At 48.3% G+C, this 137454-nt stretch overlaps 11 protein-coding genes, 1 long non-coding RNA gene and 1 pseudogene across 73 annotated transcripts; 6 read left to right on the top strand and 7 right to left on the bottom strand.

The window, feature by feature from the left end:
- The first annotated feature begins 6686 nt into the window (after positions 1-6686).
- Positions 6687-20581, top strand: Fcer2a (Fc receptor, IgE, low affinity II, alpha polypeptide). 8 transcript variants are annotated; one of them, NM_001253743.1, is made up of 12 exons: positions 6687-6777; positions 9640-9742; positions 10801-10839; positions 11031-11084; positions 12001-12063; positions 12265-12327; positions 12512-12574; positions 12682-12744; positions 12852-12941; positions 17144-17295; positions 17417-17523; positions 17853-19124. In NM_001253743.1, exons 2-12 carry the CDS (start codon positions 9721-9723, stop codon positions 18049-18051), a joined length of 915 nt encoding a protein of 304 aa, NP_001240672.1. In that variant the 5' UTR covers positions 6687-6777; positions 9640-9720; the 3' UTR covers positions 18052-19124. The 8 variants fall into 8 exon arrangements, with proteins under 8 accessions (NP_001240672.1, NP_038545.1, NP_001240676.1 ...); NM_013517.4 differs by having other exon boundaries at positions 10720-10839; NM_001253747.1 differs by lacking the exon at positions 10801-10839.
- On the bottom strand, positions 19940-24384 carry Trappc5 (trafficking protein particle complex 5). Its single transcript, NM_025701.4, has 2 exons — positions 24258-24384; positions 19940-21846 (listed from the first exon to the last, which is right to left on the bottom strand). Exon 2 carries the CDS (start codon positions 21835-21837, stop codon positions 21271-21273), a length of 567 nt encoding a protein of 188 aa, NP_079977.3. The 5' UTR covers positions 21838-21846; positions 24258-24384; the 3' UTR covers positions 19940-21270.
- A 77-nt stretch (positions 24385-24461) lies between these two features.
- On the top strand, positions 24462-26841 carry Gm45231. Its single transcript, XR_870093.2, has 2 exons — positions 24462-24634; positions 26255-26841. It is a non-coding gene; the product is annotated as a predicted gene 45231 (long non-coding RNA).
- Positions 26842-28469: 1628 nt separating this feature from the next.
- Fcor (Foxo1 corepressor) lies at positions 28470-29676 on the top strand. Its single transcript, NM_001357661.1, has 2 exons — positions 28470-28681; positions 29465-29676. Exons 1-2 carry the CDS (start codon positions 28493-28495, stop codon positions 29600-29602), a joined length of 327 nt encoding a protein of 108 aa, NP_001344590.1. The 5' UTR covers positions 28470-28492; the 3' UTR covers positions 29603-29676.
- A 2279-nt stretch (positions 29677-31955) lies between these two features.
- Mcemp1 (mast cell expressed membrane protein 1) lies at positions 31956-35099 on the bottom strand. The gene is made up of 7 exons (NM_026985.1): positions 35025-35099; positions 34720-34809; positions 33724-33855; positions 33551-33601; positions 33307-33462; positions 32616-32669; positions 31956-32529 (listed from the first exon to the last, which is right to left on the bottom strand). The coding sequence occupies exons 1-7, from the start codon at positions 35077-35079 to the stop codon at positions 32516-32518; spliced, it is 552 nt and encodes a 183-aa protein (NP_081261.1). The 5' UTR covers positions 35080-35099; the 3' UTR covers positions 31956-32515.
- A 5943-nt stretch (positions 35100-41042) lies between these two features.
- Positions 41043-45091, bottom strand: Retn (resistin). Of its 2 annotated transcripts, NM_001204959.1 has the most exons (5): positions 45018-45091; positions 44716-44855; positions 43876-43953; positions 43470-43611; positions 41043-41190 (listed from the first exon to the last, which is right to left on the bottom strand). In NM_001204959.1, the coding sequence occupies exons 2-4, from the start codon at positions 44843-44845 to the stop codon at positions 43475-43477; spliced, it is 345 nt and encodes a 114-aa protein (NP_001191888.1). In that variant the 5' UTR covers positions 44846-44855; positions 45018-45091; the 3' UTR covers positions 41043-41190; positions 43470-43474. The 2 variants fall into 2 exon arrangements, with proteins under 2 accessions (NP_001191888.1, NP_075360.1); NM_022984.4 differs by lacking the exon at positions 41043-41190 and having other exon boundaries at positions 42765-43611.
- Positions 45092-56862: 11771 nt separating this feature from the next.
- Stxbp2 (syntaxin binding protein 2) lies at positions 56863-69901 on the bottom strand. Of its 15 annotated transcripts, none has more exons than NM_001357168.1 (19): positions 69657-69752; positions 68592-68641; positions 68280-68361; positions 67494-67570; positions 66935-67013; positions 66738-66841; positions 66238-66386; positions 65331-65415; positions 65115-65245; positions 64922-65029; positions 64623-64680; positions 64440-64505; positions 64287-64367; positions 63607-63745; positions 61244-61353; positions 59655-59750; positions 59041-59126; positions 58806-58966; positions 56863-58215 (listed from the first exon to the last, which is right to left on the bottom strand). In NM_001357168.1, the coding sequence occupies exons 1-19, from the start codon at positions 69691-69693 to the stop codon at positions 58130-58132; spliced, it is 1785 nt and encodes a 594-aa protein (NP_001344097.1). In that variant the 5' UTR covers positions 69694-69752; the 3' UTR covers positions 56863-58129. The 15 variants fall into 15 exon arrangements, 12 of the variants coding, with proteins under 12 accessions (NP_001344097.1, NP_035633.1, XP_017168121.1 ...); NM_011503.5 differs by having other exon boundaries at positions 58806-58963; XR_001778418.1 differs by having other exon boundaries at positions 58066-58215; positions 59655-60312; positions 69657-69901.
- A 5412-nt stretch (positions 69902-75313) lies between these two features.
- On the top strand, positions 75314-77492 carry Pcp2 (Purkinje cell protein 2 (L7)). 18 transcript variants are annotated; one of them, NM_001372443.1, is made up of 5 exons: positions 75314-75391; positions 75961-76075; positions 76229-76353; positions 77107-77165; positions 77303-77492. In NM_001372443.1, the coding sequence occupies exons 1-4, from the start codon at positions 75341-75343 to the stop codon at positions 77128-77130; spliced, it is 315 nt and encodes a 104-aa protein (NP_001359372.1). In that variant the 5' UTR covers positions 75314-75340; the 3' UTR covers positions 77131-77165; positions 77303-77492. The 18 variants fall into 18 exon arrangements, with proteins under 18 accessions (NP_001359372.1, NP_001359381.1, NP_001123275.1 ...); NM_001372452.1 differs by lacking the exon at positions 77107-77165 and having other exon boundaries at positions 75965-76075; NM_001129803.2 differs by lacking the exon at positions 77107-77165.
- Positions 76626-79310, bottom strand: Pet100 (PET100 homolog). Its single transcript, NM_001195244.1, has 4 exons — positions 79250-79310; positions 78433-78519; positions 78236-78268; positions 76626-77637 (listed from the first exon to the last, which is right to left on the bottom strand). Exons 1-4 carry the CDS (start codon positions 79274-79276, stop codon positions 77554-77556), a joined length of 231 nt encoding a protein of 76 aa, NP_001182173.1. The 5' UTR covers positions 79277-79310; the 3' UTR covers positions 76626-77553.
- Positions 79311-79526: 216 nt separating this feature from the next.
- Positions 79527-90774, top strand: Xab2 (XPA binding protein 2). 5 transcript variants are annotated; one of them, XR_870082.3, is made up of 19 exons: positions 79527-79633; positions 81768-81916; positions 82195-82318; positions 82609-82806; positions 84477-84611; positions 84703-84867; positions 86472-86616; positions 86911-87062; positions 87152-87271; positions 87343-87493; positions 87571-87702; positions 87785-87898; positions 89027-89189; positions 89277-89467; positions 89625-89747; positions 89843-90014; positions 90187-90316; positions 90441-90550; positions 90642-90774. XR_870082.3 is itself a non-coding variant. In NM_026156.2 (19 exons), the coding sequence occupies exons 1-19, from the start codon at positions 79583-79585 to the stop codon at positions 90701-90703; spliced, it is 2568 nt and encodes an 855-aa protein (NP_080432.1). In that variant the 5' UTR covers positions 79565-79582; the 3' UTR covers positions 90704-90771. The 5 variants fall into 5 exon arrangements, 4 of the variants coding, with proteins under 4 accessions (XP_030099597.1, NP_080432.1, XP_006508927.1 ...); NM_026156.2 differs by having other exon boundaries at positions 79565-79633; positions 87362-87493; positions 90642-90771; XM_006508864.2 differs by having other exon boundaries at positions 79579-79633; positions 81768-82002; positions 87362-87493; positions 90642-90772.
- Positions 90775-91785: 1011 nt separating this feature from the next.
- Positions 91786-113624, bottom strand: Camsap3 (calmodulin regulated spectrin-associated protein family, member 3). Of its 19 annotated transcripts, none has more exons than XM_006508880.2 (19): positions 112902-113624; positions 102766-103019; positions 102053-102175; positions 101873-101968; positions 101612-101644; positions 100456-100503; positions 100047-100185; positions 98756-98895; positions 98582-98675; positions 98436-98493; positions 98234-98307; positions 97360-97429; positions 95785-97204; positions 94455-94594; positions 94041-94357; positions 92971-93070; positions 92560-92672; positions 92349-92467; positions 91786-92263 (listed from the first exon to the last, which is right to left on the bottom strand). In XM_006508880.2, the coding sequence occupies exons 1-19, from the start codon at positions 113047-113049 to the stop codon at positions 91958-91960; spliced, it is 3792 nt and encodes a 1263-aa protein (XP_006508943.1). In that variant the 5' UTR covers positions 113050-113624; the 3' UTR covers positions 91786-91957. The 19 variants fall into 19 exon arrangements, with proteins under 19 accessions (XP_006508943.1, NP_001350168.1, NP_001350171.1 ...); NM_001363239.1 differs by having other exon boundaries at positions 95785-97255; positions 112902-113411; NM_001363242.1 differs by having other exon boundaries at positions 95785-96007; positions 112902-113411.
- Positions 113625-116084: 2460 nt separating this feature from the next.
- On the bottom strand, positions 116085-132863 carry Rps23rg1 (ribosomal protein S23, retrogene 1). Its single transcript, NM_001024728.2, has 6 exons — positions 132765-132863; positions 127640-127740; positions 122816-123020; positions 120940-121138; positions 120387-120461; positions 116085-117026 (listed from the first exon to the last, which is right to left on the bottom strand). The coding sequence occupies exons 5-6, from the start codon at positions 120390-120392 to the stop codon at positions 116607-116609; spliced, it is 426 nt and encodes a 141-aa protein (NP_001019899.1). The 5' UTR covers positions 120393-120461; positions 120940-121138; positions 122816-123020; positions 127640-127740; positions 132765-132863; the 3' UTR covers positions 116085-116606.
- On the top strand, positions 116611-117109 carry Rps23-ps2 (ribosomal protein S23, pseudogene 2; annotated as a pseudogene).
- Positions 132864-137454: the final 4591 nt, after the last annotated feature.

The raw sequence follows: 137454 nt of genomic DNA, 5'->3' as shown, positions 1-137454 counted from the left end.
TCCAATTTTTGAGACTCAGATGAACATAGTACAAACAGCATTAGACAAACCCACAACAGTTCCTCTCTGTCAGCTGCTGGTCCCGAGAAACATGTTCTACTTGGGACCCCCATCGACTTCACAGAGCTGGATCTCAGGGAGGAGGCACTCATCAAGTGTCCCGTTCCCCACTATCAAGACTGACTTGTGCTCCTGCGTGGCCTGGTTCCAGGACCGTCATCTTCCACTCAACTCCGCTCACTGGACACTCTACCTCTTGGTGCAGAACCAGGGTCCTCCAGCCTATTCATCTCGATATCTCTGACTTATTCACTGTCTTATGAAGCCTACTTGCAGGAGCCCCTCCCCACCACCACCACCATACCCTCTGCTCCCTAGAAACTTGCCATTTGATATGGGCACCAGTCATCCTTGCTCTTTCGAAACCACAGATCCTCAAAGTCTTTCCTCCTAGGCTACCTCCCTTCTTTTCTGTCACAGATCAACCTGAAGAAGCCTCCACCAAGGATTGCACAGCTACCACACTTGCCTAGGAGTCAGAGATAGTAGCATCAATCAAAGAAAGGAACACCTATCCAACAAACCAGATATTAACACCTATAGACACCTTAGTCATCTTAACTTCAGATGCCTAGACACCAACACACATGAACAGCCTAGACAATGTGCCTCCACCGAAGCCAGTAAAACTATTCTAGCAGCCCTTGAAAATCCAATACAGATGAAGAATAAGATAAGGACTTCAAAATAGTGATAGCAATTATGAATATGTTCAAGGACCTTAAGGCAGATGTGAATAAATTTCTTTTGCAGGACTTCTTTTTTAATTTTTATTGATTCCTTATGAGCTTCATATTATGCATCCCAGTCCCACTCATCTCCCTGTCCCCTCATATTCTCCTTTTGCTCCTGCAACCTCTCCCCGAAAAATACACACACACACACAGAGCGTAGAAAAACACCTCACTGTGTGTCCCAAAGTGTACCCCTCTGTCCACACATCTTCACTTGCCAATATTCATTGTAGTGAGTCATTGGTCTGGCTCAAGGTCTCTGCCTTCTGTGCACCATCAATATTGGATCCTTGCTGGGACTCCTCCCAATTATCCTGTTGCCCTGTGTCCTGAAGATCTTGCAGCTTTACATCAACAAGAATGATCCTTTCACAAGTCCCAACCAGTCACAGATAGCATAGATTTTGGAATGGACCAACTCAGCCTTGGATCTGGTCCTGGGTGGTAGCTGAGCTGGTCAGCCAGCCAGCTCTCACTTATCTGCACCATCAGGGAGAGTTCTCCAGCAGTGTTCTGGCTATGCCACCATTGGCTGGAGGCAGGGTCATCTGTCCAGCACCCTTGCCCTGGGCCTGGCTTACCTGCATCCCCTCCACCAGGGCCAACCCTAGTGTGCTGCCCAGGTGAGGTACAGGCCTTACTCTCCTGGTTGCTGCAGCCAGGGACAGGGCCAGCCTGCTCTCATGACCCTACATTCAGTGTAAAGAGAATATCTTATGTCTGTATGTATATGGAAGGCCCCTAGATGACATTCTCAGTCAGTGGCAAGGGGGGGCCAAAGCCACCTGTGCTGTGCACCGGAGGACAGATCTGTGAGTCACATGGTTGTCTGCAAGTGTCTGCTTCTTCCTCCCTCCCTGCACTGCATGGTGGTAGGCAGGGCTCTACCTATGCCATGGCACACAGGTGTCTAAGACCCACCTGTGTCGTGGGGTAGACAGCAAGTCTGTGGGTGTCTTCCTTCACCTGTACCATGTGGCATGTGGAGCACAGGTCTCTGTCTGTCTTTCTTCCTCCCTCAGTGTGCTGCCTAGATTTGATTTGATTTCATTCAATTTTTATCTGTTGTAAGCATAAAACAGCCTTGTCCACCAAGCCCGGCACAAGCTAGGATGAACCAACTGCTTTCTTTGCCCCTGACTGATAAAAAACACAAGGTGCTTCTTTCCCCATGGTCAGGAAGGATGAATAAATTCCTTAGTGAAAACACAAAGAACAGCTGAATGAAATAATAAGAACAGTTCAAGACATGAAAGTAGGAATAGAACTGAGAAAAATCAGAAATGGAAAATTTAGGAAGGCAAACAAAAACTCAAGAGGTAAGCCTTACCAAAAGAGTCTAAAACATGTAAGAGAGACTATCAGAAATTTACAAGATGGAAGAAATGAATACCTCTGTCAAAAAAAATGTTAAATTTAAAGAAAAAAAACAGGCATAGAACATTCAGGAAATCTGGGACAATGTGAAAAGATTAAATCTAAAAATTATATGGTAGAGGAAGAAGAAGAAACTCAGGTCAAAGGCACAGAAAATATTTTCAACAAAATCATTGAAGAAAATCTCCGTAACCTAAAGAAGGAGATTCCCATCGAGGTATAAGAAGCATACACAACACCACGTGGACTGAACTGCAAGGAATAATGATCACGTGACATATAAAGGCAGGCCCATTAGAATAACATCCGACTTCTCAGTGAAGACTCTAAAAGCCAGAAGGGCTTGGATGGATATTCTACAAACTCTAAGAGAACACAAATGACAGCTCAGAATACTATATCTAGCAAAACTATCTATCACAATAAATGAAGCAGGAGCAGGGAATGGGGAACAATTCATAATAAAAACCAGGTTTAAGAAATGTTTACCTACCAGTCCAGCTCTACAGAACGCACTTCTTCAGTTGGAAGAAGTTAACTGCACCCAAGAATATATAAGGAATAAATAGTCACAGAACAATAAATCAAAAGTGTGGGAGGGGCACACCATAACAACAAAATAACAGGAATCAGTAAGCATGACTTATTGATAACTGTCAACATTATTTGCCTTAATTCCTCAATTTATAAGAACCACAGACTAAGTGGGGCAGTGGGGCAATGGGGCAGTGGTGATGCACATCTTTAATTCCAGCACTTAGGAAGCAAAGGCAGGCAAATCTCTGAGATCAAGGCCAGCCTGGTGTACAGAGTGATTTCAAGGACAGCCAGAATGACATAGAGAAGCCCTGTCTCAGGGAGAAAAAAAAAAGACACACACTAATAGATTGGATACTAAAAATCAATCCAAAAACCACACTTTAACATCGAGAATAGAGATCATCTCAGGGTAAAAGGATAGAAAAAGATATCTCAAGCAAGAGAGCCCAATAAATAAGGTTGTATAGCTATTTTAGTATCTGACAAAACAGACTAGACTTCAAACCAAAACTAATCAGAAGAGATAGGGAAGGACACTACATACTCATCAAAGGAAAAAATCCACCAGGAGGACATTAAAATTCTAAACATTTATGCATCTAAGGGCACCTAAGTTCATAAAAGAAACACTACTACAGCTAAAATCTCATATTGACCCTCATACAGTGATACTGTGTGATTTCAATATCCCTTCCACACCAATATACAGGTCATCCAGACAAAAACTAAACAGAGAAATGCTGAATTAAATTATGTCATAAATCAAATGGACCTAGCAGATATCTACAAAACATTTCACCCAAACACAAAAGAATATACCTTCAACCCTGATATAGCTATCTCTTGTGAGACTATGCCAGGGCCTAACAAACACATAAGTGGATGCTCACAGTCAGCTATTGGATGGATCACAGGGCCTCCAATGGAGGAGCTAGAGAAAGTATCCAAGGAGCTAAAAGGATCTGCAACCCTATAGGTGGAACAACATTATGAACTAACCAGTACCCCGGAGCTCTTGACTCTAACTGCATATGTATCAAAAGAAGGCCTAGTCGGCCATCACCAGAAAGAGAGGCCCATTGGACTTGCAAACTTTATATGCCCCAGTACAGGGGAATGCCAGGGCCAAAAAGTGGGAGTGGGTGGGTAGGGGAGTGTGGGGGAGGGTATGGGGGACTTTTGGGATAGCATTGGAAATGTAAATGAGGAAAATACCTAATAATAAAAAAAGAATATACCTTCATCTCAGTTATGCATGGACTTTCTCCAAAATTAACCACATACATTGGCACTAAACAATCTCAACAGTTACAAAAGAAATTGAAATAACACCCTACATCCTTTCTGACTGTCATGGGGTAAGGCTGAATATCAATACCAACAGAGACAACAGAAAGTTTACAAACTTATAGAAACTGAACAATGAATGCACTACTAATAGAAAATGGGTCAAGACAGAGATTAAGAAAGAAGTTTAAAATGTTAGAACTGAATTAAATTTAAAAAACAACACACCCAAACCTTTGGGACATGATGAAGGCAAGTTTAATGTGCTAAGTGCCTTCATTTAAAAAAAAAAAATTGGGAGATCTCTTTTTGGTTTTTGAAGACGGGGTTTCTCTGCGTAGCCCTGGCTGTCTTGGAACTCACTCTGTAGACCAGGCTGGCCTCGAACTCAGAAATCTGCCTGCCTCTGCCTCCCGAGTGCTGGAATTAAAGGCGTGCGCCACCACCGCCCAGTGGGAGATCTCATAGTAGTAACTTAACAGCATATCTGAAAGCTCTAGAATAACAAGAAAAGAATAACACCCCCCCAAAAAAGTAGATGGCAAGAAATGAAATCAATTAAATAAAAACAAAAAGAAAACAGTACAAAAAAAAATCAATGAAACACAAAGTTAGTTCTTTGAGAAAATAAATGAGATTAACAAATCTTTGGCCAAATCAACTAAAAGATGAAAAAAGAAGATCCAAGTTAACAAAATTAAAGACAAAAATCAGGGCATAACAACTGGCACCAGGGAAATCCAGAGAATCATAATGACATATTTTTTAAACCTGTAGTCCACCAATAGATAGGTTTCTATATATATACCACCAGCCAAAGTTAAATTAATATCAAATAAGCAATTTTAAAATATTCAAAACCCATTCAGGCAGTGGTGGTGCACCCCTTTAATCCCAGCACTTGGGAGGCAGAGGCAGGTGGATCTCTGAGTTCGAGGCCAGCCTGGTCTACAGAGTGAGTTCCAGGACAGCCAGAGCTATACAGAGAAACCCTGTCTCGAAGAAAGAAAAAAAAAAGATCTCACATGCTTGTGGGTCAGTGAGATTAACAATGTGAAAATGGCCATCCTACCAAAAGCAATCTACAGATTTAAAGCAATCCCCATCAAAATTCCAACACAATTCTTCACAGATCTTGAAAGGACTATTTTCAGCTTCATGAAACACACACACACACAGAGGGGGTGGTTATTGCTAAAATAACTGAATAATGAAAAAAGCCTGCAGGAAGTATCACCATCCCTGATTTCTCAAGTTGTACTAAAAAACGATAGTAATAAAAACAGCATAGGGGGACCTATGCTCTACCTGCATACATAGCAGAGGATTGCCTTATCTTGCATCAATGGGAGGGCGGCCCTTGGTCCTGTGGAGGCTCAATGATCCAGCATAGGGGAATGCTAGGGCAGTGAGGCAAGAATGGGTGGGCCAGTGGGGAAGCACCCTTTTAGAAGCCAGGGGTGCGGTGGGGGATAGAGGTTTATGGAGGGGAAACCAGGAAGGGAGACAACATTTGAAATGTAAATAAATAAAATAACCAATAAAAAATGTGGGAAAAAAAACAGCATGGCATTTGGCACAAAAAAACAGACATGTTGATCGATGGAATTGAACTGAAGACTCACATAAATCTACATACCTATAGACACTTGACTTTGATAGAGAAGCCAGAAATAGAAATACACACTGGGGGGTGGAGGAAACTATTGACTTGTCCCTCATCCCTTTTCTTTTTCTTCTGACTTCTCCTCTTTCTGTTCTGTATCTTTCTCATATATCTCTCTCCCCACTCTCCCTCCCTGTCCTCTTTCTCTTTGTTCACATCGCCTTTGTCTCTTTCTGTCTCTCACCCTCCTCTCTTCCTCTTCCCTCTCTCCCTCTGTCTCTCTTCTTTTTCTTGTTCTCTAACTCTTGTATTTCTCTCCCACACACCCCGATCTCTCTCCCTTTCTTATCATATCCTCCCTTTCTCTCTCTCTCTCTCTCTCTCTCTCTCTCTCTCTCTCTCTCTCTCTCTCTCTCTCTCATCTCTCTCACATCTACCTTTGCCCTTTTTCTCTCTCCATCTCCCTCTTTCATTAGCTCACGTGTCTTTCTTATACACTCCTCTCTCTCTCCCTCTTGTCTTTTTTCCCTCTCCTCTCCCCTCCTGTCTTTCCCCACAATCATTCCACTTTCTCTCTATCTCTCTTCTCCCCCAACCACACACACACACACACTTACACACACACACTCACACACACTCACACACTCTCACACACACACACTCACACACACACTCACACACACACACACACTCACACACACACACACACTCACACACACTCACACACACACACTCACACACTCACACACACACACTCACACACACACACACACACACAGACACACACACACACACTCACACACTCACACACTCACACACACACACACACACACAGATTCAGTCCACCACAGGTTTGATTCAGATCCAGGTTGTGTCATTTCCTTCCTTCTGCATTTCAAGAGTTCTGATTGGCATCGCTGACTCTCCAACAGTTTGCTTACCTGAGAAATAAAGGTAATAATAGCCCGGACTTCCCCAGGTTCTAGGGAGCACCAAAAAAGGCCTTGTGTGTGCTGTGGCCACCCAGGCGGTGAGCCCATAATTAGGTCTATAAAAATAGAAGCCATTAATGAACTGCTCACAGAAGACTACTGTCTTCAACACACTAGCCTGAGCTACCTTATCCAAGTGCTCCACATATTCCAGAAGGAGAAGGACAGACTTCAAGTTCAAGTGAGTTTGTATTTATATGGGGGCGGGGGGGGGAGAGGGGGCAACGGTATGGACAGAATCAAGAGGCATATGGGTCTCAGCTTCGGTCCTAAGGGCTTAGACCTGGGCCTGAACCAGGCTTCTCCCTGGGTGAATGACCTGGTTTACTTCTTTACAAATGGAGTGAGCAACAATTTGACTCAATCTGTATGAAAAGCACAGTATAGGCACTAATTGATGCAAGGGGATCAATGATTGTTTAATAAGATGCTGCAATCTAATTGCAGATTAAGTTTTGTGGTTAAACTAGACGATGATCAGTGAAAGCTATGGTATGCCATAGAAAGGTGTGTCCAAGGGACAAGACTTCTCAGGTCAGAAAGACACTCTAGGAATGAGGTTTTGATACTCTGACTGTTAGAAGTCAATTCCCTCATAAGCCCAAGTCACCACCAGACAGTGGAGCAACTGGAATACAAGATTCAGTGTTCCATTGTCACCATATGTGTGTAGACAGATGGTTCACATTCTGACACTTCAATTGCATGAGTTAGACTAACTCCCCCATTACCAGTCAGTGGTATACTGAGCACCTAGTCTGTGCTTTGCATACAAATAGGAGTCAAATTGCTGCTTCTAGGGCCCCAACTCATCTAGCTGCCCAGAATGTGATGCCTTTAGCCTCTTCCTCTAATGGCAGAATCGGTTTAAGATGCTGTTAGGCAGAGAATAGCTACCCTATACCATTATTTTCCTAAGGCTCAGAGAGAGCATGCAACCTGCCCTTAGTCGTACAGCAAAGACAGTTGTTGACTGCTAGGCTTGCATGTGGTGTGTACCATTTTAAAGTCAAAGTGTAAAGAGCTCAGTTGGCTGTGTGCTTACTTTGATGCATGCATGAAGCCCTGGACTCCTTCTCTAGTACTACATAAACTGGGCATGGTGGCACACACTTGAGAGGAAGAAAGAGGAGCATCAGAAGCTCATTGATCTGGGCTATTCAAAACAAAACAAAACACCATCAGGAAGAGTTGAATTGAAACTGTGTTTTAAATGTAAGAGCTGAAAAGTAGGGAGAAGAGCAAAAAATGCTATGGCACCATGGAGCCCTTAACCAAGACTGTACTCCAATCCAGTGGCATTCAGAGTGCTTATGGTGGAGGTTGCACACATTCAAAGTGGCATGCCACAACCCCATAGCATTGCTGAGTGTGCTGGGCAAGGCTGGGAAGGCGGCTCAGTAGGTAAACTGCTTGCCCTGAAAACATGAGAACCTGAGTTCAGATCCCCAACACCTACAAAAACCCAGGCCCAGTGGTGTATGCCTGGAATCCCAATGCCAGTGAGGTGAACCCAAGAGGAACCTTAGAGTCCTGAGACTCACTGGTCTTCCTGCCTTGCCCAATTCACACACTCCAGGCCACTGAGAGAGCCTGTCTCAAAACAAACAAACAAACAAACAAAATACCTTCAGGGTAGGGGCTAGAGACAAGGTTCAGTGGGTAAGCACTCTTAATGGGCAAGCAACCCCCACAGACAGACAGACAGACAGACAGATGATAGATAGATAGATAGATAGATAGATAGATAGATAGATAGATAGATAGATTGATTAGATGGTAGATAGATGGTAGATAGATAGATGATAGATTATTAGATGATAGATATATGATTGATTGATAGATAGATAGATAGATAGATAGATAGATAGATAGATAGATAGATAGATAATAGATGATAGATAGATCCATCAATAAATGATAGATAGAGCAATAGATATATAGATGATAGATAGATGATAGATTATTAGACGATAGGTATATGATAGATAGATAGATAGATAGATAGATAGATAGATAGATAGATAATAGATGATAGATAGATCCATCAATAAATGATAGATAGAGCAATAGATATATAGATGATAGATAGATGATAGATTATTAGACGATAGGTATATGATAGATAGATAGATAGATAGATAGATAGATAGATAGATCCATCAATAAATGATAGATAGAGCAATAGATATATAGATGATAGATAGATAGATAGATAGATAGATAGATAGATAGATAGATAATAGATCCATCAATAGATGATAGATATATCAATAGATAGATAGATAGATAGATAGATAGATAGATAGATAGATAGATAGATAGATAGATAGAGTTGATAGAGTTGATAGATAGATAGATAGATAGATAGATAGATAGATAGATAGATAGATAGATAGATAGATAGATAGATAGATAGATAGATAGATAGAAATGAAAGCAAGCCAGGCATTAAAGCAAGCGAGGCATGATCATACACAAGCATGAAAGCAAGCCTGTAATCCCAGTGCTGGGCCAGGAAGAGGAGACAGGATTGCTGGTCTTGCTGGCTGCTAACCTAGGTCCAGGCTCAGTGAGAGACCTGCCTCAGGAAATAAAGTAGAAAGTGATAGAGACAGACCATGATGTCCTCTTCTGGCCTCTGCACACATGTGCACAGGTATGTACAATCATACACAGGCACGAGTAACAGCAGACATGTATACATACGTGCACACATGCATGTACCTGAATGAACACATGCATCCACACTGATGCTGAATATTCCCCTTTTACATTTAAGAAAGACATTTCTAGCTTAAATCAGCAGCTGATATTGGAAATGGATTGAGCAACTGTTTTGTGCCTCCTATGTGGTAATGCTCTGGGTACTCGACTTGTGGTCTCAGGCTTCCAGATCACATTCATCTCCCAAGATCACATTTCATTTTAACTTGCGGACCAAACAAAATCAGCCAAGGCTTCCAGAACCTTCAAGTCCCAGATGCTGTCCTACACCCATAATGAGAGTTTGACACCTTGTCCTAATGTCTATTGAAACCAGATCACTTCCAGAGCTGTGAGTGACAAGTGCCTTGGCAGGTAGTGCACGCCTCATCACTGAAAGGATCCAAACAAGACTGCCATGGAAGAAAATGAATACTCAGGTAGGAAGATTCCCAGGTGCCAATGCTGGCACTCATTTTGCTCAGGAGAGGGGGCGGCTCTTCAGTCCCTCTTTACCCAAGAGGGTGAATTCCCAAGAAGGGCCAGGAGGTAGAGTAGAGTGGGGGTTGAGCACTGACTGGCACCCGTGGCACACAGCCAGGTGAAACAGGGAAATTCAAGGCCCCTCCTTTCTGTGACTCAACACCTTCCTAACAAAACTCAGCTCCAGCTGGACAGTTGGGAGTCAGATAGAGTTGAAAGCCAATTTGAACGGGAACTTGGAATTCAGAATGAATTCTCAAAACCAGGGTAAGGAAGAACTGGGAACCTGCATGGGAAAACATCCAGACAGAGTTTGGGAGCAGCTCGGGTATTAGGGTGAAGTCTGAAGAGTGTGTGTGGTATCTAGGGGTTGGATTTTGATATGGGGTAAGAATTGGGATGTGGTGTCTTATAACTAGGGAAGGGGTTCGGGGTTGGGGACAGATAGGAGAGTTGTTAGGGCTTGAGGATCAAGAGAGTTGGGAATCAGAACCGACTAGAAAAAAGAGCATCCCTCTAGAGTTGAGACTTGGGGACCCAGCGGTGCAAGAGAAAAGGGTGGGTCTCAGCTTCTAGCTCTAAGTCTGTCTCTCTGGAAATGACCTGGACTGAAGTCAGACCCATTGTTTGCTGGAGTGTGGACAGACTCTAGCTGGATAGGCAAAAGTCCAGAGAGGCAGACTCAGAGATACGCAGATGAGACATACATAGACCGAGCTAAGGAGAATTGATGGACACGCACCATACAGGTAGACACAGTGATAGACAGTTTGCACGTACAGAAAAAGAAGGAAGGCTGGGCCCATTGAGACCCTCTGCTTCTGGCAGGGCTCTAAACATGTTCCTGGGGTGTTGAGACTGAGTGATGGGGAAACAGTTAGGGGTGGAGCCCATACCCGCATGTGCCCATCAATATTCTCCATGCTACCAACAGGATACTGGGAACCTCCTAGAAAGCGTTGCTGCTGTGCAAGACGTGGGACACAGCTCATGTTGGTGGGGCTGCTGAGCACAGCAATGTGGGCTGGCCTGCTGGCCCTGCTTCTTCTGTGGCGTAAGGACATCCGCAGCCCCGTAGCTCCTCCACCTTCTGAGACATTCTGCTCCCATCCCCATGCCACCTGCTCTCCCCATCTTCTATTTCACCTTAATGTCTCCTGTCATCCAGCATCCCTGATCCACCTTCTACCCGTCAACCCCGGCTGACAAATAACTGTCCTCCTTGTCTAATCCTCTTCCCCCTAGACTGGGAAACGGAGAAGAATCTAAAACAGCTGGGAGACACTGCAATTCAGAATGGTATGGAAGGGTCAAGATGGGTTAACAGAAGTGCGGGTTGGGATGGTCAACTACTGTCATTTTCCTGCCGCTGACCACTGTGGGGGCTGCCTCAATGGTACCCTCTCCATAGGGAACCAATGGATAGCCTCTATCTCAGTAGAAAACTTCTTCAAAATCTAGAGAAGCAAGGTTGTCTCTCATATGATATCTGCTCAGATGGCAGGGTTCACAAAACCACTTGAGCCTCCCTTTACCCTTCTGTACCATGGGTGTGAGCTACCAAGTGAAGAAAGAAAGATAGAGAACACCTTGGAGGCTGGGGGTGCAGTTCAGTTGGCAGAGCACATGCCCTGGGTCCCATCCCCAGTGCTGAGTAACTGGGCACTGCAGTGCATACTTGTGACCCCAGCAATTGAAAAGTGGAGGCAGGAGGATAGAAAGCTGGAGTTCCAGACCATCCTGAGTTACACAAGACCTGTCTTCAAAAATGAAAGAAAGAGAAAGGAAGGTGGGGAGGAAAGCCCTCAGAAAACATGGCTACTGCTCTCACATTTAATCCCAAAGAAAAAAGAGGGCATACCTGATTGTTCAGGTCTAGCCTGTACCTCATGTGCTCCACCTCTCCCTTGCTCCAGGCAAAATGTATATATTCTAAAGTAAAGGCTGCAGTTATTGTGGTGATGTGAAAGAGGCCCCTGAACTGAGGGTTGGGGTGAAGTACAACCCAACCTTAACTGGATGCCTTAACTGGGTATGGGGGTGCATGTGTGGCTGTTGTGTCAGGAGGTTGAGGCAGGAGGACTGCAAGTGTGAAAGCAATATGAACTGCAAAGTGGGAAAGGAGAAAGAGAGGGAGGAAAGGGGGGAGGGATGGATGGAAAGTGGGTCTTTGTGATTCTTAAAAATACCTTTCCTCTTCCTCCCTCTGTCCCAGTCTCTCATGTTACCAAGGACTTACAAAAATTCCAGAGTAATCAATTGGCCCAGAAGTCCCAGGGTGAGCCAGCCACCTCCTGTCAGTTTGGGTTGGGGAAGGAAAAAAAGGCTGAAATGGCCTTGGATAGTCAGTAGTGGTTTATCCATGCCCTGCTGCAAACCACACAGCAAAGAGACAGCCCTAGGGGCCATGGGGGAAGAGGTGGAGGCAGGGGACACTCTCCAGGAACCTTGTCATCACTGAGTTCTGCTCTATGGGCAGTTGTTCAGATGTCACAAAACTTGCAAGAACTCCAAGCTGAACAGAAGCAAATGAAAGCTCAGGGTAAGTCAGGGTGGGAAGAAGCAGGAAGCCCCTCATCACATCCCAAGAACCACATGGGCATAGGGGGCTGGAGGACAGGGTCAGGATTGGGGGTGGGGGTGAAAGGAAGGAGAAGAGAGGGCGAGGAGGACCCATGAGCAGCATCTCAGGGTGACCACTCTGAGAGCAGACACGCACCTTTCAGACTCTCGGCTCTCCCAGAACCTGACCGGACTCCAGGAGGATCTAAGGAACGCCCAATCCCAGAGTGAGACATGGAAAGATCAGGGGAAATGGGGCAAACCGAGGGAGAAGGCGCGATGCTGGGAGATGCCAGTCAGCGTCTGAATCTGCACCCGTCTCCACACCTTTCAGACTCAAAACTCTCCCAGAACCTGAACAGACTCCAAGACGATCTAGTCAACATCAAATCCCTGGGTGAGACTTGAGTGGCCAGGGGAAAAGGGCAGACCGAGGGGGAAGGGAGCAGTCCTTAGAGATGCCAGTCGGTCCCTGAATGCTGTACCCATCCCTGGTCTCTCTAGGCTTGAATGAGAAGCGCACAGCCTCCGATTCTCTAGAGAAACTCCAGGAAGAGGTGGCAAAGCTGTGGATAGAGATACTGATTTCAAAGGGTGAGCCCGAGCTACCGTCGATGGTGTCCTATAACCAAATACTATAACATTCTGTGTGTACCAAGTGAGGTGTCTCTGCTGACACAATTGTGTGGCACGGTGTGACTGACTGAGGTCTTGTGTGATGTTCGTAGATCTGAGTTGATGTGGGGACCAAGACAGATAGGAACATAGAAGAACACCCTCTGCTGGTGGGGGTGAGGTCCACACTGCCTTCCTCCTCCAGGATAAAGCTAACCACCACTAGCTTTCCTCCATTCCTGTTGTCTGCCCAGCCAGGCAGGAAGATGTGGTCATCAGGACAGAGGGACAGCTCCGTGTTGTGACCCCTGGAAGCAGCCTGAGGAGTTTCCTCAACTCTCTAGGGATCTCAACTCAAATAAAACAGGATCTTTATCATTGATTCAGAAAAGAATTTCAACAGTGTGATGAAGAATTGGAGTTTATCCAGAGAGATTTTAACAGGAATTTTTAAATTATTTTTACATTTTATTTACTTTATGCGCATATATGCGTGGAGGAAATGCATGCCATGGCACATGTGTGGAGGTCAGAGGACAACTTTCAGGAGTTGGCTCTCTCCTTCTACCACTCAGGTTCTGGCAAATGAACTCAGGTCTTCATACTTAGCAGCAAGCTCCTTTAGCCACTGAGACATCTACTAGCCCTCATGGAGAGGTAAGCGCAAAAATTACGAGAAAGAATGGGTCCTTAAGAAGGAAAGACAGGCCGGGCGTAGTGGCGCATGCCTTTAATCCCAGCACTCGGGAGGCAGAGGCAGGTGGATTTCTGAGTTCGAGGCCACCCTGGTCTACAAAGTGAGTTCCAGGACAGCCAGGGCTATAAAGAGAAACCCTGTCTCAAAAAAAAAAAAAAAAAAAAAAAAAGGAGGAAAGACAGAGCCAAGTGGGGGCTTCTCAGGCAGCAGCATCTTGCTCTCTCCAGTAATCATAGGTGGGATTTGGTAGGGTTTGCAGTTATCTTCAAAGGCCTGTTAAAGGTGTGTCTGTGTGTGTGTGTGTGTGTGTGTGTGTGTGTGTGTGTGTGTGTGGCAACAGGGTGGGGATATGGGTGTGTATGTGATATGTGTGTTTATGTGGGGGGATGTATGTGGTGTAAGGGGATGGGGAGATGTGTACATGCGACATGGTACATGTATGGAAGTCAGAGGACAATCTCAGGTGTCAGTCCTTGCCTTCCATCTTGTTTGAGATAGGATCTGTTGCTGTTATCCATTGCACATGCCAGGCTAGCTGGCTCACGAGTATCCAGGGGTTCTCCTGCCTCTGCCTCACAGCTTGCCATGGGGTGCTAGGATTTCAGGTTCAAGCTGCCAGGTCCGGCTTTAACCAGATCTGGGGATCCAAACTGAGGTCCTCATGCTTGCTCAGCCAGCGAATTTAAATAAAGCCAGGGAAGTTCCCAAGAGGTGAGAGATCCACAGAGGTGCAAGAAGACAGGATGTTTTTTACTGCAGACAGAACCAACAGTCTTGTTTGGTAGTCCTAGGACATAGTTGGCAGAGGAATGAAGTCCAACCTGAGATCATTGTTCATTGTTGTCTTAATATAAAATGTCCATATGTGGAAAGAGTATAGAAATATCTGTGCATTGTCTCTATGCGGGCAGCCTTCAAAGCAAATGCTAATAGTGCTGAAAGTCCTGCCTCTCTGCTGTGGAGAGGCTTCACCCAGACTCCAGCATGAGGGGCTCTTTTCCTTTTCCATGTTCCCATAATCCTATAACGTCTCCTCTCCTTCTGTGCCACCGCGCCCTCTCCACAGCAGCCTCCCTAGGCTGACCCCCTCAGTGCTAAGGGACATCCCTAGGCTGACCCCCTCAGTGCTAAGGGACATCCATAGGCTGACCCCCTCAGTGCTAAGGGACATCCCTAGGCTGACCCCCTCAGTGCTAAGGGACATCCCTAAGCTGACCCCCTCAGTGCTAAGGGACATCCCTAGACTGGCCCACTCAGTGCTAAGGGACATCCCTAAGCTGACCCCCTCAGTGCTAAGGGACATCCCTAGACTGGCTCACTCAGTGCTAAGGGACATGACAGCACCTCCAGGGATAGCAGAGATGGTGGAAATGTCAGCTTCAGCAGGCCAACTAGCTTGCAGCAAAAGCCACTGCAGCGCTTGTAACATGGGATAAAAATGAGATTGCTGTCCCGCCCTCCCTGAACCGGTGCCTCTTTACCCTTGACTTTTCTCCTTTCCACTTCTGGAGAGTCCCAACGGCCCCAAAGGGATAAGAGAAGGGGAAGGAAGTTTGCTTGGTCAGAAGGAGTCCCCATCCCCTGGGACGTGTGGCTCTGGGGATCCCAGCAGAAAACCCCTGTGGTTTCTTGAGGTAGAGAATGAGGGGCTTCTAGGTCATGGTCATTGCTCACAGACTTCCCACCACTTGCCCTTTCTCTTAGTACACTCCTGGGTATACAGCACATACACAAATACAACACACCTCACATATACATACATATACACCACATGCACACCACACATATACATAACGCACGTCACATATATACACACACAACATACATCATACTACACACACACCTCACAATACATGCATCACACATACAGACCACAAACACACACATTACATACACATACACCACATCTACAGACCACATAAGCACACACCAAATATACACATACACAGACCACATCACACACAACATTCACATACCACACACAGAGCACACACGTACTACATACACATATACTCTCTCTGCTTCCCACCTCACCACAGGAGAACTAGAATTACTGATGCAGTCATCTACAAGATCCAAACTCAGCCCCGGTGCTTTACCCACTGAGGCATCTCCCACATACAAATCTGAGCTCAGCTCTGGGTCTCTCTCTGACCCTGTCTTTCTCTGTCTCTCTCTCCCTGTCTCCTCTGTCTCTTTCTGTCTCTCTGTTTCTCTCTCTCTCTGTGTCTGTGTGTGTGTGTGTGTGTGTGTGTGTGTGTGTATGTGTCTGTGTGTATGGGTCTCTGTGTGTATGGGTGTGTATGGGTGTTGGGGGGGTGTTGTGTATGTGTGTGTGTATTGTGATGTGTGTGGAGGGTGTGGGTGTGTATATGTGGTGTGTGATGTGGGGGTGTATGTGTGGTGTGGTGTGTGTGTATGTTGGTATATATGTGTGGTGTGTGATGTGTGTTGGGGGTGGGGGTGTATGTGTGGTGTGTGTGATGTGAGGGGATGTGGGTGTGTATTGTGGTGTGTGTATATGTGTGTGGTGTGGGTATGTGGGTGCATATGTGTGGTGTGGTGTGTGTCTGTGTGTGTGTGTATGTGTGTGTGTGAGGTATGTGTTTCTATCCCTCCCTGCTTCCCTCCCTTACTCTTTTCATTCCTTTCCTTTTGATTTTTTTCAAATATCCTTTGAATAGCTTTAATATCTATTTCATTTTTAATTATGAGGCAGGGGTGTGGGTACTGTGTAAGTGAGTTCTGAGTTTTACATCTGCCGAGACCAGATGCAAAGAGCTGGAGTTACAGGCAGGTGTGAGCGTTCTGATGTGGGTCCTAGGAACAGAACCTGAGTCCTCTGAAAGAGCAATACATGCTCTTAATTTATGCTTTGACTGACTGGGGTCTGTAAGGGTGGTGCTGAGGCTAAATTATCTGTGGGGGTGAGGTATCTGTGAAGGTAGGAGTATCTGAGTAACTGGGTATGGGGTAGTAGAGTATCTATGGGGGTGAGGGGTAGCTGAGGTATCTATGGGGGTGAGGGGTAGTTGAGGTATCTTTGGGGATGAAATGTGGCTGATGTGTCTATGGAGATGGTTCTGGTAGTTAGGGTATTGCTAACCATGGAAGTGTTTGTTAGATGCTAGTAACTTTGGAAGTGGAAGTGTTTCATAATGCTGGTGACTGAGTTGTGGTTGGTCTTGGCTGTTGGTTTCTGGCTCCAGTATTTGAGGTATTTATGATGAGGTTAGTGACAAGTGCCATTCTGCTAACCACTGAGGTATCTGTGGTGATAGTTCTAGTGGCTGAGAAGGTCTCACACCAAAGAACTGGCCAGTTTTGGAGATTCCACGCAGGAAGCAATCTGCATACTGGCATGGTTGGGCTTTAAGCTTGGAGGGACAGGACAGTTCCTCCAGCCCAGATCCCTGGGTGACTGCAGGAGAGACATTACCCACCACAGTGTTCCTGAGCCTCTCTTCAATGTGTGACCCCCCAGGAACTGCATGCAACATATGTCCCAAGAACTGGCTCCATTTCCAACAGAAGTGCTACTATTTTGGCAAGGGCTCCAAGCAGTGGATCCAGGCCAGGTTCGCCTGCAGTGACCTGCAAGGGCGACTAGTCAGCATCCACAGCCAAAAGGAACAGGTGCTTGGGCTCTGGAGACCTGGGCGGCAGCAGGGTGGCAGTGGGTGGGGGGAATTGGCGCATAGGATCCTACCCTGGCCTTCTGGAATGGACGGCAGGGACCATATCCATCTCCACTTAGGACTTCCTGATGCAACACATCAACAAGAAGGATTCCTGGATTGGCCTCCAGGATCTCAATATGGAGGGAGAGTTTGTATGGTCGGACGGGAGCCCTGTGGGTTATAGGTAAGGGGAACTCTGGGAAACAAGTGAGGTAAGAGAAACACAGTACGGAGCTCAGGGAGAGGGCACTATGGGCTACAGAAGGAGGAAATTCCTAGACCACCTCAGCTATAAGGATAAGGATGAAGGACCCGAGGAAGCAAGCAGCAACCACAGACTGGAAAGGTGGTTCTCGGGCTGCATAGGTGGAGGGAGTACAGAAATGGAGGTGGCCAGGGTACAGATCCCCAAAGGTGCAATCGGTGCTATGGAAGGAGGCTAGTGGGGGAGGTCTGCAGAGAAGGGACACCTCCCTAATCACATCCTTTGACTGGGGGTGTTTCTTGTTCCAGCAACTGGAATCCAGGGGAGCCCAATAACGGGGGCCAGGGTGAGGACTGTGTGATGATGCGGGGATCCGGCCAGTGGAACGACGCCTTCTGCCGCAGCTACTTGGATGCATGGGTGTGTGAGCAGCTGGCAACATGTGAGATATCTGCCCCCTTAGCCTCTGTGACTCCAACAAGGCCCACCCCAAAAAGTGAACCCTGACAAACTTCTGCTCACACTCTTCTGGATTTCTCCTCTACCTTTATCGTGGAAACAGCTGGGCCCTGAGGATACCCCTATCAGGGCCCAGGGCCCTCTCTGTGACCGAAGGCTTTGATTATGTTCCCACCCATACTGAAGCAGCTGGTGGATGCCAGCTCCTGCCAGCTACCCAGAAACCCTCTCCAGCTCTCCAGCTAAGCTGGCCATCCCATTCCATCTGCCTTCCTCAAACCTGGGCCCCAGCCTTGCTAGCTCCCTGACTACGGGCATGCATGTGGGCAGCTGAGCCAACCAGGGAGCTGCTGAGAACAAAGATTTCGAAGGCTTCTTTTGCAGTCCCCACCTCCTATCAAGTTCCCCACTTTCTCCCCCTCGGCATCAGAGAACAGGGGTTCCCTTTCCCCAGGATCTGGGATGAGTCCTCCCATCAAGTTTGCATCAGTGGTCCCAGCACTCCGACCCTCCTTGGAGGCTGCACCAGGTGTGCTCCTGGTGCGGGAGGTATTGAAGGAACTCTAAACAGCTCCAGCAAGGCGAGCCTGGCTCTGTCTGGTAGGCCTGGCCCTTCTCTCCCATTCCTTCTACCTTACTAAAAGCTGTTAGAGAACAGTCCTAAAGCTAGCCCCCAAGGTCTATTCCCTTATTTGGCCACTTCCTCCTCCTGAGGCTGACTACAAGGTCCAGCTATCCAAGTACTGAAGTCTAACATCAAAAGCCCCCTTTGTCTCACCTAAGTAGCAATGCCCAATCAAAATACACCATCACATCATAGCCCAGTCTAACAGACCGCCCTTTTTCTCTTCATAAAATTACACCTGCAACCAGGCGTAGTGGTGCAGGCCTTTAGTCCCAGCACTTGGGAGGCAGAGACAAGCGAATTTCTGAGTTCGAGGCCAGCCTGGTCTACAAAGTGAGTTCCAGGACAGCCAGGGCTACACAGAGAAACCCTGTCTCGAAGAAAGAAAAAAAAAAAAAATTACACCTGCAAGGTCACTTGCAGGCTGCTGTTTTTCTGCCTGAGTCAGAGGGCAGCCACTTAACTTTTCTTCCCTGCTTAATAAAGGATCTCTGTGAAAAATAGGTGTTTGGGTGAGGTTTGTGGCTAATCCAGGGTCCAGGAGGGAACAGTCGCTGTGCGGGAGAGGTTTAGCTAAACCTTCAGGTTTAGCTGACAGTTTCAGAGACTTGCTGCCCAAGGCTCTCTTTGCGAATGATGCACAGCTGATATGGGATTTACACTCTCCGTATCTTGGTTATTTCTTTTCCTATATCCTTACAATAACATGCTAGGCAGGGGTGGGAGTGAGGCACAGAAGCGTGGGATCCCCAGCTAGGAATGTGGGTGCTTGCTCATAAGCCAAGTGCGCTTGGATGCTGTGGCTTACGCCAGCCTGGACAATTCAGGGAGTCCCGAATAAAGGTGAGAGGGCCAGCGATGACCTGAGTCGAATCCCCAAGTCTCCCGAGTCTGCATGGTGGAAAGAAAGTCCTAAAAGTTGTCCTCTTTAGGTGTCTGCAACCCCACACACTGACATACATAAACACATTTTTTTAAAGATGTTTAAGGTTGGGTGCAACTGAGGAAGACATCTCACATCAATCTCTGGCTCTACATGCACACACAAAATAAACATTTTTAGAAATAAGGTGGAGGGCTAGAGGGCCATGGCTCAGCAGTTAACAGCACACTGCTCTTTCTTAGGATGGGGGGGGTGGGTGTCAGATGGCAACCCTCATACCAGATGGCTCACAGCTACCTACAAAAGCTCTAAATCTGATGCCCCCTTCTGACCTCCGGTCACCTGTGTTTAAGTTCACAAACGTACACACAGACACACACACACACACACACACATAAACAGTCTTAAACAATAATAATAGCCAAGGGTGGTGGTGCTCAAGTTTAATCTCAGCACTAGGGAGGTAGACCTCTTGAGTATAGGGCCAGCCTGGTCTACATAGTGCGCTCCAGGTCAGCCAGGAAAACATAATTCAGACTCTGCGTAAAATAGTAAATGTGATAAGCCACTAAGTTAAACACTCAACCTCATGCAGAGTCAGAAGGGTTGGGATTCACAGTCACCCTTAAATATACAGCAAGGCTGAAGCCAGCCTGGGCGGCCGGAACCCTGTCTCAGAACAAACTTTGTAAATATTAACCTTAAAACCCTCAAGTTTCCAGATGGTTCTGGGCTCTTCCCCCTTTGAGAGGCTGGTGTGCCACTGGTCTCGGTGTGATCCCTGGGGCACCCAGCAGCTCTCCAGAATGTACCAAAAACAAATTCTTATGCACACCCCAAACCTACAGAATCTGACTGTAGGGGTGAAACTTACAGTTCTGTTCTGTTCTGAAACCAGCTGAGTTTCTTGGTCCCTCGGGTGACTCTGATGCCCTGAAATAAGAGTCCCAGGGAGACCTCTGAGAAAGGGGCTGGAATACACACTTCTGGTCCAGGAGGTATAGGGGTGGACCAGTGATCCTGCATGTGGGACGAGGATGGTGACGTTGGTGTTGCTGCTGGTAGTGATAATGCTGATACTGATGCTGACAGTCCACAAGCCACTTTGAGTAGCCGATGTCTAAAGGGCGAATAACCACTCTACATTTATTTTAGGCACATAGCCACACCCTCCCCTTTACTACCTGGCTTTTGGGTTTTTTGTTTTTTAGAACAAATGGAGACTTGAAGAAAACAGTTTCAAAGGAAGAGTACACCTGCCTGACACTTAAGAGGCTGTGCTGCCAGAGCTGGTCTCAAACTTGCTAAGTAGCAGAGGATGGCCTTGAACTTACCATCTTTCTCTCTCTACCTTCCTAGTGCTGGGATAAGACAATTTGTACCCACTTTATGTGGCATAAGGAATCAAACCCACGGCACTCTACAAACTGGGCTATAGCACTGGCAGTCTGCCAGGTCCCGGTCCCTCTTAACCTCATATCCCCGCCCTCACCTCTCCAGACTGCAGGTTCCAACAATAATTCTGTAAGTGCCCTATCTCCCCGATACATCCAAGCCTCCAACCTTAACTGAAAGCCAGAAGCCAAGTCGGCCATTGCCCACTTCCTTACTCTCCATCTATGCCTGACAAGCTTGCCTTCAGACTCCCTTAGTCTGGGACTCAGGACCAGGATCAGGATCTGGGCAGATCTGACGCCCCTACACAAGACACAACACAAGCTTGGGAACAGGATCTGCTCGTCCTTTATCTCCTGTGGGGTCAGCGTCCCTCCAGGGCCCGATCTCGGGCAATCACAGCCTCTTCAAATTTGATCATGAGTGTGGTCCCCTTGTGCCAGTGCGCCGTAACCTTGGCAGGGAAGCCGCTGTGCGTGAGCACAGCCTCCACGATGCCCGCTGTGAAGCTGGCACAGTTCAGTGTGCTGTTCTCCTTGGGCACGGAGATGTAGGTGTTAATGAGCGGCTCCCTCTCGATGATGTAGAAAGTGCGGGCGTCATCATTGGCCTGCTCCAGCTTGTCCGCCTCCTTGCCGAACAGTGCCTTCCACACCGCACCCTTGACGAAGAGCAATGCGCCCAGCACCTTAGTCTCACGCCGGGCACCCTTCTCACGGGCCACCAGGGCATCTAGGACTCGGGCGCCCACCTGTCGGCCCAGGGCAGCCAAGCGTGCTTGAAGCTCGGCCACAGAGAAAACGCGGCTCTGACAGTGCTGCACCAGCTCGGAGAAGAGAAGGGCAAAGGCGCTCAGGCTCACCTCGGTGCGGGGCCGCACCAGTGCGCGCTCTAGCAGCGCCGACTTCCCGCGTGTGAAACGCGCCTCCATGATGCAGTCCTGCAGGGAGACCAGAAGTCAGGGCAATGGGTGGATGAGGCCTGGCACCACGGAGAACCAGGATACCTATACAACCCATCTGGACTAGCGCTGAGAACTTTAGTGCCAAACAGACCAGAAGGGAAGCGGACATTAAACTGCTGGTAAAACACACCCCATAACATTTAGCAAGCAAAGCACAAATACTAGAGTGAGAGCTTTATAATCTTGCCTGTCAAAGGGGAAACGAAGAGGACTAGAGAAGAGGGCTCGGCAGGTCAAAGCACATACTGTTCTTGCAAAGCACGTTAAGTCAGTTCCCAGCACCCACTCCACATGGCTCACAACCACTTGTAACTCCAGTTCCAGGAAGAATCAATGCCTCTGGTCCCTGCCCTGCACCACACGCACAAACCCATACTCAGACACACATGCATATAAATAAAAACAATTAAAATTAAAAAGAAATCTTTCAAGGGAAATAAAAGGGAGTGATAGAAACTACCCCAAAGTTGGAGACTCAAGAGATTTCTTATTCATGAAAAGCACTTGCGGGTAAGGCTCAGTCGGTACAGTGCACTCCGAGCATACATCAGTAATCCCCGAACTCAGGAGGTGAAGGCAGAGGCAAGAGGATCTGGAGTCTGAGGTCATCCTCTGCTACATAGGGAATTTGAGACCAACCTAGGCTACATGAGACCCTTTCTTACTGAAAGGAAAAAAAAAAAAAAAAAAAAAGCTGGAGCGAAAGAAGATCATTTGTTGCTCTTATAGAGAGACCGAGTTTGAATTCCAGCACCCACATGGTGACTCACAACAACCTGTAACTAGATCTAGTAGATCCTCTAACCACTTAGGGCACCAGGCACACACACATTACACATACATATATGCAGGCTGAACACACATACACATAAAATCAAGCTCAAACAAATAAGAAGTCTTCCCAAAGAACTATCAGTGGAACTGGCAAGATGGCTCAGAAGGTAAAGACACTTGCCTGATAAGCCCCATTTGATCCCAGAACCCACAGAGTACAAGGAGAGAACTCACTCTCAAAAGTTGCCCTTTACCCCCATGCACACTCACAAATACACACATGTGCACACAAACATGCAATGAATAAATTTTTTAAATGTAAATAAATAAATCTAAAAAAAATTTTAATGTAATTTTTAAGAAGCTGGCATGTGGCAGGGGAATGGTTAAAACTTAAGGTGCCACACATGATGAATGCACACCTTTAATCCCAGCACTCAGGAAGCAGAGGCATCTCTGTGAGACTGAGGACAGCCAGAGCTGTTACACAGAGAAACTGTCTCAAAAAAATTTAATTAGTCAATCAATCAATCAAAAAGGTGGAATACAGAGAGGCCACAAAACTGGAGGAGCACACCTGCAGCCCCAGCACTCCAGAGACTGAGGCAGTAAGATGGCAGAAAGTGGCCAGCCCGGGTGAGTTCCAGGACTGCCTAGAGCACAGTGAGACCCTGTGCAATGGTTCGTCTTCACGACCTAGATTTAGAATCACCATGAAAACACGTCTCTGGATTTCCAGAGGGAAGACCCAGTATGAATACAGGCATCACCACCCTAAGGTAAAAAGAAGGAAGTGATCTTGGCGCCAGCATTCGACTGTGGATGCAATGCCAGCGGCCTCATGCTCCTGAAACCATGTGTCAATAGCCGAATAAACAGACCTTTCCTTCTTCTGGTTGCTTTTGTCGGGTATATATGACCACAACAAGAAGGAGAAAAGCACTAATACACTCTGTCTTTAAAGCGGGGGCGGGACATTGGTGAATGGAGAGGGGACAAAGGACAGTCAATTATGTTTTCCCTAGCCGGCATGTGCTCCAGCTCTGACTACCCTAGAGACCTTCCTGCCCAACCCCTCCAGGAAAGCTAGAAAAGTATGTGACAGTAAGGGACACCGGTGAGCCAAGGCCAAGCCAGGAGGGGGTGCAAAAAATTCCCAACCCTGTAACATGAGGTTGGGGAGCGGCGGAAGTGTCTATTTGTCATGAAGGAAGCCGTTTCCACGGTGACCCTTAACTCTAAAAGAGATCCCGTCGGAACTCATACTCCCACAAAGTCTCTAGAAAACTGCACGGATGATGGGGACACTAGTGGAGGAGGCAGGAGGAAGCGGTGAGAGCCTCTGGGCCTCCCGTGCCGGCAGCCGGGAGTCACAACAGTGAATGGAGACCACCAGGTGAAGCCTTCATGGCTTCTGGAGAATGGATTGGAGCCGACAACCCTCCCCTACAAAGCATGTCCCACGGGCCAGGTCTTGGGAGATTAGGATGGACCGTCCGGCTCCCCAGCTGGGGAAAGGAACCGTGCAGAATGCTCGACTGGGCTGCTCTAGGACGCCCGGCCGGGACCGCGGAACCCGCATCACCCCCAGGGGAAACCCAAAGCAGACTGACCCGGGAACGCTGCTCCGGACGCACAGAAAAAAAGACGAGGCCCGAGCGCGCCGGAGAAGGTTCTCGGGCGGGGAAAGGTCTCAACCGGAACTGTGCTGCGGGCGGGTCAGCGGAACTCCTTGATGGCGTCGTAAAAGGCCTGTGAGTGCGCAGGCGTGCGCGGGCTAGCTCGTTTGCGCACGGAGGGCGGGGCAATGCGGTGACCGAGAGGGGCCGCAAGGGGGCGCCCGTGTCCAAGCCCCGCGGCGCAGAACGCTGGTGGGCACTGGGCTATGAGATCTTGCTATAAAAGCTGGCTTTTGAGCAAGAGTGTAGTATGCAAAGTATTCTATCCCAGGAGCACGTGCATGCCCTCGGGCACGTATCTTCTTAAGTATGTAAGTACGTGAACTGTAGACGTGATGTATTTACACGCAATTTCCCCTGACACGTGATTTTTTTTTTACCAGTGGGTGAAGGAGAACGCTTGATCTGGGGGTGTTTTTCCATCTTTCACAGATGGTGTAGCTGCAGTGTTTTAGAAGTAGTAGTAGTTTTACCTGCGGAGGCGTCTGACCATCCTTATCCTCCCTTTGTGTGTCAGTGTGTCTCATGTGCCCAACACTCCTGTGTGCAGAGACCAGAGGTTGACACTGAGTCTATCTCTATTGCTCTGGAACTTATTTTAAGACAGGGTCTAACTACTGGACCTGGGGTAACCATTTCTGCTAGCTGTCAAGCATCTCAGAAAATCCTTCTGTCTGCCCCACAAACACCTCACTGGCTGGCAGTTCTGGGGTTACAGGTGTGACCAACACACCCAGCAATTTTTTTTTTTTAATGTAGGTACTCAGGATCAAACTCAGATCTTTACAATTGTACTTTATCTATTAAGACACCTCCCCAGCCCCTTAATTTTTTGTGCTGTATATTGGTTGGTTGGTGGTTGTTTGAAACAGTCTTGCTATGTAGACCAAGATGACAACAAAATTAAGGTGATATATGTGCCCAGAGCTTCCCGTGTTTAGCTGATCTTTTTAAGAGGAAACACAAGCGGCAGAAAGAATGTAGGTCATTTTCTCCTGGAGTCTATTCATATCTCCAACCTGCATAAGTCAGGTGCAGGTTTAATTATGTCTTTTACAATGCTGCAGATGAAACCCAGGGCCTCACAATGGCTAGGCAAGTGCTTTACAGATGAACCATGCCACTGCCCCATATGCTTAATTTAAAAATTCATAGCATTGACTGAGACAGATGCAGATACTTACACCCAACCATTGGACTGAAGTCGGGGACCCCTATGTTTGAATTAGGGGAAGGATTGAAGAAGCTGAAGGGGAGAGCATGACCCCACAGGAAGACATTCTTACTCTCTCTGACTCTCTTCCCTCCCTGACCCCTTTCTCCCTCTCTCCTCATCCCCCTCCCCCTCTCTCCACAGGTTCCTGGCTGGCCTCTCCTCTTCTCTCCGCCTCTCTCTCTCTCTCTCTCTCTCTCTCTCTCTCTCTCTCTCTCTCCTCCCTTCCCAATCAGTCAGGGAGCCTGCGTGGGTCAGACATAGATCCTCTGACTACATATTATGTTTTGTAGCTTGATCTTCCTGTAGGATTCCTAACAGTGGGAGCAGGGGCTATCTCTGACTCTTTAGCATGCTTTTGGGACTCTTTTTCTCCTATTGAGTTGCCTTGTCCAGGCTAAATATAAGAGGATGTACCTAGTCTCATTGCAACTTGATTGGCTGAGATCCCTGGGAGGCCTGCCCTTTTCTGAAGGAGTGGATCTGGGGGAGAGGGATGGTGAAAGGGAGGGAGCTGGAGGAGAGGAGGGAGGCGGGGCTGCTATCAGGGCGTGATATCTGAGAGAAGAATTAAAAGAACTATGAGAAGAAATGAAAACAATGTGGGGCTTTCTAGCTAAAGAATTCAAAATTTTAAAAATAAACGAATAAATACCAGCATTCAATAGGCAGAGGCAAGTGGCTCTCTATGAGTTTAAGGACAACCTGGTCTCCACAGGGAGGTCCACACCAGCCATGTCTACATAATGAGATCCTGTCTCAGAAAAGAAAAGGAGAAGAAAGAGGAGGGGGCTATGTGCCTGTGGAGGCCAGAAGACAACCTTGAATGTTCAGACCAGGCTGACATCGAACTCACACCCTGCCTTCCTCTGCTGCCTGAGTGCTGGGATGAAAGGCGTGCACCACCACACCTGGTGTTGGCTTCATTTTGAAATATGGTCTCTTTCTGGGTCTTGGAGCGCCCTAATTCAACTGAGATGGCAGACCATGAGCCTCAGAGTTCCCCTCCCCTGTCTTTGTCTCCTCAGCTCTGGGATTACGGTTGTGCGCCTATATGTCTGGCCTTACATGTGGGTTTTGGGAATTGAAGCAAGACCCTAATCCTTGTGCAGCAAGCACTTTACAGACGAGGTCATCCCCTGGCCCAAAATACTATTTTTTAAATGCTTTAGTACATTTTAGTGCTGGAGAGATGGCTCAGTGGTTCATCCCTTTACTATATAGAGACTACCCATAAGTTCTGTGACTCTAGTGAACCCTGACTACTACAATAAAGAAATGTTAATAATGGGTATTGATTTTTAATTTTCCTTATGTCTCTTGTCTTTGCTATTACCACTTCTTCCTAGTGTTAAAAAACCAAGTGTGTATTTTCAAAATAGATACAGCTCAGCTCATACTGCCCGCGCTTGAAGAACACAAAAGCTGCTACTGGACAGCATGAGTGGAGAAATTTATCTTTTTCTCTCTCTCAATGAGAGGCTAGGCAAAGTGGTGCACACCTTTAATCTCAGCAAGAAGCAGGCAGAGACAGGTGGATCTCTGTGAGTTTAAGACCAGCCTAGTCTACATAGCAAGCTCCATAGCAACCAAGGTCATATAGCGAGACCCTGCCATAAACAAAACAACACAGGGGGAGGGAGGGAGGGAGGGAGAGAGAGAGGGAGAGAGAGAGAGAGAGAGAGAGAGAGAGAGAGAGAGAGAGAGAGAGAGCTGTTACAGTGACTCAGGCCTGTAGGTAGTCTCAGCATTTAGGAAGCTAAAGCAGAATGGGTTTTGAGTTCAAAGCCAGCCAAGGTTATAGAGTAAGACCCTGTCTCAAAAGAACCAATGACAGAAAAAAAAGTGACAGAGAAAAGAAGACACTGGAACGCCATGGATAAGATTGCTTGACTCCCAAAAAGGAGGTCCAGCAACAGGCCCAAAGTGGGATCCAGCTCAAGGGAAGGTCCCAAGGTCTGACACTATTACTGAGGCTATGGAGCACTCACCAAAAGGGATCTATCATGACTGCCCTCCAAGAGACACTTGTACTCTCTGACTCTTCTCACTGGCCCTCAGTCAACAGACATTTCCCAAGCACCTCAAAGTCACGTTGGATCCAAAGCCTGGATCCAAAGCCTGGGGAGATAGGAGGAAGGAAGACATCTGCCTGGGGCTTTTATATTCTAGTGTTCGCCGGAGTGGAAGTGCCCTGGGTCCCTCTGATTGTAACTAGGTGGATATAACTCATAGGTGAAAACATAAACGTATGAGCTATGAATCCCCAACCCGGCCAACAGCCATGCCATCTGTAACAACGGGTCTGGTTTAAGGTCAGCTTAGGCTACAGAGAAGAAAAAGTCAGAAATGTAGACACTGACTCAAATGGAATTTTCGGGGCAATTTATTCGAGTTTAAAATGGAAAGTCCAGGGCAGGCAACCTGTAGTCTCAGGGCAAGCAAGCCAAGGAGAATGAAGAAGATCCGCTGTCATGGAGGTCAGCCACACTTGATGGGACTGGAGCTCTAGAAAAAGGACTAAGGAAAACCCAAGCCAGACTGTTAGGAAGTTTAAAAGCATACTCAGGCCAGCATCCAAAGGGGAAAGGAAAAGCGAAGGGGGATGGATAGAGTAGCCTACACCGTATTAGCCCAACCTATACTAGGGGAAAGAAGAGGAATTATGGAAGAGAAAAGTATATCACCTGCCTTCTCCGGTGGTCCTTTGCCAGGACCCTGACCTGCCTCGCTACATTAACCCTTTAGGAAGGAGACAGAGGCCATCTCTCCTAGAGGAGACTATGAAGCCACAGCAGACCAAAGAGCGAGATGGTAGCAGAAGGTTCCTGGAAAGGACGGTGAACTGGAGCCTAGGACGCCTCTCTGGGTGAAGCAAGAACACTCTTGTGAAATGGAATTGGAGCCGAGCCCTTCCCCGCTGTGCACGCACCAGACCCCGGGTTTGCAAGGATGGATGGGAATGGGCGGTCCTACACGCCGCCATCAGGAAGAGGGCTCTGCGGAATGCTTAGGAGGCCCTTCCACCAGAGCTGCTCCAGGGCCGGGACTTCGAGACTTCCACTTCACCACCGCAGGACCATCCAAAGCAGATAGACTGGGAGACGCAGCGCAGATACACAGAGAAAGGATGAGACCGGTGCAGGTAGGGCTGGGAACTGCACCGGATCTTAGCAAAATGCTCTGAAGGGGAGTCCTAAAAGGGGAGCTTTTCGTGCAGGTACGGGGGAGGAGCAGGGGTGTACGGAAAACTGCCACAAGGGGGAGCGCGTGTCTACCAGGATCGTGCCTGACACTAGCTGGCACTGGGCTATGATCTCTTGCTTTTCTAGGGCAGTTAGCCTCTGGTCTCAGGATAATGTGCATGCCCTAGGGCACATGTTCTTTTATGTATATCCAAGAATCTGAGGCTTGGTGAATTTCCTTTTAAAAAAAAAAAAAAAAGATTTATTGGGCTAGAGAGATGTCTCCGTTATTAAGAGCACTTAAATGGTGAATCCTGAGGTCCTGAGTTCAATGTCTAGCATACACATCAGGCAATTCATAAATGCCTGTAACTCCAGCTCCAGACGACCTCCCGAAAGCACCTGTATACATGTGGCATACACACAGACATGCACACAAATACATCTAAATAAACATAAATTTATTAAAATAAAGAAATGTGTGCGTGCATGCTAGGAGGTAACATCAGATCTTCTGAAGCTAGCTACAAACAGTTGTGAGCTGCCCAAAAGGGGAGCTGAGAACTGAACTCAGGGTCCTGGGAATTGCAGGAAGCACTCCTAACCTCTGAGCCATTTCTCCAGCCTTGCATGGTATATTTCCATGTCATTCATCGTGAGGAGTGATTTTTCTATTAATAAATAATACACACTGAAACTAGGGTAAAAAGATAACCCCCACTTTCTTTTTCTTTCTTTTTTAGTGTGGTGATGGTAGTGGTGAGAGAGTCTTTCTACAGAGCCCTGGCTCTATTGGAACTCTATATATCAGGCTGGACTTGAACTCACAAAGATCCACCTGCTGCTGCCTCCTAAATGCTGGGACTAAAGGCATGTGCTAGCATGCATAGCCTAATGTAACTCCCCCGCCTTCTACCTTCACTAGCAAGGACAATACAGAGTCATCTGAGTCTGATGTTGATGTCTTTCTATTACAGCTGACTATGGGGGAAAAGGAGAGACCTTGGGACAGGCAGACTTGCATCTAGTCTAGAGTTTCACGCTATGCCTCCCTAGGCCTGGGCTTATTATACGCATTTGTCTACCCCTACATGACTACAGGGTTTCCTTTATTTGTATTATATATGGTGGAAGGGGACACATAATGCTCAGACACTAGTAGGGTGTGCTCAGCTATACATACGCACTCTGGGTACTCACTTAGGGGCTCGTATATATCCATGCATTCAGAGACAGTAAGGGACGTATTACAGGGCTTAGGCTGCCAGCACACAGAGGCACACTTATACTCGTGTGCACCCTGGAGGGTAAGGGTCTGCTCCAGCAGCCACACCCCAGGGACAGGTTCAAGCCCATGCAGAAATCTACACTGAACATTTGTTCTTTTATTGCTATTTTTAATTAGCTTATTTTATGATATTTTCATACATACCTACTTTGGGTTGACTATCCCCTCAACTCTCTGCTTCTCCACTGTGGTGGTTTCAATGTGCTTGGCCAGGGAATGGCATTATTTGGAGGTGTGGCCTGGCTAGAGTGGGTGTGGCCTTGTTGGAGGAAGTGCATCACTGCGGATGTGGGCATTAAGACCGGCTTTCTAGCTGCCTGGAAGCCAGTGTTCTAGCAGCCTTCAGATGAAGAGGTAAGACTCTCAGCTCCTCTTGCACCATGCCTGCCTGGATGCTGCCATGCTCCTGCCTTGGTGATAATGGACTGAACCTCTGAACCTGTAAGCCAGCCCCAATTAAATGTTGTCCTTATGAGAGTTGCCTTGGTCACGGTGTCTGTTCACAGCAGTAAAACCCTGACTAAGTCACCCATTTTCCTGGCCCCAATCCCACTTAGATCCAACCATCTCAGGATCCTCCCTCTACTCTCTTACTGCCTGTGCTCTATTGCCCTCCAACCCCTCTCCCTGAGGCTTCTCTCCCAACCCCTCTCATGGGATCTTTCCATCTTAGTGGTTTCTACATGCACCCATTCTAACATACACACACACACACACAATATTGGAAGCTAGACTCCACATATGAGAGACAATATACAGTCTTTGGTTTAGGGGTGCTTTGTTTTGTTTTGTTTTGTTTCCAACCTTATTCTAGGCTTATTTCACCTAACACAATGATTTCCAGTCACATCCATTTTCCTGACGATGTCATTATTTCATTTTCCTTTGGTGCTGAGTAAATTCTGTCCTGTATATATGCAGCACATTTTCACCAGTTGATGGACATCTAGGCTGTTTCCGTTTTCTGGCCATTGCCGATCTATCATCTATTTCATGGATGAGCAAGTGTCTTGCTGAGGTTTTGTCTTTTTACTGTTTGTCAAAATGCTAAGGGATGGCCTCCAAGATTTGGAGTCTGCAGGTAGCCTGAGGGACCCCACCCCCAATTAATTCTGATTGGCAAATAAAGATGCCAGCAGCCAATAACTGGGGAGAAGAGACATGACATAGGCAGGGTTGAAGTTTCCCCAGGCTAGAGACCATGAGGAAGAGGAGGGAGAAGGAGAGCCACCATGGAAGAGGACTATGGTGCAGGAGGGAGAAGGAGAGCCATAAAAGCGTGGCCATGTGGGCTGGATAAATGAAGTTAAGAGCAGCCCAGACAGAACATAGAATTTAGTGAGTAATGACTTGGAGTTATCAGTTGGAAAGTGGATTCTAACGGCATGGACCATGGGCAGCTGTTCAGCCATTGAGCTGCCTAAGGCATATTTTAAAATATATGGCATAGTTTGTGTCTTTCATTCGGGAACACAAATGGTCTAAGGTGGGAAGGAACCCTGCACTGGAAATTTTTATTAAATACTTTTTTTTACAACATGTCTCATTAGTAGGGCATAGATTCCTTTGGGTATTTTTTTTCTAATTATTTTAGTATTGTGTCTTTCATTCACCTTGGTGTGCAGGTGGGGCTCCCACTGTGTGGACCCCAGGGATAAAACTCAGGTCAGGTTCTGCCTCGGTGCATTTTGCATGCTGAGCCATCTCACTACCCTACCCCAGCTCTACTTTTGTAGCCAGAGCTGACCTTGAACTCATGATCCTCCTATCTCAATCAGCCTCTCAAGCGATGGAATTACAGTCCAGCTGCACCATGTCTGGCTTCCAGGACTGGGTGTTTTGTTTCATCACCAAACCAAAGCCCTAAATCCAATCTCCCCACCAGGTCCCAAAGTTCTGTCCCACAGGCCTCCCCAAAACAGCTCCAGAGTCATATCATTTCCCTTGGCATTTATCTTCTTGAATCATAAATACAAGTGCAGAAATCGATGGCTACATTTGTGTGCATGCCCTGAACACACAAGCTGACATGACCAAAAACACTAGGAATGACCCATGCCATGACACATCTCCAGGGTGATGTCTATCACCCACCACTTCAGTGACACACATACAGAACAGCCAGATGCACATACATGAGCAAGAGAATGGGGAGGCATGTCCTACATGTCACTTACACTTTGGGGACTTCTCGGGAATAGCTGCCAACCAGGACATGCCTATACTCACATAAGCCAGGGCATACACCTATGTGGCCCATAAAGAGTAACACCTGCTGTGACTGCCATGTTCTCTTTCCACCATAAACCCTTCTCCTGGAATACATGGAAACCCCAAATGCTCATTTGCATACACACCTCTTCAACACTCATTCCCCCTGGTGGAGAATCTTTTTTATATGAGGATGCACGGCAGGTTCACACTCAAGCTCAGTACCCACCCCCATCTGCCATCTTCACTAGCAGGTGCAATTCGGAGTCTTCACAGGTACTGCTGTGGTGTCCTCTTATGTACTGGGCTCTGTAAGAGAGGAGAGACCTGAGGTCAGGCAGACCAGCACTAGGTCTGGGACTCCACCCCAGTCCACCTCCCCGGCCCTGACTTACGAGGCTGTGCCTTCTTTTCTAGCGCCTCAAGAGTTTTCTTGATTTGGGTTATATCTGGGGGAAGGAGAGGAAACAGATAAATCTGGAATGGGGCTGCAAACAAAGCCCTGACATCATTAGTAGTTTCCAGTTTGAGTGAAGCAGATCCCTGTAGTGGAGGTTCACCGTAATGGTGTGGTGTGATGTGTGTGTGCACACGCGCAGTATACATGTGTTTATATTCATACATGTGTACACTTGTTTGTGCACATATGTGAGGAGAGCAGCGGTTGACATCAGTCAGTTGTGTTTCTTTAGAGATGTCTACCTTATTTTTAAAAACAGGACCTCTCACTGAACCTAGGGATTCACCCATTTGATTAGACTGGGTGACCTGTAAGCCACATATATCAGCCTATCTCTACCACCACGGCTCTAACCTGATGGCTGCGGTTACAGAACTGTGACACCGTGCCTAGCTTTTATGTGAGTCCTGGGGATACAAACTCACAACCCATGTTGTGCTTTCCTGAGTCACCTCCACAACGCCACTAGTGCTTAAGCAACCCCTCCTCTAGCTCAGAGGAAATATCTCTTGTCGGCTTCCAAATCCAGAGACCAGGGCCCTGTTTGCTCCTTGAATAACTAGTACCCTATTTGTTCTGAACATCCAAACACATTCATCCAAAGAGAACGGGTGTGCGAGGAGCACCTGCCGGCACAGTCTTCAGCCGGTCGTTTCCAGTCTGGATGCTACTCATGACTGTGCCAAGGGTCTTCTTGACCTCCTTGATGTCCCCCTGGGCAGCTTCCCAAATCCTCGTTTGCTGATTCTGGAGCTCCCGGATATTCCACACCGTGTCTGAAACTAAGGGCATGGAGTTTGAGGTGTTAAGATGGCTATTCTTCTGTTCCCACCAGCACCATCGTGGGCCTCCCCTGAGCCTCTCACTCACCATTCGAAAGCTCTGCTTTCAAGGTCCACAGCTCCTTGGACATCTCAGAATCTGTTTAGGAGAGAGTAGGAAAGCTTTAAGGTCCCGTCTCCATTTTAACCTCCTTGGAAATGGAGAGGAACTGGCGGTAATTCCCCAATCCCGTCCCTGGCCCGTCTTCCAAAATCACTTACTTTTCACCAAGACCAAAGCAGAGAGGACGATGCAGGATAAAAAGACGAGAGCAAGGAGAACATACAACATCATAATGGTTCTGTACAACCAAGGCGGGGACTCAGCTGGGTCCAGGGATGTCTTGAACTTGGCTGGGACAGAGACATAGGACATGTGAGCCCCAGAGCCCAGAGCCAGTTTTGTATTCCTTATATAGTGACCATCACATCCCTCTCAATAAATTATGCACAGCCAACAGCACTGCCAGAAGCATTTCAGAAACCCAGCCTCTTTCACCTCAGCTACAAAGCTACCCTCACCTTAGTACCATCACTCATGGGAGAGGGGGGTACAGACCGACAGGGAGACATGAAGCATGGGTTATCCTCCTTTGTCGTGCCACCTATTTCTTTGAGGCACGGACTCTTCCTGTTTATTCCCAGGTGGGGAAACACAATCTAGGGAATTATAATAAATCAGTCACGAAGGACAAAAATCAGCCTTATGATTAAGATGTATTTGTGAGCCACTAAAAGGAAGAAAAACAGCATGCCCCAGTGACCTCCTTGTGTCCAGCCCCTCGGTGCTGGGGTTAAGGCATGCACGGGACACCTGGTTTGTTCTGTGGATACTGGAATCTGAACTATAGTCCTCACACTTGTGAAGCACCACTTAACCACCGAGTCACACACCTCTCCAGCCTCACAAGTTAGTTAGTTAGTTGGCTAGTTAGGGTTTCTAGTATCCCAGACTAGCTTCTAACTCTCTCTGTAGCCAAAGATGTCTTTGGCTTCTGCTTCCAGATTCAGGGATAATAGGTGTGCACGCCCAGTTTATACAGTGCTGGCGATTGAACCCAAGGCTTTGAACATGCTGGGCAAGCTCTCTACCACAACCACAGCTGCATCACCATCTTTAATGCCACCATTGCCACCACCACAGTCCCCAGCACTCCCTCCCCCCTTCACATATGCCTTAAGGTTTTAGTGGGGGTGGGCGAGGGAGTGTCCGCTCACCTTGTTTTGTGGGTGTTGATTGGCTGAGTTTGAGTTGGTCCTTGTTTCTGAAGGCCAAGGTTATATTCTCGTAGTCAGGATTGTGAGCACCTGTGTGTGATTTGGTGGTGAGAGGAGGCGCTGAGACTCATCTAGATATGTGGGGAGTCAGTAGGGGAACTCAATCGGGCAGGAAGGACAAAGATTAGCTCTGTGCAGTGCAGGCATTTATGGGGCCCCTAGAAGGAAGGAGCTCTTCCATCCCTGACTGCTCCCACCTTCAGCCACACTTCTTCCTTTCCCCTTCCCGCCCCTAGGATCCTGACCTTCATCATGACCTGGCTTCCTCCGGTTCTTATCCTGGGAGGCTGATGCATGCATTCTGCTTGGTTGATTCACGTAGATTACCACAGCCTTAGGCGCTGGACCTCCCAAGTGTCCACACATCCCCACCTACCGGAAGATGTCAGATAGATGGGGAAATCTCATTTTGGAGGGGAGGGAAGCAGGGTTTGCTTCCTGCTTTCAGGGATCCACACCAGATCTCTCGCCCTGGAGGCATCTTCAGCTACCATATCAAAAGAGTCTTTAAAGGGACAGAAGTTTCATGGATGGTCAAGAAGCAACCCTAGATGTGATGACAGAAGAGATTTTTTTGTATACGAAAAAGTCTTTGATTCATGTTTCAAGAACACAAAACAACATTCATGCCATTAATCCAGTTTTAAAAATACCTTTCCACAATATTTCTTGTAGCTTGGACGATGATATATTTTATATACACTGTGTTCATTCTTGACACAGATTCTCTCTTAGTGCATTTTATTTTATTTTTATTTTTTAGTAGATATTTTTAATTTACATTTGAAATGTTATCATCCCCTTTCCTGGTTTCCCCTCTGAAAAGCCCCTATCCCCTCCCTACTCCCCCTGCTCACCAACCCGCCCACTCCCACTTCCTGGTCCTGGCATTCCCCTACACTGGGGCAACACAGAAGTGAAATTTTTGAGAAAGCTAGACTGTCTGGGTGAAAGACACACAGACGAAACAGACAGTTGGAATGTGCTTGATTCATCTCCCTTTTATATATGGGGTGGGAGGCAGAGGATGGCCTCAGCTGTCACTCCCAGGTAATGTCCACATTGTTTTTTAAGGCAGCAACTTTCACTAGCCTGGAACTCACCAAATATGCTAGACTGGCTGGCCAGCAAGCACTAATGACCCACCTCCTTCTACCTCCCCAGCTGGGGTTACAACTGTACCCCACATTCTCAGCTTTTCTTCTGTTTTCTATCTCTACAAAAAAAGGAGAGGGGGAGAGAGAGAGAGAGAGAGAGAGAGAGAGAGAGAGAGAGAGAGAGCGCAAGGAAAGAAAGAATGCTGTGTGAACTCAAGAGTCTGCCTTTTAGAACAATAGCTGGGTTTCCCAGCCCCCAACACCTTCCCTTCCCTCTCGGGCCTCGTTGCACAGTTCAACCAACCAACTTCTACTTTTTGTAAGTCCCTCATGTTAACTGATTGCATCACTGGAGCTAAGGAACTCTCTGAGGCACCACAGAGAGCAAAGCGGATGTTAGGCAAGGATAGAAACCACTCTGACCCCACACCTATACCCAGTACTGATGTCAGACCCATATCCTTAATGCTTACCCTGGTGGAGTCCTCAAGGTCTTCTCTCCTCCACAGAGACACGCCAGAAAAGAAAGGCATTTACTCCATCTGTCTGCTCCCCTACCTGGCTCACACACATACATGCACACTCAAACCTCCACATGCCTTCAGTCTCAACTCAGCTCATCAATGCAGGCCACATGTTCACTTACACTCTTTTGTAAATACAATGCCCAAATGAATATACATGTATACCTGCATATTTAGTATATCTATACTCTTAGATTTTTTTTTAAAAAAAGACTATTTATTCAAAGAACTACTAGAGGTATCACCATCCCTGATCTCAATTACCAAATTGTATTACAGAGTTATGGTAATAAAAACAGTGTGGTATTGGCACAAAACAACCACATTGACCAATAAAGATGAATGAAGACCCAGACAGAAATCCACATATCTATGGACACCAGATTTTTGACAAAGAAGCCAAAACTGCACTGTGGGAAAAGATAGCTTCTTCAACAAGTAATAATGGTTATACTTGATGATATGATACTGCATACATATTTGCACGTAGAAGAATACAAAGTTATTACTTATTGTAGCAGGAATAGCAGGGCCACCTCTATGTAGACACTGGGGGCCATGCAGCCACAAAAGCATCTCCTGCAGGAGGACATAATTGAGGACTGCCTGAGAGACCAAGGATTGCTGGTGCAGACAAGGCCGGCCAATCAGGAACTACTGTTTAGAAGGGATGCTTTCTTGGGACCAATGGGGGTGCAGGTGGAGAGTATTAAAGGAGCTTGCAGCAGGCATTTCTCACCTGCTCATGGAGTCTGTGTCATTGACTCTGCACCTCTTCATCTCCAACTGCTCAGGGCAGGTAGGGTTAGACGGAGAGCTGTCCAGGGCACAGGCAACAACTTAACACCCTGCATAACGCCAAACTCCAAATGTATCAAGAACCTCAACATAATGCTAGGTACACTGAATCTGATAGAAAAAGAAAGTAGGGGTTAGTCTTGAACTGTTGGCACAGGAAAAGACTTTCTGAACAGGATACGAATAGCACAGGCATTAGGATCAACAATTAATAAATAGGACTTCATGAAACTGAAAGACTTCTATAAGGCAAAAGAACATAACTATTTAGACAAAGAGGCACCCTATGGAATAGGGAAGGATTTGTACCAAGTACAACACCCAGTAAAGAGCTAATACCCAAAATATATAAAGAATGTGAAAAACTGAACATCAAGAAAACGAATAACCCAACTTAAAATAGGATACAGAGCTGAAACAATGACAGCTGGAAAGGGAACTCATTTGTCGCTCGTGAGACAACAAAATTGTAAAGCCAAAATGTGGAAATTGGTGTGGCAGTTCTTCAGCAAACCAGGAATAGATCTACTTTAGGTTCCAGCTATACCACACTTGGGCATATACCCAAAGGACTCTGCATCCTACTACAGATGCAGTTACTCGTCTAGATTCATTGCTCTATACTTGTAATAGTCAGAAATTGGAAACAGCATAGATGCCAATCAACAGATAAATAATAAAAATCTGGTGCATTTACACTATTCAGCCATTTAAAAGGTGAACCATGAAATTCAGAGATAAATGAACGGAGCTAGAAAAAAAAAAGTCCTCCTCAGTAAGATAACCCAGACCCAAAAAGACAAATGTGATATGCATTCTCTTATGTTAGGTTGTAAGCCTTCAGCATGCTCGATACAGTCTGTAAACCCACAGACAGATGCTAGGTGTAAAGTAAGGGACTGGGAGCCGGGGTGTGGATTTCCCAAGGAAGGGGAGCATTAAATAGGATCATGAAGAGAAGAGAAGAGAAGAGAAGAGAAGAGAAGAGAAGAGAAGAGAAGAGAAGAGAAGAGAAGAGAAGAGAAGGGAGGAACAGCTAACACTAAAGTGCCATTTGAAGGGTCACACAAACCAACTCCTGCTGAAGCTTCCTAAAATAAATACATATATGAAGTAAATATAAATGGAGTCACAAAATAATGGGGAGACAATGCTCCAATTAGACATCTCTCACCACCAAGTTAAACCTCCAGTACCAGAAATGGATTACGTCTATTTGAATGGTTGAATGAAGGGCCCCCCATGGATATTCTCAAACAGCTCAGGCTACTGCCAAGGCTTATTGATGGCTTTGCCACAAACTGATAGTAAGGCTCTATTGAAGACAATACATGCAACTCATTGAACATGGAGAAGCTGAGCTGATGGCTAACCAGAGCCTTCACCCCTGCTGTCTAGGGTTCATGGCACTGGAAGGTACTCTGCATGCTACCCAAAGAGAAGGGTAATCGCCAACCCAGCTACAAGCTCTGACTCACATCACAGAAGTAACCAGATACTGTCTAATTGGATTTGAGGCCCACTCCGAGAGATGAAACCCGTGCCTGACACTACTACACTGACCAAGAGATTATTAAAGATTAGCCAAGAGATTTCCCATTGTCCCAGAGGGAAACCAAATACTATTGTCATGCTAAAGAAACATAGCAGACATTTGTCTCCTGACAACATTCTGCAATACCCAGAGATCCTCATGTCTTGCTCTGCCATCATCAGAGAAGCTCCTCTTGCAGCAGATGGGAGCTAACAAAGAACCCAAAACTGGACAGTGCGTGGAGTGATAGATTTTAGAACACTTAGTCCTAAATGGAATGTGTTCATCAAACCCTCCCCATCAGGATCCAGGAAGCTACACAGAAGAGAAGAGATCATAAGAACTAGGGATGGCACCAAGGAGACAGTGTCTTCCAAGCAAAACAAGACTCACACACACATGAACTCGCAGAGACTGTAGCAGCAGCACAGGACCTGTGCAGGTTCGAGCCAGCCGGAGTCCCAGCACAGAGAGGGGGAAGTGGACATGGGCAGCCACCCCTAATCACTTGACAACAATGGCTTGCAAAGGAAAAATTAGTTTACTTCAAAGGAATCTTATAGGCTTTATGAACAACACTTAGTAAAGTTTTTGTTTCATAATTTTTTTAATTTTATTTTACTGGCCTTTTGCTTATACATTATGGTTCCCAATTTTGTGGGGGTTTTATGGGTTTGGGTTTTTTTTTAAGTTTTGGGGTTTTGAGTTGGTTTGGTTGTTTGAGTGTATGTGTGTGTGTGTGTGTGTGCGTGCGTGTTGTTGTACTTTTTCTTTTTAAATTATTATGCCGGTTTTGGGGGGGGAGGTTGGTGGGTTTTTTTTGTTTTCAGTTTTTTGTTTGTTTGTTTGTTTGTTTGTTTCTTGTCTGCCTGTTTGAGAGAGAAGGGCGGCGTTCATGGGTGGGAAGATGGGAGGAGATAGGAAGGGAAAGCCCTGATCAGAATATACTGTATGAAAACAACTTTCCACCCTGGTGCGTCAGGAAGTACCAGGACAATACCACAACCCTGAGCCCAGCCCTGGCCAGGCACAGTTGCACCAGGAAGTGAGTAAGTAGGTGGTAGACGCTAACAAGTGTGCAGTGAGGAAATGAAAGATGAAGGAAAGCGGTTTATGCGCAATGGAGAGAGGCAGAACTGGATACACAAAGGTGCTTGCCGTTCTTGCTCCCTGGGAAATGGTGAATTGCATTGCCCATCACGACAGCCAGTAACAGACTCAAGTGCCAGTGGGCATATGTCTTCTTCCTCTGAGAAAACCATCCACTGTGTGAGTCTCAGTGTCTGTCAGAGCTGCACTCTCACCCAGGAAGAAGAGCAGGATGAGACCCACAACTGACTGGACATTCCCGCTGTCTTCACTTCTCATCGTTGGCTTATCTGCTACTCTCTCTAATTGGCTGTGGTGAAGGTTCAACCATGAAACTGGTGGAGGACTCTAGGTTGGATTTAGGTTTATTGTGGTGTGTTAAACTCTGGCCAGAGATTTATTTCCTTTGAAATCTTCGGGCTGGACAGACATTTGAAGATACCCAGAGACAAACAAAACCAAAAAATATAATAGACTGGACCTAGGCCTCCCCCCACATATATATCAGATGGGCAGCTTGGTCTTCATGTGGGTCCCAAACAGCTGGAGCAGGAGCTATTCCAAAAGCTGTTGCCTGTACGTGGGCTGTAGTCTTCTAGCTGAGCTGTCTGGTCTGCTGGCCTCAGTGGGAGAGGAAGTGCCTAGCCCCACAGAGACTTGAAGTAACAGGGTAGGGGTATACCTAGGGGGCCCCACACACTTAGAGGAGGAGGAGATGGGAGAATGATTGTGGAACGGGGCAACCAGAAGGGTGGCAGTGGAGCAGGATGTAAAGTGAATAAATAAAAAATTAAAGAGAACAACTTTCAATATCAAAGACAATTTAAAATATTCCATTTGTTCTTAATTCATTGGAACTATGTAGCACTGGCTAGGTAGACCAGGATGACCTTTTTAAAAAAATTATTATTATTATTTATTTTTTGTATATGAGTACACTGTAGCTATCTTCAGACACACCAGAAGGGGGCATAGGATGGTTGTGAGCCACCACGTGGTTGCTGGGAATTGAACTCAGGACCTCAGGAAGAGCAGTCAGTACTCTTAACCGCTGAGCCACCTCTCCAGCCCGACATAGATTACTGATGGCTTGGGATTGAACCTTTAGAAGGGCAGTCAGTGCTGCTAACCACTGAGCCATCCCCCAAGCCAGGATGGCCATAAACTAACAGTCTGTCTCTAGTTCCCAAGTACTGGAATTAAAAGTATGAGACCACCACATCCAGCCTGTTTTGTTTTATTTTTAAGTATGTGTGCTTGTGTGTGGATTCGCGCACGTGAGTGCAGGTGCCTGTAGAGACCGGAGGACATCAGACATCTCTGGAGCTACAGGAACGGGTGGCTGTGCTGGAAACCACGCTCACTTCCCCTGAAAAAGCAATACATGCTCTTAACCATTGACCCATCTTTCCTTAGGCCCCAATTTTTATTTTTTACATTTAAATTTATTTTATTTTGTGTACATATGTGTAAATGGTCAGCTTGGTAGCAGGAGCCTCTACCCACTGAGCCTCTTGCTGGCCCCTAAATTTTTCTTCCTTTTTTTTTTTTCTTTTTTTCTTTTTTGGTTTGGTTTTTGTTTCTTTGTTTCTTTGTTTTCTGGTTTGTTTGTTTTTTTTTTTTTTTCAAGACAGGGTTTCTCTGTGTAGTTTTCACTGTTCTGGAACTCACTCTGAGAATCAGGCTGGCCTTGAACTCAGAAATCCACCTGCCTCTGCCTCCCGAGTGCTAGGATTTAAGATGTGTGCCTCTACACCCGGCTTATATTGTATTCTTTTTGATTATGTGAAGGAATGTTTGTATCTAAATGTGGGTATTTGTGCATAAGTACAGGTGCATGCACTGGTCAGAGGTGTCAAATCTCCTGTAGCCAAAGATACAGATGGTCTTGAGTCACTCTGTACTGGCTGGTTTTGCGTCTCATTGACACAAGCTAGAGTCATCAGAGGAAGTGCCTCAATTGAGGAAATACCTTCATAAGATCCACTACAGGGCATTTTCTCAGTTACTGATCAGTGGCAGAGAACCCAGCTCATTGTGTCTAGTGCAATCTCTGGGCTGGTGGTCCTGGGTTCTATAGGAAGGCAGGCTGAGCAAAGCAGGGGCCACAAGTCAGTGAGCAGCATCCCTCCATGGCTTCTGCATCAGCTCTGCCTACAGGTTCTTGCCCTGTGTGAGTTTGTGTCTTGACTTCCTACAATGATGAACAGCAGTATGGAAGTGTAAGCTAAATAAACCCTTTCCTCTCCAACTTGTTTCTTGGTCATGGTAACCCTAACTAAGACACACTTCATTTGAGTGCTGGGAAATGAACTCAGTCCTCTGGAAGAACAGCAAGTGCTCTTAACTTCTGAGCCATCTCTGCAGGTGCCATTGCTGGTTTGCATACGTGTGCATGTGTGTGTGAATGTGTGTGTGAGTATGTGTGTGTGTGTGAGTATGTGTGAGTGTGTGAGTGTGTGTGTGTGTGTGGGGGGGGTGTTATAAGTGTGTATGGGCATATGAGTTAAAGATGACTGTCAGCTGTCCAAACTAGGTACTGGAAAACTGGGTTGGGTCCCTTGCAGGAGCAGCAAGTGTTCTTAATTCTCTGAATTCTCTCCAACTCCCACTTTCTCCTTTTTATTCAATCAGGGTCCTCCCGCTTGAATTAAACCAATTAACCAACTCCCTTCCAGGCATGCCCAGATACGTGTCTTCTAGGTAATTCTAGATCTGTTAACCATTGCAGTTACTAATTTGATTCCTTCCTTCCTTCCTTCCTCCCTCCCTCCCTCCCTCCCTCCCTCCCTCCCTCCCTCTCTCTTTCTTTCGTTCTCTCTTTCTTTTGGATTTTTTTTCTCTGTAGACCAGGCTGGCCTTGAACACAGAGATCCACCTGTCTCTGCCTTGCAAGTGCTTTGATTAAAGGCATGTGTCACCATGCCAGGCTCATCAGATACTTTTATTGCTTCATTCATTCACTCTTTCATTCACTGTGTGTGCACACGTGGTACTCAAGTGCCTCAGTGCCCATGTGGAAGTGGGAAGACAACCTGGACTCTCTCCTTCCACCATGTAGTTTCCAGGAATCAAGCCCTGATCATCAGCCTTGGCAGCAGCATCTTTACCCACTGAATCATCTCACCAGCCCTCATTCTATAGACAGTTACTAGCACCCAGGCTATACCTTATTCTAAGCTCAAGATACAAGGAAAACGATATCCTCTGCCCCAGGTGGTGTAAATGCCCTGGGTGCCTCTGGTTGAAAATAGGTATTCGACATCATATCCACAGAGGTGAAAAGTGAACTTGAGAGCTATGGAACCTCAGTCCTGCCAAGGTCCAGTCTCCTCTGTGATGGTGACTATCATTTGAGGCCAGCCTGGACTATATGAGAGTCTCAAAGAGGAAGGGGAAGGGGAAGAGAAGAAAAAAGGAGTGATGGACAAGTAGTAAAATTCACAACACTGTGCAACATTTCCCACACAATTCCCACACACACCCTTCTCCACTAAAGAAGTCACACAAGGCCCATGCCCACTTCGCCATCCATCTTCATCATCACCATCTTCTCATTCTTCATTTCCAGACCCTCAGCTTAGACCTGCCCCTGCCTCCTCCCCGTCCCTGTCAACATAAGAAGGACAAGCTCAGTTCTCAACTGACCGACATCAGGAAGCGACCTGCAGCTTACAGCAGCGGGCTGCTGTCCAGTCTATCCTTGCACACTGGCAGTGACACACTTTTTCTTCACGAATGTCCCACGAGCCACAGGCAGAGCCACAGGAGCAGCTCAAGACTGCTGTGCCTGCAAGGAAAGAAGTCCCTGAAAAACCGGAAGACTGTGGCAGGTGGGAGGCAGAGATGGGGGAGGGGGCTGGAGGCTGTTGCCACGGAAACAGAGTGCAAGATGATACAGCAGGAGTCTAAAGGACCTTGAGCTGGGCTGGGAGATGAGAAGACTGGAAGTCTGGGAGGGAGTCCTAAGGACAGACATGTTGAGGACCCAGACAAGGCAGACAGAGGAGTTTCAGAACTTCCAGAAAGTCTGAACAACAGAGTTTGCACTCACCTTCTGGGCAGGAGGCCAACTTCCCTCTGGAGGAGACTGTCCAGCAATTTAAGCCAATGTTCTTTATTGCATTTGGAACTGCAGAAGGGAAGATTGAAGGGGTAATCCAGCTGCATCTTTGCAGGGGGCGATCTTTGGGTTTGACACTGACAGTGAGGTCAAATTCTTCTCAGCAGAGTGAGAAGGTGACTTATAGCTAAAGAGTTTGACTCACAAGTGGGAGGATCAGAGCCAAGATCCCCAGAACCCATTTAGAAGCTAGGCATGCATGGTGTAGGGGCACCCATAATCCCAGCCTCCAGGAGGCAGACAGACATGGAGTCCCCAGAACAAGATGGCTAACTAGACTACCACAAACCCACAAGCCCTGGGTTCAGCTGAGAGATTCTGTCTCAACAAAGCAGAGGTGGAATGATAACACTACACCAACTTCAATTCTCCATATGCCTATGCACACACAAGCTCCTTCACATATGTGCACCACATATATAAACACACATACACAGACATGGACAGCACACGTTCACGGTAAAATATTTTGCTCACACCTGTACTCCAAACACTCAGGAGGCTGAGGCAAGAGGGTCAGGCACTGGGGGCTCAGCTCCATGGACCACAGTGTGGGGCCTTTTGGAGTGAGGGGAGGTTTGGAGGTGATGGTTGGAAGAAGCTAAGTTGTGGGGTGAACCATGATCAAGGTAGGTCAGGATGAATTTGGGTTGGAACAGGGTGAGGCTGAGGCTGAGGGTAGCCTTGTAGCTGGGCGGGTCTGTTCCCCATCAGGGATAAGTCTGTAAGGCCCTCGGCAAGGTTGGATGGGGGCGAAGGGGGGATCCTCACACAGGGAGTTGAAGTCTTGTTTGATCTTCTTGTCGATGGCTTCATCGATGGGACACAGTGGCATGCTGGAGCCCAGCAGTTCAGGGACAAGGAAGAAAAGGAAAAGGAGGGGAAATGAAAGGTTCTTCATCCCGTGGGTACTGCAAGAGACAAGCAAGAGCCCCGCCTTAGACCAGACCCTTCCCATGCTGGGGGAGTCAGACTGCAATGTCCTTTAGTTCCTGAGGGCACACATGGATGGACATTCAGCAGCTCTGGGGCCGCCACATCAGCACTCTGACTGGGGGATGGCTATCACTTACCGTGGCAGAGGACTTAGCAGGACACAACTCAGTTCTGGGTATTAGCTCCTGTCCCACAGCTCCTTCTTGTTGACTTCTGGCCCATCCTGCCTTGGATAATAAGTACCCTGGCCCCTGGCCTTCCATTGCCACATCTGACCCCAAGAGAGGTGAACTCTAGAGGTCCCAGAGGAGGGATTTCCCTCCTGCTCAGCCCTTCCTACATTAGAAGGATTGTCTTCTCAGGACGTTGTCTGGAGATAACACCAGGGACCATGGTGGGAGGGGCAAGGCTAGGAGCCAAGACTTCACCTGTAGGGCTGGAGATGCAAACTGAGACACGGTCCCTGTGTGACCACAGCTGTCATGTATGTTTCTATGTTTGGCGGGGATATACAGTGTAGGCAAGCTCTACCAGCTAAAATCTAGTCAACTGCTCCCTTGCTGAACCACACCACCAGACCCTCACTATGGAATTCCAGCCAGGTACCCTACCTCTGAACCATGTCTCCAGCCTCTCAGTGGTATGCTCTATACAGATGGTCTACCACAGAGCTAGAGACCCAGCCCCTCTCTGGGGGCGGGGTGGGGGTGGGGCTAAGCAAGAGCTCTACCACTGAGAAAGGACCCACTGAGAAAGGAGGTTCCCAGCCATTACCCAAAACATCTCACTGGAGGAGTCTAGGCAAGAGCTCTGCTTTCTGCTTTCTGCTTTCTGCTTTCTGCTTTCTGCTTTCTGGTGCAAGGAGCAAGGGGCCTGTCCCTTTGGAAATCCCTCTTTCTCAACAAGTAATTAAAATAATAAATCTTGGGTAGTCATAGCTCCGGCCCACATACAGAATATTTATGTGTGTGAATGACTCAATAGAATCTGCCTTATCTTCTCTGTCTTTAAAAACATTATTTAGTCATTATTGCATGTGCGTGACACGTGTGGGTGTAAGTGCGTGCACGCCACAGTGTGATGTGCATACGGAGGTGAGGACAACTGGAGGTGGCTATGCAAATCCTGGGTGTTAACGTCAGGCTGTCCGGCTCTGAAGCTGTTACACTGGCCTCGATGTCTTTTAACTAGATAGGACAAAATTGAGATTAGCAGAGGAAGTTTATAAATTGGACAAATGAAAAGACTTTAATCTTTATTTAGTTATCTATCTATTTATTCATTGAATCCAAGCTCTTTTGTAAGCTATGCAAGTTTGAACTGTGTAGCCAAGAACGACCTTGAACTCCTGACCATCCTGCATTCTCGATGCTGGGGTGGCAGGGACGCACCACTGTGCATGGTTTCTGTACTTCGAGGACTTGAGCACAGGACTTTGTGCCTGCCAGGCACTCTAACTGAACTAAGCCTCCCCACCCCCACCCCGTGCAAGATTTGTCTCTTTCCTCTTCAGCATAAGTGGATTCAGGTGATGTGCTCTTCCTCCCACCTGGCTTCTGTGTTCATGCGACTTTAGTGGCCATCGCCAACATAGTACACAGCTGCTTTGGGGGTCTCCATTCCCAGGCATTGCTGGAGACCTGAGGTGAGAAACTTCCTTTCAAAGGTCAAATGTAAAAGCACCTGGTTTTGTGTCCATGGGGTCTGTCATAGCCTCTCAGTTCTGTCATCAGAATGAGAGGAACCAGGGGTGAGATGTACAATGTGGTTCAACAGTAGAACTCTTGCTGGCTTACTCTCCCCCCTGACACCCCTCTGTCCATGATGCCTCATTTGGACAAAAGTGGCTAGGACCACTTGGAAGCTGTTGCTATCTTCCCCAGAAATGAAGCTTCTGACTGGCTGTGTGTTCAATGATAACTTGTTGCCCTGGTGACAAGGTTGCTATGACAGATATTTCTGTCAATCAAAGGAGAATTCTTGATGCTGTCTGGTAATTGGAGTTTCTGTTGAAAAGTGTTGGATTCTCCTGCTGTATGCACATGTAGAGAGTGGGTAACCACAGAACAGGAGGCCCATGTTAACTTACTTAACTGGCTGGAAACATGTCAACTGTCTGCGTTTTGAACTGGCTGAATGCACACAGACAGTAATACATACAAAAGACAAAGGAAAGTTATGGAAATATTATCATAAAATCATTACCATCCCCCACCTTTGTGCTAGGAATGGAACTTAGGGTCCTTATAGGCTAGGGAGTGTTCTATCTCTGAGATATACCCCTAGTCTCACCCGGCTCCTGTGTGTGGCGCATGTGGAATCTAGAGATTAACATTGTACATCTTCCTTAATCGCTTTTCACTTTCTTTTTTCTTTTTGAGAAAAGGATTCTCTAGGTAGCCCTGGCTGGCTAGAAACTTGCTATGTACACCAGGATGACCTTGAACTTGGAGTGATCCGTCTGCCTTTGCCTCACATGCCCATGGGTTTTTATGAGGTGGCTGGGGATCTGAATTCAGGCCCTCATGCTTGTTTTGTGGGCTATCTTCTCGGTCTCTTTTCCCCCAGATACACTTCCACCAGTGTATATGTAAGCTTTTTTTTTAAAGATTTACTTATTTTTATTTTATGTACATGAGTGCGTTGCCCTCGTGTATGTGTGTACAACTCATGCGTAACTACTGATAGTTGTGATCCACCACATGTGTGCCGGGAATTGAACCCTGGTCCTCTCTAAGAACAGTGAATGCTCTTAACAACTGAGTCATTTCTCCAGTCCACTATAAAAGTTTTTTTTTTTTAATTATAATCAGAGCTAGCAAGATGGTTTGCTGCACAAGCCTGATCTCATGCCAATCTCTAGAACCCACAGGAAGTGGAAGGAGGGAACCAACTTCACAAAGCTGTTCTCTGACATCTATAGGTCACACGTGCCCGCTCTCACACCTTATCTGAGTGCATACATGCACATGTGCACGTGTGTATGCATACACAGCAAAGGAATTAAAGCAATTAAAATTAGAACTAGCATATGATCCAGCTATACCACTCTATATATACCTAGAGGAGTCAGTCAGCCAGCCATGTGCATACATGCACATCCATGTTTACTGCTGCATTGTTCACAGTGGCTGAGGAATGGAACCAGCAGATAAACAGATAAAGAAAGCATGGTATCTATGCACTACGGAATGGTGAATGAAGCTGTGGAGAAGAATGAAGAGATTTCACCTGCAGAAAGATGAATGGAACTAGACAGCACCATGTTAGGCAAAGCAAGCAAGACTCAGAAAGCAAGTGTCACGTGTCCTCTCTCACGTGAAGTTCAGATGTAAAATATCTATAAGTCTTGAAAGTAGAATTACATGTGGAATGGACTGAGGGGAGGGGACAACAAGAGAGGTAATGAAAAAAAGACAACATCACATGTTTTCTCTCACAGTAGGAGGACGGATACATAAATAACACACACACGTCTGCATGGGACCAGTAGGAGAGGGAGGAGGGACAAGGAGGTTAATGGAAGGTAAATATGAGCTACGGATACTGATATATGTGTGTGATAATGTCATAATGAAACCCAGCATTTGGTAAAATTATTTTTATTGTTTACATATATCCCTCTGTATGTGTTCCGTGCTTGTGTCTGTGCCCTAGGAGGTCAGAGGAGGGAATAAGATTCTCTAGTACTGAGTTAGAGGTGGATGAGCTGTCTTGTGTAGGTGCTGGGAACTCAACTTCCATCAGCTCCAAGAGCAGCAAGTGTTCTTCACCACTGTGATATTTCTCCCACCCTGAAAACTGCTAATTTATTTGCTAATATTAAAAAAAAAATACTGACTAAGAAAATCTGAGGTTGGGAATGCGGCTCAGTTGGTAGAGTGCTTGCCTAGTGTGACATGCCTGTCACTTGAGAGGTATGGATGGTGGAGGTAGGATGGCCAATGTATACACTGAGGACATGACCAGTACACTGGCATTGGGGGGGGGTGTTATTGTAGATACAAGGGAGAGTACAGCCAGAGACATCTAGAAGGGTCCAGAGCAGGGAGAAACAGACAGACAGACAGACAGAGCAGAGCAGAGGGAGAGAGAGACTAAACATGTTCAGTAAACCGAGCTGGGCCATTAGAGGAAAGACAGCAGGGGAGAATGAGAGAGAAAGAGGAGAGAGAGCCGAGAGAGAGAGAGAGAGAGAGAGAGAGAGAGAGAGAGAGAGAGAGAGAGAGAGAGAGAGAGAGAGAGAGAACCAAAATCCAAAAGGATGCATGGCTGAAATGGCAGAGTACTATAGGGATAAAAAGCTAGGAGAAGACTATTAGCTGAAGAAGTTTAGGGTAAGGGTGAGGTGAGAAGAGCAGAGAAGATGTAACAGGTGCTGGTGGTACTGAAAGAGTATTCAGGCCAGCGTGCACTTTGGTATGATAATAGACTTCAGAGTCAGCTATTTGTCCTCGGTTTCTTTTGGACCTGACTGTCAGGAACCCAGGCAACATAGGCTGCACAAGACCCTGTGCCAAAACCAGCAGGCAAGAAATAGGAGCAGCCTAGATGCTTGTCACCAGATGACTGGATGAAAATGGGTTCAGGGGCTGAGACATGACTCAATGGATGTGGTACCTGCTCTACAGGCAAGGGGACCACATAAAAGATGGGCAGGTATGGTGGCCTCCTGTGATCAAAACATGAGACAGAGAGTCGGGTGTGGTGGCGCATGCCTTTAATCCCAGCACTCGGGAGGCAGAGGCAGGTGAATTTCTGAGTTTGAGGACAGCCTGGTCTACAAAGTGAGTTCCAGGACAGCCAGGACTATACAGAGAAACCCTGTCTCCAAACACCAAAAAACAAAAAACAAACAAACAAAAACATGAGACAGAGACAGAGGATCTAGCCCTCCCCCAATCTTGTTTCGGGTTCAGTAACAGAGCCTACCTCAGTAAATATAGCAGAAAGCTTATCAGGTTTCCACAGGTTTCTTCTACCATGTGGGTCCCAAGAGATTTACCTGAGCTCCTCATGCTTGGCTTCAAGTTCCTTTACCCAGTGAGCCATCTGGTCAGCCCACAATACAGTATCATTAAGCAGGGCAAAGCACACAGCTGTAATCATAATCATTTGTGAGGTAGAAGCCTGAGGCTCAGGAGTCTAAGGTCATCCTTAGCTACGATAGGGAGTTCTCGGTCAGCCTGAGCTACATGAAACCCTGCCTCAGAAGTCTGATATTGGAGTTATATCCATTGAGATCAGAGCTGTGTTTCTGTGAGGACTGCTACCACCATCACTGACAATGATGGCTCAGAAGTTAAGACTGCTTACTGCTCTGGCAGAATTCATCTCCAGCACCCACATCACGGGGCTGACAGACACCTATAAACTCCAGGTCCAGGAGATGTGATGTCCTCGTCTGGCCTCTGTGGGCTCCAGCACTCATGTGCACACATATGCATACAAAAAACACGAGTGAGAAAGAAAAATCCTTAACTGGCAAACCTATCACCCTAGAAGTTGAGCCCAGCGAAACCACCATGTCACAGCAGAGACCCAAGGCATCTCCAACCCAAACCAGGAGAGATCGACCTTTGCCAGTAAGAAACTAGAAGATGGCCATGCCTAGAGTGACTAAAACATCCCGGAGGGATGTTCCCTATACCTGCTTCATCTCAAAGGTGGGGTGCAAATCCTTATGAAGACCCTCACAGGTAAGTTCATCACTCTGGAGGGGGAGCCTGACAACCCCACTACGATCATCAAATGGCAGGATGGACTCGTCTTCTCTGTGCACTTCTCCCTGGCCTGGCGGGAAGGTATCTTCTTTCCCCTCTTTTAAGCATTTGACAAGTTTCACTGTACTTGCAACAAAATGCTAGCATCCCCCTCCTTTCTGTAGTATGACCTATAGCCCTCATGCTGTTGTTAGGTTTAAAGATTCCTTTTTAATAAGGAAAGGCAGAAAAGAAAGACTTATTCAATGGGGTCACATTGGGAAATGGGACAAAGAGACCCAGTGCTAGTTTTGGTTTTTGTCTTGTTACTTCTAGTTATCTATCCACATGTCTGCCACATGAGTGTCATGCCCGTGGGAGCCAACAGAGAGTGATAGGTTCCTTGGAACTGGAGTTACAGGTGTGTGTGAGCCACCATGTGGGTGCTGAGAACCAAACTAAGGTCCTCTGCAAGAGCAGCCTGTGCCCACATTTGTTTTTGAAGTGTTTGGCTGTGTTTGTTTTCACAAGGCCTCATGTATCCAAACCTGGCCTTGAACTCCCCGTGTAGCCAAGGGTAAGCACAAAGTAACCTTAATCTAATTTGTTTAGATTTCTTTTTATTATGTGTATTTATATTTTATTTATGTGTGTATTGGGGATGGGGGGGAGCTGTAGCCATCAGAGGCCAGAAGAGAGCATCAGATCCCCTCCACGTGGAGTTCCAGGTAGCGTGGCTGCTTGATGCTGAGTGCTGGGAACCAAACATAGGTCTTCTAAAAGAACAGCAAGCATTCATTTTTTTTAAGATTATATATATATATATATATATATATATATATATATATATACATATATATATATATACACACACACATATACATACACACACACACACACATATATATATATACACACACACACAAACACACACACACATATACTACTGGTTGCTGGATGTTGAACTCAGGACCATCTGGAAGAGCAGTCAGTGCTCTTAACTGCTGAGCCATCTCTACAGTCCAACAGCAAGCATTCTCTTGAGCTCCAACATCCTGATGTTGCTGCTCTCACTTCTAACAAGCTAGGGTTACAGGCTCCTCCCACAGAGCTCCATGAACAATAGACTGTGTTAACCCTCTAGACTCCTTGCTGTTCTATGTCTGACCTTGTGTTCGCCAAGCTACATCTCCACTTCCTTTCACCTTAATTTAACAAAGTATGCTGATGTTAAAAGGATCCAAAAAATACACAACTTTACAAAACACTTCCTTAAATTTATCTTGTGTGTGCAAGACTGTGTGTGACACACGTGGCCAGGGGGGCGGGGGGCAGCACAGATGCAGAAGCCCGAGAAGAACATCAGGTTTCGGGTTTGTTACCCGCAGCCTGATTCCCTTTCCAGACGATCTCGCTGAACCTCAATTGAGAGCCAACAAGCCCCTGCCCCCTGCTGACTCTGTCCCACTCACTCACTGCTGGTGCTAAAGGTTAGCACGCATCTCCATGCAGCTTTTTCACATGGGTGCTAGAGATTCACACTCAGATCTTCATTCTTTAGCATCAAGAGCTCACTCTTATCCACAGAGCCATCTCCCCAACTATCTTCCTTGCATTTGTACTGGCAGGAATAACAAGATAAAAAAAAAAAAAAAAAAAGGGTCACAAACGTATGGAGCAACACACAACTTCCTCCATAAGAGGAAGGGAAGGAGCAGGACCAGGATCACATGATCACTGTTTCCTGGACCAAGGTTGAGCAATCCTCCTCCTTCCAGCTCCCTCCTCCCAGCTTCCCAGCTTCTACCATTAAACCCCTCTCAATTCTTGCAACAAACAGTCTGGTGCAATTTTACAGATGGCACAACTGATGTCATGTGAAGTGGACACAGATTCAAATGGTCACCAGGAAGGCAGACAAAGCGGCTCAGTCAGTAAAGGACTTGTTCTCCAAACACAAGGATCTGAATTCAAGTTTCTAGCACCCACATAAAAAAACTATGTGTAAAAGTAACTTTTATTTCTTCAGATGGAAGGATGAGAGGAGAACCGTACCCAAGATATACGAATACACAGTTTGGGCTGAGCCCATGGCATTTCTTTCTCTGTTCAAACTACTTCCAGGCCTAGGCCTGGAAGCTTCTAGCATCCATACAATCTAATATAGGCCTAGAACATTTCAGCCTCTGAGACTTACTACTGAATAAGCTCTCTTGTTCTAAGTTCTTGGATGGATGGTTCAGCTAGGCTTCACTGGTCAGACTCTTCTTCAAGCTTACTGGCTTCTCACAGAATTGCCTTGCTTGGCTTCAAACTAACACTGGCAATCTATTCTAATCTTCTGGCTCCTTCTCATTCTCTAGCTTTTCCTGTCTTCACCTGGAACCTCTCTCTGTAAAACCGTTCTAATAAAACTGTCTCCCTGCTACCCATACCTACTGTTCTCTTTCACGTGAGAGTTGGGCATGTCCTACCTCTGAGTCATTCTGTCAAATATTTTCCCGATTTGTCACTTTGCTTGCCCCTCAATCAGGTTCACAATTCAAACATGCTTCTTCCTTCTACAAACTAACTTTACCTACACGTTTGGGATTAAAGGTATGTCCTAAAGGCATGTCTATATTCCAGCCAGAGGGATTAATGGCCTGTGACTTGTCTGCATTCCAGCCAGATCACATGGACCTAGAAGGTCTCTGAATGTAATCCCTTGCCAGAACATCCATGATTAAAATTCCTCTACAACTGTGTGCCTTTAATTGGGGAGAACAGAAACAGGAGGATCCCTAGGGCTGACTGGCCAGAGAGTCTAGCTTGAATTAGCAAGTTCAAAAAACAGACCACCCTGCCTCAAAAAAAAAAAAAAAAAGTGGAATGCTAGGACTATGTCTCAGTGAAAGAGTCCGGCCTAGATGTGCCCCAGGGAGGGGCTAGGGTGTGGCTCAAAGGAAGAGCTTCCACCTAGCTTTGCACAGTGAGGGGCTGGGGTCCGTGGTTCAGGGGTAGAGTCCCTACCTAGAATCCCCCAGTGAGTGGATGGAGTCCGTGGTTCAGGGTTAAGTTCTTGCATAGTGTGCCAGCGTTCTATCCCAAGCACCACACATATACACAGAATAGACTGTGGACAGTCAATTAGGAAAGCCCACTGCCTATGATTCCCTTCTCCCACCAAGTGTTGCTAACGCTGAGCCCTGGTGCTGTCATCCTTGCCCCAGAAAGCACTCCCTTTCTATCAGGCCACCCCCTTACCCCAGACACATTTTCACAATGTTCTTGGCAGTAAGGAGCTATTGGTCAACTTGTTTTCAGATTTGAGCAATTTCACACAAGACAAAAATGTTCTAGATAAAGAATTGAATGGCGGGCTCTCTCTCTCTTTCTCTCTCTCTGGTTTAAGGACTGAATCTAGGGCCTTAAATGTGCTAGGCCAATGCTATACTACTGAGGCACACTCCCACCCTCACTACTGGATCCTAGGCAGAGGCTCTATCTCTGAGCCACATCCCCAGCCCCTTACTAGGGGAGCACTTTACTGTTAATTCATGCCTATAGCCCTGCCTGATATCTTACCTGGAGAGTGAGGGCTAGGAGCATCCCTGGAGACAACAACACAGGTCCCCTGTTGTGAGGCAACAGGAAAGATGCAGCAAGCATATCAGTTTTCTGGCTACTAACCCCTAAATCAAATTAAAATGGATACCATGGTTCTGAGCCCCTGTTTTAGGGGAGACTGGAAGGCAAGGGTAGGGGGTCAATAGATGCTGGAAGATGCATTATGGTGGTACCAAGAAAGCCACAGGTCAGGAAAAGGACCACGAAGAACATGTAACAAGTAATGATGACATGGTGACACTTGAGCTAAAGGGAGGTAACAGGTGGGGAGAGCTGCAGGTGCAAAGGCCTTGGGGCAGGAACAAAGTGTCACTGGTTAGAGGATGCCTCCCTGAATGGTATACCTACATAACACAGAAAGCAAGGATGGACATTTTATTCTTATAAAGAGGGTCTTAAAGATTCTTTGTAATGTGGGAGGTTTGCCAAGATCTCAGCTGATGACAGTAGCCACAGAGAGCAATAAATGCTTGCACAATCAACATTTGTGTTTGGTAGTATAGACACTGTGCCGGCTAGTTTTATGTCTGCTTGAGACAAGCTAGAGTCATCAGAAAAAGGAGGCTCAACTGAGAAAATGCCTCTATTAGGCTGTAGGCAAGCCTGGGAAGGCCCTGCCCATTGTGGGCGGTGCCACCCTTGAGGGAGTGGCACTGCCTTCTAGAAGAAATCAGGTTGAGCAAGCACAGTAAGCAGCGCCCTCTGTGGCCTCACCAGCTTCCACCTCCAGGTTCCCGTCCTGCTTGAGTTCCTGCCCTCACTGTTTTGGGTGATGAATGAACTCTTATATGGAACTGAGTGAAATAAGCCCTTTCCTCTCCAAACTGCATTTGGTCATATTCCATCACAGCGGTAGTAACCCCAAGACAGACTCATCCTTCATGTCGGTATCATCAGATTCGGTCGGGATGGGTGGGCCACACCTTTAATCCCAGCACTAGCTAGCCTGGTCCACATGGTTCCAGCCAGCCAGGACTACACAATGTGATGAGTATTTTTTTAACTTTTTTTTTTTTTAAAGGAAAGATGAGAGTAGTTTAAGCAACAGTTTTGTTTCTGCTGAGAACCATCAAATAATCCTTAGCCCACTTCCCAGGCTTCTCTAATAATTAGGTCACCCAAGCTCTGGTTACGATCTGGGCCGCAGCATCCCCTGGCGCTCACCTCGCTGAAATACGGAAACAGATCCCAGAGAGAAACAGCAGTTTGCTGCCAGGGATCTTAGAGTTTACATTTAAACTTTAGAATAACCTCCCGTGCCAGACAACTCCAGCACTTCAGAACCTGGGGTAAAACGGTAGGGAGTTCCAGGCTAGCCTGAGCTACAGAGCAGGAAGATCACCCTCTGTCTCCCTCCACTTACCATCCATCCCTTCTGCACTGAAACCAGGACAGCTGGTTGGGATTGAGGGGGGGGGGGGGCTGTGACAGACGATTTCCTTATTCCCACTCATTCATTCCAAATTTCATGATCTTTTTGAGTTGGGGTGCTCAGGACAATCTGATTAGAATCCCAAGCCTCATGTTCTCAACTTTTCTGAGAAATGTCTTTAGATTCCCTGGGCTTTGATGAACTCAAAATCAAAAGGATCCTCCTAGCTGTGTCCACAACTCTGCATGGCTCACATGCCCAGGCAGGACCCAAAAGACAGGACCCAAATGACAGGGGGCACCGTGCTTGGCTTCCAGCCCAGGCCACTCTAACACTTGGACTGGGCTTCTTGGCCTCCCTGCTCCTGAACCCCTGAATCCTTCCATAGTGTTCAACTGCCCATCAGTAACAAAATCTTCACCCAGCTTTGCCAGGTCCCACCTAGTTCTCAGACCTTTGTAAAATCTCATTCTAAAGTCAGAGACAGAGGCCAGGGCTTCCAGTACTGCTGGGTGAGCTCTGTAATCCCGGTGCTCTTGTTCATGGGCAGCACTTAACTGTCTGGCTCACCATGTGGCACCATGTAGCATCCTTCCATGGTTTTGGCTTTGTAGCCTTGAGCCTCCCATTCCCTTCTACTCCTATTCCCACCTCTAGATGAAACACTTTGGGATGCCTTCCAATCCTCTTTACCTGTGATACCTGCCTGGCTGTGTCCCCAAAAAGAAGGTCCCTTCTCTGTCTTATTCACACACTGAACCATACCTCCTGTTACTCAAATGCTATGGGCTAAATTGTATCTGTTCCCAAGAGTTAGATGATCTTGTCCTAACCCTTTGTATCTCAAGATGAATATATTTAGAAACAAGGTCTTTTTAAAGATAATTAAGTTTAAAAAAAAAAATGAGGCCACAGGGTGGGCTCTCATCCAGTATGTGGTGACATAAGAAGAGGAAATTGGGACACCTGCAAAACGCAACCATGTGAGGACACAGAGAAATGGCCAGCTGCAGGGGTGGAGATGTGGTTCAGCTGGAAGAGTACCTGCCTAGCATGCATGAAGAACTGTGTTCATCCCCCAGCACTGCAGAAACTGCACAGTGGCAACCCCAACTGCACAGCTGTAACCCCAACACTCAGGAGTTCAAAATCACCCTCAGCTATTTAACAAGACCAGCCTGGAACTACAGGATACCCTTTCTTGAATAAAGGGTATCTATCTACAAACCAATCAACACCTCCAGCAAAGACCAAACTTCCAGAACTGTGGAATAATAAATTCCTGTAAAGCCATCTGAGTGAAGTGCTTTTATTCATTTATTTACCTGTTTGTTTGTTTATTGCTGTGTGTTGGGGGGAGGTGTACATGTATCTGGGTTCGCACTGAAGCCGGGAGAGAGCACTGAATTCCCTGGAGCTGGAGTTACAGTCAGTTTTGAGTCACCCAAATTGGGTGTTGGGAACCAAATTCCAGGCCCCTGTAAGGGCAGGAAACGCTCTTAACTTCTGAGCCATCCAGGCCCTAGGAATAGTTTATAAGTTGACCCTACTGAACAAATATACCTCCATTAAAAACTCTGGTAAATCCTGCAATTAAGAGTCTACAGGCATATCTTAAGGTTGGGTGCGGGGGGTTACTAGGAAGCCGGTGTTAGAGTTTGCTGTATTTTATTTATTTTTTTAAGATTTATTTATTTATCATATGTAAGTACACTGTAACTGTCTTCAGACACACCAGAAGAGGACGTCAGATGTCATTACGGATGGTTGTGAGCCACCATGTGGTTGCTGGGATTTGAACTCAGGACCTTTGGAAGAGCAGTCAGTGCTCTTACCCGCTGAGCCATCTCACCAGCCCCAAGTTTGCTGTATTTTAAATGCTAGCTCTGATTGCTGGAATTGGGGATTCAAGTTCTACTTGCAGTAGCTCCTGGGAGGTTCCGGGGAAGAGTCAGGATTCAGGTCTACTCTATTTCCGTTTCTATTTCTGGTGCTGGAGATGCATCAGTGGGTAAGAGACTAGCTGTTCTCACAGCAGACTCAAGAACCTTCATGGCTTCACACAACCATTTATAACTCTGGTTCCAGGGGATCCCACACCCTATTCTGACCTCTACAGGCACTGATACTTATGATGCATAAACATACATACAAGTGTAACACACAAAATAAAGATAAAGGTTAAAATTTTTCCTATATTTCTAACCTTACAGCCTAAAGAACTCTAGTGACAGTGGGGTTGCAGCCCTGGCAACCCCTAATCTGCACCTCTCTATCTCCTCTGCCAAAATCAGGCCTGGGTTTGGATGGAGGACCCAGCAAGAGAGCCAGTGCCTCCTAAACTTCAAGCCAATACTGACCCTACAGCCCAGGTTCTCAGCGTTAATGAAAGCTACAGATGCTTCTGGGGGCCGGGGAAAGGTTCGGGCAGGACAGTGAAAACGCAGGGGGAGGTCTGGCTCAATACAGCTCCCTCTGGGAAGAAAATGAGGTGAGCCCTGGTGGGAAGACAGAAGGGAAGCGTTTATTTCTCTGGAATAGGAGAGGGCAGAGGCAAGGGGCTGTGTCAGGGCAGGGCCACACCCTCCAGCTTCTGATCCAGTGTCTTGAGGTCATCGAGGAAGCGGGTTGGAGTAAGGATGTGAGAAGAGCCTGGGCAGGAGGGGAAGGTTAAAGGAGGAGGTAGAGTCCCTCCCTCCTGACTCGTGTCCTGGCTGGTGAGAACAAACTCCTGCCCTTCTGCAAACCAGGGCCCTGTCTTCTCAATGATTGAGGGGTTCAGAAACTTAGGAACAGGGGTATCCAGCCCCAGGTGATTACTCCACTGAAGACTCCAGCCCCAGCCTTTCAAAGTCCCCAGATTCCCACCCCCAAGCCCAGAACTTTCATAATCTAATCCTAGCCCTTTAGGGATTCTTTGAGTTCAGCCCCAGCCCCTCAAAGACCAGAGCTCAGTCGCAGGCCCTATAAGGACCTCAGAGCTCAGCCTTAGATCTCAATAGACTACAGAGTCCAGCACAGGACACCCCCCCCCCCCCCCAAGAGAAAGAGTCCAGACTCTAGCCCTGGGCTTTTAAGGACTCAGAATCTAGGCTCAGGCTCCAGAGAAGCCCAAGTCCCCACATCTTAGGCGTTTGAGGACAACAAATCTAACTGCAGACTCTAAGGGACCCCATGTCCAGCCCTGGTCCCCAGGAATCCCCACAGTCATACTCCCAAGGACCCCAGTTCTGGCTACTTACCTATGAGCACCTCCCACTTGCCCTCAGTGGCCCTGGTCACCTCATAGGCAGCCCTCATTTCCGACATGGCGACACCACCCACAATGTACACGATGAGCCTAGGCCCAGCCCGGGCCTCTACTCCAGCTTTGTTTTTGTGCCAGTGGCCAAAGCGAGCGCTGCTGGGGTGATGGGTAGAGGTCAGTCCAGGCTGGCAGCTCCCAACCCCCAACCCAGGCCTCTCCAGGGCCCTCACCTGACAGCTGCCTGGGAGCTAGGCACAGGGGCAGGGTCAGACACAAAGGGCCACAGCTTTCGGTCTAGCCGGTCCTCCACCACATCCTGGGGAGCCAGACAGGAAGGGTTAAAGAACCCCAGCCAGTGGAGCTCAGCAACTGAAATGACCATGGTACCACTGTCTATGCTTCCTTGTCTCTTGGGGACCCAGGAATCCAGGAAGCTAAGGTGCAAGGTTGTTGGGTCCCCAAGCAGGAGGTACCAGGACATTTCCACAAACTGATAAAGACAGAGCCTCTGATAGATTATTATTTGGTTATGAGGCTTTGGAGTGTGGGGGGCCAGGGGCCAGCATGAGAGGCTTCTGGAGGACAGGAGAGAGCTTACAGGGGAACACAGGGGGTAGAGAAAGCTAGAGTCACAAGCAAGGAATTCCTCGCTGCCCCAGTTCCTGGGGTGCAGTTTTGTGTGCCCCCACCCATGTAGAGCAGATAGGGTGCCAGGGGTATGCTGATAATGAGGGATTTTCCACTAAGCCCCAAGGCTTACCACTGAGAGCCTGGGCGGGTGGGGTGGAGGGCTTAGTGGCTAATGGGATCAGTGGAGAGGAATAGGGGCCCCCAACTTGTGTACCTCCATCACATCCTTGATGACTGGGGACCAGCGAGACAGCTGGTAGGTGGGCTCCATGCGCTCTCTCCGCTCCAGCCGGCTAGAGGTCCCTGAGCCCTACAGAGGGGGCCAGGTGGGGACCAAATGGGATTGGGAAGGGAAGGAGGTCCATCACAGATGAGGAGGGGCTATGGAGGTACACAGAAAGATAGAGAAATAGAGCAGGAAGAGATAGAGACAAAGGGAAGCAGCAGCAAAAAGAGACAGAAAAGAAAAACAGAGACAGAGACACAGAAAGACAGAGGAAAAGCAAAGAGAGACAGAGGCAAAGAGAACTGGAGAAGCATAGATAGGCAGAGGCAGAAACAGAGGTAGAGAGAGAGGCAGAGAGACAGAGAATGATGTGTAGAGACAGAGAGACAGGTAAAGACAAACAGACATGGGAGATAAGAGACAGAAAAACACAGAGATGTAAGAGACTGAGACAAGAAAAGACAAAAGGGCTGGTGAGATGGCTCAGTGGGTAAGAGCACCCGACTGCTCTTCCGAAGGTCAGGAGTTCAAATCCCAGCAACCACATGGTGGCTCACAACCATCTGATCACGAGATCTGACGCCCTCTTCTGGAGTGTCTGAAGACAGCTACAGTGTACTTACATATAATAAATAAATAAATAAATCTTAAAAAAAAAAAAAAAAAAAAAAGAAAAGACAAAGAAACAGAGAGAGGCATATATAGACACACAGATACAGAGATGGACACAAAGGCAGGGAGAGAGGGGTAGGGATGAACAGGGAGACAGAAGAAAACAGAAATGGGAAGAGAAAAGCAGAACAAAGAAAAAGAAGAAATATGTAAGTCAGGTAAAGGCTACAGAAACAGCAAGAGGCAAGGGACAGGACAGACATGACAGCTCTCACATCTGTAATCCCAGGTACTCAGGAGGCTAATACAATGGGATGGCCATGAATTGGAGGCCAGTCTGAGTTATGGAGTGAGTTTATGATCAGCCTTAGCTGCAGAGTAAGTTCAAGGCTAGCCTAAGCTATAAAGTAAAATGTGCCTCAAAATAGTAATGTGTTTGTGTGTATGAGAGTGAGAGTGAGAGTGAGAGCAAGAGCGAGAGAGAAAAAGAGAGAGAAAGAGAGAGAGAGAGAGAGAGAGAGATAGACAGACAGACAGACAGACAGACAGACAGAAGGAGGTCAAGACACAAGGTCCCAGGCCAGTGTTACAGAAGGATCTGGCAAATCTGGACATATATATAGGTTAGGGATAAGCAGACTACAGAGTGGAGCACAGAAAACCACCATGTGTACTGGGTGGGGTGGGAAGTTTACCAATCCCTCAGACCCCCCCAGTTTTACCGTTTCCCATTATTGGTGACTCACTCTTCCACCTGCCCCAGAAGGCTCAGGCTACACACACCTTGTACCACCAGCCAAGGGCCCTAATTTAACCCCACTGTCCACCATGTTAGTGAATTAGGGAAGGTCTTGAAGTTCTTGGTCCCTAAAATGCCGTGCTATGCTTGCACACCCAAAGCTGAGCGTATATCATCCCTAATCCTGTAAGGGCCATGTTCCACGGCTCATCAGCTCCCTACGTACCGCGGAGTTGGTGACAGTGCCGCCCAGCTGCTCCAGATTCCGGATGAGGCTGCTGTACGACTGCACGTTGGCATGCTGGATCAGCTTGGCCAGGTTCTCCTCACTCACCCCTGGGGCACAGCAACAGGTAATCATAAGCGACTGGTACAGTCCTATGTGAAGAGATCCTCACAGCCAGGATGTCTCCAGGACCCAGAAACACCTTAAACACTGCTGGTGTTTAAAGAAAGGGGAAAGCCAGGCATGGTGGCGCACGCCTTTAATCCCAGCACTCAGGAGGCAGAGGCAGGCGGATTTCTGAGTTCAAGGCCAGCCTGGTCTACAAAGTGAGTTCCAGGACATCCAGGACTATACAGAGAAACCCTGTCTCAAAAAACAAAAAACAAAAACCACAAAAATAACAAAAAGAAAGGGGAAGTATATATAACTATCCCTATAGCTATCTATAGGGATGGGTAGATCTGAAAAGGTAAAATGGGGTCTCTTCAATAATTAGTTGAAGGGAGCTGGAGAGATGGTTGAGAAGGTCAGAGTGCTCACTGTAGAACCATAAGAACCTGAGTTCAAATCCATTACACCCACTTAGAAGCTGGGCATGGCTACCTGTGCCTGTAACCCTAGCCTAGGTCAGGTTCAAGGAGAGACCCTGTTGCCAAGACTTCAAAGGTTTGGTACTTGACTTGACTAGGGGCAGTGATGGAATGAAGAAGCAGACACTAAAGAAATGATAGACAGACAGACAGACAGACACACACACACACACACACAGAAATGATAGACACATATTCAGAAAAGGTAGAGTCTGGTGGGCTGTGCACACTCTGATGTAGTTGCTACATTTTGCCCACACTAGTCAATTGTCTGTAAACACTCACATTGTACTTGGATCAGAGGAAGGCTTTGACATTCTGAGCCTGATCCAAGGAAGGCTTTGCCACCCCATGAATCTGAGACATTGTGTCCTTGTCATGGCTGTGCCCATGTCAACAATACACATCCACTCAGGACGTCCTCAGCTCCCCACACCTTGTCTCAAGAGACTGAGGCAGAGAATGATGCTCGCATTAAGCAAGACATACCCAATATCATACTCTGGTCTTCCCACAGGCATGCAAAGAGGCCTGAGCTTAAATCCCCAGTGTCCAGTAGTCATGTACACCTGTCACCCAAGGATGGGGACAGGATGATCCCAGACCTACTGGACTCTAGCCTAACATGACATTCAGGGAGAGACCCTATCTCAAAGGACAAAGACAGGGACTGATAGAAGACACCCAATGGGTCTCCCACATGTACACACAGCACACAGAGCTGCACACACACAATTAGTTAAGGCAACACCAACTCTATAGAAGCCCATGCGGAGTCTTCTCTTGGCCAACCTTTTGTGTGTGCTTGTGCATATATGTGTATGCATGTGCATGTGAGTGTTCAGGTAGAAGCTGAAGGCTGAAGACCATCACTCTTCACCTTGTTCTTTGAGTCTCTCAGTAGACTGGAGCCTGCCAATTCCACTAGACTGGCTAAACAGCAAGCTCCAGGGCTCTTCCTGTCTCTACCTCCCCAGACTCAAGACAAGTGAGTATCACGTGGGCTGGAGAGGCAGCTCAGCAGTTACCAACACTGGCTGGCCTTGCAGAAGTCCCAGGTTCAGTTCCCAGCACCCACATGATGGTTCATGACCACCTGTAACTCCAGTTCCAAGGGATCTGATACCCTCCTGTGGCCTCCACAGACAGCAGGCACACACAGGGTGCACAAACATACACATAGGCAAAGCACTCATACATATAAAATAATTTGTTTTGTTTTGTTTTTCAAGGCAGGGTTTCTCTGTGTAGCCCTGGAACTAGTTTTATAGACCAGACTGGCCTCAAACTCAAAGATTATCCTGTCTCTGTCTCCCGAGGCCTGGAGTTAAAGGTGTGAGCCACCACAGCCTGGCTAAATAACTAAGTCTTTTAAAAAAATACTCTTCTAATTTCTTTTACCATTAAGTGACGGTTCTTAGTTAAGAAGCTAAAGGACTTTCCTAGTTTCATTAGTTGAGGTGAGAAGACCTGCCCACTACGAGTGGTACCATTCCCTGGGGAGAGGATCCTGAGCTGTGTAAGACTGGAGAAGCAGAGACAAGCACAAGTTTACATGAATTCACTGCTCTCTGATTGACTGTGAGTATGACCAGCTGCTTCAAGCTTGACCTCAGTGAGTCAGATAACCCCCTTCTCCCTGAGTTGCTTCTGTTAGGGTGTTTTATCACAGCGATAGGAAGGACACTAAGAGGCATGCTAGGCGATGAGGGCCTTGTAGTTTTAACGGCTGTAGGATCTAGACCATCCCTGGCCCTTCATTCCCTCACCCACCATTCCGCAGAAGGATGTAGAGCAACAGAACCCGGATCTTGTCGTAGGGTGGCACCGAGGCATCCAGCAGCACCGGGACAATCAGCTTCATGGCGTCCTTGATCTTCTCACCCTCTGCATCAGAGCCCATGGCCAGGTCCTGCATGACACAAGAGTTAGCTGTGCAGCTGGCTGCCGTGGGAAGGTGTGGGGAGGCAACAGAGCAGGGGCAAATCAGGGACTTTGTTAAGATAACCCCACTCTATCTCATCCTGAAGTTCATCTAACTGAGCACAAGCTAAGCACTCCTCATAATCTCCAACTCTCACTCGGGTCCTGTCTCTAAGCACACCTCTGCCCTACCCTCCAAGACCTTCACTAAGGCCCACCCTTGCAAAGACACCTCCTTCCCAAACCCCACTCCTCCCATTCTCTATCTGAGTCTCTGCCTTTCCCCAAATTCTCCCTACCAGAGGCCCCTGTAAGTCCCTACCTCTGTCCTCAAATTTTGCCCCCTGGAGGGCCCTGGCTACCTCTTTCAGGCTTTATTCCTCTACCTCTTAGGGAGCCCCACCGCTCCCTAGGTTCAGACTCCTGGAGGGCAGACTACTGGAGGGCACCCTCTGAGGCCCCATCCCTCCCTAATTGCTGCCTTCCCAAGCCTCCAAAGGTCCCGCAGTTCCCAAAAGCCCCAGGCCTACCTGCTCCACACTGCACAGCTTCTCCACCGAGCCCTTGAAATGCTTCATGCAGTCATCTGCCAAATGCAGGTGCGTAGAGTACTGCAGGGTGGGAACTGGGTTAAGTGAGACAGCCGGACTGAGCCTGGGTGGGTTTCAGTGTCCAGCTTTTACCTTGTTCAGCTCCTTCTGATACTGTGGCATCTTTTTCAGGATGTGGGACAGGTCTTTGATGTTGGCCTGAGGTAATGGTAGGAGAGGGTAGAGATCGTCGGGGTGAGGCCAGGCCCCTGCCCTACACCAGAGGAGGTTCCACTCCACTCCAGGCTGAAGTCCTGCCCCACCATGGACCTCTACCTTGTCTGTGGTCAGCCTCTTACTCTCACAGAATGTCTTCAGGAGTTCTGTGACCTTCCTAGACATGAGCAAGAGCAAGGGAAGGGAAGAGAGAAGATGTTCAGACATTTGGAGAGGGAAGCCTCTTATTACCAGCTGATCAGTCCCAAGCCATGGAGATGCACTGGGGTGAAGTTCAGGGAGAAGCAAGTCAAGGGTCTGCCTGAAGATCGTAACTTACAGAGGGACAATCCTAAGGAATGAGGCCTGGTACCTGGGGCCCTCCCACTCCAGTACCCAGCCAAACCCGAAGCTCTCACTTGGAAACATCTGCTATGTGCATGTGCCGAAGTTCCACCCACAGGTCATCATCTTCATCCAGGAGGACAGCCTTCTCCCGGGACTCACTCAGCCCTGTGGTCTCATACCTGGAACAACAGGACAGATTGGAAGACAGAAGGGCTTAAGTTGGCAAAGGATGGGGGTGGCGGGCATCTTCCTGGTCCAATCTACCTGTATGTGTCCTGTTCGATGTCCAGAAGATCATAGGCCATGGCTTGGAACGTGAGTTCGTGTAATAGTGGGGACACGGGGTCTGCTGCCCGGTCCATTATGAGTAGCTGTGAGCGTGTTTTCTCTGGGCCCTGGGCACGCAAGGAGAGAGAAGAATGACGACACCGGCTGGGACCCGACAAGGACTCCCTGGCACCTCCCCAACATCCCCCTTACCTCGCCCAGACTGGGAGTGTCTGCCTTGAAGGCGTTCAGCTTGGCCAGGACAGCATGGGCCAGCTGGGCTGTGTCTTCTGGACCCCTGGAGGTGACGCAGTCAAACAGAGGAACATCAGGGTGTGGGGGCTGGGAGGACTGGGCACAGACTGGTGACATCAAGGGTAGGGGTGAGGGTGGCAGTGAGGGGTGTGGGTGAGGGTTAAGTTAAAGACTGGACACAGGACAGTAAGACAGCTGTCATACAAGTGTGAGGGCCAGGTTCAATCCCCCAGAGCATTAAAAGAGCCCTGATGTTTTCAGTGCTGGGGACGTGGAGACAGGAGATCCTCAGGCCTGGATGGAAAACCTGGGCCAGGGAAGAACCTTCTCTCACAAAGACAGCTAAGCGGTTAAAGGCTCGAACTGCTCTTCGAAGGGACCTGAGCTCAGCTTCCAGCACCCACATCCAGAGGCTCACAGGCACCTGTAACTCTAGCTCCAGAGGGTTTGATGCCCTCTTCTGAACCACACTACATGAGGACCCTCACATGCACACATACAAACTTTTCAATCTTTAAAAACATAAAGGTGGCCGGGCGTGGTGTCGCACGCCTTTAATCCCAGCAGTCGGGAGGCAGAGGCAGGCGGATTTCTGAGTTCGAGGCCAGCCTGGTCTACAAAGTGAGCTCCAGGACAGCCAGGGCTATACAGAGAAACCCTGTCTCGAAACAAAACAAAACAAAAAAAAAAAAAAACCATAAAGGTGATGGTAACTGAGGAAGACACCTGAGGTTGACCTCTGACCTCCACACATACATACATGCACACACATGAACATGTGCATACGCACAGGGGGATAAATGGACACAGAGTGAGAGTGAAGATAAAAGGTAGCACTAAGGTAGGGGTGGGGATTGGTCCCCACTTGCGGTATCGGATGGATGGGTATTCCTGAAGAGTGGCACACAGTGTGGCTATCTGCTGGGCCAGTGCATCGAGCTGCCGCCCCCGCTCCCCTGCTCGGAATGGACAGTAAAGGTTGTAGGTGCTATGTGGGGCATCCAGAGAGAACACCTAGGAAGGACAGAAGTGTCACCATCACCAACTTCCCACTGCTGTCCTGGCATTTCCTGGGGGTCTTCGATATCCTCTGGGACCTGTTTTGCCAGCTTTGAAGCAGGCTAGGGTAGGACCCAGCTGATGCTGAGAGGGAACAGAGAGAGCTCCTTGCTCCTTTCCACTTTGGAGAATTGACAATTCTGCCCCATACTCCATGCTGCCTGCTAGGAATGTGCACAAGGCTAGGGCCCCAGGAAAGGGCCTGTGAACTGTTCAGTCCCTGTCGGTGCTCTGTGCGTTCCAGCGGGAGCTTGGACACTCAGTCAAGGACAGCCCGCCCCTTCCCCACCACAGGCTGGGCTGTACCTGGGCCTCATAGGGGAGGAAGGCAAGGTGGATCTCTTTCAATGTCTTCACCGCCTTCGCCAGGCGAGAGCGGCCCAGTTCACTGAACAAGGGCTCAGGGCATGCTGGGTTGGCAGGGAGAGACCGTCAGACCAATGTCCTGTCATCAAACTCCCCACCTCAGCACAGCAACCTACACCCTGGTTCGCCTCACTCACTGTCAGTGAAGAAGATATGGGCTGCTTTGTAGGTGAAGGTTGGTGTTCCCTGGAAGTCCGCAATCAGGGCCTGAACCGACTGGGGAGGAGAGATTACTGTTGGAGTCAGACTCTGCACCCCAGGTCTATCTTCTGCAAGGGATCCCCAGCTGATGGTCATTTCCCCACTATGTGCGACTGTCAACCTACACACATACGTCGACACATGCACACATTCTGTACACTCATGCTTATGCATACACATGCCTGAATTCTGATATATGCACACACATACACCCACACATTCTGACATGCACATACACATGTATGCATAAATACCTATGTCCTGATTGACATGTGCACACATGCATACATGCTACCTGACATGCATCTGTACAATTCTGATATATACACATATACACTGGCATTTGCATACACATACACGGGTATGGTGACAAGTGTGCATGTATGCATTGTGTGAGCACACATATATTATATTATGCACATTCAGATACTACTGACAGTATACCATTCAAGCACACACAACTCCACGCACGCAGAGGCTCACTATTATAGGTACCTTCTCCGTGGGACTCAGCAAATAAATTGCCTCCAAGCTGGGAATGGGTTCTCTCCGTTTGTTGATGTCTTCCACGACTAAAAGCAACAGAGGAAGACATACAAATGTTTGACATGGAGGAGACAGGGGAGTCTCAGGTGTGGGGAACTGGACCCATGGTGGTGGTGTTTTAAAGGCTGGTACTATTCCCTTAGGGTCTTAAATAGAAATATACACCTAAGGTTCCCCACTTAAAGAGCTACAGTCAAGGTTCGGCACATCTGGAGTACCACAGCCATACTTTTGGTGTCTATACACTCTTGAGAACCCAGAGTCCACCCGAGCTTCTTACAGAGACACCTTACAGGGACTGCACAGTCATTGTTTTATTTGCATGAGACAGGGGCTCATTAGCCCTGGCTGGCTTTGAACTCATAAGCTGATTAACTTTAAACTTGTGATACTCCACCTCCACCTCCTGAGGGCTGAGATTACAGGCATTTGCCACTATGACTATTTTACATGGAGCTAGAGACTGAACTCGGGGATTTGTTCATGTTAGGCAATCACTCTGTCAAAGGCGCTATATGTTATATTCTCTGCTCAGGAGGTTGAGTTGGTTACAGTCAGTGAGGCTGACCCTTTAGGGATTGTAATCAGGAAATCCTACATGGAAGGAATCCTATAAACCTCCTCCAGGCTATGTAGGGAGAACTTCAGACTGAACCAGTCTGAAGGGATCTCACACTCAAGGGATACATCCAGACACCCCACATTCAAGGGTCCACCTCAGATTCATCCACTCACTGGTGATGCCCTCCGCCAGGATATCTGACATTTTACAACAGGATGACAAGATTCGCATGCTCGGGTGATCCATGATGAGGACCTGACCAGATGAATGGGTATAGACACAAGGAGAGGTGAGCCGTACAAAAATGTCTGTAGCTGGTCCCAGGAGAATCAGAGGCAGTGGGGCATCCATCTACCCAAACCCACCCCTATGGATTAACAGCTTATTCAAGGAATTCTGGAGGCAACTCTCATAGCCTGGGGCACTGCATAGATCTGGGTAAAAGGCTGCCCCTGGGTCTCCAGGCATTCTGCCTCAGCCCCTACCTTCCACTCGCCATCCTTCTTAACGCTCCGGATGACGCCGCTTAAAATTTCTACAGGGAAGAAAGAAGGGAAGAGGGCTTGGGACACTTGTCCTCTAAGCTGGACCCCCAACCTGGATCCTGAGTTGAAGCTCCTGGCATTACCCCCAATTTACAGTTGGTCAAATTCAAGTGCTCTGAGGTCAGATAACTTAGCTAAGTACCCTCGTGTCTACTCGGTACAAAGCTCAGAGGTCAGGTACATCTTAGAGAATTGAGTGAATGAGATTGAGGGCCTCCTGGTGTACCTTAGACTAGAATGCCTGGCATTCTGAAGGTTCCTATCAACCTCTAAGCCTGCTTCCCACTAACCCTTGTCTTATGTAGGGAGGTTTCTTTTTAACACCAAGGTACTGGGCCTTTCCACAAAAACCTGTTCTGTCCAGAAGAAGGAGTAGGGGAAAGGGGAAAGAAAGGTGGCCTTGCCCAGAGCCTGGCCAGTGCACCAGAGTGTCGAGTCCACTGTTATCAGGGCGGAAGAAGTGCCTGAGGCCGGAACTACTGGAGGTGGGGGAGGGGCATCCTCAAGCCCTCTTGTCCCCACCAAGAACTTTAGCTTGCAAGGAGAAGTCAAACCTTCTAAGGAGCTCCCAGGCATGATGAGAATGAGGTGTCCCCTTCATCGCCCCCATGGGGTATGTGCACACCTGGGTGCTCATACAATACGTGGGGTCGTTGACCAGGTCACTGTAGGACCCCTGAGTCCAGCCCCTGAACTTTCAGGGTTCAGAAACTCGTCAGCCTGTAGCGGAGGCAGCCCAAAGGTCTAGACGTGTCCTAGAGGTGCCTCCCTCTCCTCCCTTGTCTGAGTCCTCCCCATCCCAACTTTGTTCTGCCAGCTGCAACTGAGGGGCAGGCAGTCCAGCTGGGCCCAAGACCCCGCCCGTCCCCTCAGGAGTCAGGTGCTCTCCCCACCGTCAAGATCCCGGGATCTCGGAATCCGTGCACCTCACCTCTCCCGAGGTCCCCAGATCCCCCAAGGGACAGCCAAGAAAACACCAGAGCCCCGCCGCGGGGTGACACTCACTTTCCCCTACCACCGCCTTCAGCCCCAAGGGCGCCATCTTCCCCTGAGGAATAGCGCTGCTTCCGGGTCGGTCCCAAGGTGGGGGCGTGGCTCTACGCGTCATCCACGTGGGCCCCACCCCGTGGGTTCGGTCCACGCCCTCTGCGCACCTGGTCCGCCTCCCGGTCCATCTGTTCTCTCTCTCTCTACGTCTAGGAAGCTGGGTCCCAGCAGCACCACTTGGCTCCACTTCAGGGGAAGGCACAATGACAGGGACTCGAACGGACGATCGCCAGTTTGTGCGTGCGCCCTCGGGAGTCTTAAATATTCCCTTGCTCACACACACTGGGATCAATTTGCTTAGCGCGATGACAGCGCGGTAAAAATACTCATCTCGCTCCGAGTACAAATACCACCCTGTCCAGAAATTCTTCCGTCTGTGATATAGTGTGCCCACTCAAAGGACAGCGGGACTTTCTAAATCTGGAACTGCACAACTGCTTTCCGGGATCCAAAGACTAGTAGTACAAGCTTGGGCAACGCTCGGTAGACTTCCGAGGGAGTACATGGGAGACTCCGCTAGGTGCCTTTTCTATGCAGTTTGCTCTCAGTCTTAACATTCTGTAAGAGCCCCGTGGTGAAGGAGAAACATAGACTCGAAGACTATGACCACATATCTGTGCCTGTTCATGAAGGAATGCTCCTCAGTCGTTTTCATTAGCATGTATTTATAGCACACGGTAATGGGTTTTACTATGACATTTCATACATGCATATAATGTATGTTGATCACATTCACCCTCATTCCCCTCTTATGCCCATTTTGATTGATCCCTTTCCCCTTCCCAACTAGTACCCCTTCTATTTGCATGTCTTGCTGTTTGTGTGTGTGTGTGTGTGTCCCAATGGGTTTTAACAGGGGTTGCTTACAGGAGCATAAACAACTTACCAACGGCTACATCACTGAAGAAAGGCTCTCTCTCTCTCCTTTGCAAATAATAATTTACACATATAATCTATACATTTAATAATTATACATATAATCTCCTGTTGTACATAATAAATTCCAATAGTTCGGAAAAGAACGAGAGTTTCTAGCCTGTAACAATCATATCATCCACCCCCAACTTCCTTCGCCCGCCCCACCCCGATACCTCCAAATGCATAGCCTCACCCCACACACTTCACATCCTCTCTTATTTTGTTTTGAGGCACATTGAGCTCAGTTGGCGCTCATACCCAACTGATATGTTGGCCTGATCTTGCACAGGTAACACCAAGAGTACAGGAAGTTCATGAATATAACGTCCATGTAATGTACTTTTGCCTAGCCTCCTCCTTTTACATTCGTACCACCCCCCTTCTTCCGTGACGGTTCATGAGCTTTGAAGGAATTCCTAGTCCTTAAAAGTGTATGTGTATGTGTGTGTGTATGTGTGTGTGTGTGTGTGTGAGGGAGAGAGAGAGAGAGAGAGAGAGAGAGAGAGAGAGAGAGAGAGACTGAGGATCAAACACAGGATCATACATGTATTTGCTAAGTACTTTACTACTGAGCTACAACTCCAGCTATTTGTTACAGTTTTATGACCTTAGGAGCCACACACACAGGGTGACAATTGCATCCATGTGCTGACACACAAACAGATCAAACACACTTACACACACACATATGGTAGGTGATTCAAATTAAACTCAGAATTTTGAGGCCTGCTTCCATTGTTTCTCTAGAGAGGAGCTGACACCCTGTGACATAGGGGCAACAGTCTCTATATCAATCACAGACACAAGGTTTCAGATCTAATGGGTGGTAGTTGTGAATGTGGGTTTGCTCATCTGAGCTAGTTTCTTGATGCTGCTTAAGTCTCCAAGTTGTGGCTAGGAATGGAGCTCAGCTGGTTAGAGTGCTTGCCTACTATGCACAAAGCTCTGGGTTCCAACCCAGCACCACATAAGCCAATCATAGTGCCCTACACATTAATCACAGTGACTTCTAGAGGTAAGGAGGATCCAGAATTCAATTCCATCCATGACTACATAGATTCTTAATAGCCAGGTTAGGTTACATGATATCATATTGTCTCTCAAAAAAATCCTATATGAGATCAAGGGGCGAGCTACATGTGAGGGTGACTGACAGGAGAAAAGTGAGAAGTGCCTAATATGAGTGGGAAGTGTCTGGCAGGAGCTAGAAGTGGGTAGCAGGAGTGGAGAGTGGCAGTGACCAGGCTTCTTAGCTAAGTCAAACTAGAGTGAAAATGAGAACATGACTGTATATACAAGGGAGAGTGCAGCCAGAGGTATCTAGAGGAGTCCAGAGCAGGGAAAGTAGTAGACTAGACATGACCAGTATTACTGAACTGGGCCATTAGAGGAGAGAGACAGTGAGAGGAAGAGAAAAGGGGATGGAGGTAAGCTGACCAAGAGAGCCAAGATTGATCCAAGAGACAGAAGAACCAAGAGAGTGTGTAGTTAAAATGGCTAGGTTATATAGGGATCAAAAGCTACAAGGAGGGAAGAGAAGCCCCTAAGCTGGAGAGGTTTAGGGTAGAGGCAGAAGTGAGAAAAGCAGAGAGAAGCCACAGGTTTAGCCTCAGTAAGCATGGAGGTTTTCGTGTGCTTGGGCATGCTGATATGCACCTCAGCTAACTGGTTTGAGACCTAATGCTGAGTCTTATTTGGGACCTGACAAAACTGACCTATCCTTCTTTGATGGGTTTCTTAGGTCAAGACAAGAGTTATGCTGAGAAAAACAAAAACAACAAAAAACATTTTTGTCTCTCTATTGAGGTATAGCTCCAGTTTTCTTTTAATTTGAAATGGGTTCTCACTGACTCACCAGGTGGGCCTTAAATTTGTAATCCTCCTGCTATATATAGCCTTCTGAGTAACTGGAAATACAAACCCGCACCCTCAGGATCAACCCATAAGATCTAACAGTTACAGTTACAGGTGAATAAGGACAGCCAGCCACCCTAAGTAGGACTTGGGACCTCTGGTGGTTTGAATAGGTATGGCCCCATAGACTCATGTGTCGGAATGCTTGGGCCACAAAGTGGCACTATTAGGTGTGGCCTTGTTGGAGGAAGTGTCACTGTGGAGGTGGGGCTTTGAGGTCGTATATGTTCAAGCTATGCTATGTGTGGCACACGGCAAGACCCAATTAAATATTTTCCGTTATAAGAGTTGCCATGGTCAGGGGCTGGAGAGATGGCTCAGTGGTTAAGAGCACTGGCTGCTCTTCCAGAGGACCTGGGTTCAATTTCCAGCACCCACATGTCAGCTCACCACTGTCTGTAACTCTGGCTCCCAGAATTCTGACACCTTCAGAAAGATACACATGTAGGCAAAATGTCAGTGCACAAATATAAATAAATAAAGATCTAAAAAAAATTATTGCCATGGTCATGGTATCTCTTCACTACAATAAAACTCTTTCTCCTTTAAAGCTTTGTTGAAAAGTCATTCACAGAGCTGGTGAGATGGCTCATCCAGGAAAAGCACTTTCTACCAAGGCTGAAGTTTCAGTTCAAGCCAGGAAACTAGATGCTGGAAGAGAGAACTGAGTCCTGGAAGCTGACCTCCACATGTGTGTCATGACACTCGCAAACGTACACAGAGTAATGACTTTTGGCATACTAAAGTGTTATACATCTATGCCATAAACCATCTGGCTGTTAAGTTAAGCCTGAGAATTGTGAGGAGGAAAGCCAAGTCCACAATTGTCTGACTAAAGCAAACTGTACTTCGGGGTGCACCCAGGGCTGGTCAACCGGCTGTCTCTACGGAATTTTAGAGAGCAGCCCTGCTGGCCTCTTGTCCCTTTTATAGGAGAGATAACACAGAGTTGCCCCTGTAAATGATACATTGTTAGAAAAAAAAAACAATGAAAGGAAAGAAATAGGAAGAACCATTCGTGTGAAGGGGGCCTCAGGTTTAGTGTATGTCTTAAAAACTTAAAGTTCACATCAGATCTAAGAAACAGGAACTTACTCCTAACTCTTAACTGCACACACAGTCCTTAACCTGCAAGGCATGTATTTCCTGTCTTGGTCTCGTGGGCGTTTGATCCTGGATAGTTTTATGTAACTCTGGTTGACCTGGAGCTTCCTATGTAGTTCAAGTTGGCCTTGAACTTGAGATCTTCCTGACTCGGGATTACACGTGTGTCTCAAAGAAGTGGACAGTGTTCCTGAGAATGACAGCAGGAGTTCCAGGGCAACCAGGGCTACATTTTAAGAAAGGGAGGGAGGGAGGAAGAAAGGAGAGAGGGGGAAGGGCTCAGTGCTTAAGAGTACTGATTGGCTTCTCTTCCATAAAACCCAGGTTCAATTGCCAGTTCCTCCATGGTGACTCACAACTATCCATAACTCCAATCTCAGGGGTCCAAATGCCCTCTGCTGATCTCATGAGCACATCATATACTTGCAAGCAAAATACCCAGATGCACAAAATAAATACAAAAACAACTCTAAAGCCAGGATGCTCGATGCCACGCCAGCCTAGCAATCCAGGACACACAATTTTCCAGGCCATGTCTCAAAAATAGAGGTAGAGAGCACTACAGAAAGACGCCTGGTGTTGACCTCCAGTCTTCATATGAGCATGCACACACCACACGTGCACACATACACTACTATGCAGACCCATGCACACACCACACGTGCACACATACACTACAACAAACCCATGCACGAACCACATGTGCACAATACACTACTACACAGATCCTACCTCACTTGCCCCAAGTGAAAGAAAATTAACTTTTTAACTTTATTTATCTAAACACTTTAAAAGATTTGTTTTATGTGTATGGCTGCTTTACCTGTATGTATGTCTGCACACCATGAGTGTTCCTGGTGCCCAGAGAAGCCAGAGAAGAGCAATAGATCCCTTAGAACTGAAGCTACAGATGGTTGTGAGCTGTTATGTGGGTGCTGGGACTCAAACCTAGTACTCTGGAAATGCAGCTAGTGCTCTTAGCCCATGAACTACCTCACTATCCCAGAAAAAAAGAAGCTTAACTGGTTTCCTGAAAGGTATCTTGGAGATAGGAACAGACTCTCAGAGCATGGTCAGAAAGCCACAGCTCATCAATGAAATGGTCAGGGACTTCCTGTCCTGCTCCATGCATAAATGAAAGACGAAGACAACTCAAATTGGCATTTGAGGGGCAGATAAACAGGAGCATCCGGTAGTTTCACAGGTGGTCGGGTAGCAGGAGCCGGGTTGGTTGGTTGGTCTGTGGAGAGTGCAGGGATTAAGGGAAGAGGCCTGGACCCCAACTTCTTCCTTGGCTACCCCCCTGAAAATGTCACCTGCCTTGCAGTGGACGAACTCACAGGCAGGAATGGGTTGGCTTGGGTGGGGACATCCTGCAGGTTCCACCCTCATGTTGGTTGATCTTCAACATTGTACTGACTTCTTCCCACTTGACATTCCTCAAGGTCCTGTGATCATGGCTGGGTCTAGTGAGGTTCAAACCTGCACTGCCCTACCCACACCCACACCCAGCTCAGCGTCAGTCAGGATCAACAATTACCTAGAGATCATCTTTCTGGGGCTTAAGCATTGGTGGGAGCAGATGGGATATGAGCTGGGGATTTGGGAATGGGGGAAGATATCTGCTCCCCCTCCCCCTACACCCTAGCCTTTTAAAAGGCCTTCTCAGGTCAGAGACCAGGAGAAAAGTATAGGAGAGATACACAATGGACCAGGAAGAAGAAAAGGGAGAGGGAGGCTCAGACCTTCTAGACAAGGTAAGAGGGCTCTGGCTGACTCCACCATCCGCTTCTTGAGGTCTCGGCACCTGTAATTGACAAGATTAATTCATTTATAGGGCATCTAATTAGCAAGCAAGTCTCTGGAGTCCCCTGACCCAGTTACTATAACACACAGGGGGTATAGGTAGGAGAGTATAAGAGCCCCTCCTCAGGGCAAATGAATGGATTCTTAGTACTGTCCCCCAAGAGATAGTAGGTACTAGGATTTAGGGGCACTTCTGAGCCCCATTTCCCTGGTAAGTGTCCCAACCCCCCAAATCAACCCAAGCCTGGTCTCAATCTAGGACAGTGGTAGAATGCTGTCCCTAGAGTCAGTACCATGTGAAATTGTGCTGCAGGCAGGGGCCCCAGGCTGGGAGGTGGGGGTTGGGGGAGTCAGGGGCAGGTCAGGGAAGGAGACTCAGGTTTCATTTAGAGAAATTCTGCAGACCCGTGAGGACTATGGTGAGAGCAGAGATGGGAAGGCAGGCACTGTTTCGGGTGGATGCTGTCTGGAAGACAGGGAAGGCACAGACCAAACTAAACCAATCACGTCTGTCCCCAAGGCAGGTTCACCGGACCAGGAAGGCTTCTTCAACCTGCTGACCCACGTGCAGGGCGATCGGATGGAGGAGCAGCGCTGTTCCTTGCAGGCTGGGCCAGGCCAGAACCCAGAAAGCCGTAAGCAGGGCGTGATTGGGCCGTGTGTGTGTGTGTGTGTGTGTGTGTGTGTGTGTGTGTGTGTGGCAGGAGTGCTGGGGTTCTGGGATCTTGTGGATCTTGGGACTCAGGATGGGGTCTGTATTCATGCCTGCCTGTCTCTGCTCCAAGCAGAGGGTGGCCCTGCTCCAGAGATGGACAATCTCATGGATATGCTGGTCAACACCCAGGGCCGCCGCATGGACGACCAGCGTGTAACAGTTAATTCCCTGCCTGGCTTCCAACCTATCGGCCCCAAGGTAGGTGATGTCCAGATTACCTGTGAGACTCCACATAGCTCTCTAAATCTATGACCTGTCTCTAGGCAGGAAAGGAGAGGACCCTATGAACACGTAAAGTGCTATGGGCTTAAGGTCAGGTGGCAGGACTCATGCTAGTGCAGAACTATGGCTGGAAATTACAGTTCCTGCTCCAACATCTGTATATTTGGGAGAGGCCACAGGGAGAAAACAGGCAGTTTTCCTGGAAGGCATATGAATGCATACCCCTATAAATCAATGAAGAGTAGGGCTTCTGTTTGGGAGTGTTTTGCTTTATTGTTTTTGAGACAGGGTTTCATGTAGCTCTGGCTGGCATGTTCTCCTACATGTGCATCCTGGGTTCTGGGATAACAGGTGTGAGTCACCATGAGTGATGTATGTGGGTAGGGATAGAACCCAGGGCTTTGATGCAGTCTCTATCAACTGAGCTCCAGCCCCAGCCCTATGTCTGTGTACATTAGCATACATGTTTAGAGCTCCGGGCACACGTGTGCACACGCAGGTGGAGGCCAGAAGTCAATCTCCTGCCCTGGGAGCTTTCAGTGCCCTGGAACTCCAGGTAGATCAGGCTCTCTAGCTAGGAAGCCCTTGGGATCCTCCTGACTCTTAAGCACTGAGATTACAAGTGCATAAACCCACACCTGGCTTAAACTCAGGTCTTCAAATGAGCATAGCAAGGATTTCAATGACTGAGCTATCTTCTCAACTCAACTGTTTGTTTGTTTGTTTTAGTATTTAGCTTTGAACTCAAAATAATCCTCCTGCCTGTTTCTTGAGTACTGGGATTACAGGTATACACTAACAGGCCAATGTCTGACCAAATACCACCACCCTAATTAGCAGACGAAAAAAAAACATTGTTTGGAGGCACTTCTGACTTGCACTTTCCTTGGTCCCCTCCCTCCGTCTGACCCTTCTTCATCCCCAGGATGGAATGCAGAAACGACCTGGGACCCTCAGCCCTCAACCCCTGCTCACCCCTCAGGATCCTGCTGCACTCAGCTTCCGCAGGAACAGCAGCCCCCAGCCCCAGACACAAGCTCCTTGAGAGTTCTAGCCATCCTGGGCCTCCCACTGGCCCCTGAAAACAATAAAACACTTGGCACTAGCAACAAAGAGTTGAGTGTGTGTTATTTTCTGTGGTGGGGAAGGGAGCTGGGACTTGAGGAACTGAAGGTCTCAGGAGCTCTGCTGGGCAGCTTGAAGAAGTCTCTCTTCTTTCTGCTTCCGGATCTTCTGCTTAAATTCTTCTAGCTCCTGGCGCTGGAATGGGGAAAGGGGTGTGATGGGAAGGAAGGAAGAGTACAGGCCTCACAGCCTGGACTCACTCACACTATCCTCCCTTTGGCTTCAGAGTTCAGTATCCACACTGGGAGCCCCATGCCAATCACAATCACTGTACAAGTGAGTTCAGCTTCATCCCTCGGGGAAAAGGTAATATGTGACACCATTTGTGCCCTCCCCTCTTTTTAAGATGGGGTCTCATATACTACAGGCTAGCCTTGAGCTCACCAGGCGGCAGAGAATAGCCAGAATTCTCAATCCTCTTGCATCCATCTCCTGAGTGCTGGAATGCTGGAATTACAGCTTCCTCTCCTGTCTCCCTCTCTCTATCCCCATGCAGCCCAGGCTAGCTTCAATCTGATACTCCTCCTACTCCTCCTTCCAAGTGTCCGTAGGTATACACCATCACAAACAACAAGAAACCTTTATGGAGACAAGGTCTCTAGCCCAGGCTAGTCTGGAATTCCTACTCAGTCTGCTGCTTCCACTTTCCTACCTATGGCTGAGGGTGAAATCTTTATTCCAAGCCCAACTAGGTAAGAGTGACTCAGCTCCTTGGGGAAAACAGGTTACTGACCTGACCCTCCTTCTCTCTTGGCCACAGCTCCCTCTGTGGAACAAAGTCACAGGTGAGAACACAAGGCAGGAGAATCCAGAGCCCCACATCCACAACAGGGTTGACTCATGAGAGGCAGACAATGGATCTCAATAGCAAGTTGGTGCTTCATACCCTCCCTTCCGCAGGAATTATCCATCAAGCACTTTGATACCCACCTTACGCTGGACAACATAGTCCTCAAACCACTCAGCCTGATTGGAGATCCAGAACATAACCACGGGGAAAGTGAGGTAGAGGGACATCTGTAAAAGCAGAGGTGGGTGGAGCACAGGGAGATTGCAGGGAAGCCCAAAGGACAGGTCCGGAGCTCAGCCTCAGGGGCTCCCCGGGAACCCCAGAAATCCTACCCGGAGAACAGAAACCTGGCACCTTAAAGCCTGGTTTTCATGATCAAGCAGATTTTACTCGTAGTAGTTCTGTCCACGACTCCCTTCCACCACCACCACACACAAACACACACACACACACACACACACACACACACACACACAGGCACACGTGCACGAAGGATGTAGAAGAGAGGGAAAGGAAGAGAGAGACTAACAGTCCAAGGGTTCCTACTACAAACACATATCCTTGAGATGTTATTAACTCCCAATCTGATACCCACCCGTAGCATCTCATATAGAGGGCCCTCTTTTTTTTTTTTTTTTTTTTCCAAATATATTCTCCTACTTCTAGAAATCCTATCTGAGACCCATCATGAGCTCTGGGCTCTCCTTCTGGAAACCCCACTCTGGATCTGAAGCCTCCCTTCCTTGAACCACCCTCTTCAGCTCTCCCATCTCTGAGACGCTTCCCTCCATTCTAAGCCCCCACATCTAGTGCTCCTTCTGCTGGGGTGCCAGTACAAGTCTCAGACACTTTCTCTGTGGAACGCCTCCCTGCCTTGCGCTTCTCTCACTTCCAAGATCTATTTTCATTTTCTGAAAGACCCCGGGTCCAGACGTCCAACGCCTAGAACTCACTGACCCGAAACACCTCCAGCTTCACCCCCATCTCGCTCTTCGGTTTTACGAAGCCACTTCCGCCCAAAGTCGACTGTCCAGTAATGCAAAACCTCATTGGTGCTGCCCAAGGGCCAATACGGAAGCGGAGTGGTCAGGAACCCGGGTCTGTGACGTCATCTTCCGGCGCCCCTTTGCTTCCGGTCACTTCCTTAACCACTCAAAATTTAACAGAGCAAGCGGTGCTGTCAAAGTGCGGTGCAGCCAATAGAAAACGGGTCTGTCTCGAAGAGGGCGGGCCTTCTGTGCGTGACGCCACTAGAGCGCGACTCTCGTCTGTACCTGGAGAGCCAGGAAGATGGTGGTGATGGCGCGAGTTCCGCGTTCCGAGCGGCCGGACCTTGTTTTTGTAAGTCTGCAGCGAGGTGGAGGGTGATTCGCTAGGGAAGATCCAAAGCTGGATACCTTACAGGATCGGAGTCTGGCTCTCGGGGGGGGAGGGCGGGGGGGGACTAGACCCCAGTCCATGGGGCGACATGTCAAAACACTGATCAGACCGGGAATAAAGAACCGTACGTACCCTCATGGCTCGAGTGAGGAGCTGCTGTTGAGGTTAAGAGGCCAGGAGGGGAATGAGAGTGAATCGACGTGGATTTTGATAGGCATAGTGACCGGCTAGTGTTCTGGATTCTGGATAACGGCTTGATGCACTCATGGAGATCACCGGTATCTGCCACCTGAGAAGAGGCTGGGGAAAATAATAAGTTAAAAACTTTAAAACTTTGGGTTGGGTGTGGTGGTGAATGCCCTTGATCCCAGAACTTGGGAGACAGAGGCAGGTGGATCTCTGTGAGTTTGCGGCCAGTGTGGTCTATATAGTGAATTCCAGGACAGCTAGAACAAATAGTGAGACCCCTGTCTCAAGAGCAACAAAACAAAACTTTAAAATGTTATTATACAGGCCAGGTATGAAGATAGGTGCGGTGGTGATAGTGTAAGCGTGAAGGATCAAAAGCCTGATGTCCGGGAGGAAGTGTGTGGTGCCTGGATACAACCAGCTGTCCATGACAGCGGCCAGGCCTCTGGCCCTAGTGCTGTGAGACGCTAGGGATTATGGGAAGGGCATAAGAGAAAATAATGGATGGTGAAGATATCCAAAACTCCTTGTATATATGTATGAAATTGTCAAAGACTTCTTAAGAGTGTGAGGATTGGGGCCAGGGAGTGAGATTTACTGAACAAAGCTGATATCTGGGCAGAGTCTCCTTAACAACTAAGAGATCTGTGTGGGCAGTTGAGTGCTGAGAGCCAGAGGTCTAAACTAACACTCTATCTAGCACAGTAGTTTGAAACCTTCCTAATGTGTGATCCTTCAATACAGTTCCTCATGTTGTGTAACTGCCAACAATAAAATCGTTTTCATTGCTACTTCATAATTGTACTTTTGCTACTGTTATGAATCATAATGTAAATATCTGTGTTTTCTGGTGTTTTTAGGCAGCCCATGTGAAAGGGATTTTTTTGGTCCTCAAAGGCATAGTGGCCGTAGATTGAGAACCACTGCTTTAGCTAATATCTGGTGATCCAGCTTCAATAGAGGAAGAAATCATGTCTGGGACCTTGTTGTGTTGTGTCCGTTTGCTTGTTAAAGATGTATTTTTAAAATTATGTTTATGTGGATGTCTTTGTGTGGGTATGTGCATGTGAGTCAGGTGTCCACACAGGCCCTAGTCTAGAGTTATAGGTAATTATGAGCTGCCTGGAATGAGTGCAGTCCTTTGCAAGAGCAGTACATACTCTTCACTGTTGAGCCATGTCTCCAGCCCTGTTTGTTTTTAACTATAGCGTGTATTGTAAGTGCATGGGCTGTGTGTGTATGAATGCGCATTGACCAGAAATAGACATGAGCTGACTTTCCGTTGCTCTCCATCTGACTTTTGAGACAAAGTCTTCTCACTGAACTTGAAGCTCACTGGCGGGCTAAATGGCTGGCCAGTGAGCCCTAGGGATCTAGGGACCTGTTTGTGTTTGCCCAGCACTGGGGTGTATAGATACATAACGCGATGCCTGGCATTGCCCAGCATTGGGGTTTTTAGATACATACTGCCATGCCTGGCATTTACGTGAGTGTTGGAGATCTGAACTCAGGCAATCATGCTTGTGCGTACCAACTGAGCCATCTTTCTACTTCTTTTTGTTTATTTGTTTGTTTGTTTTTAATTTTAACATGTGTAAGAGGCAAGTCATGTGCCTGCCACTGTGTGCATGTGGAAGGTAGAGGACAACGTAAGGAGTTGATTCCTTCCTACCATGGGACTCAGTCTCAGTGGCAGGTGACTCTACCCACTGGGCATCTCACCAACCTCCCATTTGTTTTATTCTTTGCCTCTGAGATGGTGGGAGTATAGACTTGCACCACTGCCTTTTGAAAGGGTATGGAGTTTTTGTAGAAGCCTAGAGTTTGGGGCTAAGCCCCAGGATGGGTTGTGACTCTACTGAGACTAAAGACAGGCTTCTCGTCTCCCCTTCCCTGGCCCTGGCAGGAGGAAGAGGACCTTCCCTATGAGGAAGAAATCATGAGGAACCAGTTCTCCGTCAAATGCTGGCTCCGCTACATCGAGTTCAAACAGGGGGCCCCCAAGCCCCGACTCAACCAGTTGTATGAGCGGGCACTCAAACTGCTTCCCTGCAGGTGCAAATGGCCCTCCCTGTGCTACCCTGCTCATCAGCTCCCACCCCTCTACACCCAGTCACAATACAAGTGACTGTGTGTCCCAGGTGAATGCTGTGTATTCCTTTACTGAAGCACAGCCCCTGATAGGTCACACCTTCCCTCATGTCCAAGCCTGTCCCTTCCCTGTGAGATCTCTTGCCCCTCCTCAGTCCCTTTTTCACCACAGTTGCCTCTAGAACAAAGAAAGGGTTCTGGGGTTCCATAAACCCATCTTATCTGCCTTTCCTGCTCTTTAGCTACAAACTCTGGTACCGATATCTGAAGGCACGCCGGGCACAGGTGAAACATCGCTGTGTGACTGATCCTGCCTATGAAGATGTCAACAACTGCCATGAGAGGGCCTTTGTGTTCATGCACAAGGTAGGGATCTGGAGAGGGGTGTGCGGGCAGGCGCACTCCTGGCAACTATTTCCCCAGTGAGATGTAAAGGGGTATCTTCCTCTTCCTCATAGTGCTCCAGCAAAACAGGGCACAGGTCCACCAAAGTGTTTTATCAGCTTGAGGAAATAATGACTCTCTTGGGCTTATTTACAGAGCCTGGGTGGCAGGTGATGACCCCTATTGCTTCCCTGCTGCCCCTGTGCCCTAGATATGAAGTGTAAGGAAGCTATGGAGCCTGTGCCTCAGACCCCTCACTCCATTATTTTCAGATGCCACGCCTGTGGTTAGACTACTGCCAGTTTCTCATGGACCAGGGAAGGGTAACACATACCCGCCGCACCTTTGACCGTGCCCTCAGGGCACTGCCCATCACACAACACTCTCGCATCTGGCCCCTGTATCTACGTTTCCTGCGCTCCCACCCACTGCCTGAGACTGCTGTGCGAGGCTACCGTCGCTTCCTCAAGGTGAGCACCATTGAAGTGACCAGTTCCTAGGTAGGCTTCCAAACATGGCTCACTGGGATAGGGACCTTCCCAATATGCAATAAATAGGCTGCAGGAAGAGGCTCCGATGAATAGGTACAGTTTATTCATGGTTTCTTTCTTTGTGAGTGTGTGTTGTGTATTTATGTGTGTGTGTGTACACCCATGTATGTGGAGGCCCAACGTTGACACTGATGTCTTCCTCGATCAATCTTTACTTTATTGAGGCAAGATCTTTTAGTGAACCCAGACTAGATTTAGCCAGTTCTAGCTAGCCCCACAGATCCCCTTTCCAGTGCTGTCATAGTTACCCAATGTTTATGTGGGCTCTACAGATCCAAACTCCAGTCCCCACACTTGCAAGGCAAATGCTTTATACCCTGAGCTAACTCCCTTTATACCCTGAGCTAAGCACTGTAACTTATTATCTTTAGTTTTCAAGTCTTTAGCTTTTAGCTTATGCCCACTTCCCAGTGGGCACAGAGATGAGAGCCAGGAGCACCATACATGGGGCTCTCACCACCACTTGCCCAGGACTTTCAGTCTAACAGGGTAAACACATGCATGACCCAGCTATGTGAAGTAGAATAAAACCAGAGCCACAGTAAGAGGTGGGAGTAAGATATCTGGATGGTGGGCTGCATTGCAAGCAGAGCGTTGTAGCTCATGCTTGTGATATTGGTATTGTAATTTCTTTTTTTTTTTTAATTTTTTTTTTTTTTTAAAGATTTATTTATTTATTATATGTAAGTACACTGTAGCTGTCCAGAAGAGGGAGTCAGATCTTGTTACAGATGGTTGTGAGCCACCATGTGGTTGCTGGGATTTGAACTCCGGACCTTCGGGAGAACAGTAGGGTGCTCTTACCCACTGAGCCATCTCACCAGCCCGGTATTGTAATTTCTTAGCATGGTACTGCTTGGATGACAGTTTGTGACAGAAGCAGATCCTTCCCTGACTACCAGTGTCTTAAGTTGGTCTGCCTAGAATTAGCATTGGACAGTATTGGGGTTGTGGCAGGGAGGTGTCAAGGCTAAGGGAGGTGCCAAGGGTGGACACTCAGGACCAAGACTGAAGGTCCAGACAAGATTACTGTCTTAGTTTCTCTTCCTCTTGCTGTAAGAAACACCCTGAAGCAATCGGCTTTTTTGGCTCACAGTTTAGGGGTGCAGTCCTTCATAGAAGGCGATGGGAGTTTGAAACAGCTATGAATCCATGATCAGAAAACAGCTATGCACACATGCTTCTTATACAGCACCATACAGGATCCCTGCCCAGGAAATGATCCCTTTCATAATCAACACGAGTCTTCTCATCCAGATAGTCTCTCACACATATACCCTAAGGCTTGTCTCAGAAGTGATTCTAGAGTCTGTCAAGTTGACAGTTAGCACTAACCACCATAAGTACTGTAGCCGTGTTAGGCCTGTGGTATCAAGACTGACCCAAAGGAGCCAAGACCAAACCAGTAAGGCCTAATGCTGGAGTATTGACTTCAGGCTGGACCACCATAGCACTGAGGCCGGGTTAGTGGGGCTGACTGTTTGCTAAAACTGGTGGTGGTGGGAGTGACGATAGCCACTTAGTCAGAAGAGAGATATCATCTCCTGCATCCCCAGTCACCTTCAGTGGGGTGGGTATTCATTCTCCAGCTGAGTCCTGAGAGCGCTGAGGAATACATCGAGTATCTCAAATCCAGTGACCGGCTAGACGAGGCTGCACAGCGCCTGGCCACCGTGGTGAATGATGAGCGCTTTGTATCCAAGGCTGGTAAATCCAACTACCAGGTGGGTTCCCTGGAATGTGGAGACTGGGTGAGAGGTGTCTTCCCTCATGGACCGAGACTGAGATGTTCCCCCAACACCCTGTGTCCTGCAGCTGTGGCACGAGCTGTGTGACCTTATCTCCCAGAATCCGGACAAGGTACAGTCTCTCAATGTGGATGCCATAATCCGTGGTGGGCTCACCCGTTTCACTGACCAGCTGGGCAAGCTGTGGTGCTCTTTGGCAGACTACTATATCCGCAGTGGCCACTTCGAAAAGGTATGTGGGTGCCTAGACCTCTGCTGTTAGGTGGGTCTCTGAAGGACACACAGTGCATGGGCAGGACACAAGTACAGATATGCTGTGTGAGACATATCACATACATGCACACATTTGCCATCCCAGTGGTGGTGATGGGAACAGGAGTCCTGTAGACAGGTGAACCTTCGGGACAGCCTGACTCAGTGTCTGGTCCTCTCACATCCTAGCTGTGTAGCCTGGGAACTTGTAAGCTTGTGTGGAGGAGTGCAGCCACTTGTGTACCCTTAACCAAAAACCTAGCTTCTCTACTCAGGAAAGTTGTCCTTTCCGACTTAGTGATGTAGTGTGCAGCTTTGGGAGAGATGTACATGGGGCAGTGAGGAGGGGAAGGGGACACCTGCCTGTCCAGTCTGATCAGCTGAATCAGCTCTAGCATTAGTGGGGTGACAGATGTCTCAACCAGACTGCCCTCACAGATGTCCCCAATATTCCTATTTGCAAAATGGGGGTGTGGCCACGCTTTACCTGTAAGGAACTGGTGCATCGACAAAGGCCGAGTACTCACCTAGTGCCCTCAGATAGTTTCCACTGTCTGTCCTTCCATCTTGCTTTCTAGAAACATGCTGGGATCAGGGTTTGGATGGGACTCTGAGAACCTCCATAGGACTAAACTGGGGGTACTGTGGTCTAAGGAAACTGGGTAGGAGGCCATTGTGAGTAGCTTAGGGGGTTGCGATTTGCACTGTTGGGCTGGGCAAGGTAGGGGGCTGCAGCAAGAGAATTGCAAAGCTCATAAGCCCCTTTCCCGAGTGCCTGCATGAAAACATGGGATAGGGAGACAGGGCTGTGCTTTCTAGGGATGGAAAGAGTCTAGAGAACACAAGGTTGTGAAGGGGTCAGGCAGCCATTGGAGGAGAGTGGGAGCCTCCAGAGACAGGCTGTGTTATATGACTTTTCCTGACGAGACATGAACAAATGTCTCTTCACCACAGATAGGTGATTTATTTCATTTTCCAAGTGTGTGCACATAGCAAACCAGTGAACTTACTGGGCTTCCTTACATGAACATGGGTGAGGGTGACTCAGAAGTAGCTGCATCAATGAAGACCCAGCACAGTTGGGAGAACATTCACAAAAGCTGCGTCCTTAGACCTTCCTTCTGACTTGGAGACAGGCTGGGCCTTGGGGGTTGCTTGGAGAGTCTCCCCTAGCAGTTGTTACTGTTTGCATAACTTGGGGTGGGGGGAGGTCTTGTGACTCTTACACGTCTCATTTACTTTCTGAGCCTTCAGAGACTGACTCCCTCCCTCCAGAACGGATTGTTGGGATTAGGAAGAAAAAGCTTCACAGCAGGCTGAGCTCAGGGTTCTGTGGGAGCTGAAGTCTGGCTGCTCACCTCTTCTCACTTCAATCTTGCGTCCATGCTACACAAGACACTACCCAGCTTACAAAGGTGGCCCTTCAGCTTCAGACTGACAGGCAGTGCAGGGCAGGAACAGGCCAGCAGGCTTCTATCCTTCGCTCAGCATTGGTCAGCTGGGGATGCTGGCAGTGGGTCCTTGTGGGCGGGCTCTCACGCCTCTCCTCTGGACTTTTCCTCACACTGGACCTGAACCCCACAGGCTCGGGATGTGTATGAGGAGGCCATCCGCACGGTGATGACCGTGCGGGACTTCACCCAGGTGTTCGACAGCTACGCCCAGTTTGAGGAGAGCATGATTGCAGCGAAGATGGAGACTGCCTCTGAACTGGGGCGTGAGGAGGAGGGTACGACGTAGGTCTATGGACTCGGGAGGAGAGGGTTGAGTTCCTAGCCACTGGTGTGGAACAGGCTGTCAAGGAGAGGGGCTGGATGGACACTGGGCCAAGAAATCCTGGCGTAGTCTCAATTGAGTACAGGCATGGCAGGAGGGCTGGTGCTAGGTTCGTGGAGGTCAGCGTGGCTCTTTAGGTCTACAACACTGGGCTTGGAGGAAGGGAAGCTAGGAACAGAAGTAGACAGGGCCTGTGCCATCCATCACCTCCAGTCTCCCTGGCTTCATGAACATATCTGGCTTCTAGACGATGTGGACCTAGAGCTGCGCCTGGCCCGCTTCGAACAGCTCATCAGCCGACGGCCCCTGCTTCTCAATAGTGTCCTTCTGCGCCAGAACCCACACCACGTCCACGAGTGGCACAAGCGTGTAGCCCTCCATCAGGGCCGCCCTCGGGAGGTGTGTGATGGTTCCAACCCGTCTCCTTCTGCCCCATAGAGCTGCCATGGCCCAACCCTGCCCTCACTTGTGTGACCTTCCTGCTCTAGATTATCAACACATACACAGAGGCTGTGCAAACAGTAGACCCCTTCAAAGCCACAGGCAAGCCCCACACACTGTGGGTTGCATTCGCCAAGTTTTACGAAGACAATGGACAGCTGGATGATGTGAGTGTGCGGTGTGTGTATTACATTTCACCACGGGACTTGGGGTGGCCAAGTGGCAAGACCTCAGCTAGTCTCTGCCCATTACCACAGGCTCGTGTCATCCTAGAGAAGGCCACCAAGGTGAACTTCAAGCAGGTGGATGACCTGGCAAGTGTGTGGTGCCAGTGTGGGGAGCTAGAGCTCAGGCACGAGAATTACGATGAGGCCTTAAAGCTGCTGCGGGTAAGGATGTGAGGACAGCCAGGGATGTGCAGTGGGCCGGGACAGCCCTCAGTGCCTCTGCCTCTGCCTCTCCACAGAAAGCCACGGCTTTGCCTGCCCGCCGAGCTGAGTACTTTGATGGTTCAGAACCTGTGCAGAACCGTGTATATAAGTCGCTGAAGGTGTGGTCCATGCTTGCCGACTTGGAGGAAAGCCTGGGCACTTTCCAGGTCAGCTACCGTAGACAGGGGTGAAGTGGAGCTGGTTCTCGGCTTCAGAGCAGAGTGTGCCCTGACCCGTTTGTTCCCACAGTCAACCAAGGCCGTGTATGACCGAATCCTGGACCTGCGCATAGCCACGCCACAGATCGTTATTAACTATGCCATGTTCCTGGAGGAGCACAAGTACTTTGAGGAGAGCTTCAAGGTGAGGCAAGCCCCGAGGTGCAGGTCAAAGGCACGGCAAGGCACTTCCTCATTCATGGTCTGCAGGGAAGGCACTCCCTCATGGTCTGCAGGTGTCCATGTGTCTCCACTGTCTTCACTGTCCTCTCACTGTCACTGCCTGTGTACATGTGTGTTTGGGAACATGAAACCAAACCTCTGACGGAAGCAAGTTAAGGGAGAAGACTTCGTTCTGGCTCACAGAGGATACAATCACTGGTGGGCAAGGCAAGGCATGGCAGCAGAAAACCTGTGGCTGACTGTGCTGCACCTGCAGAGGGATGCACAGGAGGATGAATGTTGGGAACTGGCTCGTTTTCTCCTTTTGTAGTCTAGGATCTCAGCCCATGAGATGGCGCCCACCCCCATTTAAGATGGATCAGTCTGCTTCAGTTCATAGGATCGAGATAATCCTTCGCAGACATAGCTAAAGTTTGTCCCTTAGGTTATTCTACATCCTGTTAGGTTGACAATAGTAACTGTCACGGGGGTAATTTCTTTTCCTTTTGGCAGTGGTATATATGGAACCCAGAACTTTGGGCATTCAAAGCAGGGGCTCTTACCACTGAGCAACATCTCAGCCTTTGATCTCTTGTAAAGCCACTAGTTGTGGCTGGTAAGGTCCATGCTAACGAGGTCATTTTAAGTCCTTTTCCTCATTTCCAAAATAAGTGCTTGCATAAGGCCCTGGGCATCAGGGTCTCAGCATGTGAACACTGTGGGATATGGGTTCTTCTCCCATAGCCAGCTACTGCAAGGCCTTGGGGGAAATAGGACAAAGGTGGGAGCTATGTGTGCAGCTCCCCTTGGTTTCTGTTCAGGTAATAGTGTGTGGGTCAGCACAGTGTGGCCATAGGCAGGTACACAGATAGGGAGGCTGCATCTGTTCTTGTGTCCCTAACCTCTGCCCAGGACCTGGGCACCTGTGTCTGTAGAGCTTAGGAGCTACCTTGTCCATGAGGTATCAGACTGTGTTTAGAAAGTCCCTATTGCACCCCTGCCTTAGCTCCTGTAGTTGGTGGGGGGAAACAGGGTGACATGCTTAACTTTGCCAAGATGGAGGGGTGGGCAAGGGCATCTGGGTGCTAATACCTGGCTTCCTTGGAAACAGGCATATGAGCGTGGCATCTCACTGTTCAAGTGGCCCAATGTTTCAGACATCTGGAGCACCTACCTGACCAAATTCATCTCGCGCTATGGGGGCCGAAAGCTGGAGCGTGCACGGGATCTCTTTGAGCAGGCACTCGATGGCTGCCCACCAAAATATGCCAAGAGTGAGGAGTCTGTGGGCTGTCATGGGACGTGGGGATGAGTAGCATGTGCTGAGTGGCGCGCTGCTAACTGGACCCTTGTGTGTGCAGCTTTATACCTGCTCTACGCACAGCTGGAGGAGGAGTGGGGCCTTGCCCGCCATGCCATGGCTGTGTATGACCGTGCGACCAGGGCAGTGGAGCCAGCACAGCAGTACGACATGTTTAACATCTACATCAAGCGAGCTGCTGAGATCTATGGCGTCACCCACACTCGTGGCATCTACCAGAAGGCCATTGAGGTACCCACCACTAGTGACCTGGTATGGGGTTGGGGTCCATGCAGACAGAAGGATCCCAGAAAGCCTGCCTGTGGAGAGGATGGCAGAAGGCTTTCCTACAGGCAGGCACTGGGACCCCTTTCCTTCACCCCTGCTCTCCCTGACCCCATGGTGCCAGGTGCTGTCTGATGAGCATGCCCGTGAGATGTGCCTGCGGTTTGCAGACATGGAGTGCAAGCTCGGTGAAATCGACCGCGCCCGGGCCATCTACAGCTTCTGCTCCCAGATCTGTGATCCCCGGGTACGGGTTGTGCCTAGTGTTGGAGAGGTGAGGGTGGGCAGTGGGGATGCTGTGCCAAGCACCTGGCTCAACCACATGCCTGCGCCCCACCACAGACAACTGGGGCATTCTGGCAAACATGGAAGGACTTTGAGGTTCGGCACGGCAATGAGGATACCATCAGGGAGATGCTGAGGATACGGCGGAGTGTGCAGGCCACATACAATACTCAGGTCAACTTCATGGCTTCACAGATGCTCAAGGTGTCGGGCAGTGCCACAGGCACCGGTGAGCTTCTTTAACCCCCCCTTTCCTTTTCATGGCTAGGCCACATGGAGCAATGTCTGCCCTGTCCCAGAGCACTCACGGCCCAGCCTAGGCTTCCTAGGCCTGGCAGCATTTGGAGAGGGCTTGAGGTCTAACCTTAACCTTCTCTCCCTCATTGGCCCTGCACCTCCAGTGTCTGACCTGGCTCCTGGGCAGAGTGGCATGGATGACATGAAGCTGCTGGAACAGAGAGCAGAACAGCTGGCAGCTGAGGCGGAGCGGGACCAGCCCCCCAGGGCCCAGAGCAAGATCTTCTTTGTGAGGTGAGAGCAGGTGGGGGGTGGGCCAGTCCTTCTTAGGAAAGGGGTATTCCAGAGAAGCTGCTGGGGGCTGGAGGGGGTCCACTGAAGCAGCTGGCAGCTACCAGCTTCCCTCTCGAAACCCTAGGAGTGATGCATCCAGGGAGGAATTGGCAGAGCTGGCTCAGCAGGCCAACCCTGAGGAGATCCAGCTGGGCGAGGATGAGGACGAGGACGAGATGGACCTGGAGCCCAATGGTCAGTGGCCAGCCCAGGGGCCAGGGTTAAGAGCAGAGGTGGGCCACCCCCCATCCACCCCCACCTTGACCCCACTTCTTTTCCCCCACAGAAGTCCGACTGGAACAGCAGAGTGTACCAGCTGCTGTGTTCGGGAGCCTAAAGGAAGACTGACTCCCTCCACACTTTTTCTTCCATGGTCACTCCCCCATAACTACCCTTCTAATACATCCCCTCTTTGTACATCCCGGTCTTGACCTCCTTCCTGCCGTCCAGGTGCCTCAGGGCGTGCTAGCTTAGAACTGCCTGGCTCTCAGCACTGATTGGCTGGGACAGGAGGTGGAGTAGTCAGGGGATATGGCATGTGGACAACCTGCCCTCACCCTGCAGAGCCAGTTCTGGACGCTGCAGGGCCAGTTCCCCTGCCCCATCCCAGGCCTCTTGTCAGGCTTGCCCAGTAAGAAACCTCCTTGAGCCCCAAACCGAGGGACACCTGGCCCTACTTACGTGGGTGTCATAGATCCGGGAGTTCACAAACCCTTGTGTCTCCATGTAGTAATAGGCTCCGTGGACCTACTAGCAAGGTGCTTGTATCCCTGGCTAAAGGCCAAACACCAGGCCTGGTGTACAGGCCACATCCAGGGTGGAGCCCTTCTAGCTTAAGCTCTGGGAAGCCATTAGTGGCCTCTAGATCATTAAGGGGCTTTTGGCATCAGGAGACATAATCAGATTTGTGTTTGAGCCGGTCACGCAGGCTGCCGTGTGAGCAGGGCGCAGTTGGAGACAGGCTATTGGCTTGGACCATGGGATAGCTGGAGGGGTGAGTTCTATACAATTTGGCAGTATCTGGGAAGCAAGGCTGTAGTGAGCCTAACATCTGAACTCTGCACCTACAGTGGCAACTAGATCCTCTGATAAGGGGCTCTGAGGAAGGACACAGAATCCCCAGCTCAGAGACTGTAACTGGGCTCAGAAATGAAGGCAGGTTGGCAACAGGAAACAGGGATCGGGTTAGAAGTTGGCTGCACACCAAATGCAACCACACGGAGGAGGAAAATGTGGGGGTGGAGGAGGCCCAGGAGAGGAGAGCTGGTCTGGAATCTCTTGCCAGGTCAGATCAGAGGTGGCTGAGAACATCTAGAGGAGGGAGTGTCAACAGGAAGGTCACCACAGATGTTGGCAGGAGCTGCCACAGGGCCAGCAAAAGGGCAAAGACGACAAGGTAGGGCTTGTGAAAACACGAGACGTAAACTTGGTCAGGCTTAGGGAGGAGACACCGTGTCTCAGCTTCTCTTTTCAGTTATTTTATTCAAGAAAGTGGAGGACAGACAAGGGGACTGAGCTGAGCCCTGAGTCACTGAAGCTCCCAGCTCAGCCCCCCACAGCATGACCAGACAGGACCCAGGAGTGCACTGCCCAAGGTGGGCACTATTTGGGGGTACCGCCACCCTTCTTGGGCGTGGTGGGCTTCTTGCTTTGCCAAAGGTGTCCCTGGATAGTGAAGGCGTCTACACTCATAGACATGGTTTTAGCAGGGATCTGGGTGAACCGTTTGCGATCCGAGTTGTACTTATAGATGCCTTCGACCATGGCAGGAGTGACGGTCCGAGGCCCATAGCCTGCCAGCCTCGATAGCTCCTCTGTCTCCCCAGACAGAGTGTAGAGGGCCCGGAACTGGCAGCTTGAGTCCCGAAAGAGAATCAGGAAGTGGTTGGCCTTGCTTTTCTCGATTTCCTGAGGGATGGTGGCAAGAAGCTGGTCAGGCTGGACTACTGCTCTACCCGCTAGTCTTACCCACCCAGACAGCTGTGGGACTCACCTCTAGAATTCTGTTCTTCTGGGGCTCATTCACCTTGCCTGCCAGGCAGCAGTGTGACAAGGCATTGTGGATGATAAACTTGTTAGACTTGGCGCTGGGTTCCTTGTATAGCCGGGGACCTGGAGGGCAGTCAGTCAGCAGAGACTGGGCGTGGGTTGGGGAAAGGCAGGTAGAGAACGCGTAGCTTCTAACATTACCCGGTCTCACTTACCTGTGTACTCAGGCACTGATGCTGGGGAGGATGCATTGCTTCCATTCTCCCAGTCACGTTCTCGACTGCCAGGCAGGCGGCTTGGAGACATGAGGCCTGATGGAGAAGGGGCCCTGCAGGGGAGGGGAGGGGTGAAGCTGGGGTCAGTAGTGTGTGAAGCCTCCCAGGGTACAACAGGATTAGGGACGAGGCAAGCCCAGTGCACTGCAGAGGAGAGGGGCATGTATATTGCATGCTGCCACAAGTCCATAGACAGCTGCTCCATATGCTCAACCTCCTACATTGCATGTGGGCACATCCTCCAGACTTGAGTCAGTTTCCCCCAAATCCCATCTGTGTTCCTGTACTTCCTTCCATCTACACATCCCAGCGGTCCCGCCATATCTTGCTCTAGGTTCCAGATAGACTCACCGAGAGGTGGGCCTCTTCACACCAAGGTTATTGGGAGCCTCGTTGGCCACCGTAGATAGGGACAGCGTGGACTGGGAATAGACCTTGCTGAGCCGTGAACCTAGGATAGACAGTACCAGTCAGTTATCCCTAAGGCCTTTACCTCCATTAACGCCCATGGGCATTCCCGAGACCCTCTCAGCCTTTCGTGATTGCCTGCTAAGTTTTGTTTATTTATACGAGTATCTGTCTTATGACAGCAGAGGGGGGCACTGGACTCAATTACAGATGGTTGTGAGTCGGTCACATGTGGTTGCTAAGAACTGAACTCGGGACCTCTGGAAGAGCAATAGGTGCTCTTAACCACTGAGTCGTTTCTCCAGTCTGGCTTTTACTTTTTAAAGATGGGTCTTCTATAGCCCAGGCTGGCCTCAAACTTCCTATTTGTTGAGGATGACCAAGTCTCCAGTCTCTACTTTCTCAGTGCTGGAGTTATAGGCCTATAACTGCCATTCCTGGTTAAAACTGGGGATGGAACCTGAAGTTTCGTGTACGCTAGGGTAGGCAAGTACTCTACCAAGAGCCACCACCACCACTCTGAACTTATTCGTGTGTGTGTGTGTGTGTGTGTGTGTGTGTGTGTTTATGTGTCCTTAGTTTCAGTGTTTGGTGCAGGACCTCAAGGTGTAGCCTAAATGGGCAGAGAAGCTGCTCAACAGCCAGTTTAGGACCAAACTCAAAATCCTCCTGCTTCAGACTCCTGAGTATCGCAATGACAGGCATGTGCCAACCTGTCTACCTTAATATGGCAATTTTTCTTATACAGCTCTGGGATTTAACCCAGGGCCTCATCCATTCCAGACAAACCCAGCCCTGAGTTTGGCATTCTTGTCCACATACCTACAGGGAAGGGAGCACTGTTTAGTAGCATCCTCAAATATCCAAGAGAGTTCCTCACTATCCAGCCAAGGAAGGAAGTTACCCTCACCACACTGGAACTCATGCCCACTCCAAATTCCTGCCCCATCACTGCATGCCACCAGACACTCCCTCTCTCCACAATCATAGGGCCCCTCCAACAGGGTCCTCACCCAGCAGGCCGCGGGCTGGGCTTCGTGCCAAGGCCGAGTCATCACAGCAACCAGAGCGTGGCCGGGTGGCCCTGCGCCCGCCCCGCCCTGGTCCCCCGGTCCCTGAGGCCCGGGGCCGTAGCACCTTATCAAGGTCATCCATCAGTTTCAGTTGTGCCCGGCGTTCATACTCAAGTCTTGTGAAGTCCCCCCGCCGGGGGCCCACCTCCTCCTCAGCTGGGGCCATGGCTCTGGTAGTAGGAGCCAAGGTGGCCACTGGAGCCGCAGAGGCTACAACAGGAGTTGTAAAGGCCAAGCCTGGAGCCTCCTGAGCCAGCCTGCAGATTAGACAGAAGGTAGCAAGCAGGATAGAATATGGGAGCACTGGGGCAGCAATACCAAAGGCCAGGCCCCTCATTCCAGTTCTAGCCTCACCTGGCGGCCTCCTCCCGTTTCTGCTCCTTCTCTGCCTCCTGCCACTGTTTGCGCCGCCGGGCTTCCTCTACCCGCCTCTGCTGACGCTCCAGCAGGCTAGCTCGCTTCTGAGCCATCTCATCCTCAGGCTTGTCTTCGTCCTGGAGGATGTCATAGGAGTTTAACTAGCCACTCTGCCAACTGGAGTCTGACTTTTAGCATTAGCCAAGCTCTCCTGACCTTTCTAAAATCCTCGGAGTACTTAGTTAGTGACTACTTTATGAGCAGCCCTGGGAGCTGTGTACACAATGCACAAAGGGGGAAGGCTAGCAAGTGACACACAGACCTTCAATGCTATGAAGATGCTTGAAGTGTGCCAAGCTGCACTGCAGGCTATCCTATTCTGGGGTCTTCTTAGAAGTACTCCCAGCCTAGGGGCACTCTCCAGGCAGAGGGGTTAGAAAGTTCAAAGGCCTTGAGGCCAGAACAAACCCATGTAGCCGAGACACTGAGTTGGGGACAATGATCCAGGTTAAAGTCACAAGGGAGCAGGGCCCAAGGCAGTGGACGGGCATTTTGTCCTCAGGGCAAAGAAGAGCAGTCAAAATCTCCACTGCTCAGGAAAAACAAACAAAGTGGGTTTGCAGCAGTAATGACCAACTGGAGCAGAGTGTGCGCTGCTCAGTTACAACAGTATGCACAGGGGCCCAGGCCGTAAGTGGCATGAAGATGGAGGATTACCAAACAGGATACATCAGGAAAGAGGATCACCCTAGCCCTGCTTATCCACCCACCCACACCTGTCCATCCTGTCTATCACCCACTCACCCATCCATATGCCCAACTACTACTTGTCCATCTACCAATTAACCTTCCCTCTATCCACCTATCAAACCACCTTCCATCCATCTAACCAACCACCTATCCACCTTCCTTTCAACCTACCATCACTCATCCAGCCTGTCCACCTACCTTTCCATCCACCTAGCCAAACTAATCACATACCTACCACTCACTCACCCATTTAACTTATCCACCCATCTAACTACCCTTCCAACCCATCCATCCATCCATCCATCCATCCATCCATCCATCCATCCATCCAAGAAAGCCAGCAAGCCAGCCACTCCCTAGTCAGCCAGCTATCCATCCATCCATCCATCCATCCATCCATCCATCCATCCATCAGGCAATACATGTCAATTTACCCACTCAACAGTAAAGCTCTATCCCTGAATATCCACCACTTCCCAGCTCCCTTACTACCCCCTAGGGGCATCCCCATTACCCATCCATTCATACATCTACCTACTGGCTCACCTTTTCCCTCTGACCCGCCAAGGTGACTCACCTTATAAAAGAATCCAAGCCCTGATCGGGGCTCTCCCTCAGAAGATGCCTCTTCCTCTAAGGAATCCTCAGCCCCAGGGGGGCTCCCATCTCCTTCCTCATCAGCAGCAGGCTCCCCCAGGCTGGCTAGAGGGATCTCAATGAGGGCAGGCTTGGTGGTGGGCTCCTCGGGAGGTGTCCCCTCCGACAGGAGGATAGAGGAGCGAGTCTGTACAGGCACCTGGCTGGGTGAAAACTTGCGTAGGTGAGGGAGGCTGTCTACATCATGGGGTGGTGTGAGTACCCTTGTCAAAGGTGCAAGCTTCAGCTCTGCCGGCCTTGCATGTTTTGGACTACGGGGTGTTGGGCTGGGGCCTGGCCCAGGGCTGCGTCGGGCAGCTGGGGCACGACGGGCAGGGCTGGGGGATGCTGCTTTAGGCCCAGTGGCGGGTCCAGGAATGACCCAGGCTGCAGGTGGTGGGGCAGGTCCAGGAGCTTCTGGAGGGGCTAGAAGCCGCTGTTGCTGGTCTGTGAGCCTCTGCATGTCCCGCTGCAGAGAGCTCAGAGCGGCACTCAGCTTACTGACTGCTCTATTGTAATCCCCAAGTCCCTCTGGGGGCACTGGGCCCAGGTCTGGAGAGAAGGTAACTGACTTGTGCCGTAAGGACGGCTCACCCTGGCCCTCACCTGCTGGCCGTTCCCCACCAGGAACTGAGCCCAGCTCAGCTTCCTCCTCGGCCTCCCCTGCAGCCTCCCGAGGCTGCACCTGCAGGAAAGCGCTCTTGCCCAGCCTCTGCCTATGCTTGGCAAAGATTGCCTCAATGCGTCGTTTCTGTGCCTCTATGGCTCGGCGCTTCTCCTCCAGCCTGGCTCCCAGCTCACTCATCTCTGAGCTCAAGGCCTCAGGTGCTACGGGGGTGGATGTTGGAGACCCCAATCCTGACTCAGCCTCAGCCTTCACCAGCTGTTTCTTGCGTTCAGCAAAACTGGTCATCTTCACTTCGGAGTTGTTGGCTGCTGGGGATGAAGCCACAGCTTTGGGGGAACCCTCGGATGGGGGTGGTGGTTTCAGTATCTCTCCTGTTGAGCAGGGAGATGATTTTGAAGGGTTCTCAGGGTGTGATATATAGATAGGCGCCTTGTTGAGCCTATCAGACAGCGGCTTTGAGGCTCCTTCGGGAGGGTAGGGGGAGAGTGGTGGTTTGGAGAGACCCTCAGGAGAATGGAGGTAGAAACTGCCATCAGCAGCCCCATCAGGGAGCAGTCGGGGCTCAGCACTGTGAATGATCTGCAGGGCCTCTTCAATCGTGGGTAGGTCTCCAGATTCTGGGGCTGGCTGAGCAGAATTCCGGGATGATGTTGACACAGGACGTGGAGGACCCAGACTGTCTGAGCTGACGGAGCGGAGCAGGACAGGATCTCCCATGACGACATCCACATCGCTGTCCAGGCCAAAGGGAGTGCTGAACGACACAGCCTGGGAGAGGGGACGGCTGGGCGGCCAGAGGGAGGGGTCAGCCCCTGGGACAGGCCTCTGCCATGCCCTGATCAGCTCAATCCCTCTTCCAAGGCCACAGGGCCCCGATGAGGCACTCACCTAAGCTGACGGTTCCAGGCTTTGCCAAGAGCCTCCATGTGAGACATTGATGGAGAGGACTTCAGGGAGCCTGTGGAGGGACAGTAAATGGTCACTGTGCAGGGGGAAGCCACTGATCTGGGGGTTGGCTGGTGTCTGAGACAACCTCTACAATGTCATCAAGTGAGTCACTGATGGGTCATTATGTGTCTGGTTATGCTAGGTTTCCAGAAATGGCTGGCTGAACTTCTGGGATGGCTCAGCAATGCACTACTTGCCTAGCATATGTGAGGCCTTGGGTTCAATTGCCAGTACTGTGAATACAGTTTGCAGTTTCTTTTGGACCAATGAGATGGCTCAACAGGTTAAGGGCACTTGCCTCCAAGCCTGATGACCTGCGTTCAGTACTGGGGACCTGCACGGTAACCAGAGAGAACTAGCTTCTGCAAGTTGTTCTCTCTGGACCTCTACACATGCATTAAGGCAAATGTGCTCCCGTACATATAAGAATGATAACTTGAATTTAAAAATTAAAATGAAATGACCAAATATTAGCAGTTGGTGCTACTTCTTGGTATCATCCAAGGAGTCTTCTTTGTTTTGTTTTGTTTTGTTTGAGACTGGGTCTCACTGTGTAATCCTGGCTGGACTGGAATTCTCTATGTAGCTCAGGTTGGCCTCCAACCCACAGAGAACTCTGCCAATCTCTGCCTCCTTAGTTCTAGGATTAAAGGTATCCACCATCACACCTGACTGATGCAAGGGGTCTCAAAGCCTAGCCATAAAGGAAGTCAGAAAGACCCCATGAAGGCCACTGGAGGACTCAACATGAAGTCAGCTGGAGAATTCTTGTAGTTGAAGTTTCCTGGTAATAGAAGCCATATTCTCTCTTTACCTGTGGATCCTCGGAGTGGAGACTGGGGACCACCAGGTGACAGAAGTGGGTGACGGAAGTTGAAGACAGGAGAACTGCCAAACAGATAGATACTCATCAACCTTCAGTCACCTCTCACAGGTAGTCCCAGCCCTAGCCCTGCAGCCAGTGGTCAGGAAGAAGCCCCATGAAGGAGAAACTCCACTCCAACAGGGACCCATACCTGCTGCCACTGTTGTTCTGAGATGGAACAGTCTCTGTATTCCGGGGGGAGACAGCTACTAGGTGCACAAAGAAAAAGGTCATGCAGAGCAGGGTTCCTTTACCCTCTTCTAGACCCCAAGGCAAGTCCAGGTCCCCAGGGCTCACCATGTCCATCAGGCAAGTCTTTGGCCTGCACAAAATCAGGCTTCAGAACCTCAAAGCACATATACATCTCAGCCAACAGCACCACCAGGTTGACCTGCAGGCCAAAGGGAAATCAGCCCTGGATATGGACCTCAGGTCCTGAGTCTCACCCCCACACCACCAGGATGGCTTTACCTTGAGGGGTGGTGGGACATACAGCAAGTCTTCAAGGGACAGGGGGCAGCCTCGAGGAAGATGGGAGGCACAGAAGTCTTGCACCAGCTGGAGGTTGTATAGACTGTCTGCCACAGACATGGGGTCCTTGAGGCACACCTCTGTGGGGACAGAATATATGGGTCTCCAACTCAATGGAAAAGAAGATGGGAGTTCCAGGGAAGCCCTCCTTTGAGCCAAGTCGTGTACCTTTTGTAAGGTGCATACTACAGTGTATTGGCCCTCTAAGACTTAACGCAAGAATTGTTTTCTTCTTGTCCTCTGTATATGTGTGCACCTGTGTGTACATGTCTGCAGACCAGAGGTCAACAGTAGGTATCTTCCTTCCCATGTGCTCTCTACCTTAGATTCCAAGATAGGGTCTCTCACTGAAACTGATATTTACTGATTCTACTAGTTGGCCAGCAAGTCCCCAGAGCCTCTCTGTCTCCACCTCCCTGGCCCTGGGATTATAGGCACTCACTGCTGTACAGAGAACTTTATACAGATGCTAAGAACCCAAACTCAGGTCATAATGTTTTTGCAGCTTATCAACTAAGCCATCTCCCAGCTTCCTCAAAATCCTTTTTTCGGAGACATGGCTTGGCAGTTAAGAGCATATACTGCTCTTGCAGATGACTTGAGTTTAGTTTCAAATACCACATCAGATGAGCCCAGCTACAGGGGATCCATCGCATTCTCCAAGGTCACCTGCACTCACACATGCACAGACCCCACAATACATACATATTTTAAAACTAAAAAAAAAATCTAAAAAATAAAAACCAAATAAAAACATCCTCCTGAAGGGCTGGGAATACAGGTCAGTTAGAAGGGTGCCTGCCCATAATATAATATAATATAATATAATATAATATAATATAATATAATATACAAAGCCTGGGTTCCATCCCCAGGATCCCATAAATTTGGCCTGGGGAACATGACTGTAAATATCAATACTTAGAAGGTAGAGACAAGAGTATTATAGGAGTTCAAGGCTATCCTTTGATACACACACACACACATACAGACACACACTGTGGCTGAGTTGGTAGTTCTTGCCTAGCATGCATGAGCACTGGGTTCCATCCCCCACACTGCCTAAACCAGATATGGTGGTATGCACCTGTCACCCCAGCACTCAGAGAGGTTCAAAGTGAGGCCAAGGCTGACCTAGGCTATGTAAGGCCTTAGCTCAATACTGAATCATACTGGTCTTGCAGACTGGAGATGCCTTTCCAGGATCAGGTCTGGCTTATCCACTACTCACCCTCAAGTCGTAATAGCTGGGGACAATAGCAGTGGATGGTGGCAGCCAGTGCTGCCCCACTGGCCAGGTCCTGAAGGGTAGTCACATTTGGAAAGCAGGGAGCCCTTCGGGCAATGGCACGGTCCTTGCGATATCGAATCTGTGGACAGGAAGAGAGTGAGGTTAGCAGTCAGGCTGGCCATATCCGGGTTGGCAGTCATGCAGGCTGGAATAGGGAAAACTGGGATTTCTGCCATGAAGGGGTGGGAAGCTCAGATCCCCAGAGCCAGAATGGGAGGGAAGGGGAGGCCAGCCTGGAGCAAGGGAGGGACAGAAGCAAGAGGCAGAAGACTTGTCTGTGAGCAGCCAGGCCAGCAGCAGGGGTTAGGGACAAGGCCTCCTGAGACCCCGGGGAAGGGGGATACATTACCATAGGGGGTTTGTTCCCCGACTCCTTCAAACAGAAGGCAATTGCGTGCTGGGGGGGGAAGGAGCGGCCGTCAGCAAGGCCTGCTGGGCCCCCAAAGCCCCCTCTGGAAAAAGGAGGAGTACTGACCCCTGTCCTGAGCCTTGGCCATCTAGCTCCCTAATCATACTCTGGCCGGCTTCGGGGACCCCAGCTCCTCCCAGCCCTGAGGAACCCCACAAAAGCAGCCTCCCTTGACAAGCCCCAGGCCCTGGCTTAGGGAGAGGATGCAAAAGAAGCAGGTAGGTAAAATAATCCACCCCCCAACCCAGACCCCAGGTAGGGAGGAGCAGTGAGCAAAGGTGGGGACCCCTATCCAATCCACATGGTCCCTGTATTTATACACTTCAGGAGTAAGTTATGTGAAGCAAGGAGAGGTTTAGACCATGGTGTAATATCATACAGCTAATTAGGGGAAGAAAGACAATTTAAAATCTTCTAGACCTCAAAATTCTACCCAACTAGGGAAGCTGGGGATCTTCCTCTTGGCTAGGAAGATTCCTTCTATGTCTCTGCAATTTGAGGTCACTGCCTACGTACGGGGTAGGCAAGGGGGCTCCCTCTTCTCAAGCTAAGTACAGGCTCAGGTCCTCCCTTCTTAGTTAATGAAAAGCTCATCTACTTTCTGGTTTGGGCTTTTTTGTTTTTGAATGTTTTAAGATTTATTTTTATTGTATGTGTGTATGTACATGTCTGTATATGGGGTACGTGCATGTGCATATAGTGCCGATGGAGGACAGAAGAGGGTGCTGGATCCCCTGGAGCTGGAGGTACAGGCATCTCTTCAGCTTCAATCCTCTTATCTCTCAGTCTGTTTGTGGTTCTTTTAAGACAGGGACTCTAGATATGCCCTAGGCTGGCCTGAAATTTGCAATCCTCCTGCCTCAGCAGGATTACAGACATGCACAAACATGCCCAGCTCTACCCCTGCTAATGACAGAGGTCCTCCCCTCCCCCCATCTCAAGTTCCAAAGAGTTCTCTCAGTCCCCAGGGCTGGAGTGCTACCTCCATTGCTCACAGCTGGGGGTTGGGGTGTGCAGGCAATCAAGCAGAAATGACACAGACAAGACAGAAACAAGCAGGACAGGCAGACAAGACAAAACAGACAGCCTCACTTACAGGAACCAGCTTCCAGTACCAGCGTGTGGGGCACTATTGCCAGAGGGACAGAGAAGGGGACAGCAGGGGCCGGTGCAATAAAAAGTGCAGAGAAAAAGAGGAAAAGAGAGTCACCTCCAGGCCCACCCTCAATCTCAGCAATGGCCAGGAGGTGCAGCCCATCCCTTCCCACCTGCCTCATAACCATCCATCCACCTGTCCATCCATCCACCTGTCCATCCATCCATCCATCCATCCATCCATCCCTTGTCCTAGCCTCACCGAGGGCTGGGCAGGAGAGGCCCCATCCAGAGGGGCTGCAGGAGATGCACGCTGGGCTGCTTCTTGTTCTGTCTTCTCCTGCAGCCGCCGAACAGTCTAGGGGTCAGAGAGAAGTCAGTGCCTGGTCACTTGGCTAACGTCATTGTCTCCACTCCACATGGCCTGGCCCACCCTACTTACTGTGTCTACCCAGAAAAGGAGTTTGTGCTCCAAGCTGCTCAGAGCCAAGGGACCAGGTAGTGTCTTTGTCCACTCAAATGAGAAGGCAACCATGAGAGCATCGATGACAGCTAGGTGGGCTCCCTGTTGGGGCAAAGGCTGGAAGATGAGACCAGAAGACTGGGCAGGGAGCTACTCTTTCTGCCTCCAATCCCAGAGAAGTGGGAGGAGTGGGGCCAGGGAATGGTGTGGGGTCAGGGATTGCTGGGTGGGACCTTGAGAGCTACAGTTATGAAAGAGGTCACACATGGGCTGGGTTTTGAGCTAAGACACCAGGATTTACAATAGAGTAGCCCATCTAGAGAAACCAAGGCCAGAACTGGAGGAACCTGAGGAGTGGAAGGGTATAGCAACTTGAGGGAGGAGCCAGGTATGATCTGCAGAACTGAGTGTGACACCCTTAGCTTGATGGAAAAGCTAGGCTTGGAAAATGGAGGTAGGCTTGATAGGGGGAGCTAAGCTTTGTGGGAGGGGCTAAAACTGGTTGGAGGAGCTACACCTAATGGGCTGAGCTTGAGGGCATGGCTAGAGGAACCATTTGGGGAGTGTAACGAGAATTAGTGGGTAGAGCCTGAAGGGAGGTTCAAGCACAAGCTAGAAACTTTGCAGGAAAGTGCAAAGGGGAGGAGCCAAGCCTGGTAGGCAGGGCTTCATAGGTCAGGAGCAGAGCCTACCATGAGAATTGGCTGGTGTTTCAGGTCAGCCTCGCGCACTGGGTGCTCAGGCAGTGAAGGCACCGTGCCCCTCCTCGCCAGCAAGGCCAACAGAGCAGAGGGACTGGGGGATGGCTCGAGCTGTGGCAGTGCCTGGCGCCAGGCCCGACAGTATAGTTCCGCAGAGAGCAGCAGCCGCGTCACTGGGGGCTTCACGTGCTCCTGTGCGTACTGATCGGTGTAGAAGGGTTCCCACAGCTCCGGAGGCACATGCTCTGCATTGGGGAGGGGCACAGCAGGTCAGATCAACACATAACCCATCTGCTCACTCTTCTACAAAGTACATGATCGAAAAGAAGGAATGGTCTGGACTAGGAACTACAGAGTCAGGCATATAGGTACAAGCCAGGGCTGTGTGTGTGTGTGTACGCGCATGTGCACACACATGTGCCATACGAGTGCCCTCAGAGGCCAGAAGAGGGTGGGTACCAGTCAGACCTCCAGAAGCTAAAGTTACAGATAGTTGTGAGCCACCAGACATGGGTTCTGGGAAATATGGCTGTGTTCTCTAGGAGAGTAGGCAGAGCTCTCGACAGCTGAGCACATCCACTGAGGTTTTGAGACAGAATCTCTCCCTAAACATTGGCTTTGCCATTCCAGCTGAACTAGCTGATCCATGAGCCCCCTGGGATCCATGCATCTCTACCTCTCCAGAGCTTAGGTTACAGTCTGTCCAGTTCTCCTTTTCCCTAGATACCGGGGTTCTGAACTCAAGCCCTCCAGCTTTCCCAGCGAGCCCCTGTACCACTGAGGTTTCTCATCTCCTCTGCATCTATTTGGCTAGATTTCAGAGGTTGAGTTTCATGTATCCCAAGGTAGCCTCAAAACTGCCTGGTAGCTAAGAATGACCTTGAATTTCGGATCCTCCCACTTTAACCTCCAGAGGCCTAAGATTACAGGCATGCACCACCGTGCCTAGTTTAGGGCATGCCCGACTAGGGACAGAACTCAGGGCTTCCCCCATGCTTCTGTAGCCTCATCGAGCACCATCCTTATCCCTGGAAACTTCGTTTTACAGATGGGAACAAACTTCACAGAAAATGTACAGGGACGGAAAGTGACCAGCCTAAGGCTACGTGGGTCTCCAGTGCCAGGACTGAGACTCAAACTCAGGCCTTAAGCAAACTCTATCCCCTCTGTCATCTTAGTGGCTGGGATGAGTGTGAAGTCACCTACAGGATAAAGATGCCAAAGTCAGGCAGAGAGCAAGTACTTTGAGGAAATTGAGGGAGTTAAGTTTGGTGTGTGCCAGGCCTTGGGGGTACTCTCAAAGCAGAGGGCATAAGGAGTAGGGTCTTAAGAGAATACTGAGTTCAGCCATACTTAAAGGGTACTTAGCCAGGCCCAACATGTACAGCTGTAATCCTCGCCTTGGGAAACTGAGAAAGGAGCTTCACACCAGCCCAGGCTAGAAGCAGTAACAAGCCAGTGAGTGCTAGGACACCCTGATTCAAAATGCCCACCAAAAGCTGAGTATGGTGGCCCATGTGATTGCTGTCAAAGCTAGCCAGGGCTACTGGGAGGCCCTCATCTTTAAAAAAAAAAAAAAAAAGAAAAAAAAAAAAAAAGAAAAGTGGTCAATAACATGGCTCAACATTGCCATAAAGCCAGACAACCTGAGTTCCATCTCCAAGACCCACACAGTGGAAGGAAAGAACCAACCCCAACAAGTTACCCTCTGACCTTCATATATACACCGTAGCCTGAATAGCCCCCTCAACACACACACAAATAAAATATGAAGGGGGGGGCAGAGGATGGATAAGTGGGAAAAGGTGCTTGCTGTTAAGTAACAACCCAAAGGTCAGCCTCCAGAACCCACGTGAAGGTGGGAAGAAAAACCCAACTCCACCGTGTTAGCCGCTAACCCCCACACATGCAGCAGAGGAAGCAGTCTCCTCACATGCATACTATAATAAACTTACTGGGGGGCTGGGGGAACCAGCTAGGTGTGGCAGGCAACACCTGTACATTCAGCACTTGGGAAGCTGAGGCAGAAAAACTGCTGAAAGCTCAAGGCCAGGCCGCGGTACATTAACTCCCTGGCCATCCTAGACTACAAAGAGAGGCTCTATCTTAAAAAACGAGAAAAAGGGGAAAAAAAAAAAGAAAAAAAGAGTCCAGGAGGAAGTTGATAGTGGATGGCATAAAAATACATTGTATACATATGTGTATGAAATTGTCAAAGAACAAAGTATCTTTTAAAAAGAGGAGAAAACCAGGAAGAACTCCTGAGGTTAGGGTAGATGTGACTAATTAAGATCACTTGGTCAGGGACTGCCTTAATTCCTGTTTCAATTAGCCCAGCTGTTGCATGTGTGTAAAAACCGTAAGAGAAGCACTGAAGCAAGGACTCCAGGGTAGAAAAAGATACATTAGACCATTCATACTTGGTTGTGGTAAATATTACTTGAGGAATTTTATCCCACTTAGACCATATAGTTCCCAAGTAAAAGACACAAAGGCTTTTATATTTATAATAACTCTTAAAGCATTAGAGATGGACAGATATCCGCCCTCTAAGCTATTTTGTCTATATTAACTCCAAGATATCACTTGCCATGTTCCACCTGGGCCGTGCCTGTTCCAACAGCTGGGCCTCGTGGCCATGAAGACCCCATGGCAACTTCTTCTTTCCCCTCCCTCTCCATCCTGGACACTGCCTCAGACCCCGAGCCCTGGAACCTTCCCACCATCCCTTCTCTTCTGCCCAGCCCAGGCTGAAGGCATCTGTGCCGGCTGGTTTTGTGTGTCAACTTGACACAAGCTGGAGTTTTCACAGAGAAAGGAGCCTCCCTTGAGGAAATGCCTCCATGAGATCCAGCTGTAAGGCATTTTCTCAATTAGTGATCAAGGGAGGAGGGCCCATGGTGGGTGGTGCCATCCCTGGGTTGGTAATCTTGGGTTCTATAAGAAAGCAACTTGAGCAAGCCAGGGGAAGCAAGCCAGTAAAGAACATCCCTCCATGGCCTCTGCATCAGCTCCTGCTTCCTGACCTGCTTGAGTTCCAGTCCTGACTTCCTTTAAAGATGAACAGCAATGTGGAAGTGTAAGCTGAATAAACCCTTTCCTTCCTCCCCAACTTGCTTCTTAGTCATAATGTTTGTGCAGGAATAGAAACCCTGACTAAGACAGCATCTTTATTAACTAGTCAGGGATAACTTGGAGGGCAAGGTTCACACAACAACGACTGGTATATATGAGGATTCATTTCTCTTGAAGCAACCAGATCTTGGGGTACAGAATTTAGCATTTGAATACAAGCAATGCCAGAACAACCCCCTACAATTCTTCATAATCAGGCTCCCAAGAGACCACTTGACATAGGACCTGACATCATTAACAGGAACCCCTTCTTGCCACATCTCCTTCCACACCTCCAAAATCCACACTTGACCTTCCCACTAAGGACTGCACTCCTATGGAGAGCTGAGTGCAACTACCTGCCTTAGCTTTGCTCTTTGAAGGATGAGAGATTTCAAGTTGGCTAGATGGCTCGGCAAGTAAAGGCACTTGCCATCTACTCTCTAAACCTGAGCTTGATGTCCAGGCCACATGTGACGGAGGGGAGAACCAACTTCTAACAAGTTGTCCTCTGACTTTCATATGTGTGCCGCAACAGGCACAGCATTGTCACACACACACACACACACACACACACACACACTTCTTTAATGAAATTTTTAAAATTTTAAAGAAAGATGAAGAATTTGAACATTCACTGAAGGGACTCTGTCCAGCTCGATCGTGGCTTGCCTTTCTCCCCCATTCTCTCTGCCTAGCTAAAAATCCCCTGGATTGCATTCCTGAAGCTAGCCCCTAAGGTCTATTCCCTTATTTGGCCACTTCCTCTTCCTTAGGGCTGACTACCAACGTCCAGTTATCAAAATATTGAAGTACAACAGTCAAAAGCCCCTCGTGGCTGCCCTAATTAACCTGTCTAATTAAAATTAAGCCTCATCTTATCGCAGGGTTTCCCCCTTTACCTTTATAAACCATTTGCCTATGGGCCACATCTGTGTTCTCTAAATCCAGAGGCAGTCCTTTGTTCCCCACTGGGACAAATACCCCTTCCCCTTCTCCCTTTCCCCTTCTCTCCCCTCTCTCTCCCTTGACCCTTCCCCTTCTCCCTCCTTATCTCCTGTCTTTGTCCTTTATTCCTGTGCTCTGTTCCTCTGGGACAAATACATATCCTTTGTGCTGAGAACTTGGTCTTGGCGGTCCTGTCTTTCCTCTCCCTCACCTCCTCCTGCCCCTTGCCTCCACTGCCACTTCCCCCTGCCTAAACCTCATGGCCCTGGCTTCCATCCTAGACCCAGCTTCTGCTCTCCTGTTCCTAGCCTCCCCAAGGCCAACAGCAGCCAGCCAAACACACACCCACTGGCCCACAATGCACCTGGGCTCTGTGCCCAGTACCTCCTTCCAGAATCCTTCCTCCTGCTATCTTACTCCAAAGGGACAAGTCCCACCCCACCTTGTGGAGGCTCGGGAGTCCATCTGATTGCCTCCTGCTGCAGACTGGGATGTGTCGTCCTGCTCCTCCACCCTGGCATTGCCCACTACCCTCCCCCAATCTACATCCTAGTGATGATAATCACCATCTTTTCCTGCCTTTCCCTGCCCCACGATGCATCCAACCTCCTGACATCACTCTGACCCTTCTCCTATACCCAGTCTCCTCTAAGGCTCAGTCATGAGCCCTTCCTGTTCCCAAGAGCAAAACGTTAGGACTTTCTCTGAGGAAGAAAAATGGCCTAGAGCCCCTTCTCACTGACTTCTGCTTCATTTTGTTTTGAAACAGGGTCTTTTGGGGCCCAGGCCAGCCTCAAACTTGCTCCATAGCCAAGGACGAACTCCAACATCCAATCTGCCTCTCCCTCACCAGTGCTAGAATGACAGCCGTCTAACTGCCACCACACCTAGTTTATGCCATGCTGGAGATTAAATGCCGGGCCGCGGGCATGCTAGGCAGCAACTCCATCAACTGAGTTACATCTACAGCCATCATCTCAGACGTGCATCAAGTACTTGGTCTACATCTGGGATGAGGGGATAAGGGTAGTATTGTGTGAGGTTGAGCAAAACCATGAGTCACTACTCATGACTGTCAGTAGCATTTTCCTTCAATGTAGAGATAGTCAGCAGGGCATGGTCAGCAGCCACACTCGGGAGAGTTCAAGGCCACCCTGGGCTATATAATGAGATCATTCCAAAAAGGCAAAATTGCCAGATGAGGTAACTCATGCCAACAACCCCAACATTTTGAAGGCTGAAGCAGGAGAACAGGTTCAATGTCAGCTTGATCTATCTATATAGGGTATTCTGAGACAGTATTATACTCTGTTATAGTTCAGGCTATCTAAACAAAACAAAATGTATACCCATGGCGTGCGCGCGCGCACACACACGCACACACGCACACACACACACACGCTAAGTAAAAGCGATAAGATTTATTAAAAACTAAAATGCTGAGCTGAGCAGCGATGGCACACACAATTAATCCCAGCACTCGGATTAGAGAGGTAGAGACAGGTGGGTCTCTGTGAGTTCAAGGCGAGCCTGTTCTACAGAGCTAGATTCAAGACAGTCAAGGCTATATGTAGAAACCCTGTCTCAAAAAACCCAAAGTAAGAGATGATTCAGCGTTTATGAGGCCCTGAGTTCAATTCCCAGCAACCACATGGTGGCCCACAACCATCTGTAATGGGATCCAATGGCCTTCCTCTTCTCCTGTGTGTGAAGACAACAACAGTGTACTCATATACATAAAATAAATAAATCTTAAACAAACAAAAATCAAATGAATAAAAGGGTAAAAAATACTAAAAGTAAAAACTTAAAAGCAGAAAAAAGAACTATTAATTTGGTGACAGTTTACTCAGCCCAATCCTGTTCAAAAACCACTGCAATATACAAGGAGTAGCAAATCATTGACTGATGATTTGATTTGTGGTTTTGTTTTTGTTTTTGAGGTAAAGTCTTTTGTAGCCTAGGGTGGCTTCAAATGCTCACAGAAGCTGAAGATGACCTTGAACTTTTGATCTTTCTACCTCTACCACTCAACTATCCAGATGACAGCTGTGCCCTGCCATGCCCGGTTTCTGTGTTCCTGGGCATGGAACGCACAGCTTCCTACACTGGGAAAGAACTCCTTCAGGGAGCCACATCCCCAACCTGTATTATGTTGTATTATGCTGCTTTTGTTTTCTCTTCTTTGGATAGAAGATTTTTTATACAGCCTAGGGTGGCTTTGAACCCATGATCCTTCTGCCTATGCCTCCCCTGTATTGGGATAACTAGTGTGGACCACCACACTTTGATCCAGTGTTTATATTAACTGCACATCAGGATTATACCAGTTATAAGCATTCAATAACCACATAGGGGCTAATCCCAACCCCACTAGACAGGAAATTTCCATAACACAGCTAATATTTACTCATTCCATGACCGTCTGTGCCTTTAACCCTACAACACACTTTTGTTATTGACCTGGCAAATAAGGTCTTTCTTGTCTCCTGTATGACTGACCTACATCCTTAACCCCCAAAACACTTATTCTAACACCATTGTACAGATAAGGAAACCACAGCTCACACAGCTAAGGTAGCTTACCCAAAATCACACAGCCAGAAAATGGCGGAGCCCAAATGAAACCAGTTTCCCTCACACACCTCTCTCCTATTTGCAAGGCCTAAGGAATGGCAGTTGGTATTCCACACATTTACACAGAAGCCTTTCTTATCTCCAAGTCTGTCTCTCCTGAGCCCACCAGCTTGCATTCCTCACACCTTGCCTTGGGGGACACCAGAACTACCCCTTCCTAAGTCTGTGTGAGCTCCTTGGTGCCCAGACACCTTCTCTGGCTCCCCAGTGCCCTCCCTTGGATCTTAATCTGAGAGGTCCTCCTTCTGAAGCCCACTCTGCACCCTCTTGCTCTGACCTCCAGGCACCATGGGGAGCTTCATGCTCTCCTCTAAGCAGCTTGCAGCCATAGGCTGCTCCCCTTGGTGGTCTCAAGACAGCTTCTCAGGGGAACCCCCCTTCCTCACCCACCCCCCTCTGGAAAATCTTGGGAACTTTCTCCTGCAGACCCAGCTGCTTGGACCACACTGGGTCTTACCACAGTAGGTATCCAGGACCTAATTTGGTGCCCATCCCCATTCTCCTGGATCTCTCCCAGCATCTCCTCCACACCCTAAGCACCAAGCATTGGCTCCCTGTAGAAAGGTGTCTGTAAAGAAACCCAAGTGGCAGGGCCTGGTGGTATGAACCTATTTACCCAGCAAATCAGAGAGGGGCTGGAGGTGTGGCTCCGTGGTACAGTGGCTCCCTAGCATCCCCCAATGAGGGGCTGGGGTCACAGCTCAGCTGGTAGACACTCCCTAGCATAGGGCCCTAGGCTGCAACCCAAGTGCTGGCAATTACCAATCAAAAACAAACAAACAAACAAACAAACAACAATAAAACTGCACCAGGAAGAGAGGATTTTTGGCTGGTAAAGGCACTTGCCACCAAGCCCGATAACCTGAATTCTATCCCTGACACCTACACAACCAAGGAGCAAGAACAAAAAACCCTAACCTGTCTGACTGCCACACAAGCCCTGGGACACCCAGAGGCAGGCACACACACACACACACACACACACACACACACACACACACACACACACACACACACATAACTATATTTTAAAGATGACCTGGCCTTGATCTGTTCCTCAGCATCTCCCCCCAGCCCCCACCTCCTTGTCTGGGAGGGAGACACAGGTAGCTGAGAGCTGAATCTGATCCTGAGCCAGCTGCAGCCACTGAGTAGTGCTGCATGGTGCAAGGGGCTGGGTCAACAGAAGAGAAATGTGTGAATCTGAGCATGAAGGTCCCCTCCAGGGGCTTCCCTTCTGCAAACTTACAGAGTAACTTCTGCACGGTCCTCTGCCTAAGAGACACTGGGAGGCACTGATAAAATACTCTCACCAGCCACAGCAGCTGCCATAGTGAACACTGACCAAGCTGTGTCTTGTGCCACATCAGACAATCAAGTCACCTCTCAACAACCTAGTTCAGCAGAGAAAGGTGCTTGCCAGCAAGTCTAACAATCTGAGATTGACCCCCAGGGCCCATGCTGTTCTCTGACCTCCACATAGGTGCCCCCCACACACACACCAATAAGAAAATAAATATAACTTTAAAACAAGTAATGGAGTTGAAAACCCACTGCATGACACCACAGGCAAGCAACTTCTATGTGATTTCAGGCACAGATATGTAAGTGGACAAACACCTTTTTCTTTTTTCTTTTTCTTAAATAAAAAAAGAAACAGAAGTTCAGAGAACCTGAATTATTCTTCCACACCAGCTGTCCTGGTCAGGGCTGGGCCTCAAACTCAACCATGACTTAACAGAGTTGGGCTCCTGGCTGGCAAGATTGCCCAGTGGGTAGAGGTACCTATTTCAGAAGACCCGATGAAGTGTTCAGGTGACAAGGATGATGTTTTGTGGTGGTTCTCTGACCTCCATCCACATGTTGTGGTGCATGCCCATGCTTACATACACAGGCAATGATAAAAAAATCAAAATTAAAAAGCTCAGGAAGCCAGCCTTTCTAATCTAATTATCTCGGCCTTGTGAGGGGCTGGGACAGAGGTCCCAACTCCCAAATCTTTTCTTTCTCAGGCCCCAGGTCCCTGGGGGTGTGCAGGTGTCAGAGGCAGCTGGCCAGCCACACAGGGAGGAGAGCGGTAAGAGAGACTACTAGAAAGTGGGAAAGACAGGACTGTGCAGAAGCAACTGATGGACAGCTGTCACAGGAGACCCACACCCGGAACAGGCTGGTCTGGGAAGGCAATGGAGTGGGGGAGGGGCTGCACCTACTTAGTGCCAAGATCAGTAGGAGGGCAGGGCATTTCCCACCACCACCACATACACACACACACACACACACACACACACACACACACACACATTCACATACACTCACACTCTGTTCCTGCCTTCTCTCTCTCTCTGCATCTTTGCATCTCTGTTTCTGTCTCTCCCCCTCTCCTTCTCTCTATCTCTATCTGTTCCTACTGTCTCTATCTTTTTCTGTCTCTGTGCATGTATGTCTCGTTCTTCTACTCCCAGTAAGGCCTAGACCTTAATGAACCTCTGTTTTTCCCAAGGCCAAGCCTGGCCTCCCAGTTCTATCCTGTGGTGGCTGAAGCTGCCCAAAGCCAGGACTTGGAGAGCCTTCCCAGGTCTGATAATCCACCTTCCTCATTTGCCCAGTAGGAATGGCCCTAGTCCTTCAGGCCTGTGGGCATGCGGAAGGGAGGAGAAAAGGGGTGGCTTCAATAAGAGAAGGCCTGGCCGCCCGAGCTGCCACCCTAGAACAGCTGGTGAATGAGCCATTTATGCCTACCTGAATCCTCAGGAAAATGTGGCAATAAGTCACAACTGCCAGCCTTTACGGGGCCATCGAGACGAAAGAGTGGTCCCAGACACACCACACACACACACACACACACACACACACACACACACACACACGCTGGCCACCGGCAAGGCAGGGTTTGTGTCCCAGTCACTGAGCTGTAGCTCTGATCTCTTAAAACGCTCCTTGCGGGGTCCAAGCCACCGCGTACACGTTGTGAGGGTAGATAGGGAAGGTGGGGGTAGGAGGAACCATCACAGGCTTCTGATGTGTGTGAAAGGGGAGTTGGCCATGCAGTTAGGCCCTGGGGTCTGAGGAGTGGGGTGGGAGGCGGGAAGCAGAGGACTACCAGGAGACCCTTCCCCCACCACACACAAAATTGGTCTGCAGACCCCACCCCTGCTCACCTGGGGGCTCTGATCCCGGGGTCCCAAGGCGCACAGCCTCTTGGCGGGCCCCACCCCCGACTGCGTTCCAGCGACCCGGGCGGGCAAAGTCCAAGGGCCCCGTCCGAGCAGGAAGCTTGGAGGCCCAGCTTAGCAAAGACCAAAAGCTCGGGGACCCTAGGCAGCCCCGAAGCTATTGTTCCCACGGCCCCGGCTTGGCGCCCCGCCCCCCGCACCTGCCGCGCCCCAGCCTGGCTCCCCCGGTCCCCTCCCCAAAGGCCCTCGGGTTACCTGCTCCCCCGAATGCGGCCCGCAGCACCCACGCCAGACTCGCCGCCGCCTTGGCTCGAGAGAAATCGTACTGGTCCAAAGACTTGATCTCGGGGACCAGGAAAGTCCTCCGCAGTGGCCCGGACCCTGCGGGCGCCGCTTCCACCATGGCGACGCCGGGGTTACGGCCGCCCGGGTCCGCGCGCTCTGATGGGCTGGGCTGCGTGCGCTGCGCTGCGCTGCGCTGCTGCCGAGCCTCCGCCACCCCGAATCGGGTTGCCGCCGCGGCTGCTGCTGTTACTAATAAAGCTGCTGAGGCGCCGCTGAACCAGGTGCGGTCGAGCGCGCTGGCGACGCGGCGTCGACCCCGCCCCAAGGCGGAACCCAGGTGCGCCCCGCCCCCAGATTGGACTCAGTTCTCTCTGGCTCCTGGGTCCACATGGGTCCCCACTGACATTAAAGCTTCCATAGGTCCTCCTGCTGCAAAGGGCGGCAGTGATGGCGGATGAGGGAAGGGCTGCAGAAGAACGCATGTCCCTGTATGCGTTCTCGTGTGTGTGTGTGTGTGTGTGTGTGTGTGTGTGTGTGTGTGTGCGCGCGCGCGCGTGTGTTCCTGCTCACTCCCGGACCCTGGAGAGGCTTAGGGACCCTTTGTCATGGATGTCCATGTAGGCTTTTGATCCCACACATATGCAGGTGGAGTTCACATATGCATATGGAGTTTGTGGCTATTACTATACAGTAAGTTCTAGGCCAACCAGGGCTACACAGCAAGACTCTGTCCTAGTTTAAAAAGAAAATGAATGTGTTTGTATCCACTTGCTTGAGAGTACCTGTGAACATCTCTGTCTATAGGTATCTAGATTTGTGATGTCATCTGTTTGTGAAGGTGACTGTTTCAAACCTGTTGTGGTACAATGGTTTGTATTAAGTGGCTAGGGTTGTGCCCTAGTTGACAGAGTCCTTATCTGGTATGTACAAAACCTTCTCCTCCATCCCAAGCACCAAATAAGCTAGGGATGGTGGTAGGTACATGCCTAGAATCATGGCACTTGGGAAGTGGGAAGAAGAGAATTTTTGTAAGTTCAAGGTGATCCTGGGATACATGAGATAAATAAGTAAAATCAAAGAATTGTGTTGTACAACCTTCTGTGTTCTAAGATTGGAAATGAAGGAAGAGAAAGAGCGGGGGGAGAAAGAATGATGTGAGTCTAAACACATCTATCATATAAGGGTGTAATTGTTGACTCTGTCAGGGCAGGAAGATGGCAGAGATACCAAGTGGGTGTATTTAGGCAGGAGAAAAGCTGTGTATGTGAGATTAGCTCTGTAGGGTTACTAGGTGGATTGCAAATGTCCTGATGTGTACCTTTGATATCTGCAGTATTTGTTGAAGAAAGCCTCTGACTAGATGTAGGTAAGGGTCTGAGAGGATCTGTGTGTTTGCGGGTGTGGTTGTGTGCATGGGGCTTTCTGTGTGTGACTAATGATGTGTAGGTGCATACTTTTTTTTTTTTTTTTTGGTATAAACAGTCTTTTGTGTGTGTGTGTGTTTTCAGGTTCAGCATTCCCAGCTCCATAATACAAATCTATTTATCTACAGAACTGGGTTGGAACACTCACTGTTTGGGGGCCTGTGTTACAGGTGGCTTGAGTGAGGTGAGGCAGAACCTAAGGGACTCCCCTCTGTTGACTAGATGGATCTTAGAAAAAGGCTGGCAGCTATGATTTTATTTTTTTTATTATTTATTTATTTATTTTGGTTTTTCCAGACAGGGTTTCCCTGTGTAACCCTGACTGTCCTGGAATTGACTCTGTAGATCAGGCTGGCCTCAAACTCAGAAATCTACTTGCCTCTGCCTCCCAAATGCTGGGATTAAAGGCATGTGGCACCACTGCCCGGCCCTTGGCAGCTACAAAAACTGCCACATTTTCCTGAGGATTCAGGTGGATATAAATGGTTCACTCACTAGCTGTCCTGGGGTGGCAATCTGGGAGGGCAGGCCTTCTCTTATTGAAGCCACCCCTTTTCTCCTCCCTTCCGCATGCCCACAGGCCTGAAGGACTAGGGCCATTCCTACTGGGCAAATGAGGAAGGTGGATTATCAGACCTGGGAAGGCTCTCCAAGTCCTGGCTTTGGGCAGCTTCACCCACCACAGGACAGAATTGATAGACCTGGTCTGGTTTGGGGAAAATGGGGATGAGGGAGAGGGTTAATTAAGATCTAGGACTTTCTGAGAGAGAGAGAGAGAGAGAGAGAGAGAGAGAGAGAGAGAGAGAGAGAGAGAGAGAAAGAGAGAAAGAGAGAAAGAGAGAAAAGGAGAGGGGGGAAAGACAGAAACAGAGATGCAAAGATGCAGAGAGAGAGAAGACAGAGACAGTGTATGTGAGTGTATGTGAGTGTGTGTGTATGTGAGTGTGTGTGAGTGTGTGTGTGTGAGTGTATATGTGGTGGTGGTGGGAAATGCCCTGCCCTCCTACTGATCTTGGCACTAAGTAGGTGCAGCCCCTCCCCCCACTCCATTGCCTTCCCAGACCAGCCTGTTCCGGGTGTGGGTCTCCTGTGACAGCTGTCCATCAGTTGCTTCTGCACAGTCCTGTCTTTCTCACTTTCTAGTAGTCTCTCTTACCGCTCTCCTCCCTGTGTGGCTGGCCAGCTGCCTCTGACACCTGCACACCCCCAGGGACCTGGGGCCTGAGAAAGAAAAGATTTGGGAGTTGGGACCTCTGTCCCAGCCCCTCACAAGGCCGAGATAATTAGATTAGAAAGGCTGGCTTCCTGAGCTTTTTAATTTTGATTTTTTATCATTGCCTGTGTATGTAAGCGTGGGCATGCACCACAACATGTGGATGGAGGTCAGAGAACCACCACAAAACATCATCCTTGTCACCTGAACACTTCATCGGGTCTTCTGAAATAGGTACCTCTACCCACTGGGCAATCTTGCCAGCCAGGAGCCCAACTCTGTTAAGTCATGGTTGAGTTTGAGGCCCAGCCCTGACCAGGACAGCTGGTGTGGAAGAATAATTCAGGTTCTCTGAACTTCTGTTTCTTTTTTTATTTAAGAAAAAGAAAAAAGAAAAAGGTGTTTGTCCACTTACATATCTGTGCCTGAAATCACATAGAAGTTGCTTGCCTGTGGTGTCATGCAGTGGGTTTTCAACTCCATTACTTGTTTTAAAGTTATATTTATTTTCTTATTGGTGTGTGTGTGGGGGGCACCTATGTGGAGGTCAGAGAACAGCATGGGCCCTGGGGGTCAATCTCAGATTGTTAGACTTGCTGGCAAGCACCTTTCTCTGCTGAGCCATCTTGCTAGCCTGAAACCCCCAGTACTTTTGGGACTAGGTTGTTGAGAGGTGACTTGATTGTCTGATGTGGCACAAGACACAGCTTGGTCAGTGTTCACTATGGCAGCTGCTGTGGCTGGTGAGAGTATTTTATCAGTGCCTCCCAGTGTCTCTTAGGCAGAGGACCGTGCAGAAGTTACTCTGTAAGTTTGCAGAAGGGAAGCCCCTGGAGGGGACCTTCATGCTCAGATTCACACATTTCTCTTCTGTTGACCCAGCCCCTTGCACCATGCAGCATTACTCAGTGGCTGCAGCTGGCTCAGGATCAGATTCAGCTCTCAGCTACCTGTGTCTCCCTCCCAGACAAGGAGGTGGGGGCTGGGGGGAGATGCTGAGGAACAGATCAAGGCCAGGTCATCTTTAAAATATAGTTATTAGGGGCCCGTGGCGCCGGCAAGATGGGCAAGTGTCGTGGTCTCCGAACTGCCCGGAAGCTCCGCAGTCACCGACGGGATCAGAAGTGGCATGACAAACAGTACAAGAAAGCCCACTTGGGCACAGCCCTGAAGGCCAATCCGTTTGGGGGTGCCTCTCATGCAAAGGGAATTGTGCTGGAAAAAGTAGGGGTTGAGGCCAAACAGCCAAATTCTGCCATCAGGAAGTGCGTCAGGGTGCAGCTCATTAAGAACGGGAAGAAGATCACAGCGTTCGTGCCCAATGATGGCTGCCTGAACTTCATTGAGGAAAATGATGAAGTTCTGGTTGCTGGATTTCGTCGAAAAGGTCATGCTGTAGGTGATATTCCTGGAGTCCGCTTTAAGGTGGTTAAAGTAGCCAATGTTTCTCTGTTGGCTCTATACAAAGGCAAGAAAGAAAGGCCAAGATCATAAAATTTGACAATGGAAACACAGTAATAAATTTTCATATTCTGAAAAAAAAAATATAGTTATTAGTGTGTGTGCGTGTGTGTGTGTGTGTGTGTGTGTGTGTGTGTGTGTGTGTGCCTGCCTCTGGGTGTCCCAGGGCTTGTGTGGCAGTCAGACAGGTTAGGGTTTTTTGTTCTCCTTGCTCCTTGGTTGTGTAGGTGTCAGGGATAGAATTCAGGTTATCGGGCTTGGTGGCAAGTGCCTTTACCAGCCAAAAATCCTCTCTTCCTGGTGCAGTTTTATTGTTGTTTGTTTGTTTGTTTGTTTGTTTTTGATTGGTAATTGCCAGCACTTGGGTTGCAGCCTAGGGCCCTATGCTAGGGAGTGTCCACCAGCTGAGCTGTGACCCCAGCCCCTCATTGGGGGATGCTAGGGAGGCACTGTACCACGGAGCCACACCTCCAGCCCCTCTCTGATTTGCTGGGTAAATAGGTTCATACCACCAGGCCCTGCCACTTGGGTTTCTTTACAGACACCTTTCTACAGGGAGCCAATGCTTGGTGCTTAGGGTGTGGAGGAGATGCTGGGAGAGATCCAGGAGAATGGGGATGGGCACCAAATTAGGTCCTGGATACCTACTGTGGTAAGACCCAGTGTGGTCCAAGCAGCTGGGTCTGCAGGAGAAAGTTCCCAAGATTTTCCAGAGGGGGGTGGGTGAGGAAGGGGGGTTCCCCTGAGAAGCTGTCTTGAGACCACCAAGGGGAGCAGCCTATGGCTGCAAGCTGCTTAGAGGAGAGCATGAAGCTCCCCATGGTGCCTGGAGGTCAGAGCAAGAGGGTGCAGAGTGGGCTTCAGAAGGAGGACCTCTCAGATTAAGATCCAAGGGAGGGCACTGGGGAGCCAGAGAAGGTGTCTGGGCACCAAGGAGCTCACACAGACTTAGGAAGGGGTAGTTCTGGTGTCCCCCAAGGCAAGGTGTGAGGAATGCAAGCTGGTGGGCTCAGGAGAGACAGACTTGGAGATAAGAAAGGCTTCTGTGTAAATGTGTGGAATACCAACTGCCATTCCTTAGGCCTTGCAAATAGGAGAGAGGTGTGTGAGGGAAACTGGTTTCATTTGGGCTCCGCCATTTTCTGGCTGTGTGATTTTGGGTAAGCTACCTTAGCTGTGTGAGCTGTGGTTTCCTTATCTGTACAATGGTGTTAGAATAAGTGTTTTGGGGGTTAAGGATGTAGGTCAGTCATACAGGAGACAAGAAAGACCTTATTTGCCAGGTCAATAACAAAAGTGTGTTGTAGGGTTAAAGGCACAGACGGTCATGGAATGAGTAAATATTAGCTGTGTTATGGAAATTTCCTGTCTAGTAGGGTTGGGATTAGTCCCCATGTAGTTATTGAATGCTTATAACTGGTATAATCCTGATGTGCAGTTAATATAAACACTGGATCAATGTGTGGTGGTCCACACTAGTTATCCCAATACAGGGGAGGCATAGGCAGAAGGATCATGGGTTCAAAGCCACCCTAGGCTACCTAGAGAGGCTTCTGTCAAAAGAAAATATAACAAAACAAAATAGCCGACTGTGGCTGAGTTTGAATGTGTGTGTATGTGCAGGAGAATGCCAGAGGGGGCATCACATCCTCTGGAGCCTGGATTTCCTTTTGTTGTGAGCCTCCTGCTGTGAATGCTGGGAACTGAATTCCAGACCTGTGCTAGAGCAGTAAGCTCTGAGTTTGAGTCATCTTTTTTTTTTTTTTTTTATTTAATTATTTAATATTTATTTATTTATTTATTATATGTAAGTACACTGTAGCTGTCCTCAGACACTCCAGAAGAGGGAGTCAGATCTCGTTACGGATGGTTGTGAGCCACCATGTGGTTGCTGGGATTTGAACTCCTGACCTTCGGAAGAGCAGTCGGGTGCTCTTACCCACTGAGCCATCTCACCAGCCCCGAGTTTGAGTCATCTTATTAGCTCCCAATTAACTAAACAATAAATATAAATTTATGCCGGCTGTGGTGGCACACGCCTTTAATCCCAGCACTTGGAAGGCAGAGGCAGGTGGATTTCTGAGTTACAGGCCAGCCTGTTCTACAGAGTGAATTCCAGGGTAGCCAGGGCTACACAGAGAAACCCTGTCTCGAAAATCCAAAATAAATAAATAAATAAATAAATAAATAAATAATAAAAAATTAAAATAAAATAAACTTACAAGAATATATCCTCCAAACAATACAATATAATGACAGAGCTGAATAAAGTAGAGTAAGCCTTCCATCCCAGTACTCAAAAGAAAAAAGGAAATAAAAAGGGGGCAGGTATATCTCTATAGGTTCCCAACCAGCCCGATCTACATATCAAGTTCCTGGCCACCACTACCGCTACCATACACACACACACACACACACACAATGAATAGCTTATCTACTATGGGTGTGAATCATACCATGTAGAGATGATTAAATGACTGAAAGTATAGAGGAAGGCTTGGGCTATAGTTCTGTTGGCTGAATGCTCTGCTATGGTGTACAGTGTGCAAGGGTCGATCCTCAGCACCAAAGTGAACCATTCATGGTGGTACACACTTCTAATCCCAGGACTTAGGTGGCAGGGATAGAAGGATTAGAAGTGTAAAGACGCCTGAGCTACATGGAACCCATGTGAAGAAAGAGTCCATACCCACATTTGGTGTTTAGGTTATGTCTTACTTTCTGCAGCTCTTGAAGACAGTCACACCCATGCTCTCCGGTGTGTCTTCTGTGTCTTATTTTCTCCTGAGCTCCTCTCTTTCTCTTAACTCTTCTGCTTAAGCCTGTGTTTAAAAACCCTCATTAAACCCCAACTCTACTTCATTCAAAAAGACAAAGTGTATATAAGCCTGACATCCTCACACTCAGAATCGGGAAATAAGAGAATTGCTGTGAGCCAACCTGTCCTTTATGATAGAACCCCTCTCTGTTGTTGTGTCTGTTTCTCTGTCTCTGTCTCTCTCTGTCTGTCTTCGTCTCTGACTCTGTCTCTGTTTCCCTCTGTGAGTCTCTCTAGCTTTTCTGTCTCTAAGTGTCAGAGAAAGCAGATCCTGGGCGCTCCTTGGCTGAGCAGCCCAGCTGAAATGGTAAACTTTCCTTTCAGTGAAGGACCCCGTCTCAAAGAAATAAAGCAAGAGGGATAGGGGAAGACATCCAACATTTTCCAGCTTCCCAAGACCCGAATGCCCATACACCCAAGTGCATTCACTACACATTCATGCACACCCACACCTACAATATAAAAGGTATGTGAGAATATCGCACACGTTTAATGCAAATATTTTGCCCTTTTTATTTATATGTGTACAAGTGTTTTACCTGCATGTATGTGTATGCAACATAATCATGCCTGGAGCCAACGGAGGCTGGAAAAGGCAACAAAACCCCCTGGACCTGGAGACAACAACAACAACAACAATAAATATAAGTCTTCAAGCTCCCAAACCCCAGATGACGGTGCCAAGGCCAACTCTATTAAAATGTCAATGTCCTGCCCCACATCACACACACATGTACTTAGGCACGGGTCTCACGATCCAGAGCTGAACATGTGCCTGGGCGAGGGGAAAGGGTGTGCCCAAGAGAGGGGAGCTGGGGCATGTGTCCTCCTGTTTGGATGTGTCTATGCAGGAGTGGGTGTGGGTACACAAAGAGGCTAGTGTGTGTAGTCTGTTGGTGCTCACGTGCACCTTTGCATCAGTGTGTCTCCTGCCTTGGCTCCTGGCCCAGTCTTTTAAAGCACGCATACCACATGACTCCTGTGCTGAGCCTCAGTTTCTTTAGCTGCTGTATTTGTAGTATTGGGAATACCAGAAGAGACTCTCTGGCAGGGAGGGTTGTTCCCTTTACCACCCTGTCCTGCCTGGCTTACCTTGCCCACTTGTTTGCTTTTCCTGAGAATGTTCTCTTGAACTCTGTGGACCCCAAGGACAATCCCGGATAAGCCACTGCACCTGCAGCTTGCTGCAAACACTCAAGAGACACAAGGCAGATGTGTAGTGTAGGCACTTGTTTTCCTAGAAGACAGCTGCAGGCCCTCACCCATACTGGGTTGGAAGGACAATGGGCATCTGAAAGAATCCAGGTAGAAATCAGGCTTAGGGCCCTAGCCTCAGGGCCCTCAGGGCCCTCTCAGAGCCCAGCCCCCACACCTGGCAGACCTGTAAACCTGGCTGGGCTAGACCGCCCCACCCACACACTGGCCAGGCAGGCTGGAATGGAGGTCCCACCTGCCCCTGGGGGCCTGTTCCTGCAGCCAGGGCAGCCTCAGACACACTGGTTCTTCTGTGTGTGTGCAGGCAGCCCCCAACCTACAGCCTCCCTCCAGCTCCCAGCAAATTCTTCCGCCTCCCTCACCTGGATCTTTATTCCCTCTCAGGCCTCCTGCCTCTTGAGACAGAAAGGCCCTGGCTATTAAACTTCGGGTGGGGATGACTTAGAAGGTTTATAGGTCAGGGGTGTTCAGGGTTAGGTTTCAGGGGAGCCAGTGAGTTACCACAAAATTCATCTGCAAGATTTTTTACCCGTGAAAGTGCTTTTTTTTCTTATTTAATCCTCCCCCAAAATCTTGACATAATAATAATTTAATTCTTGAAACAGACTAATAGAATGATTTTCCCCGTTGAGATGGAGGGAGGGTGTCTGGGCTGTGGCTGTAGCTCAGTGGATGGAGGGCCTGCCTAATATGCAGGAAGCCCTGGGTTTTATCCCCACTACCACATAAACTAGACGTGGTGGGACACATCTGTCACCCCAGCTCTTGGGAGTTAGAGACTAAAGGATTACAGGTTCAAGGCCATCTTTGGCTACATAACAAACTTGCAGACAGCCTGGACTCCATGAAACCCTGCCAAAGAAACAAACTCATGGGGCAGGTGGCTGTGCACAGCTTTAATCCCAGCACTTAGGCACAGGAAGCAGATGGATTTCTATGAGATCCTGGCTAGCCTGGTCAACACAGAGCGTTCCGGGCCAGCTAGAGCTGCATAGGGAGACCCTATCTCAAAAGCAAAGTAAAACTAAACTATAAATGGAGCTGCCTTGGTGGCTCAGTGCCTAAAGGGGCTTGTTACCAAGTCTGGGAATTTTAGTCAGAACCCACATAGTAAAGTTATCTTCCAATTTCTACACACACGTTATGGCATAGGTGTACCAACACAAATACACTCATACACAATAAATAAACAGATAAATAAATAAAATGCAGTTTTAAATGATCTTTTGGTTTCCTTTTTTTTTTTTAATTATTTAATGTGAAGTGGTGTGAGGCTGTCAGACAGTTATGAGCTGCCATGTGGGTGCTGGGAATTGAACCTGGGTCCTTTGGAAGAATAGACAGTGCTCTTAACCACTGAGCCATCTCTCCAGCCCCTGCTATCTTTATTTTTAACCATGTGTATGCACATACACACAGGTGCACACAGGACTCCAGTTCTGGTCCTCTGCAAGAATAAATACATCCAGCCTGGTACAGGTTACCTCTGCTGGGACACTGTCAGGAAGAGGAGGTTTCCTGGAGGAGAGAATGGGTGTAGAGTATGTGCTAAAATGATGGTAGGAGACATCTTCACTAAGAATATTCCAGAGGGACCTATAAGGACATAGCCCCTGGGGCAGGAATGGGATGAGGAGTTTAAAAGGAGCTCCTAGGCCAGACTAACAAGCTCAGGTGGCCCTCTGAGTTCAAGGTTAGCCTGGTATAGGGAGAGCATGGCTTCACAAAGAAACTCCATTTCAAACCATCTCACCATGGGCAAAAAAGGAGCTGCCGGCATTTCCTATGTCTGATAAATCTCCCACTGTCTCCAGGATCCTGCTCAGTCTTTCTCTCACGGATGAGACACAAGCCAATGCATCTGTCTGTCAGGCATGGTGAGGGAGCCGAGAAAGCGAATCACTTGAGGTAGGAGTTCCAGACAGCCAGACAAGCTTGGGCAGCATAACGAGCTAGACCTGTATGTAAAAAGTAAAACAAAAACAAAATCTAGGCATGGTGGTATAAACCCATAATCTCAACACTGGGTTGATTGAGGCAGGAGCATTGCTGTGAGTTGGAAATTAGCCAGAATTATATAGTGTTATATAATTATATAGTGTCTCAAGAGAGAGAGGTAGAGAGAGACGAGAGTGCGCACGCACACACACACACACACACACACACACACACACATACACGAGAAAGAGAGAGATCTGAAGTTCAAGGTCATCCATTCTCCGCTACACAGTAAACTTGAGGCTGGCTTTGAGTCATGAGATCCTGTCAAGAGGAGGAGGAGGAGGAAAAGAAAGAGAGAGAAAGAAACGGAGACAGAAAGACGGAGGAGTTCTGCACTACAACCCAGTCTTCTCCCAATCTGCCAAGAGAATCAGACTCAAGGAGTGTCTGAAAAACTGTCCCAGTTAAAAACAATCTGAGGAAACTTGATAACTATGGGGCCTGTGGGCCTGTGAGTGTGGCTCAGAGAACTGGCCTACCATGTAGCCTTTGGGTTTCACCCAAAACCACAAAATCCAAAAAAAAACCCAGGTACGTGTCCCTTGGGATCCAAGGTGGGCCTTGAAGCAGAAAAGGGGCATTTTGGAAAAACTGACCAAAGCAATGAGTGAACGCGACTTAATAATGGTGAGTTAAAATTAGGATTCATATAATGCGCCCTTGATTTGTAAAGTTTATTTACTTCTTTATTTGTTTAGTGTGTGTGTTTCAGAGGACAAGTTGGAGAAATCATCTTCCAGCATGTAGGTTCTGGGGAATCAAACAGAAGTCATCAGGATTGGGGGCAAGTCCCGCAAGTTGACTTCTCACGTCCTTTGACCTCCACACCTGTGGGACAGCATACACACACCAGCACTCGTGAATGCAAACACTCCAATCACGAGTAAAAATCAAAAAATAACATACTCGAGAGTGCAAGGTAAGACCTTTGTTGATAGAGCCTGGAAGTGAGGGGCTGGGGCTCTAGAAACTGTCAGTGAGGGGCTGGGTGGGGCTCTAGAAACTGTCATCAGTGAGGGGCTGGGTGGGGCTCCATCCACCATTGAGATAGTGGGGGTGGGGTTCAGTTACAGAAAGCTGATCCAGCAGGAACCAGGCCCTAGATTTAATCCTTTAGTGTAATGAAAGGAGATAGGGAAGGAGGTGAGTGGGGAGAAGCCAAGCATTTATGCAAGTAATAGAGCCGAGTTTGAGCATCTGGTCCAGGAGCATTGGTATATTCAAATTGGCCCTGAGGGACCCACCACGTCTATGGCATTCCTACTGGTACCCACTGGACCGCATAAGTTCCATGAAGGAGGCCAACCTTAGGGCGTGGTTTTACGGCCCAGAAGAATGCAGGTACTTAGAACATGTTTTGGAGATAGAATTGACAGAACTTGCCAGTGAAAGCACACGGGAGGAAGGAGTGGGAAGGTGGGAGGGAGGAGCCTTGAAAACGTTCCAATCTCTCAGCCTTTCACAACTAAGAAGCCTCTGCTCCCGGGTGCAGAGATGAGGACACGTGATGAGGGTTTGACTGAGGATGGCTAGAGTCTTTCGGAGTAGGTTCACTTTCAGGTCCCCGAGGGATATCAAGGTGACCGGAAGTGTCTAACATACAGGAAACTAGATCCTTTTCTTTCTTTCCTTTCCTTTCCTTTCCTTTCCTTTCCTTTCCTTTCCTTCCTCCCTTTTCCTTTTTTCTTTTTTTTCTATATAGCTATGGCTGCCCTGATACTCACTATGCAGATCAGAGTTCCATCATCATCTGTCTGCTGAGTGCTGGAATTAAAGGCATGCTTCCACCATACCCAGCCTTTATTATTTGTTTATTAGTTTTTTTTTGTTGTTGTTGTTGTTTTGGTTTTTTTTTTTTTTTTTTTTTTTGGAGACGGGGTCTTACAATGTAGCTTTTGCTGGCCTAGAACTCACTGTGTAGACCAGGTGACATAGAGATCCCCCTGCCTCTGCTGCTGGAGTGTTGTGATGTGTCACCACGACCATCAAATGCTTTTTCTTGTCTCTCTCTTTTTTTTTTTTCCCCTTGGTGGTGGGGGGGGGGGCAGTTCAAGACAGGGTTTCTTTGTGTAGCTTTGGCTGTCTAGGAACTCGATTTGTAGACCAAGTTGGTCTCAGACTCACAGAGATCCACCTGTGTCTGCCTCCCAAGTCCTGGGATTAAAGGCATGTGAAAACATACCTGGCAAATTAAAATATATTAATACACATGCAGGTGTACACACACACACATGTTCACCTGCACACACAAATATATACACAAACATACCAAAAATAATGATATTGTACCTTCAGAGGACCTGTGTGCACCACCAGAATTTATCATTAATACTGTGTTCTTTTTGTTGTGTTGCAACTCCTGACCCTTCTGCCTCTGCCTCCTAAAGTGTTGAGATTACAGGCATGGCTTGGTTTATAAGTACTACTATAATTTTTGCAGTGCTGGGGACTGAACCCAGGGTCTCATGCATTGTAGAGACAAGCACACCACCACACCCAAGTCCAGCCCATAGCAGACTTTAGTTGTTGGGGGTGGGGGGTTTGTTTTTAATTGTTTGCTTTAAGGCAAGATCTCACACCACCTCCAGAGTGGCTGACCACTCTTTTTTTTTTTTTTTTTTTTTCTTTGTCTTTAGTTTAGTTTTGTTTTATTGAGACTGGGTTTCTCTGTGTAATCTTTGGCTGTCCTGGAACTCATTCTGTAGATTAGGCTGGCCTCAGACTCAGAGATCTAATTGCCTCTGCCTCTAGAGTGCTGGGATAAAAGGCCTGGACCACTATCACCACCAGAAGCATGTATTCACAGTGTAGCAAAAAAAAAAAAGACCTTGAATTCCTGATCTCCCTACCTCTACTTCCCAAATGGTTGGATTACAGGTGCGTACTACTACAATAGGGTCATACGGTGTTAGAAAGAAAATGCAGGGCTTCTGCATGCTAAGCGACTGCTCTGTTAAACTTATTTACTCACCCAGCCTAGCTTGAGTGGTTTGAGATGGGTCTCATATAGTCAAAGCTAACCTTGAACAACTCTCCAAGGTCTGCCTGCCTCTGGCTTTTGAGTGCAGGGAGAGCAGGTGTGGGCTACCACACACCTGACTTATGTGCTACTGGCTTTTTTGCATGCTAATCCAGCATTCTAACAGCTGAGCCACATCCTCAGCCTGAGCTTTTGAAGCAGGGTCAAGCTGTATGCTCAGGCTGAACTGGAACTCATTTTGTAGCTTATGCTAACCTAACCTCAAGCTCCCAGTCTTCTACTTTATCCTCAAGAGTGCTGAATTGGGCATAGAAGCACATACCTTTGATCCCAGCACTCAAAAGAATGAGGCAGGCAGATCTCTGTGAGTTTCAGGCTAGCCTGATCTACAGAGAGCATTCCAGGACAATCAGAGCTACATAGAGAGGCTAGAGAGATAAAGAGAGGGGAGGGAGAGAGAGAGGGGGGGGAGAGAGAGAGAGAGAGAGAGAGAGAGAGATTTCAAGCCTGTCTCCTGTAGACTAGAAACTGTATCTTTTGGTTTGGTTGTTTGGTTGAGACAGTGTAGCTCTGGCTATCTTGGAATCTCTGTATACCAGGCTGTCCTAGAACTCACAGATATCTGTTTGCCTCTGACTCCCAAGTGCTGGAATTAGGTGTGATTTAATTAAAGCCTGACTTCTAGGTGATTTCTTAATGGGATGCAAATAATGCTCAACTGTGTTTAGAAAGAAGTGATAACAAAGGATTAGAATCTGCACAGGTTCAGAACATTATGTTGGATCCATGGACACAGAAAGAATCTACAAAGGGAAAGAGGGCAATCTGAAGGGGCCACTTCCTATGGCTAGGGATGGGCCCAGCTGGCAGGGACCTTGCCTGGCATGCACAAAGAATTGAATTCTCTCCCTAGCACAGCATAAACCAGAGATGGTGGCTGCATATGTGTCATCCAAAAATCAAGAAGCAGAGGCAGAAAAATTAGGAGTTCAAAGTTATTCTGAGATACAGAGGAAATTTTAGAACAGCCCAGGGAACAGGAGACTCCTGCAACTTGTCCGTATATGCACAAATAAATATACTGTAATATCAATATTAAAAACAAGAAAGGTGGAGTCCTGAGGAATGACTTCATACATGTGCACATGCACATACACACACATTTATACACACAAATACATAAAATAAGCATACATGCGGTGGGCATACAAACACTGAAATACTACCTATGAACACATCCTTGTTTATCAGCATGCCTAATAGTTCCACTTGATTTCTCTCATGAGCACAAATACCTATGTGCCCATGTGCACACACAACCACACGTCCGTGCATATATACTGTGTGTCATGCTAATGTGTACTGTCAAGACTGGAGCAGCTCAGGGTACAGAGCTCCCCTGGTATGTCCTTGATCATTTATATGTCCTTGGTGAGAAGAAACATTCTGTCCACTTCATTGCTTTCTTCAGTTCCATTCCTCTGGTGGGAGGAGGTGTCTGGGCAGACCAAAGCGAGCATTGACTTAGCAATTGCGAAAAACAAGGTCAAGGGCTGGCTGTGCCTAGCCCCAATGTACCGATGTGGTGATGCACACCTGTTATCCTAGCACTCAGAGTTGGAGGCCGGAACACAGGTAGTTCAAGGTCATCCTCCAGTGCACAGCAAGTTTGAGGTCAACCTGGGGTACGTGAGACCCTGTTGGGGAGATGAGAGCACAAAGTTACCCTGAAGTCTTCTAAATGGAGAAACTACTTTTCTCTGCTCTTCTGTTCTCTCCAGCAGCTTCACCTTTTGACCATTTCCATCTCCTGTCTTTACCCAAAACTGAATCTCCTCTGGGGAGGTTTCTTTTTTAATATTTATTTATTTATTTAATTTATTTTATATATGAGTACACCACCATTGCTTTCTCAGACACACCAGAAGAGGGCATTGGATCTCATTACAGATGGTTGTGAGCCACCATGTGGTTGCTGGGAATTGAACTCAGGACCTCTGAAAGAGCATTCGGTGCTCTTAAATGCTGACCCATTTGTTCAGCCCTTTCTGGGGAATTTTAAAGATATATTTCTTTTCCGTGTGTGTGTGTGTGTGTGTGTGTGTGTGTGTGCATGGCTCAGTGTATGTATGTGCACTGCATATGTGCAGGAATCCCTGGAGGTGAGCGAAGGCACAGAATCCCCTAGAACTGTTGTTACACGCAGTTGTGGGCAGCCATATGGATGCTCTGGACGAGCAGCTAGTGCTCCCAAATTCTGAACTGTTTCTCAGCTCTCTGTTGCAGCCAGATATTCTTAGAGAGAAGGAAACTTTAATACCAGAAAGTCCAAATCCTTATTCAGAGATCAAAGAGCCTGATCTGTCTCTGGTTTCCATGACCAGGAAGCTCAGAGACACAGTTTGTCTGGAGTCTATCAGCTGCAAAGTTCTGCCTTTAGCAGGATAATGAGTAGAATGGCATTTGTGGAGTGTCTTCCAGCTGTGGTGGATAGCTTTGTCAATTTGACACAATCTAGACTCACCTGCTGTTCTGGATGGGGTGCCTGCCCCTCCCCCTCCCTATCAATATGATACTAGAATTATCGCAGAGGAGGGAGTCACAATTGAGAAAATGCTTGCCTAAGATTGGTCTGTAGGTAAGCCTATGCAGACATTTTCTTATTTAGTGATTAACTAGATGGGCCCAATACAGAAGTAAGTGTGTGTACACGCGTGTGTGTGTGTGTCACAAGTGCCATGTGGTTCTGAATTCTATAAAAAAGTAGGCTGAGCAAGCCATGAGGACCAAGCCGGTAAGCTTTGATCCCCACGGCTCCTGCTTTAGTTCCTGAGTCCAGGTTCCTGCTCAGACTTCCTTTGATGGCAGACTATGATATAGAACTGTAAGATGAAATAAACTATTTGCTCTCTGTGACATTGCTTTTGATCAAGATGTTTTATCACATCAAATCAAACCCTAACTAAGAAACCTGGGCATAGTCTCAAAAAAGGGGTTGTCTAGATAAGGTTGGCCTGCCATTGTGTCAGTGAGGGACTGTTTTGATTGCACTAATTCATGTACAGGACCTGTCCATTGTAGGTGACTGTCTGTCTTAGTTATGGACACTATTGCTGTAATGAAACACCATGATCAAATCAACTTAGGGAGGAAAGGGTTTGTTTGACTTAGACTGCCACATCACTGTTCATTATCAAAGGAAGTCAGTACAGGAACTCAAAGGGGACATGAACTTGGAGGCAGGAGCTGATGCAGAGGCCATAGAAGGGTGCTGCTTACCGGCTTGCTCCTGGTGGCTTGCTCAGTCTGCTTTTTTATAGAATCCAGGGCCACCAGCCTAGGGATGGTCCCACTCAATAGTGAGTGCATCCTTTCCCATGGATCACCAATTAAAAATCTGTTGTACAGGTACGCCTACAGCCTGATCTTATAAAGACTTTTTCTCAGGTGAGGATCCCTCTTCTTCCATGACTCTAGTTTGTGTTAAGTTAACATAAAACCAGCCAGCATAAATCCCTAGCACCCACATAAAAGCTAGACTCAGTCACGGGCATCTGTAATCTGAACATTATAAGCTAGGGAGCTCACTGGTCAGCAAGTCTAGCCAAAATGGTAAGCTCCAAGTTCAGCCAAGAGCCCACCCTCAAAGAATAAGGTAGAACTGGGCTGGCCAGATGGCACAGCAGGTAGAAATGCTTGTGAGCAAGCCTGTACACTCGAGTTCCGTTCCCAGATCCCACAGCAGGGAGAACGAACTTTTGAAAGTTGTTCTTTGACTTCTACAAGTGCACCATGACAAGTGTGTGCCACAATCATACACCCATATCACATACATATGCACACGGTAATAACAGATAAAATTACACTTTAAAATAAAATGGAGGGGGCTGGAGAGATGGCTCAGCAGTTAAGAGCACTGACTGCTCTTCCAGAGATCCTGAGTTCAATTCCCAGCAAACACATCGTGGCTCACAACCATCTTTAAAGGGATCCAATGCCCTCTTCTGGTGTGTCTGAAGACAGCTAGAGTGTAACTTACATAAAATAAATAAATAATTTTTAAAATTTAAAAAAAAAAAAACAAACGGAGGGACTGGAGAGAAAACCAGCGTTGTGCAGAGGATACAAGTTCAGTTTCTAGCATGCAGGTCAGGTGGCTCACAACCCTCTGTAACTACAGCTCTAGAGGATCCAGATACCTTCTAGCCTCCTTGGGTACCGCACACAAGTGCACATACCCACACAGAGACACACAACTACATTTTTTTAAAAAAATCTTAAAAACTTAAATACTTATTTAAATAAGATAATACAAATGAAATAAGGTTTAAAAAACTTTAAAACTTAAAATAAAAATTTTAAAATAATGTGGAAAGGGTCTCTTTATATAGCCCTGGCTGTGCTAGAACACTCTCTTTAGACCAGGCTGACCCTGAATTCATAGGGATCCTCCTGCCTCTGTCTCCCCAATGCTGGCATCAAAGGCAAATGCACCATGGGATAGCATCATCTACATTCAGGCTGGATACTCACACTTTGGTTAACTCAGTCTAAAAACTCCCTTTCAGATGTGCCCAGAGATTTTTTTTTTTCCTTTTAGGTGATTTTAGACCCTGTAGAGATGACAATATTAACCATAATATTCCCCTAAGTTGTTTCTATCCAGTATGTGGAGGGGCACAAGTGTGATACAGAGTACACGTGGGCATTGAACACAGGCTGCAGACTTCGTTTGATAGATATGGCTTCTATAAACACATGTGTTTGAATGCCTGGCCCATAAGGAGTGACACTGTTAGGAGGTGTGGCCTTATTGTAGGAAATGTGTCACTGGGTCGGTAGGCTTTGTGGAGTCACTCAAGCTGTGCTCAGTGTGACACAGTCTTTTCCTTGTTGCCTGCAGAACAAGATGTAGAACTCTCAGCTCCTGCTCCAGCACCGCGTCTGCCTGCACACTGCCATGTTTCCTGCCATGATGATAATGGACTGAACCTCTGAACCTGTAAGCTGGCCCCATTAAATGTTTTCCTTCTAAGAGTTGCCTTGGTCATGGTGTCTGTTCACAGCAATGGCACCCTAAGACACATGGCATGTACCATGTGTGCCCACCCTCTCATAAAATAAATAAATAAGTATAGTTAAAAATTCTTTAAAAGGCCTGGAGAGATGATGTAGTGGTTAAACACTCACCGTCTGCTCTTCAGGGAATACATGATTGGTTCCCAGCACACACATTAGGGAGTTCACAACTACCTGTATCTCTAGTTCCAGGGAATTCAATGCCCTCTTTTGGTCTGCCCAGGCAATGTGTGTGTGTGTGTGTGTGTGTGTGTGTGTGTGTGTGTGTAGTGCTCATGCAGACAATGAGGTCTACGAACATACACATAAAATAAATAATTAAATAAAAACTAAAAAAAAAAAACAGTAACAACAAGGGGAATGGCTCCTGAAGAACTATACCCAAGATAGATCTCTATACTACACACACACACACACACACACACACACACCTACACACATGCACACACACACCTACACATATGCACAGACACACCACACATACACACAGACATACCTACACACACAGACACACATGCACACACACACATACACACAGACACACATGCACAGACACACATACACACATACACACATGCACAGACACACACACAAACAAACCTACACACACACATACACATATGCACACACACACATACACACATGCACAGACACACACACAAACAAACCTACACAGACACAGACACACAAACACACATGTACACACACAGACACACATGCCCACATACACACCTACACATATGCACAGACACACATACAGACACACCTACACACACACTCTCACACACACACATCTACACACATGCACATACACACACCTACACACATACACACCTACACACATGCACGCACACACACACACACACACACACACACAGGTTCTTCAAATATAACACCCCGTTGCACTCAGGTAAATAAAGCTGATCATACAAAATCAATACTTACAAACATGAACAAACACGAAGCAGAAACAGTATGTGATCCTCCCAGTCTATCTGCCTCTCTGAGTGCTCACACCTGCGGAGAGTGTCACCCCACTCCAACACAACCACTCAGGACCCACCACTTGTTTGAGCCATAGAAAAAAGCCACAAGAACAGAGGATTGGAAAAAATTTGCATACTGAAGTAAGATATTAAAAGTGTGGAAAGCAACGGAGGCTGCAGGGGGCTTTAAAAAAATCCTCCACCCCACCCCAACGACTGCTTGCTCTGAGGTAGATTGCAGGGATCCGTATGGTGGGAGGGGAGAACCGATTTCTGCAAGTTCTCCTCTGAACTCTACACGCACATATAGACACACACAAAGTAAATAAACAAATATATACTAAAATAATATATATACAAAGCTGCGTTCTTTAACTTCTTCCTTCCTTCCTTCCTTCCTTCCTTCCTTCCTTCCTTCTTTCCTTTCCCCCCTCCCTCTCTTCTCTCTTCCTTTCTTTCTTTCTTTTTCTTTCTGAGGCAGGGTCTCATTTTGTAGACCTGGCTGTCCTGAAACTTGCTGGCCTATATAAACCAGGCTGGCCTTGAATACACAGAGTTCTACGCGCCTCTGCCTTCAAAGTCCTAGTAATACAGTCTAGGGTTCTTTATCCGGTTCGTTTTCTCTGCCAATTCACTAACTAAAAGGCAGGACAAACCTCAAGCACGACAGGTGGCAGTGGAGAAATCTCCAGTCTGCTGACAGCAGCAGAGAGAATCGGCAGTTGAGGACAGGCATTTATCTGGGGTGAGAGAAAGACTCTCTGCAAAGCAGAGAGGTTGACAATGAAGGCTGGGGGTTTAAAGTCTGAGTTTTCTTCCCTACTTTACGGTTGGTCAGTTTGAAGAAAGACAGAGTAGCTGATTGGCTCAGAACTGTTGTGTGACCGTCCTGAGCAGACCTCGGACACCTGACCCAGACCAGCAGCAGAGTCCTGCTGGCAGGAGACAAAAGCATGTAAGGCATTTGTTTTAAGCCTCCAGGCTTTTGTCTCAGCTCAGCAGGGCGAGGAAGAAGCTACCATCCTCGGAGCTTGCTATCTTTGTTACCTAGCTCTGGCCGATCTCCCTCTTGGTCTGCTTATCTGGGAGTCAGTCTAATGGATAATCTTTCACTAGGATTAAAAGTTGTGCAAATCACATGGCGCCCCACCTCCCCTTTTAAGTCAAAGAAAGAGTTACTTATTTATTTTGTTTTTTCAAGACAGGGTTTCTATGTGTAACAACCCTGGCTGTCCTGGAACTGGCTTTAAAGACCAGACTGGCCTCAAACTCACAGAGATCCACCTGCTTCCACCTCACGAATGATGGGATTAAAGAGTGTGCTACCATGCCCAGCAAGTTTTTATCTTGCACGTTTTTAATGTGTGAGAGCAGGTGTGTAGTCTCTCTGTGTGTAGGTCAGAGGATAATTTGTGGAGTCCATTCTACCTTTATGAGGTTTCTAGGGACCTGAACTCAGGTTGGCAAGTGCTTTACCCACTGAGCCATACCCCCAGTCCTATTTGGGGGGTTGGGGGACATGTAAGCCAGGCTGGCCTCAAACACACTAAAAGTGGCCTTCAGCTTCTGCTTTCCACCGCGTGAGTGCTCTGGTTACAGCCATGTCACCAGGTTTGGTTTGCTGTTTGATTGAGGTGGGGCAATGTGCTTGGGTTGGAACCCAGAGCCTCGAACATCCTGAATTTGTTCTGTGCTTCCAGTAGCCCTCCCAGCTGTCCTGTCTAATAATTTCCAACTGTGCCATGAAACAGGACCTTCCACCCACTGCCAGGGGTGTTAAACTTTTCCGCCTTTTACCAGAGCAACTTAGCCAAGTGTATCAAGCACTACAATGAAGCCAGTCAGCTATGAGCCTCTGTTGTCAAGTCTAGTGTTTGTTTTTCCTAAGAACAGGAACAGGGGAAATGGAAGAATGTTCTTACTCGTTTATTGCAATAACACATTGGAGATAATAGGAAGAAATGATTGAGGGCTTAGGGCTGTGGTTAAGTTGGTAGAGCACTTGGCCTGCAAAAAGCCTTGGGTTCCATCCCAAGTATTGACTAAAGCAGGCATGGTGCTATGATCCCAGGAGGAAGAAGCTAGAGATTCACAAGTCCAAGATCATCCTGGGCCAAATGAGACTCAAAGAGAGGTCACTCACTGCACAAGCCTGATATCTGAGTTGAATCCTCACAGCATAGTGAAAGGAGAACAAACTCCTGTAAGTTGACCTCTGACCTCATATTTGCTGCTGCACCTGAATCAATGATAGGAGGGGAGAGAGAGAGAGAGAGAGAGAGAGAGAGAGAGAGAGAGAGAGAGAGAGAGAGAGAGAGCAAATAAAAAGAAGTTGGTGGGTGTGGTGCACAGCTGTAATCCGAAGATTCCAAAGGTTGAGGCAGGAGGATCTCAAAGTTAAGGTCATCCCAGGCTTCATATTAACAACCTACCTGAAAAAGAGGAGTAGGGTGAACAGGATGAGGGGGAAGAAGAAGGAAAATCCCCACCCCAATCTCATCTATGATAGTGAAAATCTAAAAGCAACCCTGGTGGAGGAGAAGAGGTTACAAGCTCAGGGAATATTTCATCTTCAATAACAAGATTTCTCCTGACGTTCCTCCCTTGAGTCCCCTCCTCCGCAGCACACTGGAGTGAAAGGAGTTCACTGTGGCCACTCTACATGTGTCTGCTTGCTCCAGTGGAATCCGCCTGTATGGTCCCCATTCCTTTTCATGGAGCGATATACATGTGTTTTTCCATGTCAGTAAATACAGGTCTGTCTCGTTCTTTTAAAGGCCTCAGAGCTTCCTATACCCCTACACCATTGTCAACAGCCTCTGGAACTATTTCCCACACACCTCCTCCAAATTGTGTGCTCCCAGAGGATGGATTGCCGATTTAGACATTATAGGCATCATTTTTTTTTTCTTTTAGACTATCAATCAAATTGCATTTCAAAAGAAAAAAAAATCTGAGGTAGGGGATGGGGCTGAGTTGGTAAAGTGCTTGCCTCCTGTGCTCAAAGCCCTGGTTTCCATCACTAGCATAAACTAGATGTGGTAGTATCCTCAACAACCCCATTACTCAGGAGATAGAGGCAGGAGGATCAGGAACTCAAGATTATCCTAGACTATATAGGAATTTGAGGCCAGCTTGGGCAACTTGAGACCCTGTTGAAAGAAAGAAAGGAAGAGAGGGAGGGATGAGGGAAGGAGTGGGATGGGGGTGGGGAAGAGAACAAGGAAGGGGGCCTAGAGAGAGAGAGAAGGGAGAAACAAGAGGAGGTGAAGGGAAGGGATGGAATGGGATGGAGGGAAAGGATCAGAAGGAAAGAATTGGTCTTCATTGGCACTCCCAATGGAGTTTGTTATGTATTTGCCACACAAGAATGAGAAACTGAATTCAGTTCCCAACACCTACCCAAAACTCTGGGCATTGTACCATGCATTTGTAATTCTAGGTCTGGTGAAGCAGACACAGGTGGAGATCCTGATAGTTCCCTGGCCAGCCAAACAAGCCTAGCAAAGCAAGCCCTAGGTTGCAGTAAGAGGCCTTATCTCATAAACGAAGGTGCTAGTTGGGGACTGAGGAACTGGCTTGTCTGGAAAAGTGCTTGTGGTGCAAACATAACAACCTGAGTTCAATCGACAGCAACTATGTAAAATGTGATGGCATGTGCTCGTAACTCTTTCCTGTGGTGGTTGGTGGGAGCAGAGATGTGAGGACCCTGAGGCTCACTAGCCAATCAGTTTAACCAAATTGATGCACTCTAGACTCATTGAGAGATCTCAAAGAGATAAGGTGGGTGAGGTTAGAGAGATGACTCATTGGTTAAGGACACTGACAGCCCTTACAGAGGACCATGGTTTGGTTCCTAGAAACCATATGGAGTCTCACAACCATCTGTAACTCCAGTTCCAAGGGATCTGATGCCCTCCTCTGGCCTTTACATGACACATACATCCATACAGGTATACTCATACACATAAAATTAAAGCAACATATTATTTTACTTATATTTAAGTAATATGTTATAACAATGTAGCAACTGCCAGGCGTGGTGGCGCACACTTTTAATCCCAGCACTTGGGAGGCAGAGGCAGGCAGATTTCTGAGTTCGAGGCCAGCCTGGTCTACAAAGTGAGTTTCAGGACAGCCAGAGCTACACAGAGAAACTCTGTCTCGAAAAAACCAAGAAAAAACACACACACACACACACACACACACACAAAACAATGTAGCAATAATATAAAGCATAAAATAGAGAGAAACTGAGGAAGAAGACACCTGACATCCACTTCTGGCTTCCACAGTTACTCCCTCACATTTGCATACACACACACACACACACACACACACACACACACACACACACAGACCAAGATAGAAAACTCCTAAATTAGGATATCCATGGTTGACCTCTGGCTTCCACACACACACATGCCTGCTTCTACATACATTCATATATATATATATATACCTACATATACCTACATGTACACACACACACACATATGCACACACAGAGAGATTTTAAAATAATTGTCATTTTCTGGCTCAATAGCTTTAAAAACCCAATTCTTAGTAAGGTTGGGCATGGTGATAATTTTAGCCTTTTCCCAAATGAACGAATAAGAATAAGATGTGTGAGAGCTGCTGAGGTGGGACACTCGGCTGTCTGGGAACTGCTTTTAAGACTGTAGAAGTGGGGCTCATCCAAAGCAGTATTATTCAGTGCTAAAAGTCAGAGGTTTGTCATCACGTGCTGAGGAGCACTCCTGCCACCCCAGCACTCAAGGGAAGAGGCAGGAGGAGGGGAGGGCAGGCCTTAAGTTGAAGGCCAGCCTGGACTACACACATCCCCCTCTTAAGAAAGAGGAGTGGGCGGGGGCGGGGGGGGTGAAGATGGAGAAATGGCTCAGTGGTTAAGCGCACTGACTGCTCTTCCAGAGGTTCTGAGTTCAATTCCCAGCAACCACATGGTGGCTCACGGCCATCTGTAATGGGATCCCTATTCTGGTGTGTTTGAAGACAGTGACATACACAAAATAAATAAATAAAACTTAAAAAAAGAAAGAAGGAAAGAAAGAGAAAGAAAGAAAGAAAGAAAGAAAGGAAGAGAGAAAGAAAGAAAGAAAGAAAGAAAGAGAGAGAGAGAGAAAGAGAGAGAGAAAGAGAGAGAGAAAGAAAGGAGTCCGTCTGTGGTACAGATGTCAGAGTGTTAGACCAGCATCCATGAAGGCCTGCTTTTCATTCCTTAACACTGTATAAACTAGTGTGCAGAGAGAATCTCTTGTGTACTGTATGGATATATCACTTGGCAATCAAAAACAAAAAACAAAACAAAAAAACAAACAAAACACC

The sequence above is a fragment of the Mus musculus genome, chromosome 8 (assembly GCF_000001635.26).
Source record: "Mus musculus strain C57BL/6J chromosome 8, GRCm38.p6 C57BL/6J".
NCBI classification, from domain to species: Eukaryota; Metazoa; Chordata; class Mammalia; order Rodentia; family Muridae; genus Mus; species Mus musculus.
Note: the sequence above shows the minus strand (reverse complement) of the source record. Positions and strands in the feature narration are given on the sequence as shown.

What these genes read in the sequence shown, in the direction of transcription:
- Pcp2 (NM_001129803.2), top strand. Translation starts at nt 75,341, where the DNA reads ATGGACCAGGAAGAAGAAAAGGGAGAGGGAGGCTCAGACCTTCTAGAC. An exon ending in AGGCCAGAACCCAGAAAGCC is followed by an intron (nt 76,076 to 76,228) that starts GTAAGCAGGGCG and finishes TGCTCCAAGCAG; the next exon opens with AGGGTGGCCCTGCTCCAGAG. An exon ending in TCCAACCTATCGGCCCCAAG is followed by an intron (nt 76,354 to 77,302) that starts GTAGGTGATGTC and finishes CTTCATCCCCAG; the next exon opens with GATGGAATGCAGAAACGACC.
- Fcor (NM_001357661.1), top strand. Translation starts at nt 28,493, where the DNA reads ATGGGAATGGGCGGTCCTACACGCCGCCATCAGGAAGAGGGCTCTGCG. An exon ending in AAAGGATGAGACCGGTGCAG is followed by an intron (nt 28,682 to 29,464) that starts GTAGGGCTGGGA and finishes TTTCTTTTTTAG; the next exon opens with TGTGGTGATGGTAGTGGTGA.
- Pet100 (NM_001195244.1), bottom strand. Translation starts at nt 79,276, where the DNA reads ATGGGGGTGAAGCTGGAGGTGTTTCGG. An exon ending in TGAAGCTGGAGGTGTTTCGG is followed by an intron (nt 78,520 to 79,249) that starts GTCAGTGAGTTC and finishes CTGCTTTTACAG; the next exon opens with ATGTCCCTCTACCTCACTTT. An exon ending in CAAGAGAGAAGGAGGGTCAG is followed by an intron (nt 77,638 to 78,235) that starts GTCAGTAACCTG and finishes TCCCCATTCCAG; the next exon opens with CGCCAGGAGCTAGAAGAATT.
- Fcer2a (XM_006508697.4), top strand. Translation starts at nt 10,686, where the DNA reads ATGTGCCCATCAATATTCTCCATGCTACCAACAGGATACTGGGAACCT. An exon ending in AGAGATACTGATTTCAAAGG is followed by an intron (nt 12,942 to 17,143) that starts GTGAGCCCGAGC and finishes GTGACCCCCCAG; the next exon opens with GAACTGCATGCAACATATGT. An exon ending in GGGAGCCCTGTGGGTTATAG is followed by an intron (nt 17,524 to 17,852) that starts GTAAGGGGAACT and finishes TTCTTGTTCCAG; the next exon opens with CAACTGGAATCCAGGGGAGC.
- Xab2 (NM_026156.2), top strand. Translation starts at nt 79,583, where the DNA reads ATGGTGGTGATGGCGCGAGTTCCGCGTTCCGAGCGGCCGGACCTTGTT. An exon ending in CTCAAACTGCTTCCCTGCAG is followed by an intron (nt 81,917 to 82,194) that starts GTGCAAATGGCC and finishes CCTGCTCTTTAG; the next exon opens with CTACAAACTCTGGTACCGAT. An exon ending in CCCAGATCTGTGATCCCCGG is followed by an intron (nt 89,748 to 89,842) that starts GTACGGGTTGTG and finishes GCCCCACCACAG; the next exon opens with ACAACTGGGGCATTCTGGCA.
- Trappc5 (NM_025701.4), bottom strand. Translation starts at nt 21,837, where the DNA reads ATGGAGGCGCGTTTCACACGCGGGAAGTCGGCGCTGCTAGAGCGCGCA.
- Retn (NM_001204959.1), bottom strand. Translation starts at nt 44,845, where the DNA reads ATGAAGAACCTTTCATTTCCCCTCCTTTTCCTTTTCTTCCTTGTCCCT. An exon ending in ACAAGACTTCAACTCCCTGT is followed by an intron (nt 43,954 to 44,715) that starts GTGAGGATCCCC and finishes TCCCTTCTGCAG; the next exon opens with TTCCAAATGCAATAAAGAAC. An exon ending in GTTGGCCTCCTGCCCAGAAG is followed by an intron (nt 43,612 to 43,875) that starts GTGAGTGCAAAC and finishes CTTTCCTTGCAG; the next exon opens with GCACAGCAGTCTTGAGCTGC.
- Mcemp1 (NM_026985.1), bottom strand. Translation starts at nt 35,079, where the DNA reads ATGCATGCATCAGCCTCCCAGGATAAGAACCGGAGGAAGCCAGGTCAT. An exon ending in ATCAACACCCACAAAACAAG is followed by an intron (nt 33,856 to 34,719) that starts GTGAGCGGACAC and finishes TCTCTGTCCCAG; the next exon opens with CCAAGTTCAAGACATCCCTG. An exon ending in GAAAGCAGAGCTTTCGAATG is followed by an intron (nt 33,463 to 33,550) that starts GTGAGTGAGAGG and finishes CCATGCCCTTAG; the next exon opens with TTTCAGACACGGTGTGGAAT.
- Camsap3 (NM_001363239.1), bottom strand. Translation starts at nt 113,049, where the DNA reads ATGGTGGAAGCGGCGCCCGCAGGGTCCGGGCCACTGCGGAGGACTTTC. An exon ending in GGCCGCATTCGGGGGAGCAG is followed by an intron (nt 103,020 to 112,901) that starts GTAACCCGAGGG and finishes TCCCCAATGCAG; the next exon opens with AGCATGTGCCTCCGGAGCTG. An exon ending in CGGGGAACAAACCCCCTATG is followed by an intron (nt 100,186 to 100,455) that starts GTAATGTATCCC and finishes TCCTGTCCACAG; the next exon opens with ATTCGATATCGCAAGGACCG.
- Stxbp2 (NM_001357168.1), bottom strand. Translation starts at nt 69,693, where the DNA reads ATGGCGCCCTTGGGGCTGAAGGCGGTGGTAGGGGAAA. An exon ending in AGAAGGATGGCGAGTGGAAG is followed by an intron (nt 68,362 to 68,591) that starts GTAGGGGCTGAG and finishes TCATCTGGTCAG; the next exon opens with GTCCTCATCATGGATCACCC. An exon ending in CAAGTGGGAGGTGCTCATAG is followed by an intron (nt 58,216 to 58,805) that starts GTAAGTAGCCAG and finishes CCTCCTGCCCAG; the next exon opens with GCTCTTCTCACATCCTTACT.